The sequence below is a fragment of the Brienomyrus brachyistius genome, chromosome 23 (genome assembly GCF_023856365.1).
Source record: "Brienomyrus brachyistius isolate T26 chromosome 23, BBRACH_0.4, whole genome shotgun sequence".
NCBI classification, from domain to species: Eukaryota; Metazoa; Chordata; class Actinopteri; order Osteoglossiformes; family Mormyridae; genus Brienomyrus; species Brienomyrus brachyistius.
Window position 1 is genome coordinate 8270949 of NC_064555.1, and position 121896 is coordinate 8392844.

At 50.3% G+C, this 121896-nt stretch overlaps 4 protein-coding genes and 1 pseudogene across 7 annotated transcripts in view; 3 read left to right on the top strand and 2 right to left on the bottom strand.

Moving 5' to 3' along the window:
• LOC125719013 (protein Jumonji-like) overlaps positions 1-6291 on the top strand; it is a 28450-nt gene extending 22159 nt beyond the window's left edge. Inside the window, 14 exon segments of the mRNA XM_048993416.1 lie at positions 331-423; positions 580-698; positions 805-875; positions 1290-1404; positions 3169-3196; positions 3198-3275; positions 3741-3828; positions 3831-3848; positions 3851-3921; positions 4487-4617; positions 4730-4814; positions 4816-4914; positions 5705-5812; positions 5909-6291. Of these exon segments, the coding sequence (XP_048849373.1) occupies positions 331-423; positions 580-698; positions 805-875; positions 1290-1404; positions 3169-3196; positions 3198-3275; positions 3741-3828; positions 3831-3848; positions 3851-3921; positions 4487-4617; positions 4730-4814; positions 4816-4914; positions 5705-5812; positions 5909-6091 (1287 nt within the window). The 3' untranslated portion in view covers positions 6092-6291.
• Positions 6292-8004: 1713 nt separating this feature from the next.
• LOC125719318 (dysbindin-like) lies at positions 8005-13042 on the bottom strand (annotated as a pseudogene).
• Positions 13043-46193: 33151 nt separating this feature from the next.
• On the top strand, positions 46194-56421 carry mylipa (myosin regulatory light chain interacting protein a). The gene is made up of 7 exons (XM_048993987.1): positions 46194-46447; positions 47481-47671; positions 52424-52609; positions 53245-53442; positions 53548-53712; positions 54306-54720; positions 55170-56421. The coding sequence occupies exons 1-7, from the start codon at positions 46361-46363 to the stop codon at positions 55338-55340; spliced, it is 1413 nt and encodes a 470-aa protein (XP_048849944.1). The 5' UTR covers positions 46194-46360; the 3' UTR covers positions 55341-56421.
• A 4019-nt stretch (positions 56422-60440) lies between these two features.
• On the top strand, positions 60441-68016 carry LOC125718770 (GMP reductase 1-like). 2 transcript variants are annotated; one of them, XM_048992831.1, is made up of 9 exons: positions 60441-60628; positions 61250-61369; positions 62448-62531; positions 63216-63389; positions 63611-63692; positions 63803-63909; positions 64590-64632; positions 67030-67189; positions 67568-68016. In XM_048992831.1, the coding sequence occupies exons 1-9, from the start codon at positions 60542-60544 to the stop codon at positions 67746-67748; spliced, it is 1038 nt and encodes a 345-aa protein (XP_048848788.1). In that variant the 5' UTR covers positions 60441-60541; the 3' UTR covers positions 67749-68016. The 2 variants fall into 2 exon arrangements, with proteins under 2 accessions (XP_048848788.1, XP_048848786.1); XM_048992829.1 differs by lacking the exons at positions 60441-60628; positions 61250-61369 and adding an exon at positions 61376-62131 and having other exon boundaries at positions 62391-62531.
• Positions 68017-69684: 1668 nt separating this feature from the next.
• Positions 69685-121625, bottom strand: LOC125718769 (ataxin-1-like). Of its 3 annotated transcripts, XM_048992827.1 has the most exons (6): positions 121412-121625; positions 109160-109331; positions 93440-93525; positions 93238-93307; positions 80332-82319; positions 69685-78022 (listed from the first exon to the last, which is right to left on the bottom strand). In XM_048992827.1, exons 5-6 carry the CDS (start codon positions 82027-82029, stop codon positions 77465-77467), a joined length of 2256 nt encoding a protein of 751 aa, XP_048848784.1. In that variant the 5' UTR covers positions 82030-82319; positions 93238-93307; positions 93440-93525; positions 109160-109331; positions 121412-121625; the 3' UTR covers positions 69685-77464. The 3 variants fall into 3 exon arrangements, with proteins under 3 accessions (XP_048848784.1, XP_048848783.1, XP_048848785.1); XM_048992826.1 differs by lacking the exon at positions 93440-93525; XM_048992828.1 differs by lacking the exons at positions 93238-93307; positions 93440-93525; positions 109160-109331; positions 121412-121625 and adding an exon at positions 84851-85004.
• Positions 121626-121896: the final 271 nt, after the last annotated feature.

Below are 121896 nucleotides of genomic sequence, written 5' to 3' on the forward strand. Positions count from 1 at the left end.
TGCAATCTTGAACCGTGGTGCTTTGAGGAGCAGTGTGCAGTGGGGTTCCCCCTAGGCCCCCCACCATGTGTGTGTTTGCTCTGGTGTCTGTCAGAGAAACAGGGATGTAATGTAGGTCAGCGAAAAGATCTCCTAGTCATCTTTCCAGGCTTTGTGGTCGGCAGACTGTCCTCATATCAGCAGCAGACAGGATCCACATTCGTTTACAGTGTTACTCCGAAACGTAGCATTTGGCTGCGGCTCACTGCGCCAGTGCTGCCATAGCCTGCCGACGGCGTTCCCCGGACCACGCCCACGGCCCCCCTGACTCGTTTGTCTGCCCCCCCCCAGGGCCGTTCTGTTTCCTTGACCACCTTCTACCGGACAGCCAGGAACACTATGAACATGTGCTTCAGCAAGGAGCCCACGGCCGCCGAAGTGGAGGTACGGCTGCATGTGCCGCCAGGCTTTCTGCCCTGCGCCTGCTAATAAGCCATTAAAGCCTCCAGTGTGACTGGAGAGAGCACGGCGTCCCGGTCTCTGTACGGTTCTAAATGGATGCCTTTCCTTTTGGCGTTCCTGTCTCTAACCCCCCAACAGCAAGAGTACTGGCGCATCGTGGAGCAGAAGGACTGCCATGTGGCCGTCCACAGCGGGAAGGTGGACACCAGCACGCATGGGAGTGGCTTCCCCGTGGGCAAGTCGGAGCCCTTCTCCAAGTGAGGAGCGCCGCTCGCCTCCTCGCCCGCTCTCCCGGGCCGCTCCTGCCTCGCCGTTCGTGCCGCTTGACCGTGGAGCTCACTAACCTGGCCTCTGTCCCCACAGACATGGATGGAACCTCACAATCCTGCCCCACAACTCTGGGTCCATCCTGCGTTACCTTGGTGCTGTGCCTGGTAAGGGTCGCCGTGCACAGCTGGCTCTTAGCCGTTCACCCCCACCCCCCATTCTGAAGCCTTGCTCTGCATAATGTGCCGGGGGGGGGGGGCTTTCCCAGCATAATTACTGACCCTTTGTGCATAGGGACTGCATGAGGATCCAGCCACTAGTGGGGGTGACTGAGTGTGAAAGTATGGTGTAGATGGTGCGGAACCAGTGCTGCTCTGCCATAGGGCCGTGGGGGGGGGTGTGCTGGACTGCAGAGCTTATCCTCTGGGACCCCCGGCCGGGGACAGCTTGTCACTCTGGGACTGCAGCACCGAAATTAGCCTCCATCTCCACCCTCCATCTGGCTCTGTTTGCTCTGCTCCTAAACCTACTCCTGCTGGAACCCCACTCAGCTGCCCCCCCCCTCCCCCCTCTGTCCGCAGGGGTGACCGTCCCCTGGCTGAACATCGGCATGATGTTTTCTACCTCATGTTGGTCTCGCGACCAGAACCGCCTTCCGTTCATCGATTACTTACACACAGGTGCAGACTGCATTTGGTAAGTGTTACCCGCCCGGGGGTGGTCGCCTCTCCTCCGCGCAAAGTAAAGGTCACCACCACGTTTCAGCTTTAGATCAATAAATGCTCATTTCTAACACACAGCCAAAATGCTACACGTCTGCCGGAGCGCATATGAAATGACGTTGGCCGCCCTGGAAGGTCGGAGGCTGGGTAGCAGGGAGCCGCTCGGGTTGGATACTGGCTGATAATGTGGACCAGTCACTGGTTATGCTGGGAGGTTTAGGGCAGTTTTTAATGTAATCCTATGTCACACCCACTTGGCTCTGAGTGGAAAGGAGACCACACCAAATAGCTTTTTAGCTAAAATAAGCGGTTTGGAAAATGAATGAATGGATGGATGGATGGATGTATTGATCAAATAGGCCAATTTACAAAGAGGTCAGTAGTAAGAGACAAACAAAAGTATGATGGAAAATCAGTAGGTGGCATAAGGAAGTCAACCCATGAATAACACAAGACCAAAGCAACCCCCCCCCCCTTTTTTATCTGGCTCTCCCAAGGCTGTTTTGTCTTCCATCTCAGCAGCCTTAACCCACTGGGGTCTGGGGGTAGGGAACACACTTTCACTGCCTGGGGCATGGTCACACACATCATTCAAATATCATAAACTTAATTCATGACAAATTATTTCTTATATATTTGTTTTGGCATTACACTCATCTTAATTTTATCTTAATTGATATATTGTAAATATGTCAGATTTATGTGACGTTTTTAATTTGACATTGTAATATGCAGTTTTGAGCACTTGCAGAAACATTCTAAAAGTACATAGTAAGCGATGGTGGCAGTTTGTTTTGATCCCAGATATATGATCACCAAAGTGGCTACATGAAGATGACTAAATGGTGTGGTTGCAACATTCAGTTGGATAAATAAATAAGAACTCATGTCACCATTTCTGGGCTCCTTTCATTGAATATGTAGTAACTTTCATGTGTCTGCATGAGCCATTCACACCTGGCCACACCCCCCCCTTAATGGTGCTGATAGGGATGTATCTAGATCGTGTTTCACTGTTGTGTTGTTCATCAGATTACCATGCAAATGCGATTTGAATACGAGGTAATGCGGCTATTTAGAATGCAAATAGAAATCTTCAAGGTGAGGGCTGTACTACATGCCCTGATGCAGGTAAGACAAAGTAAGGTGACATGGTTTACTTTTTTGCCTGATTGAACCTAATTTTACTAACTTTAATACTTCCGACAATGGACGTTTGAAAAGAATTATGGATTTAGTCTGCGTTTTTTTTTCATGATTCTACATGAAGACGTAAGCGAGATTATAAACTGAGATAGACGAGAAAAATACGCTGCGTCGCCGACGATACACGTGTCCCCAGAGGGTTAATCAGTCACCGGGCCACACCAGTGAGTGAAACCTCCACTCTACCTGCAAGCAATTACAGGGAAAGCAAGGGAGTAGCAACAAACAAACAGGAGAGGGTGGAGAGGCTGGTAGAGGCTGACATCCTACCTGCCCAAAATGAACGTCTCGTTTGTTAGCCCTCGAATAAGGAAGCCAGTAAGTGTGTTGTGACGGCATCCCAGAAAGTCACGGGTTTGTGGGAATCAAGGAGGTTTCCATCTGTGGGTTTTCACTTCAGTCTGTCCGTTTAAGCCAATTTCTGTTGAGAGGCTCATTGTCAGAAGGGGGTATTTTTGTGTCTCCCACATGTTTTTTTCTTATCTCTAGTGGGTAGAGGGTTGGTATTAAGAGAGGCTCCCCCCCCCCACAGGTATTGTATTCCTGCTGAAGAAAAGGCCAAAGCTGGACAAAGTGGTGCACACCTTGCTGCAGGCCAATGGTACCCCTGGGCTGGAGATGCTGGAGAAGAACATCATGGTGAGGAGATGTGCAGCAGCTTCTGGGGCATTAATGGGGGGGTGGATCAGTCTAACGACCCTAACCCCCCCCCCCCCCCCCCCCCCCCACACACACACACACAGTGTTTCCAACAGCTTTTTCTAGCTGCAGCTGCTCGGCTGTCAGGACGAGGAGGTGTAGGTCCTTCTCGAGCTGCCAGCAAGACCTGGCATTGCCTCAGAAACCAGACAGATGCTAACAGGAATGTTTATTAATACCAATTATGCCTCCACAGCCCGTCTGTTCAACGTCAGGCTCTCTGTGAAGGAAAAGCCAGGCAACCTAAAGCAGACGCACCTCCTGGATGCTTGTTCATTCTGTTCTTGTTTTGTTTAATGTCCATGGTTTTCCGTGTATATTCAGTATGGATCAGGCTTTGTGAACCAGGGCCAACGCTGCACCGGAGGTTGATCTCGGTCTGTTTCCCCCCTCACCCCCCTCCAGATCTCTCCGGAGGTTCTCTCCCGCGAGGGCATCAAGGTGCACCGCACGGTCCAGCAGAGCGGCCAGTTCGTTGTCTCTTTCCCGGGAACCTTGTGTCCAGGGTCTGCTGCGGTACAGCGTCTCCGAAACCGTGCACTTTGCCACCCCCCAGTGGATGAACCTGGGATACGAGGCTGCTAAGGTGAGTCTAGCCTGCCGGTGAGTCTAGCCTGCTTCTCTGCTCAGTCATGGCTGCCTTTCATTTTTCCAGATGCCTGCAAATAGGTTATTTCAGTTTGATTTCATTGCATGGCACTTCTTATAGTAGGAATTGTTACAAGGCAGTTTTTATAGAATACTGTAGCTTATACCCACCCCCCCCCCAGAATAAAATTGCCCTGCAGCCAGGACAGGAGGCAGGAGTCCTCAGGCTATCAAGGTGCACTCCCCCATTTACCAATTGTAATTGTAATTTTAACTATTGCAAATTGGGCATTGTATTTTAAATTTAAAGCCCTTAATTATCTGGTTCAGACATACAGATGCTGGACTGAGGTAAAAAACTGGGGCAGGCTGGGAGCCCCGAGGACTAGATTGGGGGCTGTTAATTAGCATAATAATTAGAGGAAACCGGATGGCCGAACAGGAGCCAGGAAAGCTGGGAACATGACAGCCCAACTGCTGGGTTTGGGGGCTGCCGCGTGGACATGGCCACCCCTCTGCTGCCAGAACATTCCTGATACATGCCTCCACGATGCCCCCTTCAGGATCTGAAATGCCGACGCATCGCGAAACCCTTTTCCATGGAGAAGCTGCTCTACCAAATCGCCATGTTCGAGTCCAAGCGTGAGAACGGCCACGTTCTGGGCACAATCGCCACTCTTCTCAAAGATCTCAGGTAGGCGGAGCCGACGACTCAAAGCTGCCCGCTCCTGTTGTGGTCGGGCCGGAACAGAGCACTCGGCCGGTATTCCCCAAGGTGACCCCCCCCTGTGTTCTGCCCACCCCAGGGACATAGAGATGCGGCAGCGGCAGAAGCTGTACGAGGCCGGACTGCTTTCCTCTGCCCGCTACGGCTCGCACGATGGCACTCAGAGCACCCGGCGAGGCCAGGAAGAAGCAGCGCAAGTGGCTGGCACTGGAGTCATCGGAACGCCGATGCCAGACATGCCAGCACCTCTGCTACCTATCCATGGTGAGCCCCCCCCCCCGCCATGAGATGGACAGACCCATCCCACTGTGCTCTTTATGAAATGGGCATAGAGCCTTGGAGGGGGGGTGCGTGAGATCAGGACACACATACTCACCCGTCATTAATTGGACGATTCACTTAGTCTGTGAGGGAGAGACCAGGTGTTTCTGAGCTTGGTTAGTGAGCGAAGCTGTTTTGGTGTTTGTATCTTCACCTCTCCCATCTGTTATATGCTGAGGATGCTGCTAAACTCCTGCCTGATCCCCCCCCCCCCCCCCCAAAATCCCAGCCGTCCTCTTCAGATGGAGCACCACCAAGCCCATCACATTCCAACTCCTATACTGCCATAACATGGCACTATTATTATTTTTTTTTAATTTTCATCTTTTTACCAGTCTATACACCTCAACGTATTGCTTAGGCTGATGGGCCAAACCAAGATCCCCTCCTGGGTCTTCTGGGTGAAACACTGTTTTCTTAACTGCCAATTGCAAAATTGAAGAGCAGCTTGTTGGGGGAGTGGCTGAGCCTGAAGGGGCAGTTTCTGCTGATCTTGGCACCCTCTAAACGGGATGGCTGGCCTCCCCCCCGGCGGGGTAGGGTGTCGCGACACTTAACTGGGATAGAAGGCTCCTCACAGGCGGGCTTATCACCGCACCACAGCCGCCGCCGATCTCAGCGACTCGCATCCGGTTGCTTAGTGACCACAATGAGCTGATTATGTAGCAAAGGCACCGCAAATCCCCCCCCCCCGTCGATTTTCGCCCTGTTGATAATTCGCATGTGTTGGCAGGTCGTCCAGGAAAACGAGAATGTGGTCTTCTGCTTGGAGTGCGCGTCACACTATGTGGAGAAACACAAGTCCTGCCGGGGCCTGAAGATGATGTATCGCTACGACAAGGTACGGCATCGCGACGCCGCCGCGGTCTAGGTGCCGGCAGCGTTACGGTCTCCGAGTCTCTCTCATGTCCACTTTCTCTCCTCCCGGTTGGGACAGGAGCAGATTGACAGCCTGGTGGACCTCGTGTGCGGTAAGGCGATGAAGGGCCGTCAGAACTGTAACGGGGTCGTGCCGGTCAAGACGGCTGCCAAGCGCGGCCCGCGGAAGCGAGCGACGGTGGAGGTTTCCCGCTCCCGCCTCCCGTCCTCCCACCTGGCCAAAAGTGCTACGGGTTCCTAGTGAAGATGCCAAGAAGTCCCAGGGTGCTTTTTTTATTTGCTGTAACCCCCCCCCCCCCCCCCACTTGTCACCACTTTCTTCCTGCCAAGAGGAAGTTTTTGCACTAGAGTTTGATGTCATCCTTGTTTTTATGAGGTCTTCTTATGAGGGCCTAGCATTACATTGACATTTATGTGGCTGCACCTGACCCCCCCCCCCCCCCCCCCACCCCCACCCCCCCCCCCGGTCAGCAGACAAAAAGCCGCTCCCTTTAAGTGACACGGTCGGTGACATCACACACCAGCGCAGTCTTGCTCCGGTTCAGTCTTTCCTTGGTGGGGGGTGCCAACGTTATTTTCTGGGTGCTTCTGTCATTTATCCCCCCTCCCTGGGGAGGTGGTCATGGGAGAGGAGCCTTACATGGGGCTCCGCGCTTCAGGAAGGTTCCGGCAAGACTGGAGTGACCAACTGGACACGTGCAAAATGCCGCCCTGCCACAAGCGTGTGGAAACTGTGCCTGATTTTATTAGGACACTTTCTGTTGGTTTTTTTCGGTTTATTTTTTGTGCTGTTGGGTATTACTGTATATCAGACATCAAACAGGAAGTGCTGCGTGCTTAGTCCTGTTCAGCAGGAAGTTGTGGGTCCTTCCTCTTTAGATGTGCAATCTTATTAACATTCCATACATTTAGTCCTACAGTTTCATCCGTTCCGGTAAGCATTAATATTATTATTATCATTTTTAATGTTTGATTTTTATTTTGATCTGATGTGCTTCACAGGTAGAGCCACTAGGTCTGAAATGTGAAATACGAGAATCCCAGTTTTTTTTTTCCGTCTCTCATTTTCGGGTTTTCCAGATTGTATTATAAATGCCGAGAGATGAATGGACAAACAGCAGACCCTCTTTTTTTTGTACATACTCCTGTAAATTTCTTTAAATACTTGAGCCTTCTTGGGGTGTGGGGGGTGTTGATGAAGAAATAGCCTTACATTTCAGATTCTTCATCTAACAGGGTCGCTCTTGTACCATAAATAAGTGCTGCTTACGTCACGAGGAGAAGAAAAGAAAATGACATGAGCAGTGGCGCCCTTTAGTATTTCTAGCTTTACTTTTTTAAAGAAAGGGAAAATATTCACAAAAAAGGTTTTTACATTTTCATTACTGAAAATTACAACGATGTAGTAGCTACTCATGTTGCACTGAGCTTGCCAGTGGTGACTGTGAAGGTCTTACACCCCTGTGGTCGGTCGCTGTCCTTCACGAAGACTGAGCTGTTTTAGGATATTTAATGAAAACAAGAGTTGTGTTTTCAGACAGTGTGGTTGTTCAAGTTTTTAACGGCCTTACGATGTATTTTATTCCGAATTAGTTTTGTTGTCCTTTCTACGGTAAAACTTGCCTACAGTCCGCCGTCGTTAATTTATTAGCCCCGCCTCCTCCTCCTCCCCACAGGGAGACAAATGTTCATGTTGCTTATTGCCAGTTTAAATTTTTTTTTCCTCCCTTCGAGTTTGTACTTTTAAGGTTTAATAAACTAAAGGACGATTCACTGTCAGTTATTCCTAGACTGCTTTTCCTTTTCCTTTGCTCTCCCGCATGCACCTCCTCCTAGCACCGGTCTCCTATCAAAAAAAAAAAGGCACACGTCAGCACCACCATCGGGCCGTCAGCTTGCTTTAGAGACCTCTCCACCGCTTACTCCCATTTTACTGACTCAGGATTAATTTAAAAAGGCATATATCTTGGACACCAAAACAGGGTCCTACTTATCTCTGCCTGTACAGCCATACTATTATAAAGCAATCTTCTGCTTCCCGTTGCTGCCCTATCAGACAAGAGTCTATATTTAAATGGTCTTCAGCAGAACTCGTCTCTTGGCGTGGTTAGCCAAGACTAGATAAGTACATAAGTGGATTACAAACCAAAGGAGGACTTAGAAGAAGGCATTTTATTGTAGTACATGATGTAGAAGCTGGGTGGGGAGTTTTTACTGCACAGGAATGATGAGCGTTGGATACAAGACAGTTCGCTTTATACAAAAGAAAAATTCGAGAAAACAATCGATCTGAAAAGTGATTTCCCGTTGGTGTGGTGAGCGTCACTCTCACGCAGGCTGCAAGAGCAGTCCCGTCTTCCATTGGCCTCTATGTGGCTTGTGTGCCACCCTCGCTCGCGCCCCGCCCTCCTGGCCTGCCGTGCCTGTGCAGGTGGAGGACAGCTTGTTGTCGCAGCTCGTCCTGTGTGGGAACCTGCAGTGTGATCTCCGCCGGGAAGGATTCCAGATCCGGACCTGGGGGGGGGGGGGGGGGGCGGGGCGGTCACTGGCTCAGTTATGGCGGCCAACAGATAAGGGCTAATGAAGCTAATAAAGGCAACGGTGACGCGTTTATGTAGTGTGCGGCCGTGTTGATCTCTGCAGTGCCGCCTAGAGGAACACGGCACTGGTGTGAAATATAGACTCTCCGTATGTTAAATGGCTACTGCCACTAGCCTACGTCTAATCTGGTGAGCAGTGGGTCATTAAATTTCTTATGGTTTGTGTAGCAGGTTTAGCAAGTTTACGTGCATTAAGCCAAATCAGGGTCAGACAAACTTTGGAGTAATTGAGGTTAAGGGCCTGGCTCCAGGGCCCAATGGTGACATCGCCAGTGCTGGGATTAGAACTGGCAACCTGCCGGTCGCAGGCACAGCATCCTAACCCACTAAGCCACATGCTGCTCCCATTTCAATATTTTAAAGGTGTGAGCTGTACATGAGGAGTCTCTCTAGCAGGACTTGACACATCACAGATGGATAGAGTGCCCTGGGGGGGGAGGGGCAGCTGAGCCAAGACCCAGACTTCAGACAATCGACCTTAAGTCCTTGTGGTGGAGTGGATAATTAATGGAGGACAAAGCCAGGACGGAGAGTGAATTCAGCTGGGCTGTTCCTATGTGTGTTTGCAGCCCTTTGAAAAGGACCAAAGTGAAAGGAGACTTGGCTTTAGGTCGACATGTCCATGTGAGTCCATGGGCGTGGTTTGCGGTGATCGCACAGCGATATGGGTTGGTCATGTGACCTGCATTCTGGCCAGTGCAGCTGGAATGATCGTTCTTGCACCTTTATGACTGATCTGAGTCACCCTCCATTACTGCTAAGCTAACCATCTGAACTGTAGGCCCCTTGCTTTCATTGCACCTTACCCAGCATGGGTGAAGCCACGCTGTTGTCCTCTCCTCCAGAGTTCAGGAAGACGTCCAAGGCCTCCTGGTCAGACATATCCATCAGGTCCATCTGCTCCAGCATGTCCACGTTCACCTCCATCGAAGACATGCTCCCTAGAGGTTCTGAACGTCATACAGAAATGGGTCACAGTGAGGGGAAAATCCAGTATTCCAAGGGCTTTGCCATCAGTGAGCCACTGAGTGTGGATGAGAGAGGCATCCTTCAGTCAAGGGTGTGTCGAATGGATCAGCTCACATGCCAGTGGTGGAGTCTAGTGACAAACACTTGCAGGAACCTTTAACCCTGGGCCAAGAGAGGCCTGATCACACAAGCGAAGGCGCCCAGCGCGGCAAGATGCCACAAGCCCAGGGTCAGAGGTTCCACGGACGAAGCGACAAGAACAACACGGGTTACTGGGGAGGCAGAAGCTGTGTGGAATGGCGGGGGGGCTGTCTGTCAAGGAGGGGGGGGTCATGTCCTGTCTGTCGCCACTGGTGCCAAAATGCGACATGTCTTGTATCACATGCCGGAGATGTTCACAAATCTCCTTTGCCATGCAGATGGATGGGCTGGCACACATAGAACTGTGCCCCCCCCCCCCCCCCCGTTGCTATGGCGACCAGTCCCTGGCACACCCCCTCTCGTTTCAGACCGTCAGCCGAGCCTACAGAGTGCACTTCACAGCGATACCCCCAGTCGCATGCTCACTCGCACTGGTGTTAAACCCCCCCCCCCCCCCCCCCCCCCCCCAGCCAGTGCATGCTTCACAGACACTGCATGCACTGTGCAGAAGACAGGCATGTGTGTAATTGCGGCCATGTGTCACTGCTGCTGTGCTGACAGGGCTGCGTACCTCAGGCAGCAGGAGATGGCCACGGGGCGGGCAGGAAGAAGAGAGAGACGGCACTGTTACCACTGTAATGCTTCGGCGTCACTGCAACCTCACACTGCACGTGGCTGTGATCTCCCCAAAATGGCCGCAGAAAAGCTTCCCTATCGGCCAGTTACATATGAGGTGACCTGCTGAGTTGTTCGCCTCCCTGACCTTATGGTGTTGCTCACAGACTTTTCTCTTGTACAGTAACATGGCTGAGAAGGAAACATCTCTGGTGGGGTGGGGTGTGGTGGGGGGGGGCATTGAATTTTTCTGCTGTGAAACTGAAAACGGACCATTTCTCAGCTCCTGCTGGATTCTACACTCAGATTCTCCCTTTAAATGGTGGCAGAAGAAACAAACAGAACTAAGATCTCAAAAAAAAGCCGCTGACATATAGGCGAGGACTCATTCTGTGTCAATATTATTTCACATCTATTTAGCAAATGCTTTTGTCTTAAGTGACATATGACTGAGGATCTAAGGACACGGTTAGCACTTGGGGATAAGGGCCTTCCTCAAGTGCACAATGGTAAAATAACTCTGCCTTCCATGGGACTGGAACCAGTGACCTTTCAACCATGGTCTCAGAGTCCTAACCACCACTCGGGTCCTTTTGGCAGTTCTGAAGATTGATAAATATATTTATCAAGGGAAAGTCTGAAACCACACTCATTCCACAATTAGTCGAGACATGTCATTTCGAAAGCCACATGATACAAGAAAAATGCAACACGACCGCTCACCTCTCCTGTCAGCAATCTGTAGGTATCCCGCAGAGAGGTACTGCTCCATGTCCTGCTGGAAGGCCTCCTCGAAAAATTTCTGCCTCTCCTTCAGCTTGACCTGTGGGGGGGCGCTCTGCTTCCAGCCTCTTCTGTTCCTGCTCGGGGTCAGGCTCCGCTGCGGAGGGTGAATTATATGTCAGCTATTGGGCACACACAACCTCTGGAATCTTCCAGTTCATGTGACCTCGGTTTTACTTTGGACCTGCTGAGTGTCAAAAAGCCGATTTTGCACATATTGCATATTGCATTGCAGGAAGGCTGGTACTATCCTAAATAATGTACGATTGATTCACAGCAGCGGAGAACAATGTCGCAGAGCTCATGTTCAGAATGGCACGCCAACGATGCAGGAAAGAGGGAACTGGAGGCTTCCGGAAGTCAGAGTAATCCCAGACATAATGACCATATGAAAATACACAAAAACCAGCGACCGTACCAGGGCAGATAATGAGTGTTGGAAATGAAGCAACTAGCAACCGCTGCATGTGGAGACTGTGGACATGATCCGAGAGGCTTGCCAAGGTCTGGCAGACCATAGCTACGGGTACCTCTACAGATTTATGGCAGGGGACAACCACGTGGATGGGTCTTAAACCACCATGGAGGCCGAATTCTTTCTTTTAGCGTCTGCTGAGCCCGGCGAGATGTGCTCTTTGGCCCTGAGACGATCACTCGCGTTCGTAATGGCCGCATAATAGGACAGCGATAACGTGATTGCAGGCTTCTCCCTGTTCCTCCATAAACGAACGCCAGCCTAAAGCACCGTGTGCCGGTAAAGCAAAGAGCTCCCCATCAATGGGTGCGTGAGATAGTTGAGCAGGAAAACGCCCCCCGAGACCCTCCTCACTCCCCGCTATTATCCTCCTCCCAAATTAGAGCGCAGGGAAAGCCAGCAGCGGCGGGTACAGGCTGCTGGATTAGGTCTGGGACCTGGGGAGGTGCTTTCAAATTCCCCTTCCTTTTTGTTTGGCATCACTTGAGCATTTGTTACAGGTCTCAGCCTTCCGAAAGGGTACTGTTCATGGTGCCAGATGGCCCCGGATTGATGCTCCTGATCCCCGATTTGATTGGCACCTCTCTCTCCAAGATAACAACAGTCCCCACCTCACCGGAGCAATGCGTGAATGACGTCTGGCTAATGCAGTAAATGGCAAGTGTTTTCACTGCTTACTAGGGATTGGTCCGGAGGGTTACAAGGCACATTGAAGTGAGTTCGAGGCAGCACTGTCTCCAAGAGCCGTGGGAGATTAGCACTCAGATGGATGTTTCTAAAGGAAATTAATTAGCCTGGTTTCATAATTTAAAACCTTTCAGTTCAGCACAGCTCCAAGAATAATTCGAATTTTTCTGTCCATCTTATTCCTCCCTCCATCAAATCCCAGACGCTCCCTGCACAGGCCTTCACAGCCAACCCTCACACCCGTTCGATGGGCGCTAGCTGCCGCTGGCTTTGCTCAGCTGCCAGCAATTAGCGAGCCTCCTAATCAGCGCCTCCCAAAGTGATTGACTGAGCGGCTGTTAGCCTGACAGCAGAAGCCAGCTAATTGCCGGCAGATGCCTTAGCGCGGTGGAGGGTTACGCGCTCGACGAGGTATTATGCTCATTTTGAGTTTGTATAATTGGAGCTGTCATAAAATCTTTTGTTTTATTAAGTTACTTACTGGAGGTTTTAATTATGCTTTTGCTTTCATCCTGCCAAGACGATTGCCCATCTGTCACTTATCAATGTCCCTGTAAAGTGCCTAAGCTGCTCGTTAACTGTACGCCCATCCCGTGGAATTGCCTGCACCTTGGTCGAGACGGTAGCAAAAAAACAGGAACTTGCATGATTGGCCGAAGACCTGATCCCACTGTCCAGGCATCTCAGCTTGCGGCATTGACAAAGGGCCTGCATGACAGCGCTTTCCTCAGCCGGCTCCCGGAGGCACTGCATGCTGTTGGTTTCCAGATGAGCCCCAGGGGGCCCAAGTCACATGACGTACCGAGTCCCTCTTGGGTGGGTGAGCAGGGTGCTTCCTGTCAGTCTTAAGAGACAGTCCAGCTCCATGCTGGGCTGAGCTGGGTACAGCTTCAACCTGATACCACTGCCCGGCAGTGTTCATCCTGCCATTAATAATGTAACAGCAAGGCCATGGCTAGAACCTTCTCAGTTTGCCTAATGACTAGAGACTCCTGCACACCCTTTTACAAAACCAAGTAATTTCCACTTTAATCTGAAGAGACTGGGGTATCGTTACGAAGTAATGGCCTTGCAGGAACCGTAGAAGGCATACACGAAAGAGGCTTTATAAGGAAACTACTTTCTGGCCTCCTACAAATAACACCATGCTCTTCAGCAGCAAAGCAAGACAAGAAAAATGCAAACAATATCTAAAAGTGATTCAGCAGACTTTGACCGGATTCTGTCACACATCAGTAGATCGACGGTGGTGCTATGAGAGAGGGACAGGAAGCGGTGAGGTGATGTCCTAAAGAGGGCTAAGTTGGAGACCAAGAACATCCTGTTCCTTGAGTGGCAGTGTTTATTATTCTCATCTACTAAGGTCTAGGGGACAGCTTCACCCTTCAGAATCCAAGGTTTTCATCAGATGCATCTTCTATAGACAAGATCGATTCCACATTTGCCTCCTACATCATCTCCTCTCTGGGAGTGGTGAAGTGTCTTGTGTAGCACTGTTGTGTCACACCTCCAAATATGGGCGTTTGAATTCCACCTCCACCCTCATTGTGGACTTTGTATGTCCTCGACATATCACACAGGTTTCCACTGCGTACTCCAGGTTCCTCCTGTAGAATCACTGCTCCTGCTCTCCATGATATCCACCCTCAATATTCCTTATCTCGCCTGCCTGCCTCATTATGTGGATAATCCTCATTTCTCTGTGATGCAAATGGACGACAGCCCACTCACATCTGCCTGCCAGTGTCTGCTGGGCGATGACCTGTCTGATGACACCTGGAAAGCACAGTAGCATGTCGCCCACCACATCCATCCATATAAATGGGCTCCGCCCTCACGTTTCACTGCCCTGGGCAGACTACAAGTAAAATGGGCCGGGGGGGAGTGGCCCATCTTGTCACTCAGCTGACGTGTTGGAAGACAGATTGTGAAAAACAGAGGCGAGGTTACGAGCCAGAGCCCGGCATGGTCTGTCAGCTCCTGTCTGTCCATGTGCCAAGAGTATAGTAGACCTGTCAATTGCATCATCTCAGCCTCAACAGAAAGAAGTGGGGCAGGCAGCCCGTGGAATCTACTCCCCCACACACACATTATAGATAAGACTAAGTGTGGCAAGCAAAAAGCACAGGTGACTGTGAGCCCAGCCTACCGTACTTTAGGACCGGAAGGCAAAAGACTAGTAAAGCTGCCTCATGAAGACAAAGACATAGCACTTTTGCTGTAAAACCCACAAGTGACTCGGAGCCCCTGTTCACATTTAACAGCAGCTATTTCACCGTCGAGCTTGCTAAAGGCCTCCCTTCTGGCCTTGAAATCTATACGACAGCAGTTGGACATAGCAGTTAGACGCTATAGTAGTCATTCTTGAGAAACCGATTTCCGAGGTCTTCTAAGGCTGCGTCTCCATGTTTCACAGTCCAGAGATCAAAATGACACAGTCAGTAATCTGCAGTGAAGCATTAAGGGGGAACTTGTGGGGGTCCATAGTGTCGCAGCAGGAATGACGTCACCCGTTAAGGGACACTGATAACTGTATGGGCCCTTACAGCAGCGAGTCAAACCAAATGCACAAAATGTTATGAAGAGGTAGGTCCAATGCTGATGGGCTAAGGGTAAACCTGGGATGCCGAGTCCTCCAAAGGTCATTGCACTGACTAAACCGGAAGTCATTTGGCAGGGATATTTAACAAGGATCGCTTGAGTCGTCACGGAGATGGCCTCGTGATTACAGAATGGATGGGCGGACAGAAGTATGTTTAAATCCAACACTACAGTGTTAGTTAGTAGTGAGGGAAACCATGCTTTACCCTATTGGGTTAATGCCAAAAGCAGGCCCCCCCATTATAATAAGCCGCACAGCGCACACTATAATGAGTCACGATGCACACAGCATGCAACAATCTCTTGAAGACATCAGGAGGCACCCGATTTTCCTCGCCAAAGAAAACTCCGGGTTTCTATTCTCATGCTGATGTCTAATTCCAGGAGATCAGTTTGGGCAGATGTGCTGAGCAGCTTCATCTGTACCGAGCAGAGCGGAGAGGAGGTGGAGGCGGAGGCTGGGCTGTGCAAAACGCGGCTAACTCACCCTCCCATCTCCCACCTGTCATCAGCATGCCAGCTAACATCCAATCAAATCAAAGTCCTCTGAGTAGGCGGTGAGCCTGTACAAGTATGACATCACAGTGCAGCATGGCACCAAACCCCACTGTCCCCAGCAGAGGATGCCATGTCCCGGTGTTGCCTGATGTCGGACAGTGAACCTCACCTTCAACATCACGAAGTACGAGCTTTTCCCCTGCCTCGTTTTATACCGGAGAGTGTGCTGACCTTCCCAGAATCCTTTGTGCACACGCCTGCAAGCAACGTGGGAGTGTGAAACTGCAGGCAGGCTGAATCACAGACCAGTCATGCCCTGATAGGAAAACAGGGTCAGATCACAATCAGATGGGTGAACTATACGGCTGACTGACCATTGATGTCGTTAGAATGAAAACGAGGTCTTAACCCCTCCAGGTGCACCAAAAATGTTTATGCCTCTCTGATGCTGAGCAATGTGCTGCTCTTAAAATGCTAAATCCAAATGCTTCCAGACTGCTTCACAGACCATTGCGGTATCCGTTATTTGTGATATACAGGTATTATTCCGCGGCAGCTCTTCTCACTGACCTCCCTGAAGGTATCACCAGAACAAGACTAGATGCATGAAAGATCCAACAGGCACTCATTGGGTAATGCCTGATGCATTACGCCTTAGATCCAGGAACATGAGGAATATCTGGTCATCTCTTTGGTCTCCCTTTAGCTTCAGAGGCTGTTGCATACGTTGCTCATGATTTCCCAACCTGGACACTTTTTCTATTGCCTATTTAACTATCCATACATCAGCAGACTTATTGAATGCAGAATTTTAAACGAATCCATAATCATGCAGCAACCTTGTAAATCCTTTACAGTGAACCACAAAGGAAGGTACTATTTACAGTGTGCTAAAGCACGGATAAACTATAGTCAGCCTTATAGGATTGAGAGGGAGAGAGACTTCTTATTTATGGTCAAGAAACAAGTTGAGCAACTGAATATTTGCAATTAAGTCACAGGGCAAATAACTGAAGGAACCAAGAGTAATGCAGGAACAGCACTGCTTGTTTTTGACACTTGAGGAGTCCTCACCACCATCGTGTTCTAGTTTCCTTCCCCATTTGAATCTCGTGAAATGTCAGAGTGGAAGAAGTATGCTGGCCACCCTCCACGTGCAACATGACACACTTCACCATTTTTATTTTTAAATCTTCCCTTCTTTGATGACATTTCTACATCAGACAGATTGGCCTTTCTTCCAGAACCCCAGCAGAACCACTTGGCAGGTCACAGCTGGAGGCTCTTCTCTCTGGCAGTTAGCAAATAGCCGGGTAGCCCCAATCAGGTCTCGAGTTGAAGAATGAGCAGCTCAGACTTCAGGACAATGGAGACCCCAAGGACTGAAGCGCAGTACACTGTATCCCCCTCTTCCGGCACGCACAGCCCCCACCATCTCTATCACCTCATCACGGCACATCCTCCTGTGTCTGATTAGTCACTTCAGCAGCATCACTTTCCCTAATTTGGTTGTGATTTTAGCCCAGAGTTTCCTCCGGGGTAGGCCTCATGTGCTCAGATCTGCAGCTTGGTTTAACAAGCATCTTACAATCACAGTAATGGAGAGCTCTGTACTCTAAGGGATCATTCAAAGGCTTCCTCACTCGCATTTGGGTAATTTGCGAGGACATCTTATTAGAGCGATTAGTAGCAGTATATGGGGCGGCACAGTGGTTAGCACTGTTACCTCACGCTTCTGGGACCAGGGTTCAAATCTCCACCATGGCTCTGTGTGTGTGTGTGTGTGTGTGTGTGTGTGTGTGTGTGTGTGTGTGTGTGTGTGTGTGTGTGTGTGTGTGTGTGTGTGTGTGTGTGTGTGTGTGTGTGTGTGTGTGTGTGTGTGGAGTTTGTACGTTCTCTTGCACACTCCAAAAACAAGCTGAGGTTGATTGGCGTTACCAAACTGCCTGTAGGTGTGCGAGTGTGCCCCGTGACAGGAAGGCACCCCATTCTCGGTTGCTTGCACCTGTAGCCTCCGGGATAGGCTCCAGACCCCTGCAAACCTGAATAGGACAAGTGGTTGCAAAAAATGGATGGATAGTAGCAACACACAACCTCATAAGTGTGATCGTTATCTCAGTTCCAAAGAGACTTCACCTGGGAGGAGGAACTGATCAGAGGTGAAAGAAGCCTAAGTTCACTTCCCCTCCATCACATGGGTCCAACTGTATTATTCCTGCTGAACACTGATTATGAATCCATGGCTGAATAGATATCATCTTGTATTCTCTGATGTTTAAAGGTCCATGCTAGTCATTAATCTGGCTTTCTTATTCCCCCAGCCAGCTCCTTCATGCCTAACATCCCTGACAAAGAGATTGTTCCAAGCCATTATAATGAAATGAAAAGCTAGTACTGTACTGAGCTAATTAGCTCAGGCAGTCACACATTTCAGACCGAGGATAATCAAAGTCATCAGACAGTGAATGCATCAGGGTGGACCAACTCGGGGCTGGCATCTCACTCATCTGTGTCTTCAGTAGGGAGATGAGGGTGGGTGAACCAAAGCTGAGGCACACACTCAGTACCAAAGAGCACAGACTGGTGGCTGCAGGATGAACAGTGAATCAGTAGTGATTTTCATGGTTATGGATCTGCTGCAGTTACTGATTATATAGAGAAAAATCTAGGTAGTCTTTCAAACAAGCTACCTACAAAAAAAAAAAAGTACCTTCCCTTTATTTGGAATTTCATTGTAAAGCTGTTTGCTATGATCACTTTACCCCAGTAAGCACTGAGCCTTGAGCTAACTACGATCACAGATACTCTCAAGCAAACTTCCAGTCCCAACCGGGGAAAAAACACTCTCATATCTTTTATTTCTCAGCTAAATTATTCATTTAGAACCAAGGCGCTGGCCAGGATAAGCAGTTCAAAGGTGGATGAATGGATGGATTATTCATTGGCGCACCCTGATCTATTAGGAAATGCAATAATGCTGATGTGGATCATTCCACTGCAGTTATAAGGCCAGACTCCACATCAACATCAAAAGGTACAAAGGTACAACACTACTGTCTACCCTATAAATTATATGGGGTACTATTAGTTTTTAGCAACAAAATATTAAGATATCAAAAACATGTTGCATTTTAGAGCTGAACATTCCAAATTTTGTGGGGGTTTTTTTGTTCATTATGGCGATATGGGTTTTTTTCTTCATGAATTCATAACCTCAAACCTCAGAGGTGTTTATAGTCAAGGGCTTCGGCACCAAGGGGGACACGACACACTGACAAAACTTCGCGCTACAGAAATGCAGGGATGAAAAACATGCGGTTTCTTTCATAACTGCATGATGAATGCCAGGTCCACCTTGTACAGAAATGTATATGTGATCTATGTGCCATTTCATGTCCAAGGTAAGTGGGAGGACCTGCAAAGTGCACACCTTTCCCTCGTGTCTATGAGCACGAAGACACACCCCAGGATGCCAATTGCCTTGAAAAAAAAAAAGTAATTCAGAGAAAAGGAAATGCTTGAGGCAGAATGGGTTTTCATAACATCTCTGCATAAATGAACCCCCCCCCCCCCACCACCAACACCACTGCTGCTGGTGTTTAGGGGGCCTGTTACTGAAGCATAATGCTCCCTCCATCCCATCAGAAGGGGTGCGAAACTCAGAGGGCCATTAGGGTGCAGAGAGGCTCGCGGTGAATGCATCCACATTCTCTACCAGAATCCCAAGTAGCTGAATCAGTAACTGCTCTCCAGCATCAACAAAATATCAGCAGGGAGGTGCTGTGGTTACCATGGAGGCCCAACCTTGAACTCACCAGTGCCCTCTACTGTTGCACATAACATGGCGCATGGCACATGTCCATCACACAAACTCTGAGAATGAAACCAGAATGGAACCTAGTATCCAGCCTGAAGGATGTTCCACCCACACCTCAATTAAGAAGGATTTACATCTTCATCGTAAGGAAATCACTGGGTCACGAAACAGATACAAGTTACAAAACGGCCCAATAACATCGTCACGCTTTCCCTTTTGTCACACGGGGTGGCCATGTCTGCAAATGGGGGCGGCCGCTGCCATTTGTGCTGTGAAATTTCTGAGAATAAATTCACACCCCCCTCCCTTGCTTCATGACCGGAGCCGCTTGGTGCTGGCAGCCACACAAAAAAAAAAAAAAAAAAAGAGAGACAAGAGTGAGTCAGCAGGTGCGGAGCACTGGGAGGCCGCGTTCGCCTGTGATGCAGGATGCGGCTTTTAGCCGGATTTGTCTTTTATCCCCCACAGCAGACACCCCATCTGAGAGTGTAGGGGCGCAAGGGGGGGGGGGGGGGGTCTGCAAAAGCTATCCCAAGCCCAATTAGCCAACATGGCCATGTCACGCTAATAAAAGAAACCGGCTTAAAACCATAGCTTTGGTAATAACTGAACTGAATCAACAAAAGTCAGTATCTGGGAGTGTTGGTATAAAAGTGCCGAATACATTGAATATACTTCAATGTCCGTTTTCTTGTTTATCGTTCAAGTCGGGCGAGGGATGAGTCACCGTTTCAAGCAGGATGCCAGCACATGCTGACTGTGATCTATGTGTGACATCTCGATACACGCTGGCCTGACTACTACCCCAAGCAGCCAATCCTGCCCGTTGCAGAGTAAGCACACATCGAAATTTAATAGGCAGACTATGTCCAGGTGCCTCTGCTACAAAGCCTGATGCAATTCAATTAATGCTGTTCAAGAGTCAGGGCACATTTCTGCACGTCGGATTAAGCTGGAGCAGACAAAGCCACTCCACACCCAGACGGCTGTCCGAACCACATGTCTCCATTGTGCCCCCAGGCACTCCTTGTTCCTGCCTCAGATGTAACTAACCTTTAACTACCCTGCAGGTGTTTGTACGACAGGGAGCTCTGCTGGAGCTCCTAATTTAACTTCAAGAATAAAGAAACCCAGTGGCGAGCAAAGCGTGCCCCCAGACGGAGCGCTGAGCTTGCCGGAAACAGTGGCAAGGGGCGCCCTTTATGGCCAGGCACTCTGGCAACCCAACGCTGCTAATGGAGGGATAAAAGGAAAGGAGATAGAGGGTGACCCCCCACAGAAATCCCACTACGCCGACCAGGGACCACAGCTGTGAACGGCCGTCTCAGAAGGACAGTAATGGGCACCGTTTTCACTCCTCAGCACTGAAGGCTGACAAACTGCAGGACGATAATGTGAGACCAGGGTGAGCAAATTAAGCTCTCAATCAAGTCAAGGGAGGCCCGAACTCCAACCCAACAAACCCGGGGGATGCATAAGGAACGCAGCTACTAATCGGTAGTTTATGGCTTTGTTGTTTTTTAGAGCCTACCACTGAACAGTAGACAGTCCAGACCCTGCTGTTTCAGATACCTCAGGACCCAAATGTGGCTTTAAGGCAGTGGAGGTTAAAGCCCACTTGGAGCCATGAGCAGGCATCTCATTGCCAAGTTGGCACCCCCTCAGAAGATGGCACTCTAGGCAGGTGCCTGGCACCGAATAGGTTGACATGCACTGCTTTAAGGACAAAAACACGCAGTACTGACACTACAGTACACAGGTCTCAGTTCATGACTCTGAGCAGTCATCAGCGCACTAGCCCCTCCCTTATTCCTCATTGAACACATGTAGGATTTCAAACATTGCTATGGAAACTACTTTAACAAAATACCCTAATAACAATCACACATAAGCCAAGGTCAGTGAGCCTCAGCAGTCGATGTCTATGGCCTTGTGATGTGCAGTACAGACATATGAGATGTAGGTAGCCAAACATGTCACCGGATGCATGGGAATCAGGTAAACAACTGTTAAATCCACCTTTGAGTGGGAGGAGGGGGGCGGGCTGGGGGCACTTTGCCAGTAGGCTGCCTCGGCAGGCAGCGAATCCCCAGTAGGATTTGTGAAGTGCATGCAGTGAGATTAGCGTGCAGTGAACGCAAGAGGCACACAAGCACTTTGGTTATGAGGGTTTTGATTAAGGAATAAAGAAATCCTGGGCCTTCCCAGGAGAACCGGCTAATTTCCTGGAGGGGAGTTTGGTAACATGCACAGAAAACCACACCATTTATCTCGAGAACTGGCGGCAGGAAGGTGACAAAATCAGCAAGGAGAATCCATTAGTATGGCACAGGTGCAAAGGTCTGCCCGCAGGGTTTGTTTGGCATCCTCTTTCCCGCCAATGGGGCGCTAAATAAGGAAAGGAACGCTGCCCTCTGCTGATAGCAGTGGTTTTAACGCATATGCCTGTCCCTAGGTGCTCGCTTTTGGTACATCACATAGCATTTTTTAAATTTACCTACCATTTTTAAAGTGGTTTAATAAATCCACCCCCTGGAGACCACATGAGGAATAGGGTTTAATATATAAACTATATTTTAATGCTGCAGCATATGAAACAAGCTGTCAAGAAACTTTTTAATTTTTTTTTTACTTTTTTGTTTTAACACATAGAATAAAATTCCAACTACCACATGTCATGTGTCAAACCTGTGGCGTGACACCCGGGAGACCTAATTAAACTTGACTAGCAAAAACATTTAAAAATAAGATATTCTGCTTAAGGGTTTGAGCCGATCTTGAGGGGGCTGAATCGCCCGAAATGCTTACACACTAATCTCTGCAGCCGAATCTCGAGTGGTTCCTTGGTCACAGAGGCTATCCACTTACAGAAACGGTGAACTGAGGATCTATCCGAACCAGAACTACAGACAGAACCGCCAGTTAACAACCGAATGCACAGCAGACTCCATCACACCACCTTTGGTCAGATCTGCAGCATTAACATTTTATAGTAACCCGTAAGCATACATTACACAATTCCACTGGAGACGTCAGCGATCAAGCAGCTCATTAAATTAAAACCTCCCATTTCCCCCCTTCTCCTCTGAGTTCCTCTTTCACAACCGATTAGGTACTTGATCTCCCTCTGTCCCTTCTCAGGTGTCCCTAGTAGGGGTCATTGCAGGCAAATTGTTCATATGAATAAATAAATCTGACCCCAGAAACCCAGACGTAATGGTCCTTCCATCAGCCATGGGCCGAGTGTAGACGACAACTGACCGCAAGCAGCATGCCTAACTTCATCGTTACTTTTGTGTGGGGTGTCAAACTGGTCTTGACTCAGGATGACGTCATCTGCAGCACGCCTCTATGAACCCGGGACCATGGTGATCATGGCGACAGGCCATGGTATTTTGGACGGAGGATTTTTCTAGATGTGGCTTTGCAGGCCGATGACACCTTCATCCTGTGGCTACTTCAATTTCAGCACCGTGAGGAACTCTCCGTTCCTAGCGCTGTATGGGATGCGTGGGCTGTCACCCAGACCCCCCCGCTGAATGTAATGAAGCCCCAAACCTGCTGCAGGCATGCCAGGCCCAGCCTGTTGCTAGGACGCCACCCCCCCCCCCCAGCAGCCAGGTTGAGCCTGATTCGCTTCAATAAACAGTACATAATGATGGATCAGAACTTTGGTTTGCTTTCATGGAAACACCAGAGCACCCTGTTTGTCATCATAAGAGCCTGCAGAACAATGGTTTGAATCCCCACCCCCCACTCCAACCCAGCATGCCCTGTAGCTGTAGGACAATCACCCTCCCCCCCAAACTGGAATGCTTGTGCCCACTGTTGCCATGCCAGCATCCTAACCCCCTCCCCCTGCAAAGGACAGCGGCCTCCTTGAAGGGTGGGGAAGCTTTGGCCAACAAGATCCTCCTCACCTTGTTTCCCTCATAGCTCCTCCACCGTGTGGAAACCCCCCCCCCCCCAAGGTGAGCAGTTCCCAACACAATCAGACTATTCGGGTACAAAGTAACAGTTCAGCCTCCTTGCACCAGTGACAGCTGCACTGGGAGTTTGCAGAAGGAGGGAGGGGGGGGGTGACTGTCGGGGGGGTGTAAACATGGGAGGAAGGATAGACACTCAAATAGCTTTTTTTCTTAAACAGAATTTCACCAGAAGGACATCAGCTGAAATGTAGAGGAGGGGCTCCCAATCCTCATAGCCCCTCCCCCCACCAATTAGCATGCACCGAGAACAAGTCTCTCACTGCCCCCCCCCCCCCCCCCACAGGCCCGCACAGCACACGATGGAGACGGTGCACCTGGGCCCATCCTGTGCGCAGGCAAGGAGGTGCGGACAGCACTGCGGTACAGAAATAGCAGTAATTAACATGAAGACCTTGCTTCAGGCACCAGCAGTAAAGTGGGTTACAAACAGATGAGAAAAGGCAGCTTGAATTAATACACCCCCCCCCCTAAGCACCCCCCACACCCTTTTGCCGCCTGTTAATGAAGACCCAGCAGGGCAGCCAGCTGACAACAATAAAAATGCCGCGGCCAGTTCAGTACTGGAGGAATATTACAGCTAATGTTTCCTTAATGCCAGGAGTCCATCACTCTGTTGGCAGAGGTGCACATGGAGAAGGCCCACGACTAGTCCCAGAAGGAGGCAGCATCACTCCAGGGGAAACACCACAGGTGATACACCATGCACCCCCTGCGATGGGAAATCAGAGCTGGAGCACCAGAGGTTACCCTCATTTTCAGTACAGACATTGGAATGCAATCCTAAGTGTCTGATATTCATATTAAAGACGCCAGACAAAAATTACCACATGAAGTCAAAGCCATTTATTGGGCTCAGGATGGACATCTCCAGCACAGTCTAATGCAGTGCATGGCTACTTCTGCTCTACAGAATTCTAATGCAATTAAAGCTTTATTCTAGATCTCTGAGGCAAAGCATCTCCACAAGGGAAGCGTAGGAACAGCCATGAAGGGAAGGGCCAGGTGTGTGCTTCAAAGCTCACTATGACAGCATCCACCTGAACCGTAATACACCCATGTTGCAATCACACCCATCTCCTCTGCTCTCAAAGCCTCACCCTGACAAGCAGGGTGACATGACCGTACTGCGCCCATGCGGAGAGGCTAATTTCAAGGAACGCCCCGGGGGATCATGGGAAAAAAAAATAGTCCTTCACACAAGATCCAATCACAGACCTCAGACAAACTTAACATCCCTATCTGGATATTAAAGACCAGGGGTCGGTATCACAAAGCCAGATTTCTTGCTTAGCTGGATAATTTTTTTGATCTAAGGTAGTCTTGGCTAAATATAAGTGAATGAAGATAAAGTCCATTTAAACTGGAGTACCTTAAATCTACAAAGTTATCCGGCTAAGCAAGAAATCCAGCTTCATGATACACGTTCCTGGTCAGCAGGTTAGACAAATTCGGTAGGATTCAAGGATCAGACAGTTGCCCAAAAATTATCTATTAAATAAGTTTAAAAGCCTGGAGTTGGTCAAGGGAACTTGCAGTTAACACTACAGATGGGAGTCTTCCAAGTGTGAGCTACAGAACCCAGATGGTGAAATCAAGTCAAGAGCCAAGCAGACCACTGACAGAAAAAGGAGAGCAATGATACAGGCACCACTCTGACAGAGGCAATCGATCCCAGCCCCCATACCACCCCACCCCACCATAACAGAAGCCATACCATGAAATTCTGTTCACCTACAGTTACTCTGTTAATCATTATCAATAATAAGACACTGAAAAGAGCATAAGTGAAACAGTAAATATTTTTTTAAAATCATCTACTAAGTAAGCCAGGCACACGGCACTCCTGAAATGTAACTGCGTGTTATTCTTTTTCATCACGGCAGGACTAAACTAATTAACAATCCAAACAGTGGCAGGTTGCTCCGTCGATTTAAACGAACAAAAATGACAGATGATTTATGCAGGAACGCCACGGCTTCGGGTTTTCATATACATTTGCTGTCGCGCAAAGACCCCAAATCATCATAAGTCGCTAAAATACATCTGCGCCCATTAGGCGGAACCTGCACCGAAACGCCGGCGCGCACCCCTTAAAAGAGCATGAAAAGGAGCCCTCGTCCCCGCTCACTGCTTCCCTGACGGCTGCTGAAAGTTGCAGAGCCCCGCAATCTTGTACTCCGTCCCCGACTTTGAGCAGATCGCGAACGCAAAGCACCCGGCTGCCGTAACGTGCCGACACCGAAAGCGTGAAGGGAAACGCACGGAGCGGCGCGCGCCACAGGTCTCAAGGAGCGACCGTATCCGATGAGGCGAGGTGATGGAGAGCAGCGGAGAACCTACAGGAGTCCCTCTTGCCGCTGTCGGTGGAGCCTGGGGAAGACATCCCAGAGCGGTGTTTGCCGGTGGTACAACTCCGGGTCACAGCGCGGACGGGCCGCCGCACATCCTGCACGGCCGACCGGTAAGAGCGCAGACGAAGCAGGAGCTGAAACCGGTGCTGTAGACTTACATACACAGGCGCGCGCGACCGCTCACGCGCACAACCAAACGCGGGAAGTGGTAACGCGCACTGTATCCCCCGCGCAGCCTCGCGCTCTCCGCAGAGTCTCCCGTGGACAGACTGCGATATGGAGACGTTACTACTGTAGGAGTGCTTGTAGTAGTTCGGGAACGTACCACTCAGCAGCTTCAGATTAGGGGGTCGCAGAGAGAGAAACCAGCGCAAATTGTAGCCTGTCACATTACAACAGGACTATTTCCGTGGCGAGGTCATATTACCCCAACGATATCAAATAATACTGTCCTCTCCAAAATAAAAATAAAAAACGTGGCCGCTAGGACTATAGACAGTAGTCTATCCGCGTACTACTGATTCATGCCTCCCCCCCCGCAGAACTTCTCTGATCTGTGATCCCAGAAACATGTGTTCCCGTTTCTCTGGAAAAGAATTGCAGGTCAGAGTTATGATGATGGGTTTCAGACAATAACTTCGGACAATAACTTCTGGACAGAGCCTCCAGAAGATAGAGGGAGACACTAACCCAGTCGTTGTTGCAGCACTGGGACTTAAGCATGTGACTTTTGTGTCAATCTGTGGCATGACCCTCACCAGAAGAAGCAATCTGAGGATAATTGGAAATTTGATGAGCATTCTACCACCGTCACAAATTACTCTGTCAGAATAAATAATAATAATTCCTGTTAGCTTAATTTAGCACAGCGTGGTGGTTCTGTAGGTGGCATTGTTACCTCTCAGGGGACTGTATGGAGTTTACATGTCCTCCCTGCAGGGGCAATACCTACACAGAGAATTTCATAAACGCAAGACCTTCATTTTCATTTTTGTGAAAAAAAAACAATACACAAATAAAGCAGTTTTTTGCTGCAATGTACTATGTAATGGGTCACCTGCCCGCAGGGGCCCCCCCTCCCAGCTCTGGGCTCCAGGCCCTTGCCTGTCCTGCCCATACTGTTGCTTCGCCTCTGTCTCCCTGTACTGTGTAGGTTTCTTCCACGAACTGTGCATTTCTTTCCTCAGTTCGGAGACATGCAGCTGGTTATAATTAGTGTCCTAAATTTCCAATAGTCCGTAATTGGGTGTCATATACTCTGTCATGGACTGGCATCTCACGCCTGCTTTGTACTCTGCTTTACATTGGGATCTTCCGAGTTAATTCAATTTCCTTAAATCATCCCTGAAAGCATAGACTTAGATACTGCGCTCTAGTTATGCTTTCCTTTTAGAGTGTAATATTTTCCGAAAAACAGTCTGAACTTTAGTTGGCGAAGCCCACAACTCCTCCACTGCCGAAAACGCCTACGGCAATTCAGCTGAGAAACACAGCGTGTGAATCGGAACACTGGAGGATGGCTTTCATGTGCACGTCAATTAATACTCGTTCAGTCCTTATTAATTCTAGCTCTCCCTATAGCTTCAGTGTGGCGAGCAAGTACAGACTGGGATGATCCAGTCAAGTTTGTTTTGTTCGGACCCACTTAACCAAGATGGATATGGCGAATTAGTATAATATGCACATTATAATATGACAGGGTCCTGTCTATATTACAGGCAGTGTCTCTGGGTCTGTGTAAAAGGCCACATAAAGTCACACATAAAAATCACTGGATGTGAAAATGTGAGATTGCACCCAGTTGGTAATAAACTTAGCAATCACAAACAGAACGCAGGGCCAATGTCACGCTGAGTATACACAGCCTGACAAAATCCACTGGCTTTTTATCATTGTCTTTCATTATTTTTATTTCTTAATCTACCCTAACACATAGACCTTGGGTTTCTAATGCTCCCAAAACGGGACTTATCTCACCAGCTGTGAGGCTACACACATACTGCAAAGATACATACTTCCTACGTGGAAGCTTTAATTATATACTGTGTACGGAGAAAAATTCTATCCTTTCATCCTTCAAACACCTTTAGGACTGGGTGGCAAAGACCCGTCCCAAGCAACGTAAGACACATAGCAGGGAAACGCCCTGGGCACAGGGCACACGCACAAAAATAACACAGTGCACAGTCATCGATTCACCTAGTCACATATTTTTGGACTGCAGCAGGAAGCTAACAGGAATGAAGGGTGGAATGTGCAAACTGTACATACACAGAGTGTTGGGGGAGGGCAGCACTCGAACACCCAAATCTGCATGGGAAAAAAATAGCCTTTTCGCTATCCATTGTGTTGCAAATTTGTGCTTTTGTTATAATTTATCGCTGAATAAGGCATCAGTTGCTGTACTTGCTTTACATAACAGCTGGAAGAGTGCAAGCGATGCGTCGAATTGCCGCTGACGCACGAACACGTCGCAGCGCACGGGAGTGCTGCGCGCAGTGAGATCACAGGCTATCGTGAGTGATAAGTGAACGTTCTGCTGGATCCCTGCCTAATTGTACATGCAGCGTTGCTCCTGCCAGCCCCAAACGCGGTCACTGCACCTAAACAGCAGCAACTTACGGCCTGCTGAAGGGGAAACTTTAACAAGCAGCCGAGTAACTGCCTTCAAGGCCCTATAGACTTTCTTCAGTCTGACGTTGTTCTGGATACTTATCCATAACGTACTCAGTGCTGATATTTAGAAACAGACACTGGAAATTAGACTTTAATTGACATTTTCCTTTGCCATGGGAAACCATGAACTATAGCTGGTGTTATACTTTTGACAAAACTGACTTTGTTTTGCAAGTATGTCGTCATCTGACACGTAATCACTGAAGTGATCACCGTTTCGGTACCCCTGTGCAGTGATCTGACCCCATTCACTGTCCACAATTGGTTGACATAAATGTGACACTGCGGGGTTGGTCAAAGGGAGTAATTTTGCAGTTACCAGCAGGCTTTGCACTGCACAGCACTTTAAATAGTGTAGCTACATATGTTTATTTGTATATTTCTGTGAATAGTTGCATTGCATGCATGAAAAGATCTATCTAAATAAAGATTATTATTATTATTATTATTATTATAGTAAGGGTCGTAACTGTATGTTTACAGTAAAATGTGTTTTGCTAGCATGTTGCCCCAAGTGTCGAGTAAATTGTTGGCTTCCCTGTTTGAGTCTCTGCTGGTGTCAAACCAATAGTTGCTACTTATAAAGACAGGAGCTTCCATTTTTAAAAGAGCTGTCGTCTCCTTTATAAAAATGACTCATGCTCTGCCCACAATACTGTACGTTTATTTATGCTCTGACTGTGGGTCTGCTGCATCGAATATATCCTGTGCCCTCTAGGGATGGGGCATAACATAAATCAGATGTCATTTTAATTATGTTATGGATTGTTCTCGCTGACATGCTCAGTTTTGTTTTGTCCAGACGTCACCTGAAGTATACAGCCAGACTAACCTTCTATACTGTAAATTCAATGCACTACGGTAGCAGGGACACCTGACTTATACATGTTGTGTTCCACATACTTCCTCTCACCTCTAGCGGTTATAGTGAAATACTTTTTCCTTAAAATAATCTAAACGACATTCCTTTTGACTTTTACAAGTTGTTGAACTTCGTCGTTTGGGGGCGGGGCTTTTCTCCTTCGGGTTGTCGGCGTCTCCCTTCGCTGTAAGCTGAGAGAGGAGACAACGCAAGGCGACGCGTTTGATTTCGGCCGATGTGAAAATCCTCCGCGGAAGGTGACTGGAAGGTAGAAAGTGCATGATGAGCAGAACCAGGAACAGACTGCTTTGTTTTGCTCCCAGGTGGCACTGTGGGGGGGGGGGGGGGGGGGGGATTTGTGGGAGTTGTTCAGGGGGATTAATGCCTGGGATATATATTCACAGGCCACCGTGCCCCAGCCTCTCAGGATGGTTCATGCCGCTGATGCTTTGTCACGCCGCAGCACATCTTACAGACTGAAACTCTCGCTCTGCAGATACCGCGGCACCTGAAGCACCGTACGCAGTTACTGTCTGCTGGCTCACAGGTTGCCAGATCATTCCACTGAGTCTCCCTCAGTCGCTAATTCTTTTTATGTTGATCCAATCCATCTTCCGTGTTGCATAAGAACGGTGTAAGACTTCGTTGACACTCCATGACACGTGAGGGTTTGATTACTGACCGCATTCTTGCACCTTATCTTAAAACTCTCTGGAAGGTTCCGGGTCGTGCTGCGGGGATCCATCATGGATGAGTTCACAGCATTGTCGCTTCAGGGCAGGACGCCTCAGAACACAGACTGCATGTCTGAACCCCGAGAACATTCATTTACACAACACAGAGCGTCCGGCGTGACCATTTAAGACCAAAGCAAAATGCCGGGTCAGTCTGATTGGCGGAACCCTTAGTGAACAGCAACCTTTCATCAGGCCGGGAACTTTAATGCACAAAGTGCTGAGATTTCCCTGGACAAGCCTTAATATTCATGAGCTGGGAGAATACCCCCCCCTGCAGGTAACTGCTTGTCGCCGGTGGGGTGTGGGACATGTGATTTATTATTTAGTACAGCTGGACTGTTACCTTTTCTTTTCACATGCTGGTTTTGTAGCAGCTGGGTTGACCTGTCGCCAGTGAGAGCTGGGCTCAGACAGACTTCAGGGCTCGACTGTAAACACGCCTCACTGTTTGTGCCGGGGGGGGGCATTGAAAGATTTGTTTATATCTGTCACTGTCACCGTGATGTCACCGCATGTATATCTGTCACTGTCATCATGATGTCACTGCACTTCCTTGGCGCCTTGTGATCCACCAGAGTCGATGCAGTGCCGTAAATCACATGATTCGGTTTATTATTTTTTTTATAAGACATTGCATGGCTCACAGTAGCCAAGAAAGAAGATGAAATAATGTTCTGCCCACAGTGTCATGCCTGAATGCACTTGCCAGTCATGAAATGTTCTGGAGGTTCACTAACCTGGGGGAACCACTGTCGCCTGCTGTCACCCTACAAGGCCACACTGCAGACATCCTGCATTATGTGACCTGGCTTTGGTGGGGGGGGGGGGATGCTCACAGCCGGTGCGATTCAGTGCCTTTGAGAAGATGCAGTGCGTAGCACCACCCGCTGCCGGGTAAAGCCAGCCTGGTGTCAGGGTGTCAGAGCAAGAGTGCCGGACCCGGGTCGATCGCTTGGGCTCGTACCTGTTTGCTTCAAGTAACATCCAGCGAAGCCCTTCAGCAGGGAGGACTGGTACAGGCTTCTATAACAAAACGAGACACCGCAGTCCCCAACCCCACCCTCTGCATCACTATCTCCTCCCCGTCTCATGGAGATGGAGGTAGGAGACGTCCCAATTCATCCCTCATACCCAGGCATGTCTGAGGGGGGGACTGCTTAGTTTAATTACAGATTAGAGCCACTTCATAGGCAGGCAGCCTCTACTGTGATCCAGGGCCATGACTTCCTGTTTGGACCACACTGATAGGCTGAAGATTACAGGAGGGCTGCTTACTGAGGATGGATACGCACACACTGTGGCGTTTGGGCATTTTATGACGGTTATCGTTATCTTACCGTTAAATGCTTTATATCTGCCCAGATGTTGCGTCTGTTTCCTGTCGAGTTTGTGTGACAGTAAACCATCACTGCCAGTTAAGTTAATATGTGCTGCACGACGATCAAGCATGAGCCAAGGACAGAGCTGACAGCCAGGCCAGAAGGAAATCGCAGTCCCTGGCTGCTAAATATGCCTCTGAAAATGCCTCTGCCTCTGAGTACTAAAGTTTAAGAGCACAGTTGCTCAAGTACCTTTTGGTCCCCTTACAGCTGAAAGTCAACGTTTGATGACAAGGATAAAGGAGAGAAGGTTCCCATCACAGCAAGAGCCGCAAAACAAAACCTACACCTTATCAACCCCGCAGAATGAATGCTCAGTCCTGGCCTCTCACCTCTGAAGGGTCTTGGATCCTTCCAGCTCCAGGAGACAAGAAAGCATGTCAGAATTAGCATTTCAGAGAGAAATTATTCATCGCGCTCCAAGAGGATTTTGTACAAATCACACCCCCGCAGAAGAGGAGAAGATGGACCGGCCTTGATCTTGAAATATGGGCTGACATAAAATGACATATTTAGTCAATTCAGTGACAACATGGCCATTATGGGAGAATGAATTATTCAAGCTGATGACTTAAATTGAATGACTGTTGACGAGCGCCTTAAATCAGCAGCTTCTGGCCCAGGGCTGCTTGAGGTGGATTTTCATAGGACTGGCTCCCCCATGCGTGTGGCCACAGGTGGCCTGAGGCCACCCCTCTCTCCCGCTGCCTCGTCCTTGTACCGTTCATCAGCATTCAGAGGTTCAGGTACCAGCCGATGCATAAATGTCAGGGCCCCTGAGTCCGGTTATGACACTCACTGTGTGCAGCACGCCCTGGTGAAGACCCGAAATCAGTAGCAGTCACACTCGGGTGTGTGGTGAATATTTAGAAGTGACAGATAATAAGGATCACTGAGTAGAAGTGAGACTGGACAGGACACTGAGATGCGGGAGTTTTCACTTCATCAAGACTTACGTGCTACAGCACTGCCAGGAATTGGTGGCGGGTACAATTCAGGTCCTCCACCATGATGAGCATCGTCGACACCAGGAGAAGCACATTATGAATCAGGAAGAGCTTTCTGTGGTACCCAACAACCAAAGAGTTAACAGGCAATGCCGGCACCCATGTGAAGACTCACTCACGGGATAGTGGGAGGCAGTTGCCAGGCAACCGTATGCCATGGCTCAGACACTACCATTCTGTCTATATGATGCTCCAGCATCCCATAATGGAGATCCAGCACCGAATGGCTGCCTGCCACTGAGAGGATGAGAGGAGTCCGAGTGGGTGGAGACAGGGTGTGGGGTACTGAGCGAGTACAGAGTAGGGGGGGACAGGGTGTAGGGTGCAAAGCGAGTACAGAGTGGGGGGAGACAAGGTGTGGGGTACTGAGCGAGTACAGAGTAGGGGGGGACAGGGTGTAGGGTGCAAAGCAAGTACAGAGTGGGGGGAGACAAGGTGTAGGGTACTGAGTGAGTACAGAGTAGGGGGAGACAGGTTGTAGAGTACAGAGTGAGTACAGAGTGGGGAGAGATAGGGTATAGGGTACAGAGCGAGTACAGAGTGGGGGGAGACAAGGTGTAGGGTACTGAGTGAGTACAGGGTGGTGGGAGACAGGTTGTAGAGTACAGAGCGAGTACAGAGTAGGGGGAGACAGGTTGTAGGGTACTGAGCGAGTACAGAGTGAGGGGAGACAGGGTGCAGGACACGCTCAAACACCTCCTCCGTGTGGCGTGGGTGGGTGTAGTGGGGGCGGAAGAGTGGTGAGGTGTCAGAGTGTGTACACAGCATGTACACAGCGTGTACACAGCATGTACAGAGCGTGTGCAGAGCGAATGTGTGCAACAGCATCTGCTGATTTTTAGTCAGACACTAACATACGTGGTTGTTTGTGATGTGGCAGAGCTGACATTCATCGCATCAGATAGAGGGTTGAAATTGCAAATTTATATGCTTGCAAAAAAGCCAATAAAACATATTGGTTTCATAAATAATGGGTGAACAGCACTAAGCTTTTATTTAAAACACTGAAACTTGAAGTGGTTGTTATGAGCTCAGTCCTAATTCCGCTGTCTGCATTACGCACAGTCACTACAATCCTGCTGAGTTTGTGCGCTGGAGTCACAGGGAGTGTCACCCACAGAGTGTTAAATTCCCAGTGCAAACAGACCACATGGTAACCCCCCACCCCCCGTGTCGGAAAAGGTTGCCGGGGGTGCCCACCCTGTGTAAGTAATGCCCCTGCTGGAAAGGGGGCTGTTTCTCGCAGCATGACGGGCTGCTGCAGCGAGGCCGTGATGCTTCATATCCGAATGAGCGATCTGTTAAATGTGAATGATGAAGACGCATGCGAGATGCCATTTACCAGAATATAACCCGAGCAGCTGTAATTAACGTGACGGGGCGGGAATGTAATGACACAATGATGATCATTATGCTGCGTAATGGTGGATTCGCATGCAGATAATGAACTTCTTTCATACAATGTAAATGGTGATGTTAATCCCTCTGGCTGGCAAGGGTGACATCATTGCTGGGGCCTTAACCCCAATCGCTCCAAGGACACTGGCTGACTTAGCTCTCTGATCCTCACTCATGCATCACTTTGGACAAAACTGTCTGATGTATAAATAAATTTAAAAGTGATAAATATAATCGGATAGCAGGGTCACCCGGAGCTGTCCCAGTGCAGGAACATGTGTCCATCTCAGATTTCTGCTAAAAATAATTGGGGGAATTGGGTCCATCGTGGCCGGTAGGGCGGCTCGTCACCCCGATAAACATCTGACAGTAAATGCCACATGGGGCCCGGTTGGAGTCCTTTCTGCCCCGACGCCCCAGCGATGAACCCCCAGCGATGAACAACAACCCTTCCTCCCCGTCTGTGCTCGTCAAATAAAATTAGCAGTGCATCACTCACCACGACACTGCGCTCATGATCACAAGTTCGAATCCCATGGTCGGCAGACTGAACTCGCCATTCGGCCTTTGAGCAGCGCCTTTAGCCCCCAATTGTTCCTGGATCTGTCTGACTCTGGAGAAAAGTGAGTGTTCGACAATTAATGTAATATGATCTGATGGAACGGGACCCAGAAATGTAACTTTAAAGGCCTCTGATATCATGAAATCATTAACCATACGCAGCACCTTGGGTCAAACCCCAATAACAAAGGTCCCCATAATTATAAAAGGTATTATTTTGGTTCCCCATATATGTGCACTGTATATCCACATACTGTATATGTATACTCTCTGCAGGCAGGCAATAGGCCAATTGGAGACAGCCTACTTGTGATTGGCTGGTCCCCAGTGACAGCATGAAAATACGGCCAATCCCAGTCCACAACAAACTCAGACTTGAATTTTACGATGGCTGTAGGATGCCAGTAAGGAGATTATCCGGATTAACTAGTGGTCCTGTGGTGTCGTTTCCTCAGCACTGTGGCACGCTGGCGAGCTGCGGTCACAGCCACGCTCCTCCGGAAGCTGCGGGACCCAGCACCCTCCCGTTGCACGTCTTCGCCGTGTGAACCGGCTCTCAGACACCGCTGCTCTGTGTGTGATCAGCTGCCGCCTGACACCAACTACGTCATGTTTATACGGGGTAAACCCAGGAGACGGCAAACCGCTGTCACGACTGCCCTCCCACACGGCCTTACGAGGGAGGACCAGGGTTTCAGAAGTGCGAAGAAAGATGTTGGCGTTCTCCTCTCTCCATGGCAACGTGGAGCAGTCCGAGGAGTATGACAGAGCTGCGTGGAGTGCTGAGAAAAACTACGTGCGGATGTGTGTGTGTGTGTGTGTGTGAGAGAGAGAGTGAGAGTGTGAGCATGTGTGTCAGAAAAAGCACCCTGTATTGTCTTAATCACTGCAGCAATTTCTGGATAAGAAAACATTGAAGGTGAATGGATGGACTGATGGATGGATGGATGGATGGATGGATGGATGGATGGATGGATGGATGGATGGACTGATGGATGGACGGATCGATGGATGGATGGATGGATGGATGGATGGATGAAAAATATTTACTTGGTTTTGCTTATTTATATATAAAATTCTCTGCAGTGGTCCATGTCCAGGGCTGTTGACTTTTCCCAGCATATAACCCTATGCCTGAGCTCCCATAAGAATGTCATCATAACAATGAATGGAATGATACTGTACTGAAGTACTTACATTTAATATGAAATCATATTGCATCTCGATAGCTGCCCACGCGAATTCCTGAGGGCGCCAGGCGGGTCCCCCTGTAGCTGAGCCGTGGGAACGGGTGAGGTCAGCAGGCAGCCAATCAGCATGAGTGTGGTGCTGTGTGATCCAGCCTGAGTAACGTGTTTCCATGACACTGCCCTCACACTTAAAGGGGAGGTTATTTCAAAGCTCTCTGGGAAACCACGTTCAGTCCCAAAATCTATTGACCTCAGTATTAGTCTTTGTTGTTGTGGAAACCAGCATCCAATGAAATTTTCTGGTTAACATGCCCTCCTACAACAAACTAGTTTAGAAAGCATACTTCTCCTTATACTGGTACATACTGGCCAAAAATGCACAGGCCGAATTCGGCCAAACAGGGGTTGATAGCAGTGAATTTACATGAACATTAATGGCCCTATGTGCTGAACAGCAAATCAGCTTGGCCAGCCAGAAAATCCAAGTCTTCTGTCGCCATGAACCCTTCCTAGCCTCACCTTCAGTCCTCATTTTTTGTGACAGGAGTGGTAATGAGATACAACAGCGAACGAATGAGAGAGGGAGGGCGCCCTCTGCTGGAGCCAACTGGCAGCATTTCCCATTGCCTGACCCAGTGAAGAAGCGTCATTCAGAAAATGGTTCATGCCACCAGGGACAGGCTGACCCCAGTACCGCCAGACCTGGGTGGCCCTGCGTGCCTGGACCGTGAAGGCGAGTCATTGACTGGTGCCACAATCGGGTCTCTGATGCCAGGCAGTCTGAATGTGTTCTGATCAGGGAGCAGCGAGGGTCTCCTCAGCCACCTCGCGCAGCCAGCCTTCTGTTCCTATAAGCTGTCAGTGTGGCTTCTGTGCCCCGTTCACGCGGACTGTGACTCAGTGACCATTCTGTATTGATCTGAGCTCGCTCCTCATTTTATGTCCTTCATCAACGAATTTTGATTTATAAAGTAGAATTTAATAAAGCGCATGATTACGGCGTTTTTTTTGTTTTGTTTTATACTTTAAGTGTCTTTTGAGGAAAATACAGACATTGTGCCATTTCGTGTGTTAGAAGACGAAAGCACTGTGTAATAAGAGACACGATCCTTCAGAGCGGAAGCGTTTTAGAATGGCTGTAGTGAAAAGACCAGTGCTGCCATCTAGTGTTGAATCTATAGGGTTATACCAAACTTTTCTATGACAAAAATGGTTCAAATAGCGGGCTTGTGGTACAGTACTTGGGTCACCGTTCTGTTGATATATAACCATACTGCGTTAGAGAAAAGTGAGCGCATAACCAAGTACAGTGCTGTGGGAACGGAATGCGTGAGAAACGCGACAAAAATAGCCTGGAGTGTAAAGTCCCACGAAACAAACCGAAAAGGTCCACCACGTTCCCGGAGCTGCATTGAACTGTAGCGACCGCAAGCAGCCAGAGGGAGGCAGTACAGACAAGTGCGTTTACTGTAAAGCAGCGCTCACCGACTGAACAAAACGCACGGTTCCTCCCAACCCCCCGCGGTCGGTGCATATTATCGAAGGGTCGCCATTTTTCGGAGGCCATTGGAGTTTGTGTCCTGAATGGAATTTTGCCCTCGGAAAATAATTCAGGTTGTAAAGCGTTGGCGAGCTCTGAACCTAGAGACACAGTATGTAGCGTATAGGTATAATAACAAGCATCCTGCAGCAGATGGCGCAGTGGTGAAAGAATTGAATTTACCACAGATTTGCAGGAAATATCTGTGAAGGGAGAAGGGATTTTTTCTAAAGCTGTTCCTGGAAAAATCTAACTATACAATCGTGCAATCGTGAACGGTAATTTTCATACTTCTCAAAAAAATTGTTTAAATGAACAAATATAAAGTCCCTAAAGTACATTTTTTTTACTACAGTCACACTGGGACAAGAAAACTAAGAGAGCTATTCTGCTCGGACTACAGGGAGGAACGCACTCCCTTTGAAAGTCTTAGTTTGTAGAATATTAACGTGGAAAACCCTGTTTTTAAATGGGCGGTTATAAATAAAACATGCCGGTACGTGACCCACGGCCATAGCGTGCACACGGGCCTTTTGCTGTTAAATAAAGTGCGAGTCGCCACCGCACCCCCTCCGGCGCAGAGGAGCAGAGCTCCACGGTTCGGATGATGAAATGTACGGGCACTGACCTGGAAGAGGGCGCCGCTCTCCGCAAATGCGAAACGCATTATGTCTAAAAACCTCTTACACTTGCTCAGTTCTTATTTAAACGCGGTCAGTCGCCAAATACAATTGTATGGCGTGTTCTTCATTTAAAGGTGTCAGTATATAATTTTATAAATTTTCCCATATTTTTGTGTGTTCTTCAATGAGCTGTGTGCATATTACGTTCTTCGTTTAAAATGGCAGTGCTCCAAACTAAAGCGTATCCTACATTTATAGTACAGGGTATGATTATGAAGATAACAGGGATCCTGGGGCTCACTTTATGAGGGTAAGTGGTCCAGTGAGAAGGTGCAATCCCGCAGTCACCGCGGGGCAGTCACAGAGCACTGGCTTAACTGGAAGCTAAACTGCATGTGTTGTGCCGAGTGGGTGAAAAAAATGAAATAAACACTGCATCCCGTTCCGGCAGTGCTGAAGAATACACGCATTCATAATGGTAAAAGAGCTTGATTGGCAGGTCCGCGGACGACATTATTATGGGTTCACAGCTTCAGAAACGGGACTTCGTGCGTATGATGAGTTCTCCACGTCCTTGTGTTTTTCAGTTTCAGTGCTCACACTGGGAGATAGTTAGGTACTGTCAAGTCCATGTCGACTCCTGGCAACCATCTAGGCGGCATTCATCCGGAACCTTCTGTGCGGGACTTTGGACTTCCCGGTGGCATGTTCATTGTGGTGCCAATTGGTTCCATTCATCTTGTTACTGTGCGTCCTCCAAGCAGTGCAGTCCTCCGCAGTGCTCCTATGGTGTGTGCCCTTCAATGCACTGGCATCTCCACCCTATCTTGTGCCCCATTCTCCCTGTCAGGCTCCAGACCAACACTGAAACACTATCTCGTATAATTGGCTATGGGAAATGCATGGATCCACTACGAATAACCTGCGGCCAGTGTATTAAAATAATCATGTCATTAACGCATTAACAGATAGAATGAAAATATTTTGGAGTTGCGTTTGTATAGATTAACTGGGACCACACGTCAATAAGAACGATTAAGGCATGTGGCAAGTTTGAAAGGGCGATGGCAGCCACAGAAAACAGCCTAACGACATACTAGGGAAACTAAAGCGCATCCAGAACGTGAGAATTAAGCTTGGGGCTCCGGATTACGTGTGACTGACTTGGTTTGGCTTTTCTCCACCATCCCTCAGGAGTTGAGGGAAATATCGTGTAACATGATCCCATAATTAGTTCAAACTTTTCTTTTGTTGAAATGTCTGCATCCGGAGCGCCTTCGGATCCTCCTTTTGTGTCTTAGTTGATTCGCAATAATGGTGTATTAGCGTAAAGTCAACAGCACTGCAATTCTCATTCTAAGGACTTTAAACGGTACCAGCCCTTGCAAATGGCAAGGGGATGAGATTAACAATGCGTTAAAGCAGCTGGACGCGAAATCTGCTCTTTATTTGCAAAGTCAAACGGTGATGAAAAGCCGAAGGAATCCAGTGATCAAGCTCCCCGGGGATTTAATTAGCAGGTAAACAACACCTTGAATCACTCCTCCTTTTAATAAATCATTTGCTAACGCTTATATAATTACAAATGTTGCTTCTCTGATGCATCTTCATTATTTCTAAAATTACTGGGATGACGGTGCCTCGCGAGACTCGTTTCCATAACGTCGTCATCCCCTTAAATGTGGTAAATAAAAAGGGGGACATCTGTTATTACCCGAGGTGTAAGATTCTCTCCCAAAGTCCATTTAAAATGCGTCACATACAACTCAGCAACTGAAGAATATACAGGCAGATGCTATGAACACGTGGACTGTACACTGAATTCCCTTCGACCTTTTTTTACTTGACTCAGATTTTATTAAAACACTGGCACCAATGGGTATTTATTGACATGTTGGCTCGGATCCAAGATATTAATCTGCAACAGAGGCAGATAAACCATTTATACATAGATCTCAGCACAACTTCTTTTCCCAGTCTTTGAAAGGGAGAATTCAGTTGTTTGTCCCAGTCCTTCTGGGAACAGAAGTCGACCTGCCTCTCGGATAATGCACCGGAGAGGCTTTTCAGTGATTGGCCAGCAGAGGATGACTTGTTTCGGTTTGGAGACCTACTGGCTGTAAGTCCAGCGCGACCCATTTGGCACATAATGGCCAGATCTCCATAAAAGGGGACTTACTGAGATATGGGTTACGCTAAATGCCAGGTAGGAGGCATGAATTATATGCTAACCACCTGCCGAGATCCTTTTCTGAGCCAGACTCTCCGCTGACAGAGATAAATCCCAGATGGAAAACAAAAACAGCGGTCTTGTGAATAAACATGCATGTTTAAGTCACAGTCATTTCCATTACAGTCCAGCTGAAAGTCCGCTAATAATAATAAACTGAAATTGTCTATATTTGCTCTCCATTTACCTCCTTTTTAACATTCTGACCATGCATAGAATTAGGTCTGTACCAATAATGCGGACTCTGGGTTTGAAGCGTGTGTGTTATGTTTAAATTACGTTGTGGGGACTAAATGTCTGCGATGGGCTGGCCCCCCATCCTGGGTTGTTCCCCACCTCGTGCCCATTGCTTCCGGGATAGGCTCCGGACCCCCCGCGACCCAGTAGGATAAGCGGTTTGGAAAATGGATGGATGGGTGGACTAAATGTTTCCCACAATGTAATAAGAACCTGTTACTTTGACGTTGTGGGGACCATTTTTCAGGTCCCTGCAAAGATCTGTGAATGCAATCAAAAAACTGAAAAAAAACAAAAGTCTTTCAGTATTTTGTTTGGTTACTTATGGTTATGGGTTGGGTAGGGGTTAAGTCATGTTGGGATTAGAGTTTTCCCCATAGAAATGAATGGAGAGTCCCCACAAAGATATAATTACAAACCTGTATGTGTGTGCGTGTGTGTGCGTGTGTGTGCGCGTGTGTGTGTAACTTGCAGCTTCTCTTTCTCTCCATGGGTTTGCCCCTATTGTCCAGTAAAATGTAGACTGGTGTCTATAAAGTGCCCAGTGTATGTAAACTTTGCATTCCAGAGTTAGAGCAGAGAGCCCTAAGTGCATGTATTAGCTGGAAATCAATGCAGGGAGGCTAAAGAGGGGGGCATACTGTATGTCCTTTATGAGTGTTCAGATAAGCCTTCACAGCGGGCCATTTCTGATACTGAAGGGAACTTTTTTTGTTTGGTTGAAGCACATCACAGTTCGTGACATTTATATCTCTGCAAAGACAAAACACCGCCAGTCCGGCGTGGGTCTGTGATCACTGTGCATTTCCTGCACGTGTCGTGCGTGACAGGAAGTTCCCCGACATGATTCACCAGCAACTGAAACCTGTATCGGCCTGAAAGGCATCCATTGACTGGATAGGGGACGTGGCTGCTGCCTCATTCACTCATGGTTCCTTTATTTTAGCAGATAATTCTGTAAGGCTGCTGGGTCCGACAAGAACCTGTGACCCTGGAGCCCTTTGGGCCCGACTCCCACAAATCCGGACTCATGAGTTCACTGAGATCAGTGATCGGGCTGGATTTGTATCATGTCCATGGATATCACTCAATAAAGCAAAACAAATCCTCTGTCAATGTCCTGAATAAATTTTAGTTTAGTAAAACCAAGACATAATCAAAATAACCCGAAATTACATAGCAGTTATATGAAAGTACCATAAGAACAATAACCTAAATTAACATAATTTGGAGCTTGAATTAATTCAGTCTATGCTGTAATATTTTTCAGAAGCACAAAGAGAGACCTGCATGCATCATTACTACCTCTCCCGCAACATGGGTATAACAGGATGTCACACTGAATGCAGTAACTGGGTTAAGGTGTCCTACCCATGATCGTAAAGTTACTGGTCCAAATCCTGTGGCCAGCAGAGTGATTTCGCTGTGGGGCCCTTGAGTTGCCCCAAGGCCAGGATGCAACCTTCCCATGATACCCAGGGTCCGTCCCACCCTGCTGTCTCAATTGCACATCACTTTGGATAAAAGCATCTGCTAAATAAATAAATGTAAACCTCTGTGAAAGGCAGCGATTCCCTCGTCTCGGCTGCAGTATCAGCGGCGTGTGCAGAAAGGCGAGCCGAACTCGGTGAGTTCAGGAGCAAAGGTCAGGAGGAGCTGGATGTCAGGCACGAAATAGATACCGAATGTCGGCGAAGGTTTGTACGCTGGAACACGTTGAGTGTCTGTGACATCATCGCTTCTCTAACACATCGACTATGGATTTTTTTTCATGACATCACACAAGCTCAAAGCTCTACTACATACATTCCTTATATAAGATTTGGAGAACTGAATGGGACATAACATACCGTGACTTCTGGAAAAACACACCATGTTAAATTGTACAGAAGCTTACCCAAACAAAGAGGAGAATTCCATAGGATTAAAAGACTATAATGCAGGGCTTAAGCACAGACTCTGCACCAATGAGGTGAAAAGAGGTGAAAAGCAGCGGGAAAAACACGCAAGACCAGTGTCTCTAAAATCCCAGGTGTCGTCTGCTTGCTTGGCGGAGAGTTCGTACACTTAGCCTGAATTTCCCCAAACTCTTGTCTGGGGAAAAAAAGATAATTTGTAGCTATTCAAAGTCATGAATCCTAAATGTTACAGTGGCCCACAAAAGAGCTACAATATATCAGGAATAAATCATCCTTCAGCTAGAATGCCAGCACCTTCTAGGGTGTTTTCACATTTTTGAAACGTTAATACAGTTAGTACTGGTTTTAAAACAAGCTTAAATAATACATCTATTATGAATATTGCATTAATCTTTGGATATTCACATCATACATGATATGATAAATGTTTTATAATACTCTAGAATACTGTACTGATGCGCTGAATAATTAAAACATCGATGTGCAATGGGAGTGCACTTATGTTGGTGAAATGCAGATGTGTTACACTGGACCCCTACTGTCCCCCTGAGTTCTATACTGTCCGGTCATTTAGTAAATGTTAAAAAAAGCCCAGAGAATGTTTTCATAATACAGACAGGTAATGTTTCAAATCACCCACTACGTATTTTTTAAGGAAAGAAATATATATATATATATTTCCGTCCAGAAAACAATGTGTGCAGCTGTTCGTTAAATTACAAAATAGGAACGTCGTCACTTTGCAGATGAGTTTGCGAAGACATTCATGCACAAAGCTGAAGAGCTCGTGTGCGATGCAGCTGCACGCAGGAATTCGAGTTTTATTTTCATGCGAATTATTTAATCTTCACTACCTTTTAAATAATCGCATGATGATAAGTTGCACCGAATGACAGCTAAAGACCTACCTTTCCCGTAGCTGAGATCCACTGAAGTACTGAAGTCCATGGACTGGGTAATGTATTAGGAACGAAAGGATGCCACATCATTTGATGGAAGTGAAAATTACAGACGGCTGAATTCAAAGACACCCCAAAAATCAAAGTGAAAAAATGATACGACAGGCTAGTCCATTTTGCTGAAATTTTATTGCAGCAACTGAAAATCATTCTCAGTAGTTTTTTATGCCCCCCACACACTTGTATGCATGCCTGACATCGTTGGGGCATGGTCCTAATGAGACCACGGATGGTGTCCTGGGGGATCTCCTCCCAGATCTGGACTAGAGCATCACTGAGCCAGTTTGAGGTGTAACCTGGTGGTGTCAGATAGACCAAAACATAATGTCCCGGAGATGTTTTATTGGATTTAGATCAGGCAAGTGTGGATTTAGATCATCCTCCAGGAACTACCTGCATACTCTCGCCGCATGATGCCAGGGATTGTTGTGCACCAAGAGGAACCCAGGACCCACTGCACCAGCATAGGGTCTGACAATGGGTCCAAGGATTTCATCCTGATACCTAATGGCAGTCAAGGTGCCGTTGTCTAACCTGTAGAGGTCTGTGCGTCCCTCCATGGATATGCCTCCCCAGACCATCACTGATCCACCACCAAACCGGTCATGCTCCACAGCCTCTCCAGATCCTTTCACGTCTGTCACATGTGCTCAGGGTGAACCTGCTCTCATCTGTGAAAACCACAGGGTGCCAGTGGTGGACCTACCAATTCTGGTATTCTATGGCAAATGCCAATCGAGTTCAACAGTACCGGGCAGTGAGCACAGGGCCCACTAGAGGACGTCGGGCCCTCAGGCCACCCTCATAAAGTCTGTTTCTGATTGTTTGGTTAGAGACATTCACACCAGTGGCCTGCTGGAGGTCATTTTGTAGGGATCCAGCAGTGCTCATCCTGTTCCTCCTTGCACAAAGGAGCAAATACCAGTCCTGCTGATGGGTTAAGGACCTTCTACGGCCCTGTCCAGCTCTCCTAGAGTAACTGCCTGTCTCCTGGAATCTCCTCCATGCCCTTGAGACTGTGCTGGGAGACACAGCAAACCTTCTGGCAATGGCATGTATTGATGCGCCATCCTGGAGGAGTTGGACTACCTGTGCAACCTCTGTAGGGTCCAGGTATCGCCTCTTGCTACAGGTAGCGACACTAACCATAGCTAAATGCAAAACTAGTGAAAAAACAGTCATAAATTATGAGGAGGGAAAAATGCCAGTGGCCTCCACCTGTTAAACCATTCCTGATTTGAGGGTCGTTTCATTGTTGGCCCACTAGTGCACCTATTGTTAATTTCATTAACAGCAAAGCAGCTGAAACTAATTAACAACCCCCTCTGATACTTCACTGACCAGATCAATATCCCAGAAGTTTAATTGACTTGATGCTATACTTTGATTAAAAGTGTTCCTTTATTTTTTTTTGAGCAGTGTATAAGATTTCGATAAATACAATTAATGGTCAGTGGACGGGTTTAAAATATAGACGAGACCAGCCCCTCCTTCGTATGTCCAAATCGCACCTTGCCTGACAACAACTCAGTAAAATATCCAAAGTGATCTGTTTAATAAATAGTCGGTTTTGCGCTAACAATCAATTTTTTCATCAGCTTTAACGTCGATTTTCATTAGTTGCTCTGATGTCCAAAGTGGATAAGGTATTCGCTACGTGCGATTCGATTTCTGTTAGGTATTTCAGTATTTTGACTGATTTCGTTTACTGCCAAATCGTCTATTACTAGCTAAACTGTCAGAGGTAAGGCAAGTGTAAAAAGCAATGATGCATAACTTGGATATGTTAATATAATAATATTCATCGGGTCATTACGAATGAATAAGCAAGAATATTACTTGTACTGATAAGTCGTTTGTATGCATTTTTAAATTTAATTTAGGCTTGCATGTTCTGTTTTAAATCAAGTAGCCTATTAGACCTGTTTTACGACGTGATTTTTACAATAATCATATCAAATAAAGATAATTTTTTGATAATATTTTCTTGTTTATTTTGTATTGCTATAAAGTAGCAACAGGACATGTTGACAAAGGAACGTGCTGCACCTTAACGACTGTGATCAGGAATGTGATAAACTAAAATCAAAGTACAGGGGATCATTCGGGAGCCCCCCTCTCTGATTCTATTTTAACTGCTGTCTGTAGGCTAATATTTTGTAATGCAATATGGGAAAACCGTTTGGAAAATCTTTGTGTGCCTATAATTTGTAGGTGATTTATGACTAACCTGCTTGTTCATTTAGGATGTACCTTTTTAATCATGATTCTTGGATAAATGAGGAAATTAAATGTTTTATGAGTTATTAGCCGACTACACTGATTTTCCTGGTTCGGCCGATTTGAGGTTGGATTGTGCCAAACCTGGCCTATCAACTGAAATGAGTTTGCCACCCTTGATTAACAGTGCAAAGGCCTGTAAAAACATGCAGCATTTGTGTCGTCACTGCACTGGAAGCTGCACCGCTTCAGGGAACCGGTCATGCCTTTAATAATTTCATAGCGGCTTTGCCATTGGGAACATGACAATTTTGAATTGCGGATTTTTTTCTCTCCTTGTCATTGTCTGTGTGTTAATGAGTACCAGGTACCCGAAATAATCTCTCAGGTTTCAGGCCGCTTTTCCGGAATATTGTGTTGGAATATAATATTTACAGCAGCACCCCAGCTAAGCCGAACGAGGAAAGTAAAATATGACTGCCCCTCCAGTGATGTGGAAAATATCCAGCTGTATGAACAGGACAGGAAATCTAAAATAATACCACGTACGTAGGGCGTCCTGTATACAGTCATTAGTTAAATCACTCCTTAACAACCCATTGGTGTTAGTGACAGCTAGTCCTTTTTGGTTTGTCTGCAGGCTGAAAATTGTACCTTATTTAACTCCTCTCTTAAGTACTAAGGATAGAACACCCACAATTACCGTGCTCTAATGACAGTTTTTAAGTCTTTTAACAGATGCATAATTTGCTTCGATGTCTGCGAGCAAATTTAGACCATTTGGATTCAGCAGAGTTGGGGGGGGGGGCACATAGAAACCAAAACTGGGCTTGGGAAAAATGGCTAGTAAACGGAAATGTAAAGGTGGAGAATGCGGGATGAACCGTACAGATATGTACACAGCATGTCCTCTGGAATTCAGATTAACTGTTCGAGACAGGAATAGACTGGACAAGCTGTGCCGTGACCTCACGCAGAAGACGCCGACTCCCCCTCTTACAACTGATAATAGTATAATAAAAATTATTCTATGGAAGTAAATATTTTGGCACGTGGACAGTGGGGAGGGGAAACGTGTTGTGCTTAGCATGGATTAAAGATCCAAAGCTCCACTTGTCGGAACGGAAGAACCACCGCCTGCCCGGGCGGCTTGGTTAAACATCAAGGGGGACTCGCTCGGAATGAGTAGTTTCGAAGTCGCCCGGAAGGGGGCGCCACAGACCCGGTGGCCGGCGCGTCGTCATTGGCTGCCGGGTGACGTTATCGGGGGAGGCAGTGAGCTGAAATACAGCTGAGAGCGCAGAGAGGACGGGGCTCTGCGAGTGACTGAAAGCTTCATGTAGGGCGGCGGGAAAAGCGGCCCTGCTGGTTTTATTTTATGTTTGTTGTTTTTTTCTTTGAAGAAAGACGAGACCAAAGATTTTGCGGCGTCACCGAAACGGGAAAATGATCTGCCACATTACCCGTCCCGATTCGGTGGTGATGGAGGTGGAGGTCGATACCAAAGCAAACGGCGAAGACTGTCTGAATAAGGTACAAGGATCCGCCGCTGTGTTTTTTCCCATCCTCTTCCGTGTCCGATTGATGTCATTTGTTGTGCATTCGTTTACAAACATGTTGCGATTTGCTTAAGTTATATTGTACATCTGTAGTAAAGGCTGCTGCGAAGGCTTGTTCATAAGAGGAAGAAAACAGAAAATACGGCTTTGTTTATTTGTGTATAATCATGTTACTCAGTGGGAGTGGGATAGCATCGTTCTCGGTTGTATTAAAACAGTGCGCTCATGTGTTTGCTTACTTCACACGCGGAGCCAGAAAGTAAAGTATAGGGAAAACTCGAGTCTTACATGGGGAGCATCAGTTTGAAGTTTGTTCCTTATTCTCAGTTTACTACACTAAAGATAATGCGAAGTTACATATATTTGTGTGATGCGTTAATGATCGCGGACGAAGCGTAGACATTAGTTCTCTGTTTACTTGCGCTTCGTGAAACTTACTTGAAGAGGTTACTATAGGTCAAACGCTCCCTCGTTTGCCTTCCTTCCCCTTTGTAAGGCGGCCAGCTCCTCTTTATGCAGATCTTATACTCATTGCGGCGTTAATGTGCTATTTTAACCTACTGAAACGAAATATGTTCAAAAATATCTCACTGGCGCGGTGTTGCGCGGTCTAAATTTTATAAATTTAACACTTCTATTTCTTAGCTGAAAGGTAAGTCATTCAGGGATTGGACTATTTCGTCGTCTTGTATTGCCTTTTAGACCGGCGCATGGCTGTGATATTTCCAGTATAATGAGCGTTTTATGCACTTCCTTAGGGGCAGCTATTCGTTAAGGGGGGGAATAAAACCTCTAACTGCATAACCGCCATTATAAAAGTTAAATGCACTTTTCCCCCTCGTCGTGTAACTTGCTTCACGGTGTTGACTCCCTGTATCAGATTTCATTGACTGTCTTATTAAAACCTTCCTGTGTTTAAAAAAAAAAAACAAAACACAGGACTCCTGTACCAGAAAAGTGTCAAACATGCAGCAATAAGCACTGTGCTTTGTGCCACCCTCCTCCAGGTATGTAGGAAGCTGGGAATAATAGAAGTGGATTACTTTGGACTGCAGTATTCCGGCTGTAAAGGAGAGAGCCTGTGGCTGAATCTCAGAAACAGGATCTCGCAGCAGGTGGACAGTGTCTCTCCATGCCGACTCAAGCTGCGCGTCAAGTACTTTGTGGAACCTCATCTCATCCTGCAGGAGCAGACCAGGTAAAGTGGTCTTATCTTCCAAGCACACACGCTTTATTGGCTGACTGTAGATACCCAGTGGGAGGTTACTTAAACTTCATGGTCTAAAAGAGATATTCGCATACAGCAGGGCGGACATGAGACGCTCGTACACTTAAATGCAGACGTCGTCGTTGCAGTGCTGTCTCATGAGCAGTAACGAGGCGGCTGAATCTGCGCTGTTATCAGAGCCTCCCACCGCTGGGTGTAATTGAATAACAAACTGCTTCCTTGTGAAGCTGAAAGTCTCCTTCACAGCACGGCGCCCTATAGTAACCCCGGTCCCTCGGTGTTACTTTAGGTCATTACTGAGCATAAAGGCGTCAGGGCCCCTCCCCCCTCCCCCCCCCCCTCCCCGTGCTCAGGTTTCTTTGCTCTCTGCCGCACGCTTGCTTCATGTTTCCTCCTTTTTGTTTTGTTTTTCCTTTCTTGCCTGAGGACATCTTGTTTTGTTTTCACTTTGTTTCGGGGGAGGAGGTTATTCCACAAAACAGGATTTTTATCATTAACCTAATAACTTGCGCCAAATGTAAGGGTTGTCCAATAGGAATGTCACTTATCTCTCCTCCTATTGGACAGTTTTTTTTTTTTTCCCTTCCATTTAGCTTGCGTTGTGCAGCTGACAGGGAAATTCTGCTTTGTGGAAAACCCCCTTATAAAACATTCAGGTCGGACTTGGTGTGGCTCACAGTCTCACAGGGCTATTTTGTGTCTGACATTTTTGGGGTGGGGTCTCATTTTGGGTGTTTTTCCTTCTCTCATGCACTTGTTATGCGTCCTGCATGGGTGCAGTGCTCCGTGTCTCGGCACGTCTCGGTGTGACGGGTCACTGATGTCAGTGAGCCCGGGGCGGCTTCGTGTTGAACCTGTCTCCCCCCTCCCTCCACATGCCTTTTGTTCAGTCGGAGTTGAGGGGGGGGGTTAGGGTTTGTTGCTGAGTAATTCGTTTGGCTGCCCAGCCGTTGGCTGACCCCTGGCAGAACTGAGCTTTCTTAAACAGATGGCAGGGCTGGCAGGGGGGGTAGCGTCCGGTTACTAATTTAGTATGCGTGTGTTACATGGAGCAGGGGGCCGTCCAGCATAAGGAACTCGCGCCGCCACTATTAAGACCTTACAGCGACATGCGCATTTAATATGCGTGTTGCAGAGCCAGTGTAGGACATGCATTTATTGCGATATACGCATTGTGGCAGTGTCTGACTCGCAAGCGCTTTCTTTAATGTGACTCCCTGCGGCATGCGCTGTTGCTCTTTTGGGTGATCGTGGTCTTCATAGTGTCTTCTGTCCTCGGTTTTTTTCACATGAACCGGACCTTTTTGTGCCCGTCCAAGTTCTCATAGCAAGCTGTTGGTGGCTTCGCAGGAAGTGATGCGTCTGGTGTTCTGAGGGGACGCGGCAGCTCGAGGTTAGGTTAGGCCCCTGTGATTCGCCGCCAACCCTTGGCTTCCGCACTGCTCTGAGATGCTCCTCTTACTCTTCTCTGTGTGCCTGCCATGTTTCCTCAGTGCCCTTCCGCCGTCAGTCACTACTTCTGTGCTTCCTGTACTTTGTGTGTGTCGGTTTCGTGCGTCGTGCATGGACGGCGTGGAGTGAGCGGCCGTGTGCTGGCAACTGCTGCAGCTGCGTCTCCTCGGACATCCCAGATATCCGGGGCAGGAATGTCTAGCTGGAACCCTGGGGTGCCTGTTAATCTTTTTGGGGAAATTTATAATTTTTTCAGCCTGCTTAGCATTTAATGGACTTGTATACTGTAAGTGGTGCCGCTGATCAGTTCTGGCTTGGGGTAGGCATGCCCACTTAAATACCGCAGGCATGAGCGAAACCACCGTCCCCTCCGTCATCTCTGTGGTTCAGGCTGCATTGGACCCTTCAGTCCTGTGTGTTCGTGGGGTACTGGATCCACCGGATCAAAACCCACGCTGTTGGTCCGCACGCCGTCCTTATGGCGCTTCTGACTAACAGCGCGCCTCTTGTCTGCCCGGCAGCGATCGTTAACAGTAACTAGGTGCGTGAAATCATCCAGTGTTACTCGAGTTCACTGACTCTGACTAACCTCTGCCAGAGAGCCTGGGGCCATGCCGCCCATCGCCTCTGAAGCGTCGTTGTTAGCACGCCACCCACTCATCGCAGAACTCGCCTTCTGATTGGCCAGCCCGGTCCAGTCATTAGGCATGTGGCTTGGCGACGAGGGGGGATTCTTTGTAGTTGAAGAGTGAGGCTTTTGCAGTTCCTGCTTGGGTGCCAACTGAGGGTGGTATACGCGCTCGGGGTGTTATGTGGAGATCTACGTCTTCCTGTTGGAAACTACACACTCGCACACCCCCCCTCTCTCATAGCCGCTGTTGAAGCTGGCCCTGATAAATAGGCCCCCTCGAGAATGGCTCCCCTGTGGTGCTGAGATTCTGTCCCTTCAGCGGAGCCCTTTGTTCCAAACCACCATATTGCGCCCACCTTCTGGTGTGAGTGGTGCCCTCCGAGGGTTTAACCACGTGGCGCTAAGACAGATGTTCACTGGGAATCAGGTGGGACTCAGGACACCACCGTGTGTGATTTGAATAATGGAACCATAGTCCAGAGGACATCACATGGTATCGGTCATGTATGGACACATCCGGACCACATCCTGCCTTTGCGGGGGTGCCTCAGCCTCCTGTCACATCCCCTTGACTTTGCGGAACGGCTCTCTCGCTCCCTCTCTCTTGAACAGTGACCCTGTTTTCCACCCATGAAGCAGTTTGAGCTCGATAATCGAATTATTCTGGGTCTGTGCGTATGGTTGCTGCATTGCCGTTTATGTATTATGACATGCCGGCCTGGAGCCTCTGCTTCGTGCAGACGCCTGCCTGCGTGCCTTTTATTTATCAGTCCCTTTTGTCCAAAGGGACATGCTATTAAGGCAAATGGTGCATTAGACACGCATGCTGTCAAGGAGTTGACTGGGCATAAGTGCAGATTTGCACCCTGTACCCAAGCCGGCCTGCAGCAGGATTAAGTGGTATTAGTGCACCCTGAGGAACACGGACTTGTTAACGCGCCGGTGCTCGCCCCAGTCTGCCACGCTCTATTGTGTCCCCTTCTCATCTGCTTTGAACTTTGTGGAAAGCGATAAGACTGGCATACTCCCTCAGCGCATGGGGTAGGCATCTCTGCTCAGTCCTGACTTCGGTGCGGTTTACTGTTCCGTGCAGGTTTTCTGGCAATGAAGTGTGCGTGTGTGTGTGTGTGTGTGTGTGTGTGCGTGTGTGCGTGCGTGCGTGCGCGCGTAAGGAGTCTTGAATCTTGAGACAAAGTACCCGTACCGTGTGTGAGTGCTGTCTCTGACAGAAAGCAGGTATCCAGCCTGAGGAATCAGTTTAGGCAAATCTACACGTGCTTCATTTTTTATTTAAGAGCGTGGCTGTGTTTGGTCAGCCTGTCTGTCTCTGTGATCCTAGAGGCATGAAGGTATCGCTGATCTTTCATCATATCCATAAAAGCATCTGTTCAAAGGTGAGCGTCATGTGGCTGTAAACAGGAAGTGCGTGACTGAGAATCTCCATGGTGCAGGTCCTGCGAACCCAAAAATGCAGAGTGCCCGGTGTGGAGCCAGGGGGAACACCGAGGTAACAGATTAGCCAGCCAATGGCGTTTCTCTGTGGCCAGGCGTCCTGCTCGCCTGCTGCCCCCGCCTGCCTAGATCCTGCCACCACTGGCACCACTGTTTGCCACTTGTGTCATGACTTGGCCGTCAAAGTCATACGTAAACATTCTCTGGCAAGGGGGGGCTGGTTAGGCACGGTGGCAGGCGGCATGTCCGGCAGTAACCCCTGGGTGCGTCCTTTTGTTTACCAGCCGGGTTCGTGTTTCCCTCTAGACAGCTCCTTGTACAGCAGGGTACTGTTACGCTTAATCTGATTGGCGGAAGTGTGCAGGGACGGGGGGTGGGGGTGTCTGACCTTATTTGCTGCCTAAAACGGGACGATATCTGGTTTAATTTGCAGCCCCTGCAGCTGTGGTCAGCAAGGTCACTGCAGGTCGGTTGGCATGCCTGGGAGGGGGCCCGGTGGGGGCGGAACCTGAGGTTTCCCTGTTCGTCTGTTTTGGGGCAGCTGTACACCCCCCCCCCCCCCCCCCCCAAATGGCTGGGATTGCTCAGGCAGTCCAAATGAAACTGGGTCGAAAGCCTGTTTGTGCAGCAAAGCTGAATAATTGATGATCTGTAGGAGGTGCTGCAGCTCATCTCGTTTCGGGAGGGGGGGTGTAAGATCCTCGTGCCAGCTTTGCGTGACCGGGCAGTGATGGGGGCGTCGGTATCGAGTGTGACGCTCTCTCACAGGGGCTGTGTCGTCTCCTTGCTGGGTCACTTTTGCAGTGAGCTATTTGCCGACGTCCAGGGGTTCCAGCTCCCCCCTTTCCACGTGATGCGGTCAAACCCGGGACTCCCGGTCTCCGACTTCTCAGTGATATGGCCGGGCACACGTCCCCCCGCCCACCCTTTAGCTCCGCCTGGGTGCTGATGGCACTAGATTCCTCGAGTCGTGACTGTTTATTACTGTCTGCAGTCACACTGTCCCCCTGTGTTCAGTCCAGCTGTTGGCAGAAACCCTCCATGTATCAGCTGCCAAAAGGCTGCCCCCCACCCCCACCCCAGGATGGGCAGCTTGACTGGCACAGACGCATACATATGCTGCAGCAGCCCTCCTACCCCTGATTACCCTGTTTACTGACCGTCCCTGTCTCCCCCTACCACTCCAGGCACCTGTTCTTCATGCACATCAAGGAGGACCTTCAGAACGGACATCTGCGGATGAGCCCGGAGCAGGCGGAGATGCTGAGCGCACTGCTGGCCCAGGCCGAGTTCGGGGACTACAACCAGAACACTGCCAAGTACTGGTACTGCGAGCTCTGCGGGCCGGAGCCTGGCGCTGCAGCCATCGAGAGGTGAGTCCGCCCCCGCGGGTCACTGCTGGGAGAGCCAGAATGCCGCATTCACTCAACTGCTTGTTTCCTATTCGTGCTGGACTTCAGGAATCTGTCGGCGAACTATCAGTTTCCTTTTCGGGGATGTAAATGTGTCCGGGGGGGTGTTCAGTCAGCCAGTGTCCTCAACGCGTCGACGGTTTGGCCCTGGGCGTAGGCCGCCGGGGGTGGGGCCGTGTCAGAACACGGGGGTGGGGCTCCGGGGGTCCACGAGGTGTTCTATACCCACACGAATGCAGGATGAGTGGGGTGTGTCGGTGTCTACTCTTTTTGTAGAGGGTTTTTGTGTCTTGGGGTTAGAATGATCGCGTGTTAAACCGCACACTGACAGCCTGGTTAGTCAGTAAGATTATAACTATGTGCTTTCTCATTCCATCCCTGTGGTGGTACTTCTGGCTCATACATTATATTGCCAAAAGTATTGGGACACCCCTGCAAATTAATTGAATTCAGGCGTTCCAATCGCTTCCATAGCTGCAGGTGTATAAAATCAATCACCTAAGCATGCAGACTGCTTCTACAAACACTTGGGTCACTCTCAGTAGCTCAGTGAGTCCAAGCATGATGCTGACCATCTCTGTCCTGTTTCCGTGCAGCATCATTTCCAAGCACAAGGCCCTGGCGGGGCTGAGTCCGCAGGTGGTGCAGTACCAGGCCCTGCAGCTAGTCTCCGCTCTGGAGCACTATGGGGTGGAGTGGCACTGGACACGGGATGCCACGGGCCAGAAGCTGGCTGTCGGCATCGGACCAGAGGGCATCTCCGTCTGCAGGGAGGACCTGACTCTCATCAACAGGTAGCATGGCCGCCGGCTTTGTGCATTCTGGGTAATTACTGCAGTCGGCTTTTCTTTTTTTTTTTCCCGCGCTTACCAAACACGCACCTGTCTCTCTCGTCAAAGGATCGCGTACCCGGTCATCCAGATAGCGACCCAGTCAGGGAAGAGCGTCTACCTGACGGTGACCAAGGAGGATGGCGACAGTGTGGTGCTGCTCTTCAAGCTGATCAGCAACCGAGCAGCCAGCGGGCTCTACCGGGCCATCACTGAGACGCACGCGTTCTACCGGTCAGTCCCCGTGCGTGTTCATCTCGGCGGGGCTCTCACATCCGAGGCCTTGGCCTGCACCCGCTTAAACTCCACTTTCGATAACGACACGCTCTCTCGTTTTCCTTGTTTCACTTTGGTTTGGGGTTTCCCCTCCGTTTTGTGTTGGCCGCCATGGTTTCATCAAATATGGGTGTGGGCTACGGTCTTGTTTAACAGCCTTTCAGGAGCCGCTTTGCCATTGGAAGCTAACGTGGAGTAACAATGATCCACAATGATCCATTCATATAGGTCTCAGTTGTGCATGTTTGTATTTAAAAGCTTACATTGGTTTGTTTGAACTGACTTCGGATGGTCGTTGCAATGTAAACCAGCGCGTCAGCTGTTTGTATAGTGCGGCTTGGGAGCCCCCCCCCCCCCCCCCCCACAGGCCACTTACTGCCTGTTTGGAAAACTCAGCCATTTGAGACACATAACCACATACTCCATCTTTCGTATCGCCGATGCCCTCGATTATAGAATTTACAGCTTTGCAGTGCCTGCAGTTACTACAGGGAAATCTGAATAGACCAGTTCATTTAATCTGTTTCTGGCGGGGGTTTGTGTGTCTTCAGGTGCGACACGGTGACCAACGCTGTCATGATGCAGTACAGCCGCGACTTCAAGGGCCATCTGGCCTCCCTGTTCCTCAACGAGAACGTCAACCTGGGCAAGAAATATGTCTTCGATATCCGGCGCACCTCCAAGGAGGTGTACGACCACGCGCGCCGCGTGCTCTACAATGCCGGCCTGGTGGACCTGGTGGCGCGTGCCGGACAGTATGCGCCCCTCCACTTGCCACTCGGGGCCCCCGCCACTCAGGGCGAACCCGACTGCGGCAGCTGCCCGCAGAGCCGCGCCCTGCTGGAGAAACTGGAGAGGCTGCGGGAGGCGCTGTTGTGCACGCTCTGCTGTGAAGGGGAAACTGACACTGCCTTCTGCCCCTGTGGTCACATGGTCTGCTGCCAGGGATGTGCAATTCAGCTGCAGGTAAGGGGGAGTGGTTCTGACTGGTTCTAGCTAGTTCTAACTGGTTTTGTGCAGTTCTGATTGGTTCCCAGAAGCCTCTGGGAATGTCATGGGTCCTTTCAGAAAGAGACTCTTAGACCCGTGAGCAAATGTCCAGTGCACACTTCCTATAAAACTGTTTTAACTGCACATTAAACATTTCGTGCAAACTGGGAAGAAGTATTTTTAGTTGCTAGTATGTGTATCTGCTACTTCTGTTTTTTTTTTTTTTTTTTTTTTTCTTTTTCTTACAAGTCTCCTTCCTGTGTGAGTTGCATAGTTTGCTGTTGCTGCAGAGGCAGATGTGAAGGTTAGGGTAGCGGGTAGCAAGTCGTGACATTGTGCGAACATGACGGTTGGCGTCTTCATGGATGCTGTGCGCCTGAACGCGGCGACGTTGCGCTCACCCATCTGTGCCGCTGTCTTTGCAGTCATGCCCAGTATGCCGGGCGAGGGTGGAGCGCGTGCAACATGTCTACCTGCCTACCTGCGCCAATCTGTTTAGCCTGGCGGGGACGGATGTCACTCCTCCTCCCATCCACCAGGGGGCGCCCTCTCTCGGCTGCTCCAGTGAAATCGACCCCGAGATGTGCCGCACGTGAAGGTCGGCCCTTCCTGGCCAAACACCACAGATTTCAACCAGCCGTCACTGAGATGTGTTTTAAGATCCTCTGACAATTTGTGTATTTTAAATATTTGCTTAATAGATATATATATATTATTATTATTATTATTATTATTATTATTATTATTATTATTATTTTTTTTTTTTTTTAACCGAAGTGAATCAGTTGACCTGAGGAGCGTCTACAACATGTCTCTGCTGTTTTTCTTTCTCCTAATCCAGAGAAATGTAAATTCTATGTATTTGCCAGTTTTACTATATTTTAATGCTTTATTTAAATTTAAAGTTTTAAATCTTTTTCCAATTTATTAGAGTGAACATGCAATAAGTTCTGGGGTTCTGCTCCCATGCACTTACACCGACGAACAATGAGCATCCAGTACCTGCGCTGCCCCCGAATCATGTGACCCGTCTGTGTTCGGGCGGTGCCTGATAGGCTGCTCCTATCTCAGTTAGACTGGCCTAGCAGGCTGCCGGCAGTATCTCGGTGAAAGGAGGACGCCTTATCACACTCGTGATACGGCGAAAGTGAAACCAGGAGATGCCCCTAGTCCGTCACCGAGCCTCGGCCGGTTACTGTCTTACTTGAAAGTATAACTAAGCTGAATATTAACCACGGTGTGAGTTTGCCACTCAGTCCTGCCGGCAAGTCTGTCCCACCTCTGGTTTGATCAACTAGTTAAATCTTCACGAATCATAGAGCTAGTAGATCTGTGTGCAATACTAGAAATTTCTGAAAGCTGAGCTTTGTTTTTTGGGGGGGGGTTATTTAAAGACACTGTCACTTTAGCCGGGACGCCCCTCCACTACGTGTTCCTGAGGGTCTGCCTTATCTACACTTTTGTCTTCTATATGCATCCTGTTCCTTTGCACGTTGAAACAGCGGCACCGTTGTCTCCGCTGGGACAGGGCCTCTGTTGGGGGGGGGGGGGGCTGCTTTACACCTCTGCAGTTTGTTTCTGTTTGTTTGAAGCAAAAAACTGTGCTATGTCCTTAACTGATTCTTTTTATATTTTCTTGAAGATAAAGTATTAATAAAGTTGCCTTTTTTAATAAAACTCTCCAGTCTCCCTCCATCTTTTTTTTTTTTTTTTTTTTTTTTTTTTTTCTTATCAGACAACCAGACAAACGCCCCCCCCCCCCCCCCCGTACCGTTTATAGCTGTGAAGTTGGGTCACAGGTTAAGGGCTCAGTGTGAATCCAGGCTGAAGATTAACTGGAGCAGCCTGCCCTCGCTGTCTCTTACGTGAACAGCTTCGCTTTATCTGTGCCTGGTGGCCTACTGGGACTGTGTGTGGAAAATGCCCTGGTGTATGGCCTGCAGGGGGCGTTAGTGGGGGGGCCGGGGTACTCCGTATGCCTTGTAGGCTGCCAGTAGCACGATTCAGTGTGGTTCGATGATAGTTATTAAGACTTGTCCTATGAACAGCCTGTTTATTCGCACCCTGTATCGCACAGACACTGGTTACCTTCTTGTTTTGATTTCACCGCCTGTCTCCGCAAGTGGAGGCTGACCCAGATGTAGAAGCTGGAATTTAGGGCTTGGAGTCTGGCTCCTGTAACTTTCACAGGAGTGAAAAGCTACGGCAGCAGACGGCTCCTATACGTTCGTGGAGGTTTTCTCTAAGAAAAGAAACGTCCTCCGCCGAGCATGAACTAGATCCGATCCCGGTCAGTGTGTCTGTGTGCCTTTATCTGCGCTCATGGTATGTGACGCGCTTTCTGTGAAGTACGTACTGAGGTGCCTCATTAAGAGAGAGCGTACTGAGGTACAGTACAGAATATGCTGCACTGACACAGAGTTCACCTCCAGGTTCTCAGCAATCTGCTGACTGGTGATCAGGGAGAAACTTATATTGTCCTTGGTGTCTTTGTCACTTAGAATGACCTCTAGTGCCCCCTGGTGGCATCAGCCCTGTACTTACGTTTGCTGGATGGGCAGCGAGTAACATACTGAAATGAAACTATGACAAAGGGATTATCTCTTTTAAACAAGACATGGAGGCCAGTTCTACTTACAGTGGTGGGTGTTTTAAATTGACCTGGTTTGGAAACACTTCTCATTTATGGTTCAACTAGCCTTTGTGTGCTGCGCCCTCATCGTCTTTTAGGATTTATACGACATCTGATGAGTTTATTAACATTCCGTGAGCTGTACTGGGTGCTTGGTCTTCGCATTTGACGGATTTACTGCAGGTATTTCATGAACGCGCGACGCCTGTGCTTTGTGTCTGTAGAAGAAGCCATGGAATTTCGCCAGTTCTGAAGACAGATAAACACAGTTCTGCTTGACTGAGCATTGCACTGGCCCTGGTCTCCCAAGTCAACAACGTTGTGTTTTTCTTTGCTTCTTCCATCACAGGCACACTGGGGAGGGGACTCGACGCTCCTCTTATTAATGCCTGTGAAGGTTTTACGATGACTGGATGTTTGACGCTCTTTGACAAGCAGCGCATGCCGCGTGTGCATGATGGGACAGGACGCTCCTGTACAGCCAGTTCTGTTCCCACAGACCAGAGCGGCCGACGGCGCGGGCGGGACGTTCCCACTGGGATCACGTGCCCTGCCTTTTTACTTTTCCTTCATCGCGTGTAGCTGCGGTTCTGGCATATGGATGCGAGTCGCAGGTCTCCTTTCTGCATGATGCGTCACACATTGTCCAAAGGGTCTCTGCACACGTATCTTTTTTTTTCAGCTGACTTTCTTTCCATAAGTCGCGAGTCCCTGTAACTCAGTTACCAGCCAGCATCTATCTATATGCCAGAGGGAATTGTGTCACCAGGTTTTCCCACATTTCGGTCCTGATCTAGAAGGTCTTCACCCAACCCCACATGAAGGATGGACACAGGGACGGATTACGGGTTGTGTGGGCCCCCCCCCCCCCCACCACCCACCACCACCACCAGCACCACAACCACCACAATTCAAGGGCCCTTGGCAGCCAAACGCCCTCCCTATAGGGTCAGGGGCCCTTGTAGGCAGAGGATCAAAGAATGTAGGCCCTCTAAAATAGACAAACAAAAATACATTGTTGATAAGCGTTGCAAATTGTTTTGGGCTAGGGGCCCCATGGGCCCCCTGCACCCCAAGGGCCCCTGGGCAGCGGCCCCGCTGGCCCGGTCCGTAATCCGTCCCTGGATGGACATACAGCAGTCATATTCACACTGCGAATGCCTCGGGGTCTGATGGCTTTTGTCGAAGCTATTTAGAATAATGAACTGGATGATACTTCACCTCACCTCAGGATCATTGTGGCAGCGATGTGCTAATTATCGTGCCATAAAACGAGAAGCGGCTGAAACGCCAGGGATGCTCCCTTGAAACAAAGCAGCGAACACTGTGTGGGCCTGAAGTTCGTTGTGTGTTTAAGGTTCTTCATGATACAATGTTCGCCATCTGCCCAGCAGTTGAATTCTCAGGAAAAGGCAAAGTATGAGAAACAATCGCTTTTGTGAAGCAGCATACGTATGTAGATAGATAGATACACGCACGCACACACATATACACCACCTGAGGACATAGTACTTTATATAAAGTAATTAACATTACAATAATAAGTAGGACATCTTTGTGCGCAAACTACTAATTAAGGACTAATTAATCAAATCAATCATTAAATCAATTATAAATAAAGTCTTTTCAATGGAAATGATTAACAACAGCTGAATAAAGTACAAGTATGCATGTTTATTTTCTAATTTATAGCCTTTACTCCTGTAACAAGCTTTTCACCAATTGCCAGGACGATTCGTAGATCTGAAAATTGGAAGTGCAGTTATGTTTCATATGATTAAATACAGACTATCAGCAAGAGGGTAATGAAATACAAGATAATTAATCATGTCTTCGTTTAATTTAATTATGACCTTTAACGATCTGTAGTTGCGTGATATATTTTTAAAATCCTGGCTCTCTGTCTCCATGCAGCCTGTCTAGTTGCGCCCAGCACAAGGCAGCGCAGTTGGGGTCTCTACAGGACACACTGAAAAAAGGTTTGGCAGTAATCGTCTGCGCTGGTTCCTCAAGCCCCATCGCCATAGCGATGCAGGGGAAGTACAGGCAGAATGCCAGAGATACAAGGGTTATTCCGTAAAATAAAGACTCTGCGTTATCTTGAACTTGCTTGCAGTATAAATGTAGTGGCTAACTGGTCAAAGGGCTAATTTTAAGCCAACAAGTCAGTTTAGGCTAAAGTACACCATAATTAAAGGCTTGTGCTAAATGCTGACTGTCTTATCACCACTGGTATAAAGTCACGAGTAGTTTTAATAAACACTGATCACAATCTCCCCCATTTGTCTGTGTTTTGTTCACTTTTCATTTATTTAACAAAAGCCCAGATGGGTACTAGGGGAATGTACTGTTGTTTTGTACTGAAATTATAATTGCCTGTTGTACTGTATATTTAATGATATGCCTTTACTACATCTAGTAGCCCACAGCGGTATTGCATTTGCTTTTAAGAAGAAGTCGAACTATTTTATTCATTCTAAAAACGTTTTGAAGTACAGGACAGAACTAAATTCAAATTACACTTAAACCACACATTTCGTCAAAATGTAAGCTTGCATACTATGGCTTAAACGTTTCCTTTGACTTTACTACACCGTGTGGCCAAGTATTGTATTGCACCAGCTGTTAAATATTAGAAATTAACTTTTCAGCAGGGCGAGTCAATCCTGTAAATGTTAAAAGCCGGCCACCTAGGGCACTAACTTCTGATATCAACTTACCAGCTGATTTCACTTTGTCTCAGACGGGGTATCATGATGCGGGTGGAGGGTGATGCTGACAAGGACAAAATGATAAAAACCAGTCATTTTCACCTTGTGGGGGGATTGAGGGGAAACTCAATTAAAAAAAAAATTCTGCGACTACAATTAAAAAAGTAAACTCTTGTCATGTCTTGTACATGTTTGGTTACATTGGGGTGCCATATGTGTAGAGTAGTTTGAAAGCCAGCTGGTCACATGGGGCTGAGAGGCCCGTCTGTCCCTGCAGCTCAACACTCCAAATAAAGACAGGGGGCTGCGGCTGCCATGCCCCCCCCCCCCCACACACCCAGCCTCTGGCTATAAATACACTCGGCGCCTGGAGGTTCGGGTTTGGTGGCCGCGGCTCAGCTTTGGTGCTGGTTGTGGTTCTGTGGAAACTCGTGCCTCCTTGTGGGTCTTCACCATGCCAAGGGTGGACGCTGACCTCAAGCTGGACTTCAAGGACGTCCTCTTCAGACCCAAGAGGAGCAGCCTGAAGAGCCGCTCTGAGGTATGCCACCTCCCCCCCCCATCCTATTGGTGCTGTTAATGTGACAGGGACCCGGGGGCCAAAAACAGGCCTCTAGTGAGAAGGGAGTCATGGGCCTGTGGATGTAATGCGGCTACTGGCATCAGGAGCCCGCTAGAACAGGGCAGCCGGGCGACCTGCGCCGGTGTTTTGGCCAACTGTCCCCTCAGGGCCCAGGGCTTCTGCCCTCTGCTGAGCCCTATTGGGGTCAGCGACGGGCTCTGGGAGTCAGGCAGAGTCGAGAATAACGTGACACCAGCTCCGGGAAGGTGTGTCCAAAAATAGCTCGCCTTCCGGGATGTGTATGTTTGCACATACTGTCCTCCTGCTCTCTCTCTCTCTCTCGCTCTCTCAATCGCTCTGTTTTGCCCCGCCCCCTCCCCCCACTCTATTCCCCCCCCCCCCCGGACTCCTCCTCCACTGCCCGCCCTTCCCCTTTCAGCCCTAAAGCAATGGTGTACATATTCAGTAAGGCACCTGCGGTGCAGGGCGGTGTGATAATGGTACCGTGTTCGGGAGACTGGATGGTGGGTTACTCTGTAATTCAAGGTGACGCCACTGCTGCTCTATGGTTGCCCTCATGATGCATACCGCCCCCTGCAGGTGGACCTGCAGCGCAGCTTCACCTTCAGGAACTCCAAGAATGCCTACCAGGGTATCCCCATCATTGCGGCCAACATGGACACCACGGGCACCTTTGAGATGGCCCGGGTGTTGAGCAGAGTAAGTCCAGCACGGCTAGGGTGTAAGGGCGCCCCCGCATGGTGGGGGATGGGAGTACCTCTACTGGTGCAAGACCATGTAATATTCATGGGAAATTGAAACCCACACTGTACATTTTAATTAATGCGTTTCGTAGAATTAAACCATTAGAACCATGTAGAACATGATCCCATATTCTATAAATAGAAAACTACCTCTGAGCACCTTCAGCAATATTACCAGCTACTAATCTTACAACACCTATAGAGGGCTAATGCTGGGTAACTTATTAACAATGTAATTACTTATGTCAGTGTTACGTCTGAGTTGTCAGAATTCATTAATAAGGGTACCCTTCACATAGCAAATGATTAAATAAATATCAGTTAATGTACAAATCTGCACCACAGGGTTGGCAGACGTTAGGGTTGATCCACACTGCTGACAGCGTCCTTGTCCTCAAAGAGATCACCTGTGTATTTGATGTGACAGCGGTTTTTCCAGCTCCAGATACAGATGCAGTCTTGCATCACCCACGGTTATTGTATCTTGCACACTAGTCACAGCGGTGGCCTGATTCAGGAGCAGATGCCTCTCGGCTGGAGTAGGATTGACTGTGATTCAGGCCTTTTGAAGGTGTCTGTGCCTCAGCGAAGGCAATGCTGTGACTCTCCGTCTCCCTGTGCTCCTCTCCGTCTCCCTCCGCTCATCTCTGTCTCCCTGCGCTCCTCTCCGTCTCCCTGTGCTCCTCTCCGTCTCCCTCCGCTCTTCTCTGTCTCCCTGCGCTCCTCTCGTCTCCCTGTGCTCCTCTACGTCTCCCTCCGCTCATCTCTGTCTCCCTGCGCTCCTCTCCGTCTCCCTGTGCTCCTCTCCGTCTCCCTCCGCTCATCTCTGTCTCCCTGCGCTCCTCTCCATCTCCCTGTGCTCCTCTCCATCTCCCTGCGCTCCTCTCCGTCTCCCTGCGCTCCTCTCCGTCTCCCTCCGCTCTTCTCCGTCTCCCTGCGCTCCTCTCCGTCTCCCTGTGCTCCTCTCCATCTCCCTCCGCTCCTCTCCGTCTCCCTGCGCTCCTCTCCGTTTCCCTGTGCTCCTCTCCTGCCAGCACACCCTCTTCACTGCCATCCACAAGCACTACAGCCTGGAGGAGTGGAAGACGTTTGCAGCGGAATCTCCAGAATGTTTAGAGGTGTGTGTGTGTGTGGGGGGGGGGGGCTTTCCTGAAAACTGAGATTCCAAAATAAGTGCCCAAGAAAGTGCAATGCAATTTTATTTATATAGCAATGCAATTTTATTTATATAGCGCATTATCACAACATTACATTGTCTCAATGCGCTTTACATTTCTGCCACGTAAAGACCCCCCAGTGAGTAAGACAAAGGCAACGGTGGCAAGGAAAAACTCCCTAAGAGGAAGAAACCTTGGGAGGAACCAGACCCAAAGGGGGGGCCCATCCTCCAGGGGCCAGCAGAAAAAATCAAACAAAACAAGAATTATATAGTTTAAGCTAATATGCAGGGGAGGAAGGAGAGGCATCCGTGAGCCGTGTGTCTTTGTACCAAATGATTAAAAAGGATAGTGAAATGAAAACAGCATTACAGGCTGTGTTACATGCAATGTTACAGCCTGCATTACAGACAGTGTTACAGGCTGCATTACAGACAGCGTTACAGGTCGCATTACAGACAGCATTACAGGCCGCATTACAGACAGCGTTACGGGCCGCATTACAGACAGCGTTACGGGCCGCATTACAGACAGCGTTACAGGCTGCATTACAGACAGCGTTACAGGCTGCATTACAGACAGTGTTATGGGCCACATTACAAACTGGGTGTTTTGACTGCAGGCTTCACTCTGTGTGTCTCCCAGCACGTGGCTGCCAGCTCAGGCAGCAGTCAGGCAGATCTGGAGAAACTGTACAAAATCCTGGAAGAGATCCCCCTCGTCAAGTACATCTGCCTGGACGTGGCCAACGGCTACTCAGAGTACTTTGTAGAGTGTGTCAGGGGTGTCCGAGCTAAGTTCCCCAACCACACCATCATGGTGAGTGTCCTGCAGCGTGGCATGTTGTCATAATGATTGACATAAGGTAGTAATTCTCAGACTGCGGTACATCCCCGGACTGCTCTAATTTGTACTGTGATTCAGGTTACTGTGATGGTTTTAATCCATGTGATACCTGCATTTGAACACGTGGAATTACCTTTCAGAGTTTTTCCTGACTCCCTCCCCATCCTTGATTCTTTCTCCCTGGGATTGGGCAGGCTGGGAACGTGGTGACCGGGGAGATGGTGGAGGAGCTCATTTTAACCGGAGCTGACATCATCAAAGTGGGCATCGGGCCGGGTGGGTGGAGTCACAGAGTCACAGAGCAGAGCTCCGTCATTCTCTTTAACATGCACTCAACTCGCTTTGCTGGCCTCCATTGTGGCTTCTCCTGCTTTTGGCCGCTGTAGGTTCCGTGTGCACGACGCGCATGAAGACAGGCGTGGGGTACCCCCAGCTCAGTGCTGTCATCGAGTGTGCAGACTCCGCCCATGGGCTCAAGGGACACATCATATCGGTGAGGTCACCATTTAATCTTCCATAACCCCACAGGATACACAGTTCATAAGGAAGTGGAGACCTTAGAGTGGATTCAAAGACATTCACCGACCTCAGAGGGCATTCACAGACATTCACAGGCCTCAGAGGGCATTCACAGACATTCACAGGCCTCAGAGGGCATTCACAGACATTCACAGGCCTCAGAGGGCATTCACAGACATTCACAGGCCTTAGGGGAAATTCACAGACATTCACAGACCTCAGAGGGCATTCACAGACATTCACAGGCCTCAGAGGGCATTCACAGACATTCACAGACCTCAGAGGGCATTCACAGACATTCACAGACCTCAGAGGGCATTCACAGACATTCACAGGCCTTAGAGGGCATTCACAGACATTCACAGACCTCAGAGGGCATTCATAGACTTTCACAGGCTTCAGGGGGCATTCACAGACATTCACAGGCCTCAGGGGGCATTCACAGACATTCACAGACCTCAGAGGGCATTCACAGACAACATTTTATTTATTAATACTACTGTTCTCTGCATGACCTGCATCCTGCAAAACACAATGTTCCTTCTTGCAGTGATGAATGGTTTCATACATGAACCAGGCATCTAATCTCACTTAAGTTTCCCCAAGAGCAAAGGGGGATTGGCGGTGCTTCATGAGGACCTCTCTGCTTTTCAGGATGGGGGCTGCAGCTGTCCGGGCGACATAGCCAAAGCATTCGGTGAGTCAGTCACTGCGAGATTAAAACGGGCTCTGTTGTCACGTCAGACACTTGAAACAGTTCGGCGCAGGAATGGAGATCCAGTTATCAATGAGAAGAGGACATGCCGGCCCTGTCGCTCAAGAGGAATAGAGACACGATGTGCTGGAGCTGGTAGTGGGATGCAGACAGTGTGACACGAGACCTCAAAGGCTGCGATCACAGCCCAGCTTTTGTGGAACCTTCTTCATGCATCGCAGTCTGAGCGCGGAATAGATCCATCAAGTGCATCAACGTGACAGTAATTTGAATGGGGGTAGCTGGGGCAGATCAGTGTCTAATTGCCATCTGTTCACAAAGAGCACAGTGACAGGTCCCTGCCAGGGGCACACTGGCACTGTCAGCAGTGCGAGTGGGGGTACAGTCCCAGCTACCACTTTCATTCATTTCAGAGCAAGAGTTATTGCTTACCTTAAGACCTTAAATAGTGAATTAGGACTAGGTTAATCTCTAACTAAATGACACGGAAATTTAAATCACTTAGTGTACTGGAACTAAGGTGTTTTTGGACTCTTTCCCATGTTTCCCTTGATCTGGAAATGGCCGATTAATCCCATCATATGTCTCCCAATCACCAAGCGGTACTCATGCCAGCCGGCGAGGGGTGATGACTGGCGCATGCCCCCCGTCCGACGTGTCCCGTCAGAGACCCGCTTCTCCTCACCCCACCAGCTGCGAACCTCATCCGACAGGCTAACATGCCAGGAGAAGAGTGCTGTCCGCTTGACTCCGCCCCCAGCTGATCACGAGACGTCGCCGCAGGGCGTTGAGAGCCAACTAAACCACCGGGGGGCAGATCTGAGCTGGTCTGAGGTCTCCATAAGACTTGCAGGGACAGCGGCTGTAGGATACCCTTTGGACTGAATGGTGCTCCACAGGGGAGATGCTGAAAGCTGCAGGGTGAAACACTGTTAAAGACCCTCTGAGTGTCTTTTGTAGGCTGTCTGGAGTCACGGTTCTGTTCAGAAATTTAAATGAACTTGCATAATTACTATTAATTTTATTTAGTGAAAAGATGCACATGAAGATATACTGAACAAAAATATAAACGCAACACTCTTGTTTCTGCTCCCATTTTTCATGAGATGGACTTAAAGACCTACAATTCATTCCAGATACACAATATTACCATTTCTCTCAAACATTTCTCACAAATCAGTCTAAATGTGTGATAGTGAGCACTTCTGCTTTGCTGAGATAATCCATCCCACCTCACAGGTGTGCCACATCAAGATGCTGATCTGACATCATGGGTAGTGCACAGGTGTACCTTATACTGCCCACAATAAAAGGCCACCCTGGAATGTGCAGTTTTTTGCTTTATTGGGGGTCTGGGGACTCAGAACCGGTCAGTATCTGGTGTGACCACCATTTGCCTCATGCAATGCAACACATCTTCTTCGCATAGAGTTTATCAGATTGTCAATTGTGGCCTGTGGAATGTTGGTCCACTCCTCTTCAATGGCTGTGCGAAGTTGTTGGATATTAGTGGGAACTGGTACACGCTGTCGTATACGCCGGTCAAGCACATCCCAAACATGCTCAACGGGTGACATGTCCGGTGAGTATGCTGGCCATGCAAGAACTGGGACATTTTCAGCTTCCAAGAACTGTGTACAGATCCTTGCAACATGGGGCCGTGCATTATCTGTCTGAGTGGCTGGTCTCAGACGATCTTGGAGGTGAACCTGCTGGATGTGGAGGTCCTGGGCTGGTGTGGTTACACGTGGTCTGCGGTTGTGAGGCCGGTTGGATGTACTGCCATATTCTCTGAAACGCCTTTGGAGACGGCTTATGGTTGAGAAATGAACATTCAATGCACGAGCAACAGATCTGGTTGACATTCCTGCTGTCAGCATGCCAATTGCACGCTCCCTCAATGCTTGTGGCATCTGTGGCATTTTGCTGTGAGACAAAACTGCACATTCCAGGGTGGCCTTTTATTGTGGGCAGTATAAGGTACACCTGTGCACTACCCATGATGTCAGATCAGCATCTTGATGTGGCACACCTGTGAGGTGGGATGGATTATCTCAGCAAAGCAGAAGTGCTCACTATCACACATTTAGACTGATTTGTGAGAAATGTTTGAGAGAAATGGTAATATTGTGTATCTGGAATGAATTGTAGATCTTTAAGTCCATCTCATGAAAAATGGGAGCAAAAACAAAAGTGTTGCGTTTATATTTTTGTTCAGTGTACATTTCACTGCTCACCAACACATCAGCTGGAGTGACTGTTAGGACTGAGGCTGCTCTTAAAGGACGAGCTGGATCTGGTCTTGGTTCAAACCGGTTCTGAGATGGGGCCTTGAAGTTATCACACGGTCACAGGTATTTCTTCATGTATCTGCTGCAGGCGCCGGGGCAGATTTCGTGATGCTGGGGGGGATGCTGGCCGGTCACGACCAGTGTGCGGGCGACATCGCCGAGAAGAATGGCAAGAAGGTGAAGCTGTTCTACGGCATGAGCTCGGACACGGCCATGAAAAAATACGTGGGGGCAGTGGCGGAGTACAGGTGAGTGAGCCCGGCGCTCCCTCGGGTGCGGTCGGGTTCAGGCAGGCTAGCACCGGCTCGCGCAGCTCCCAGAAAGCCCGGCTACTCATCGCCTCCTGGTTCCTGTGTCGATCTTGTGCCACACGCTCCCCTCGGAGACGGGTCAGTGGTTCTGGCCATCTGCTCCGGCAGCTGCTCTCCCGAGCCGCTCCCCGCCTCCTTGGGTAGGTCGCTGAAGCGGGTTCGCGTGCCCGAGTGTCCCGGTCTCCTGCGGTGAGCCGATGGGTTCGCGTCGGGCGGGCAGGGCTCAGAGGGTCATGGCCTCAGCCTACGTACGCAGACGGGCAGCAGAGCTCTGGCGTGGCTGAGACTGTCCTTGTGTTCGCATTCTTGTCCCAGGGCCTCGGAGGGAAAAACGGTGGAGGTGCCCTACAGAGGGGATGTGGAGAACACTATCCGGGACGTCCTAGGGGGGCTGCGCTCCACCTGCACCTATGTGGGGGCCATCAAGCTGAAAGAGCTAAGCCGCAGGACAACCTTCATTAGGGTCACCCAGCAGTCCAGCACCATGTTCTCCTAGCGCCCCCCCCTAACAGACTGGCCCGGCAGACCTTCTGGGTCGGTGCTGCCTCCACCCTGGGGTATTCTGGGCCGGCTCCTGGTAACAGTGGCACGGAAAGGACTCAACACATGAACCTTCCAGGGCCATGCATATTTCTATGAGTATTATTAGATGTTCTTATCGTTTATTAATGTTTAAAGCTGCTAGAGGCATTCTGAACGTCCTCATTTATGTGATATAAGAAGCTCTGTCAGAACGGGAGTAAATAAACAGGTCTTCTGCCCTCCCTGTGGTCACTGATTGGCGTGACGTCATGCCAAAGACGCTGCAGGATGTCGTGCAAAAGTGATACCGAGTCTCCTTAGCGGCAGAGGGCGCTGTTCCTCACCAAAACGTAAGAGAGCTGTAAGCCGGGTGCCATCCTGATGGGGGCGCTCTGCAGTCTCTGCACTGCAAAAGGTCATTTTCATTTCCCTACAACAGAAGATGATGTGAAAACACTGTCTAAGGCTGTTCCTTCTTTTAAAGCCTGGAGGCTTGGCATGGGGATGGGGCTGTATATCCGAACTGAGCTGCAGAGAAAGCAGCCGTTTGTTCGCTTAAATCCTGGACACGTGTGGGTTTTAGCGCAGCTAAAATGAAAGACGGGGGAAGGGGTGGAGCCACATGGGTCGATGAGGCATTGGGAAGGTGTTAATTAGCTTTTATTTATTGTGCACAGGGCAGCTTCCTGAGCGCTGTCTAGCAGCGCCGCTGCTGTTCTTCATAGCTTCTGCACAGAAATCCCATCCTCGCCATTCACACCAGAGATGCTATTTTTAAACAGCGCCAGCTGCAGGATGTAGCCAGGGAGTTCATGGTGAGCTGTACCCCTCGTTGGGGGGGGCGGGGGTTGGTGTTCAGGGACATGCAGCGTAGGTACGCTGTGACCATTAGATATGGTACCTATGTTCAAACACTTATTTAATATACATGGTCAATATAAATGGTGTGTGAGTGCGCCCTGCGATGGGCTGGCCCCCCATCCTGGGTTGTTCCCTGCCTCGTGCCCATGGCTTCCGGGATAGGCTCCGGACCCCCCGCAACCCAGTAGGATAAGCGGTTTGGAAAATGGATGGATGGATGGATGGATGGATGGAGGGATGGATGGATGGATGGATGGTCAACACACACACACACACACACACACACACTGGGACTCTTATATACTGCCAGTTTGCTTCATTGATTATATATTAAAACAATGACATGTATAATATATAAGGGTGGCAGTGACCCTGAAGCAGCATCAGGCCGGGGGGGGGGACCCTGGATCGGATGCCAATAAATCACAGGACACCACAGTCACAATCGGTCACATGCTTCGTTAACAGAACCTTAATGAGAACAAGCAAAGAGCCGGAGGGGGGAATCATGGCTGCAAGTGCAAGTCCGTGTATCATCATGAAATGGGGGCGCCGCGTGGCCCAGTGGGTCGGGCCTTTGTGTCAGTGATCAGAAGGCTGTTGGCTCAAATCCCCTGGTCGACAGAGTAATGTCACCAACGAGGTCCTTCATCCCTGTTCATGCAGTTACCGGCTGAATAAGCTTCAGCTGTACGTCGCCTTGGTCCTCAAAATAATAAGCAATTATCATAATAAATAAATGCCAACGGAGAAGCACCACTTTGTAACTGCAGCACGTCAGTCATCCATAAATCTCTCAAGACCCAACAGAAGCCAAATTCATCTGGATGGGACAAACTGTGATGGTTTATTGAAAGACAAACTTTATACTAAAGCGTTCCTTGGCTGAAACTGTTGGCTGTACCTCAATGCAGACGGACTGACTGCCGAACAGAGAAACGCAAAAACAAATAGTGCAGAGAAGACATCGCTCATCCTGTGTTTGTCACCCGGCAGGCTTAGGGTGGGCGGGGCCAGGTGACACAATGACTGAGGCAAACACGTCATACTCAGTTGGCACTGTTAATTTATTAGTACGAGTACACTGAGACATAAACCTGTACTGGTATACAGACGATTCTTTTTTAAACAAATTTGTTCACAACCTGAATCAAATATTGTTTTATTATTCATAATAATGTAATAATTTCTAACTAGAAAACCTGCAAGCACCATCAAAGGAAAGGACCATAAAATCCAATATACAGACTTCAGTGTATCCTACAAACAGACACACCACGATTAGAAAATAGAATTTCAATTCTTCCATTTTTTATATCTGTTCTTAAAAAAGCTAGTGCAAGTACAATATTTTACACAAATTACAGAGTTTGCACGCATTTGGAAACAAAACAAAGTTCTCTTTTCACAATAAACGCTATGTCTTTATGCACTTTAAATGGTTTCTTCTTTATCTAGTAAGGTGCAAAAACGTTTTTCCCTCTTCCATGACCAATTGCTACTGGCCACATTTGCTTTTGTCATTCTGTCTAATGGCAAACTAAGAGACTAGAATTTGTCCTCATTTCTGTCCAATGGAAAGCAGAGAGACTAGAATCAGTTCCCATTTCTGTTCAATGGCAAGCAAGGAGATTAGAGCCAGTCTCCATTTCCATCCAATGGCAAGCAAAGAGACTAGAACCAGTCACAATGCACCCATTGGAAGACAGTAACAATGCATATGTGTGCAATAGCATTGGACTACAGTATCTTCTTCACATTAAACCTTTACTTTCTGTGAAATGATCATGGCTTCCTGTATCAAAAATTACAATCTCTCTTTCACTAACTTAATTACACAAAAGGAAAAATGAATCATTGCAAAGGGACAGGAAACGCGTGCACATTAGTTATAACTTAAACCCCCCCACAACACCAGGTGAGACGGTAAAACAAATCAGATTAAGATATAAATGTGTGATTGTGGTTCACTAATCTGCCACAAGGGGGCAATCCGACGGTACTATGTAGCATTCCAATAAAAATAGAAACGAGGGCCATTTTGTGTTGATAAAAGCACTTGTCTGTAAAGTGGCAATAATTTTGTGTATTTTGCATTCAGGTTTTCATTGACTGAGTCAACAGAAGCGACTAATTTCTTCTCCTGGGCAGTGGGAGTGAAGGGTTTTAACATCTAAAAACTGTATTGAACCAAACAAACCCCAATTGGATTTAATTCATTATTTTATATGTGCATGGAACTAAAGAATATTCACCCACTTGTATTATGTCGAGATCTTACTCTGTAAAGAAATGCGTTTAGAAAAATGTGAAATATAATTAAATATTAAAGTGATTGACTCCTAGATTAGCTGTGGGCTGGCATTCGGGGGGGGGGGGGGGGGGGATTCATAATTGGTCTCGAGTCTTTGAGTTTGCAGTTTCAATGTGGAAAAAAAAAAGGTGGGGAGTTTATCGCAAATATATCCCAAGTAGACAGGGAATACAAACACACATTGCTTCAAATGTTTGAACTGCTCTGTCATTTCAGATAAGAGTGCTTCAGTGAAGGTTAGGGGCCACATACAAAGGGATCAGCATTGCAGGATTCTCAGTTTAGGACACTATTGGATGATATATATTTAAGTAACATTGGGTGTTTTGCAGCTGTTAATCTTGGATATTGTCTATAAGTTTGGCTTTGGTCAGCACCAACAAACGGTCTAATATTCTACTGTATATATGTCTGATTGACTGAGACGATGGACAGACCATTAGCTATCCCACTAGCTACAAGCTAAACGTCACTGTAAAGGGGCGTCACCAAAAACCTAGAGGGAAGGGGAGAAAAATAATGGTCCCTGTCCCTAAGGGAGAAAGTGCCTCGATAACAGTCTGTTAAGTAACTCCCCCCCCCTCAAAAAAGGGGAGAGGGTGCTGATGCAGGAACAGAGACAAACTAAGGAAAACAGCATGGGGGGGACGTCATCCACAGCCTCAAAAGTGATTGGCTATTCAAAGATCACATGATCGACGGGGTTTAATTTAACAGGGTTGCGTTACGTCTTTATTCTGTAAGGATGCATCATATCCTGTTTCCAGCATCAGTAAAACCTATTCATACTAAGAGTAATAATAGTAGTACTAGTAGGAGCAGTAATAATAATAATAATTCATACATAAATTAAAGAGGCCACCAACCATAATCATGGAAAGAAAACCACACAAGTGGGCCTATCAAAGGAACTCAGCCTGAGAGCAGATTGCGGCAGTGTGCCAAGACGTCAACAACAGTCATGTAGAACAGAGAAGTCCTGATTGATTAATATTCGCTTTAAATTGGCCGCCAAATTCGTTTCCAGACACCAGACTAGTTCAACAAAACATGCCTCTTCCCCTCCAAATACTGAAGCTCGCGTCGACATTCAACATTTTGTCTGTGCAATTGAAAAAAGAAAACCACAAATGATCTCGTTACCTGTATTGCTCAAACAGCAGTGCTCTGAAAAAGCCCTCGGGGCCACACATGTGAGACAGGTATGAGACAGAAGACAATGTGTGTGTGAGAGAGAGAGAGAGAGAGAGAGAGAGAGAGACAAAGTGGGAAATGAAGGATCCTGGCAGAAAGGTAGTATGTTTGATGTGAGGTCTATTAAAAGAAAACACATCAAAACACAAAAAGAGAGAGGGCTCTACCCGGCTTTAAGCTGGGGCACTAGATTGGTTGAACAGCAGGATGACGGGTCAAGAGGAGAGAAGCACCACCCTATCACAGTGGGCAGGCCACGCCCCTTCAGACCACGCCCCTCAGACTGGCCACACCCCTCCATCTCTCTTTCACTCACTGTTAGACCCGGGAAAGACTTCACCCTACAAAAAGCAGACAAGGTTTTTCTCAAGTTCCAAAGTGCAGAAACAGTATTATTAAACTTACACTATAAACTATTAAATGTGCATTTTGTTTATTTCTTTTTATCCAAGTGGTCCCCACTGTACAAGGTCATGGCCATTATCACTTTAATCAGTGTCTTGGCTGTAAAGGTGGCCTCCGTATAAACAGACAGGTGGCAGGGGAGCCAGTCAGGTTTGGCTTCTGCCCTCTGCCCCACTGATGTGTGTGTGTGTGTGTGTGTGGGGGTGGGGGGGGCGTTTCCGGGTTTTCTCTCAAGTTCAGAGGGACGTGAGTGTGGCCTCTTCTCAGGGCATTGAAAGTGCTGCTTCTGGTAACATCAGTGTACCTCACACACACACACACACACACACACACAAGCCCTATCCCTGAGTAAGAGCTATGAAAAGCCTGCAATAAGGAGGGCAAATGATGTCACTTGCAATAAATAATTAGGAAAAGAGTAACATTCACCACTTTGGAATTGCCAAAGGGTTATTCGCAGTAACGGGAAAATTGGAAACGTTTCCTAGGTTTGAATTTCTACAGCAAAGGCTTACGGATGCATATGGGCGTGGTAAGGGAATGCTGTCTCTCAGGAGGGACAGGAGGGCTGCGTCCAGGGGGACCCGCCCGTGACATCATCCGCCAGCTCCTTATAAGACGGTATCACCAGGGCCAACAGGGACACCCCCCCACCCCACCAAAACTATGTCACCTCAAGAAACGGCCGATTGGACATGAGACATTATCAGTGCACTGAGGACAGTGGGCATGTGGAGAGAGTTCGAGGTTCGAGGGCAGGCTGGGTCATTTGGATGTGGTGTAGAGACATACGTCTCCTCAACTGGGTTCAGTGGTCCATGTTGGACCCTGTCCAGTCTGAGGTGTGATGGGAGGGGTCGGACCGACGGGAGAAGCAGATACGGATGACATTGCTACACTGCAGTCTGTGTTGGCACGACAAGAGGAAGACAGAAATAACAGGAATTGCACATACATCAGCTACGGCACACGGGGCTAACCCTAACCCTAATCCTAACCCGAACCCTAATCCTAACCCTAATCCTAACCCTAATCCTAACCCTAACCCATGCCTAGAGCTAGAGGCTTGAAAAACTCTGCGTTTTCAGGGATTGAAAACAAAAATATCACTCTACGATCCCCCAATATGGTCACATTCCAGCCATTTACTAATCCCAACATTCACCTTTACATGTTTATTGCCGTTTTCCATCATCCCTCTGTGACCTACGCTATAGCGGGGGGGAGGGCCTAAGATGGCTCAGAAGCCAGCCGGAGGTGTGCCACAGATTAGCTCTGTACCTGACTAAGACCAGGGCGTTTCCTAGTGGAAGGCTGTGGGGGGGAGGGGGGTTTCCACGGTGATCTCTCAACAACAGTCAATGGCAACTGAGAAAACACAAGTGGCCAACCACAAGCCGTCTAGCACAAAGGGCTGACTGGAGTGGGTGGGGCTTATGAGGTCAGCTACAATCCCATAATTTACATAAGACTGTCACTGCATATATGTTTTTATCAAAGTTCCCTGAAGTTGCTAACAGAAGGCCATATTGCTGCGAATATAAGCGAAAGTGTGACAAAGAATGCTGTAACAGTGGGTTAGGGATATGGGGCTTTCTGGGTGTGGAGGGAGGGGGGCAGGCCAGACCGCTTGAAGCAGAATACAGGTGTCTGTGTCCGACAGCTTCGAAAAGCATCTAGCGTGTTCCGGCACGGACTTCCTGAAAGACTAACAAGGCATTAACAAAAAAAAAACAGGCCGACGTTTGGGCCCCAGACATGCCACGGGTCCCCAAACAAAAACCTGACTTTCTAACTTTGTGCATAACATCCCCGTCTAGCCCACAAGGCTGTCCTGTGTCTCTCCTCAACACGGAGGAAACAAAAGATAAAAATATAATACAAAAAACAAAAGTTATTCCCGCGAAGAACATTGCCCCAGTTGTCCATGTCTACAGAAGACAGGAACAATAAACAATCCACCGCGAGTCATGCAACCCTGTTTTATTACACGTATTTAAAAAGAATTATTATAATTTTAATTCAAAGCATTATACATGGCTGTGGATACCAGCTACCCTCGCCCCCACATGCAACCAATCAGAAGGCTGATGGGTGTGGCCAGAGCGTCAAATGGGAGAGATAAGCGTGCCTGGGGGCGGGGCTGCCAGCTGAGGGCGGTGCTACATTGCGCTAATTGGAGCGTCAGCTGGTGGGAGGCATCCAGACTGAACTACAGGTATATTACTAACCCTCTGCATGTGCAAACTGCAAGTTACAATTTCTTTTCTTATGAAAGATGAACATTAAATAAAAGGAAAACACTGGACAAAATGGGTACACACAGACACACAAATGTACTGTTACATATACAGTTTCGTATGCAAACAGAAAAATATTCTTCCGTTACTGGGTATCTAACCACCTGTAAATGTGTGTATTTAACAAATATGTATACATACATGAACGAGCATCAGCACGTTCCTGTGTGTCTGTGTGCTTCTCACACACACACACACACACAAACACAAACACACACACACACACAGCCACACTGTGGTCAGTACTCATAGAGGACCTCTCTTTACATCGACACAGGCTTATATTGCTATTCTCTGGCCTTCCATTCGCTCAAGCCACTTTAAGCTCCGCCCAGTTCTCTGCCTCTCACTGAGACTGGCTCCACCTCCCTTCCCCAGCACTGACCCCTCAAGTGAGCAAGTGGGCCCATGACCACATACATTACTGCTTGGAGGTGGAGGATCGCTACAGACTGACATCATCAGGTAGCGCTAAGCGCTACAGTGGGGGAAACTCATCTCCCTGAGGCTGGATCAGACACTCAGCCATGACACCTCCTCCCTGCTGTCATGCTGGGCACGCTGCGGGGGTGCGTGTTTTCATGTTTATCGACACGTCGCCGCGAATATATCGCCACCCGCCCTCATCATGAGCCAGACACTGCGAGAGTCTACAGGCTTCGCGCCACGGTGTGGTGTCGAGGTTTATCCACTCATCATGACACAAATCTGACTGGGGGGGGGGACACGTGGGATAACCGGAGCGAGGGGGTGCGGTATACAAAGGGAAAAAAAACAACTAAAGTACATTCTGCTTAAAAATATATAACACAGTCCATCTCAGCCAAAGATGTCAGCGGTTAACTGCCGATCTTTAATGACATTACCTAACTTGATCTTCTAATGCAAGGATAAAGCATGCACCTACCCTGTCTGACCAACAGGGGGCAGCAACGGGACAGAGCAGCGGTTTCTGACCAGCTTGTCGTACAAGATCCCAAAAACAAAATAAGCCAATGTCCAGTCCTTAAACATATATATAAAATTATTCTATATAATTTAATATATAAAATTATTGCCACTGGCATGTATGCAATTTTCTGCATATATTGTATAAGGCGTTTTAACAATATATGTAATTTTACACTACAATATATGCACACAAATATAAATATTTTGCCATCATATCTTACAGTCTCTGTCAGGCATTTGTGTTACAACAACACGCTACTGTATCACAGAGTGGGGGACTCAGGTCATGTGTCTAAGTGCTCTGAGGGAAGAGGCCCTGTGGCCTAGTGGGGGGACATGAGGGGGATCCCTGCCGGCATTCATCCCGGCCCTCCAGCAAGGGCCTTCACAACCAGAACAAAAAAGCAGTGTTTCCCGGTCCGGTCCTCAAGGGAGCCGGGAGGGAGCAAAATCGTGGACTGTCTGAGGCTCCCCGAGGACCGGGCTTGGAAAACACTGCAATTAAGGATTCAATAGGCAGAACTGCATGTGTCTGGGCCCCCCCCCCGTGCCTTCAGGGCAGTAGCATGGAAGGAGTCAGCCTCCAGCTCTGGTTGCATCTATCTTAAGGGGTGCCCTAATCACCTCCCACCCCACCCCAGCCCTCCCCAGGGTATGATGTCAGCCGAAAAACGTGCAAACTCAAAGTTCTTGTCCTCAGTGTGCTTCTGGCGTTTCCGAGACGCCATGTATCAATCCAAGGTCCATTTCAAAGTCAAACGCAAAGCTACTGTAAACATATTGCACACGAACGTCACTAACACCCCCAGGCCTACGTCCCTTTGAAGTGACCTTCTAATGCCGGTGTCAGGCTGTCACCGTGCATCGAAGCCCACTGGGATTAGCTGCGCTTCCACCCCAGTCTATCCGCAGTGGCTTCCAAAGGCAGGACCATGGTAAGAAGAGGGTCACTCTGGGCTCCTCTCCCCAGCGTGCCTCGCGTCCTGACAGCTCCAGCACCGTGTAAAGCTGACCCTACACTTCCTTTCTACAAGGCCCCTTACTGCCTCTGTATGAGCTCGACAAACCGGTACGAAAACCTATAAGACTTTAAAAACAAAAGGAACAGCCAACCAATCAGAAACTCCGAATGCCACGTGCTGGATGATGGTTCTCACGGCAACCCACACCCCGCTTTGAGGGCGGCACCCGCCCCTGTCATCCCTTGTGTTCACGCGGCCTTCCGTCTCGACTTGGGTTGCAGAGACGCTACTCGTGGGCTGAACCAACATCGCAACTGCCCCGTTTCCTGAATTGCTGGGCGGCATGGCGTCCTTGCCCCTACATTCAGATGGGTCGACCCACCAAAGGGTTTTAAGGGAGGCAAAGTGCCCGCACGCCGAGCCCCTCGGGTCAGCACGCCACACTCACTCATGCCCTCCATGCCTGCTCGACACATCGGGGCCCATTAACACATCATTGCACAATTTTTGCTTGTATATTACCCAGAATGCCTATTACAATTATAACTACATCCACCATTAACAAGATGATGAAGTGAATTCTGGGTAATTTCAGCCCAAGGTAAAGAAACCTGGATAGATAACAAAAAAGAAAAAAAGAAACTTAAAAAAAAATATATCATGGTAAATTTCAATAAGATCGACCCTTGTGTCCTACGAACCCTCACTTGCCTATATTTGACCTGCCTTCAATGCTAATTTTAACCTCCTGAGGAATGAAAGAGGGTCTGGGCAGAGTCGAGGGCAATTCGTCGTCAGTTTTCTCCACCTTGCGGCTTTCTGGGGCAGACCACCTCCGCTTGCGGCCAGCCGGTCTGCCGGCGCTGCTGGCCTCCAGTTTAGGGTGCGAGGGGCCATCCACAGTTTTCCCTTCGAAGTTCACGTCCCCATTGGTGGGTGTGGGCTGCCGGCTGGAGGGGCCACCGGTGCCACCCGCCCGCTGGCCCAGTCCATTCTTCTGCTCGCCGTGACGCCCTCCCCGGCCCCCGTTGGGCCCCGCCTCCTTGGGGGGTCTCAGCAGGAGACCGATGCAGCCGGTGCCATCCGGCTCCTGTCCTTCCCTCAGGGAGCCGTTCTTCAGGGTCAGCGAAACACAAACGTCACCCACGGACAGCTTCGCACACGGCAGCTCCAGTAGCTGGGTGGTCCGCTCCGGGCAGCAGGACGACCAGCCTTGCCCGAAAACGAAGAAAGGGTACTCCAGGAGGACCTCCACACTCACCTGCCAGAAAGATGGAAAGAGGGGGGGGGATCACTCGCCAGAACCAGCACAACACTGCCTTGGGGAGCGGTGGGCAGCAAGAAGCCCTCCCCAAGCTAGCTCACATTCTGGGTCACCTCTGATTACAGTCCTACCATGTGAATGGTACTTGTCCATAATTAAGGCTGATCAAGCCTCTGACTGTATTCAGACACACATATGAATACTGCTCTGCGCTATCAAAATCTAAAGATCCACTAATCCACCCATCTATGATTTATAACTTTTAGTTTTTTAATCACGTAACACATCATCAGACTTTATTACGGTTTGGTAATTGGTGATTTGATTAATTACTAATTACGTAATAATTTTTATAAGCTAAACAACAGGGGTGTTTCCTTCTACTCTGATTGGTGATTCGGGAAAGTCGAGTGAGCCTATGGCCCGTCCTGTTAGTCAGGGTGTCCATGCAGCCAGTTACCATGTGGCCAGAGGGATGGGTGGTTTGTCAGAGTGACTGCTGCTTTAAGGGATACCGATTCATCTGCGTCACCTTAAAGCTGTTACTGGGCAGTTTGGTGACCATTCGGTGTTTAGTAGGTGTTCCCTCTGGCTCCTTCCTGGGTCCAATCATGCTAGTTACAGGAAACCCAAAAAGCAAGACCACTGAAGGACCAGGAGCATTCCTCAATGTTCTCAATGTCCTCCACAGTCTGAGTTCATACAAGAAATAACAGCTGACTGTGAACTAAGACGACAAAGGCGGCAGATGGGGAAACCTTTCATCCTGACAACAGGCGTGCATCTGGGGGTGTGTTTCAGAGCCACTGGGCAGAGCCATCCTTTCCCCCATCCTAAATGAGTCTTTGTTACTGCACATACTTGAGGTTTCCAGACTATATGAATACTAGCAGTATGTTAATGTCAAAATTTTAGCCGATTTCAATATTACCAATACCGATAACCAATACTGAAAAGCAGCTGACCTCTGAGTGAAATCTGTAGTGAAACTGATGGCGGTGATCTTACTTTTTAAGATCCCATGAATGTGTGTAGTAAAGACGTGATATAATGCCGGCAGTGAGACATCAGTGAAATAGTACAAACTTGGGAGACTGTGGTGAGGTTCTCCGCGGCGAACGAACCAACAAAATCCCCCAACTTGTCGCTGAAAACTTATGAATGAATATTGCCGAAAGTCTAAATATCAGCCAGTAAGACTGACACTTCAGACTGATGCCAATGTCTTGATTTTTATGGAACATGGGCTGACGCGAATATGTTAACCGGTATATCATGCATCTCTACTCAGTACTTTCTCGAATGAAAAGGCCCTAAATGTGAAACAGCCCAATGCCGCTCTACACACTAAAACAATTAAACAAGGATTAAAACAGAATATGCCACCTCAGGGGAAATGGCATGAAGGTTCTGGGTGAGGGATGCCACGGCAGCTGGGACCAGGCCAACCAACTCGCTGATGCCACAGTATGTTACAAGGCGAGTTCTCGAGTCACGCACCAACTGCAAAAAGGCTAGCATGAGCCTCAGAACTGGCCTTCAGGTCAATATTTGTTGGATTATTGCATCTGTTTTCTAAGAAACGACTGAAACACAAATAACAGAGAACTGTGACTGTAACAATTGGACAGTAATTGAAATAAGCTTTCGGTACATTCTGTACATCAACAAAAAGCTGCAGGGATTCATCTCAATGGCCACAAACACCTCCGCTAATTTCCCATACAATCTGCTTGCAATTTTAATCAATTTAAGTGGCGTCTTGCTATGGCCCGATACAATTTCACCGGAGCTGCTCAGGAGCCATAACTAAGCTGGTTATTAATGAGCTGTGGTTGTACGGAGACCGCAAGGATAGAGAACAAGATGCAGGCGAAATGCGATGGTGCACGGGGGCCCTGCAAGCTCGCGCCTCTGTTTTTCTGGAGTAGAGCAGTTGGACTTAATCCCGTTTTCTGAGAGGATGATTTCGGGAGGCGAGTGGCTTCACAAATCTGGGCGACTGCCCGCTGGGACAGCTACAGTAAGTGAACTACACTAAAGCGAAACAGAAAGACACCGCACTTTGCAAAGAGAAGGAAGCATGCAGAGTAACGTGTAAATGAACCAGCATTCCCCTGAACATCTGGATAATTAATGAATTAACTAACCTTAACGTTCCACATTAAGCACCCAGCTAATTAAACCCAGGTTCCACAGTTGAAACAGCGATCTCGCCAATGCTAAATCCTATGCTAAAATAACAGCTACTTCAACATTTAGCATGCTAACGCAGATACACGTGTGTACAGGCACACGGATCCCACCTGTGTGCGCTGCTCCCCCACAGCAAACTGTATGATGGCGAAGTTGGGCGCTTGGCTGCCATCGATGCGCTCCACGGTGCTCGAGTCGATCTTCAGTTCGCTGCTGATTTCAGCGCTCTGGATGAAGTCCTCCGTCTTCAGGTCCTCCACCCGCTTCAGCGCACCGTCCGCCAACTGGATGATGGAGCCCTTCACGAAGTAGGGGGGCAGCGAGGGCAAGGACGGGACAGGCGGCGAGGCCGGGACCAGGGGCAGGTGCAGCTGGGCCTGTACAGCGGCAGTGGCGGCCGCAGCAGTAGCGTGATACGCTGCTTCCAGGCGCTCGCATTTGGGAGGCGCAGCAGCCACAAGGGTGTGGGGGGTGTGCGTGAACTGCTGGGAGGCCGTGACCGAGACCTGCCCCATCTCCGATCCCACCCCCCGGCCACCGCTGACGGGGATGATGATAGGCTGGCCTCCAGGGATAAGCAGGTGCTGAGGCAGGTTGGCGTGGTAACTGGTGGCTTGCTGCTGCTGGCCGCCGCCGGCGGTGATGTACCCGATGATGGGGGGCTGTACGGGGGCTGGGTAGAAACCGGAAGAGGGGAGGCCCAGCGAGAGCTGATCGGCGGCGCCGTGACTTGTCTGGATGACTGTGTGGGGCGTTTTTGGCCCCGGGGATGGGAAGTTGAGGCTGGTTGATGTTGTTCGGGAGACAGGCCGGCTAAGGCAGAGTCCACCTTTGTCAACCGGCTTCTCCTGGCCCCTTCCTGGGTCGGCGCCGGCATGGCTGTTGGGCAAAAGCATGAGCGAGGTCCGGAGACTTGAGGTGTCCTGCGTGTAGTCAGTCGGGAGCACAATGTGCCGGGCCTCATAGTGCTGCTGCTGGCTGAGGGAGCCCTTGGCCCCGGACCCCTGCTTGGCCAGGATGGAGCCAGGCGACAGGCCATAGCACCGACCCTTCTCTAGCTCCCCATTAAGCACCTCTCTAGGCCGGCTGTCCTCCTTCTTGATGGTGGGCCCATCAGGATACTGGACCATGACTTGTGAAGGGGCGCCAAGGGTCAGGGCTTGAGGGACCACAGGGTGGGAGTGGAGGTGTAGCGGGAAGGTAGCCTGTGGAGACGAAACTGCACGCGGCGAGCCAGTCAGCTGCACGTACTGGGACGAGTGAGAAGGCAGGGGGGAACTATCTCGGCCGGGGGAAGGATGGTGTCCCTGTGCCTCGACCTTGCTGGCCTGTGTGACACAATAAGCATCCAGCAGAGGTCGCTGCTGAGTCGAGGCTGTTGCTGGGGAGACAAGTTGGGAGGGGACGTAGCCCGCATAGGGGGTACCATAGGGAGGTCCGATGAGGTGCAGGCCAGGCTGCAGCTGGGCGTACTGGATGGTCCCGCCAGGCTGCGACACGGTGGGTGGGTAGGCTGCCGCGAGAGGCGTCGCCGCTGGCCCCGGAGTGGGAGCCCTGGACTGGCGGGAGGACGACATGCAGGGGGGTTTGCTCTGGGGCCCGTCAGCCTCGGCGGGGGTACCGGAGCGCTGCCTGCCCCCTTCTTGGCCACTGGCCACGCTGGCGAGCCAGGCCAGGTTTTCTGCTCGCTGGAGCTCGCTGGCCGGGGTCACCAGCACCGGCTTCTCCTGCGTGGGCAGGTTGCTGCTTGGGATCTCCCGCTTCTTTGGGGGTAGGCACTCATTGCTCCGTTCCTGGTTCGACTTCATGCTGGTCTCCTGCCCTCCTTCCTCAATGAAGAATCCAAGCTGCTGTTCTTCTTGCTGTCTTTCTGTCTGTGTGTTTTTTTTCCAAGGTGGGGTTTACCCACCCACAGGCTGGGGTGGGGGTGGGGGTGGGGTGGCGTAGGGGGGGCTCCTGTGCCACTCTCTCAGCGACAGATGGGCACGGTCCTCAGTGGAAAGCGCAGGAGATCATGCCTGCTGTCAGAAAGTGATCCGCCGACTTCGCAAGGGATCATTTCCCTGGGAACGCAAACCTCCAGGGCAGCCACACAGATCTGCAACGAGGAAATATAAGATGAGGATGAAACAGGTGCAACTCACTGACACCAGTAGGGGGCGCGGCGATTAATGGGCATTACCAAACTGTAGAATCTAATCCGAGGGAAGATGTTAATGTACCATATAGGAATGCAAAGAAAGCACAGTGTCGTTACAGCAGGCAGGCGAGGGGGAGGTAGTATTGTCCCCGGGGGGGGGGCGTGTCTGTCTCCCGTGCAGCGACACGCAGCCTTCCCTCACGCCATCTGCACACGCTCCGTGTTCACAGCGTGAGAACCAACCCCCTGCTGAGGGAATGAGAGCAGAGCCAGCTTCAGCGAGACTAGATGCGTCATTGGGCCTACAGCCGCCATGTGACACACGTCGTGCACACGGGGGGCGACGATCCAGCACGCAGCGGGACACGGCAGAAGCAGAACCAACACCGGGCCACCTGGCGGGGGAGAGCCGGCTCCTAAGGGGGGCACCGTCAGCCTTGGCGACAGGGAACAGGAACAGGCACTGTACATGCAGGAGACTCTGACGGGGAGGCCAGCAGGAGGCAGGTGGCAGAGATGCACCGTACAAACAGGACACCGCGACTGTGCCCCCCCCTCGCCAGATACCTGCTCAGATTTAAACTCTCAACAATTAGATAAACGGGCCTTTTCTTTGCCCATAATTACTATTCCGAAATACAACCCTGAACAGTCCTGCTAACCCAGCCGAAAACCCCAACGCACCCTAAAATAAAATCAGCATTCATCATTCATGAGCCGTCGCAGTAATCTCAGTGCCGTCCTCGGCTGCATCTCTCAGGATTAAGGGGGTGCAGCATCTACACACAGCCAGAGCATGCAGCCAGGGACACACCAGACAGTCACCCAAAGCCCCCCACCTCCCGGGGAGAGTGTGGGGAGGAGGACCATGTAATGCTTCACAGCTGGGGTACTCCTGGCCAATGAGAAATGAGGCAGTCAGTCAACAGAGCTGTTGATTGGACAGGAGGATAAAGGCAGCCCCCCCTCCCTCCCTCTCTCTCTCTCTCTCTCTCACTCTCTCACACACACATACACACATACACACACACACACACGCCAGGAGCTCCTTCCTCTCAGAGATCCCTGAGCCACTCCAGCCCTGCCCCACTTTCCACACTCTCATAAACAACACTCTCTATGACACACACACACACACACACACACACACCCACAGCATCATGGGAAACTAGCCTTTCACGCTCGGGGGGGAGGGAGCAGGACACACACACAGCAGGAACAGACACATTGAGGCTGTGTTGATGGGAGGGGGGGGGGCACAGACCACTTGCCACTCCCAGCTCACAAAGGAACACATGCTCTGTGTCTGGCTGCTGGGGGTGTCAGTCATACAGTGTCTCCCGGACTGGGAGACATTCTCACCCGGACGACGTGGCTCACTGGGGACCTTCCGTCACCTTCCTGTGTCCGTGACAGCCCAGGCGGGGGTTGTACTTGTGTGTGTTGCCAGTCGTCAGGGTTATTCACACCGAAGGTGCAAACTGATCTCCCCTGCCCCCCCCACCATTCCCAGGCTGGGAGTGCACATCACTGACACCCCTCTCCACATCACTAACAGCAAATGACCACCCATGGGGCCTCATCTCCAGGTCCTGGCGTACGGTAAAGCCTCACAAGAGAATAGCACTGTGGAGCAGGTTTAACCCCAGATGCAAGTGAACAACATTGCAGCAGAATCGCAGCACAGATCCACGATGCTCACCTACGACAATCGGCACCTGTCCTGCATTTCCACGCCTCACAATTCCTGCATCGTCCTGTCTGCCCCAGCTCACAGTACCATCAGATGCAAGAATGCTCCGGAACACGTGTCGGTCTGAGACCAAGCTGCGCGTTGTCAAAAATCACATACCGCTCCACGTGTGTCCATGTAGCACCTGCGGCTCCCTCATTACCCTCGTCAGTCTGCAAAGATGCATTCTGTCTCCAGTTTTTACCAGGCCTACAGGGGCTCCCCTACTGCTCTCAGTTCCCAGCCCCCCCACAACCCCGAATCAGATCTCTGTGCCTTTAAGAGGCGGGGCCAGTGACCGAAACAGTCGGCTGGGGAACACTGAGCTACCAGTGCCTGCACAATAAGCCTGGGTCCCCATTGGCGCTGCCAGCTGAAAGCGGACACAATACAGGGCCATGGGGACACACACGCGAACACACACACACGCACACACGCGCTCGCACGGGCACACACGCAGACGTAGCAGCCATAAGGAGGGAGCCCCTCGGAAAGGGCTGAATGACTTGCGTTTTTCCACCCCTGGGACATAATCCAGGCTGGGGGAGGCAGCGCTGGAAAGGGGCAGGAATCACCCCGGCGGCAGATAAGAGGCGGTTTAGTGAGCAGCCTGGCTAACAGTCACTGCTGGATGCCCCCCTCCCCCCCTTCCCTGGCACTACACTTCACGAAAGTCTTCGGTTCCCCATGCAGTCTTGGTCTTGGCTCAGATGGCAACCCCCCCCCCCACCACTCCGAGCCCCCGGCTTGTACGCACCGCATGCAGGACGCTCCCAAAAAGCAGCCGATATCCGGGCCGTCCTGCGGGCTCCGCCGCCCCTGCCCTAGGTGGTGGCCAGGGGGCGCCAGCGAGGCGAAGGAAGCTCCCCCCCGATGGGCCCTCCTCTCACAAGGAGCTCCGGAGCGCGTTATGCAAGGGCCCGTGTGGTTGCCAGCACTCTCAGCGCAGCGAGGCCGCCGTCACGGCTCCGCCCACTAACCCCCCCCCACCCCGCCGCGCCCCGCCCGCCGGCTTCATCAGGTATTCATTCAAAAAACACACGCGCCAACTGGCAGGGCGCCCGGGCTACGCTGACAGAGAGAGGGAGGGAAGGAGAGAGAGAGGGAGGGAGAGAGAGAGGGAGGGAGAGAGCAAGAGAGTGAGAGAGAGCAGGCGGGCGGAAAGGGGGCCGGAGAACACACACGGGATCAAATCCCCTGGGATCCCGCTACACCAAATTTTTTTTTCTTTCTCCGAAACCAACCAATAAACATGCAGCCCTGCAGAGATCCTCCGGTTACTGACACACACGGTCTCCCCCACGCTCTGATGCGTACGGGGCACCCCGCAGCACACAGCGGCCCTCTCACAGACAGACGAGCTGTCACAGACCCTGGGCAGCGTGATCCTCCCCGGCCGGCAGCGGGCAGCGCCCTCGGCCCGCCTCTCAGCGGTTCCCAGCCTTGAGTGGAGCTCTCTGCACTTCCTGACTGAGCACCCAGCTGTACAAATACGATAAACATCAGCTATGTAGGTCAGCCCAAATACAAAAAACCAAATTCTGATTAGCATCAGCGGCAGCAATGGCAGGAGCTCTACGCCGCCCACATGACACTGGATACGGAGCCCCTGTGCAAACGTGAAGGCTCCCACGTAAGTGGAGGACACATATCAGCCACCAGAGGGCAGCAGGCAGGCAATGCCAGCATACTGTAACAGTGAAAAGTGCTCGATTTAGCTGGCCTAGTTCAGTCACCAGGATTATGTGTAAACACAGAGGAGACACACACACACCCTATGCATGGGACTTTCCCACAGCCTGGCTTTCCGAACCTGGTCCATTCCAGCAAAATTAACACAATGTATGTAAACTAGTTGTATAGTTTATAACTAAGGTGTATAAAATGAAACACCTCATGTGGGTATGTCAGGTTTTTCCATGTTTATTTTCAGAGATCAACCCTGTGGATTTCACTGTGCTGTAAATGGGGTCCTATTACTCTGTGGTGAAACAGCCCCATTAGTGCCCCCCCCCCCCCCCATCAGTAATCCAACGGTGTCTGAGGTGATGCCATCACCCTGCCAGCAAAAAGCATGTGGGCGAAAAAGTCTTACCATAACACACGCTTACACTCTAAGGGGAGGGCAGAGAGAGAGAGAGAGAGAGAGAGAGAGAGAGAGAGAGACAGAGAGTGTCTAGGGGGATGAAGAGAGAGAAAGAATGACAGAAGGAGAGAATGAAAGAGTGAGGTTGCCGAGAGTCACATGCAGAAAAGGAGAGAGAGAGTAACTGAAAGAATGAGTGACAGAGACAGATATGGAGAGAAGGAGAAATATGACAGGAGAGCCACATACAGAGAGGGAGAGACAGAAGGAGAGACGACAGGAGAGGCATATGAGACAGAAAGAGAGTGAGAGAGAGAGAGAGAGAGAGAGACAGCTAACAGGAGAGGAACATGAGACAGAAAGAGAGTGAGAGAGAGAGAGAGAGAGAGAGAGACAGCTAACAGGAGAGTCACATACAGAGAGGGAGAGACAGCTAACAGGAGAGTCACATACGGAGAGGGAGAGACAGAAGGAGAGACGACAGGAGAGGCATATGAGACAGAAAGAGAGCGAGAGAGAGAGAGAGAGAGAGAGAGAGAGAGGGAGAGACAGCTAACAGGAGAGTCACATACAGAGAGGGAGAGACAGCTAACAGGAGAGTCACATACAGAGAGGGAGAGACAGCTAACAGGAGAGTCACATACATAGAGGGAGAGACAGATAACAGGAGAGTCACATACAGAGAGGGAGAGACAGATAACAGGAGAGTCACATACAGAGAGGGAGAGACAGCTAACAGGAGAGTCGCATACAGAGAGGGAGAGACAGCTAACAGGAGAGTCACATACTGAGAGGGAGAGACAGATAACAGGAGAGTCACATACAGAGAGGGAGAGAGATGACAGGAGAGGCACGAGACAGAGAGAGGGAGAGAGAGAAGGAGACACACACACACACACACACACACACACACACACAACAGGAGAGGCGCATGAGACAGAAAGAGAGACAGAGACACTAAAGGAGAGAGAGAGGAAGGAAGAGAGAGAGTACAAAAGAGAGAGGGGGAGGAGCGGGGTAGGGGGAGTGCACAGAGGTCTGCTTAGGTGGGATGACAGGCTGTCTGCTTTCTGTGAGTGTGTGAAAAGCCTGTACTACCCCAGGCAGATCCGAGGAGATGGTGGGGGGGTCTTAAAGTGACCCCCCTGTGCACAAGCCCTAATGTGTGCCAAACTGCCCTACTTTACTCCATACACGCGTACACACACACACACACACACACACACACACACACACACACAGAACAGGAAATGCAGCCCCCTGGGGAATCAGCATAAACACAGATCTACAGCACTGGACCATTTAACAGCCAGGAAGCTCCTTCTGTACAGGGCCGCCGAGTGAGACGTCAACACCTCACCCCACCGAGGGAGCTCGAAAGGAGCCAGTACACTGCTAAAACGCCCTTTTCTAATGCATATGAAAACTAATCCACCTTCCCAACTGCTCTTGTCGTCGAGGGCTGTGATGAACCTGGAGCTCATGCCAGGAATCGCCCGGGACAGGATGCCAGCCCGTCAAAGGCCACACGCACACAGAAGCTATGAGCGACTTCCAATAGCCAGCAGTAGATTATGCATTTGATTTAAAAACAAAAAACAAAAAAAACACATGAATTCTGCAAAGTGTGGCGTTTCACTAAAACAAACTGATAATGACACAATTATTAAAGCAATGGATGCCTGATCGTGGGCGACATGATTCATTCCACTCTAAAGCCGCTTTTACCTCTGCTGACGCATCACGGGTTCGAAGGTGGGGTCACAGGTGAGACCCACAGACCCGCACGGTAAACAGATTAGTCAAACAGATTTTGCGACCCCCAGTGACCCCATGCAGGATATGGGCTATCAGAAGTGGATGGATGGATGGTTTTTACACTGTTCTGTTTACGCAGCATTTGTGCACAGGGTCACACCTGCATTCACTCACTGATACTGGTGTGACTGGGAAACCCCAAGCTGCAGCCCAGCACAGCGAGAGCGAAGCAGGATTAAAGGCGAGGTGAACAGAAAAGCGACACTAAGCCCCTGTGTCGGCGTGTAATCCGAGAGAGACACACGCACGGCCACAGCTCGTATTTTCTTATCTTTGTGGGGACTCTCCATTCATTCCTATGTGCATAACTCTAATCCCAACATGACGACCTTAACCCCCACCCAGCCCCAAATGATAAGTAACCAAACAAAATACGAGACTTCTTCATTTTTTGATTGCATACATATTTTCATAAAATTGCGGTTTATATTTTGGGGACCTGAAATACATCTCCAAATGCTAAAAGCCCCACTTGGTCCCCACAATGTTTTTAATACAATCCCCCCCCCCCCCCCCCCCCCCCACACACACACACCCGGCAGAGAGTGACAGGAACAGCAGGCAGGCAAAAGGGAATCAGGCCAGCTCAGCGCCGGGACACCGGACCATGAACTCTGACACCCCCGCCCCTGGTCCAGTGGCCATCCATATACACTTCACTGATAAACCTCCTTTCCAGCACTGTCGAAATACCCCATCACATCCAGCCCATCGTGGCCACAGTGGTCACTGGTCAGACCCCCCCCCCACCCCTAGCATGGTGACAGCTAATCCAGAAACACAGTGACGTCCCGATAGTGTGACATGACAACAATCTGTGAATGCTTCTCTAAAACCCCATGGCTTAGTGCAGTGCTTCTCAAACTCGGTCCTCAGGGGTAGCAGGAAAACAAGCAGGGCAGTGGGGCCCGAGGACCGACTTTGAGAACCACTGGCTTACTGAGTGTTCATGTTACTATTAATACTAACGGGGATACAAGCAGAAATCTGAGGTGGCGAATGAGAATGCAGCTCCATGCAGATGAGCCTGTCCCGGGTGACAGCCATCTGTAGGGCATGTGTATGCTGGGTACTTAGGGTGCCCCCTACAGGTCATCCACCCACTCGCACTTAGCTCTGGGCAGCACAGTAAAAAGACGGGCCCTTGTTGTAGGAAAGTATGTGAAGAATGAGAACTGGCCAGAAACGAGGTATTGAATGCGAAGGGGAGGGGCACTGGAACCTGTTGCCAGCTCTGCGGAGGACAGCCTCACCCAAAGTGGTGAGGGTTCGAGGGACCAGCAGTGCGGGAGCCGTCATTGGGGGCGGCAGGAACAGCACCAGCCCCTTTCCCGCCCACCTGGGTCACATAACCTGATCTTCATCGCGCACCAGATGAGCGAGACGACTCTGTAAACACATTCGGAGGAACCCCAGTGCAGTCTGGGGGCTTTGGCCGTCTGCTCCCAGGCATTTCAGTCCGGGTCAGAGCCGTAATCTCACAGTGCCACTTGTCAGCGGGTATCTGCCACGAACAAGGGGGTCTCTGGTGGCTCTGGAGTGCGTGATTCTCAAGCTAGTCCACGGTCCTGTGGACTGGGAGGGCTGACTGATCTGTTTCCTAAAGGGTGTCAGTTCCATGTGTCACAGTATGGACTCGCTGAACTCAGGGAAGGAAACCAGTGGGGTGGGGGCATGCCTGCTGCCATGGTAACAAGCACGGCTGCTCCCCAGTATAGATCACCCCTTAGAGCACATCGCCCGGTATCACCACACACAGGGGGCGTGCTGCTCTGCGACCAAACAGCGTCTGCTAGTCAAATGGCAGAGTGCACTCTATCGCCCTCTGCTGGGGCTTCTCTATACACCTCACTGACAGAGAAACAAATACACACACACAGTATACAGCTACAGATACAAATGTATAGCTATATATATCCTGCATAGATGTAGACCAAACAAACAGTGTTATGCAACGTAGCTGCAGCCGCTGCAGGAAACGAAAGACGCCCTGAAGATTTTCACACGTTAAAAGAATGTTTTTGAAGAAAAGCCACAAAAATCCTGTATTTAAAACTGGCGGCATGAAAAGCCCAGAACTGTCAAGGAAAACAGGATTCCTGGGGTGTGTCAGAAAACAGCTGACAAATACGCGATATCTGCCACTGCAACTGCGAAATGCTCAGCGCTGCTAATGTCAGGAGATGCTGGAAGCCTTTTTCGACACTGCAAAACTTCTTGTTTGAGCTAAAGAATCACTCTTAAAAATCACTCTTATCTGCGCATAAGACTGTTCAGATTTTCAAAGATTTGAGCGAATCACTCCTGCATTACGAAACAAAAAGTCGTCGAAACCCTTTTAAAGACCGAGGTTTAAGGCTTGATCCATCCCTGCATCACCTGTCATCTTTTCTGAGCAAGTGAGGGGTTCTGCCACCCCCAATCTGAGGGCGGGTGTTACGGAGATGCCACAAACCAGCGCAGAGCCTCCATGCTGAGGGCCCACTGGGCTCAGTCCCATTCCTCAGGTCTAATGTGATCGTAGCCACGTACAAAGAGCCGGCTTCAAAACAGCATGGCCCGTAACACTATAAATACTCATGGTAAGAACACAGTCTACCTGCTGCTAGAGCTGTAGGAGGAGGTGTGGAGAGAACAAAGAACATCTCAGCACCAGAGCCCTGGAAATACTGAGTCTGTTTATACAATTTACATACATGCATGAACACTTACTGCTCAATTTTGGAAACATGTTTGACGCTCTTGACTGTACCCTTTGCCCGATTAAGGGCACGTCCTCGCAGCGCTGAGCGTGAGCTCAGAACGGCCAGCCCAGCAGTACGGCGTGGGCCCGCAGACAGGGCTTCGTATCGGGGACAGACATCGGGCCCTGACACCCACCTCTGTCACCCGCAAAGGAGCTCCCCCTCCGTGACATCATCCTGGGTCCCCTCAAAGACTGGTGGCCCCCCGCAGCTTTAAGGAGGCCAGGAGCCGCGGCACAGGAAGCAGCCGGTCAGCGGCCAGCCAGAGCAACAGAAAACAGATTGTCAAGAAGTCCACCTTAAGGGGAGCAGGGCGGAGCCTCTGTGTGGCCCTAGGGACGACACACTGGGACACCTGCAGTTTCTACTGAGGGCTGGAGAGTGCCAGTGAGACCTGCCACACCTCCACCGAAACCTGCAGGGCACCACAGAAGAGATGGAGGAGGCAGTGCGGGAAGGCGGAGGGTGACAGGTTCGCGCTTCACTTCCGTTTAGCTCCACAGACATTTCATCTTGACGTTTTACCCAGAATGACTCGCGAACTTGACACATGGATACAGCTGGAGGTTTCACATCCAGAACATCCTGTTTAGCAGCTCCCCTGTGGTACGACAGCAGTGCCCTCCACTGAGGACCTCAGAGTTAAAGCCTCAACTAGGACACCGCCGGCTGCCCGTCCCTGATCACAGCAGAGAGGCATTGTGGGTAGACACTGAATGTCACTCCATCTTAAATGACTCGGTCACCAAAGTCAATCGGATTCAGACCCAAAGGCTTCTTTCCTGAGCATGAGCAGCCACCCCCCCCCATATTGTGAACGAACAGGACCAGCAGCAACCCAATGTACCCAATGTAAATAAAGGCCAGTCCCCAACACGCCACAAAGAAAAAAACATGTAAATAAGGAGGTGTGGAAAGCTGAAAAAGGAAACAGTGAAACCGAAACACTTCTCACACTTAAGTATGTGGAAACTCGCACTATATAGGTCACGTTCACCAGGGACACAGGGGCCTCCCACACAGTTTAACCTGAACACGACACCGAGAGTGCTCCATTCAGTTCCGGACAAAATTCCAGGATCCATGGCGGATTCACTCAGGGCTGTCAAGATGACTGAAGCTCGATCCCTCAGCTGGGTGGGGGCGGGGGTTGCATGCCCTAGGAGGTCCCCCAGGATGCCGACACACCGGTGTGCAAACCGAGAGACGTAGCTCACACAGGAGAGTCTCGATCTCCAGCCCGGGACTCTGAGCTCAGTGTGTTGCCATGGTAGCCTCATGAGACCCCAATCCCTACAAACCCACCTAAAGTTGCCCTTGGCCCTGCTGTGCATTGCGGTGTCGTATTCATGTGGAACCCCACCCTGCTACAGAAATACAAGAATGTCCGCCACCTTGACGCAGCCGCCGGTCTGTGCAGCTGCAGTACCACATAAGACCAGCGGATGGCACTGCAGCAGGGCACAGGCTGAGGTTGTGTGAAACGTGAATGAGTGTGTGAATAGAATGTCCCCATTGTAACGCGGCAGTTATTTCAACGGCACAATGGTCTCCAGATGGACCTCATATGGTCCGATTTACAGTCAGTAAACAGGGGGACAGAGAGACTGACCCAGACTTAAAAGCTGTGAGAACCTGCCAATCAAAGTAAAGGTCCCCGACCAGCTCCAGTCCCTAGTGGTCCTTTTCATAAATCCTGCGCTCTAATTGGCTGGAGAAGTTACACACCGGATTCCCAGGGGAAGCAGGGCAGCAGCCACTGGGTTTATCAGCCATGCAGGGAGGACAGCGTTCTGCGTAGAACCGTCAGGGCCGGGGGGGGGGCGGGGGGCCGCCCTTGAAAGGCAGATATTGATGTTTCTCTCAATAATGTGAGAAAGGCCCCTTGTACTCACACATAATCACCATGAACACGTATCCTTAAAGCATCATAAATCACCATGTGAAACCTCGGGTGAAGTTAGTGACCGCAAAGGAGTTTCACACCAGCGTTTCTTGGCAGGTCCCCAGGACGATCGTGGAGGGAGTGTCTGTTGTCTGGTAAACAGCTGGTCACTTTCCTGGCAGATCATTTACTGGAGTCAAAGTCAGACCCCATATCCGGACTCCGCTGATTCCAATCAGCTCACACCATGGGAGTTGGTCTACAGGACAACGAGAAACTCCGAGAGCCTCACAGCTGTGCAGATTTAAACACAAAAGCCTGACCAACAGCTGGACGAATGGACGGAAAATATGCCTGTTCTCATTCAGCCGGTGCGTTGATTTTTCGCCGACATGCTCAGACCGAACCAATTAGCAGCATGAAGCGTTACTCATGTTTTCAGGCCCCCCCCCCCCCTTCCCCACGGTAGAGGGAGCGAGTGCCCCGTCGTCGAGCCCAGACGCTGATTCACAAAGCAGCTCCACTGCCCTGGACAACAGCAGCCCCCGTCTGGAAGAACCAGCAGCTTAGAGGCCTTTATGAGAAAGGGGGGGGGGGGGGGGGGAGGCTACCTCATGATTCGTCCCTCCAGAGAGATCCGGCACGTAGAATGGGGCACTTCTCCTCGGGAACAGCCTCAACCTGGGGACCAGAGAGAGGCAGAGAGTAAAAGGGAGGAAAGCCAGCAGTGCAGGCCTGACAATAACACCCGCGTGACCCCGCCTGAGACTAATTGGGGGCGGCGGTACTGATGAGGAATTGGGCTAATCTCACCCCCAAAGTGTCCCACTGGCTCCTGTGTGACCCCGGGAAGCTGTGGGCAGGAGTGGGGTGACGTGCCAGGCCGCTGACAAGCAGAACTGCGGACACCGGTGTTAGATTTTTGTCATTGAGCGCAGACCGGACCCCCAGAGATAAACGAGTGAAAGGGCCAGAAATGAAACAGATGAAGAATAAAACCACCCCGGGTTTATCCTCTGTGAACATTACGGATTAACTTAACTAATGGCACTGCTTAGCACATCACCACGAGTCGGCATGCTTTCTGACACACATACCCGATTACAGCCCTTAAAAACCTACGAATGGGATGACGCAAAATCAGTACCTTGCATGATCCTATCACCCACGAGCGACACCCACGGGGAGGTGAGGAGATGTGGGGACAACCAGCCGCAGGCCCCCCGGGGCTGCAGACCCGCAAGCCAGGCTCAGCAAGGATCAGCCTTTCAAGTGCCATAAGTTTGGCTCAAGAGAGACCAAGATGCAAATGGCTGCACAGCCAGCTTCCCCCACACACTCTCACGCATCACCGAGAGCTCCGCCTCTTTACCCCTGTTACGTACACATCTGTTTTGATTTGAAACTGACCAGAACAAGAAATAAACACAGCATAGAAGATCGCTTCCTTTCCCATGACCATAACCAAAGAAAACAGCAGACAGCGTCCTCCTCTTCTGCTCCGTGTCTCTCCAGCCTGCGGAGCCCCCCGTCAAAGGAAAATCCCAGCTGCGCTTCGGACCGTCACGCCGAGGGTGGGTCTTTCTCGGCAGGTTTACCACGTTATCACAAGGCAAACATCCTCATGTTCACCAGTTAGGCGAGGGGTCCATGACATGCATTTTAGGAAACAAGAGTTTGTTTGTGAGGAACTAGATGCATTACAGAGTAGCCTGAAACAAAAGGGACAACCGGCAGAAAAAAAGGTCAGCCTCCCAGACAAGCCCGTGAGAACTCGCATACTGGCATTTCGAGCCGATGCCAAGGATGGCAGAGAAAATGGATCCACGGAAGAGAGGCCACAGCCAAGATAGCGATAGCAACTCCAAGCCCGAGGAAAGTTAACCCTGGCAGGGAGACCATTATCCACGTAGCCTGTGAGCTACACTTCCCACCAGGGAAAGGAGCATGAAACGGCCGAGCAGCTCTTACAGAAACACACAGGTTTACCTATCACAATACTTATGCCACCTCTTGGAGAACCCAAATGCATAACAGACCCTTGGCCAGCAAATCTACAGGCAGAATGATGTAGGTGGTTCCCACTGTCATCCTTCAGGACAGCCATCCTAATCAAACACGCCATTCAGTCCCACAGGCAAGGTGACTTAAAAACAAGCTCCCTCGATAACCGCAGCTGCTTCCAAACAGAGTGAAGTCAGACATACCTGACAGATACACCGAATAAGGCAGCTCAGGGCAGGAGGACCGAGCATCCGGATCACCTGAGAGGAAAACCATCAGCCTGGGGAGATCGGGGAGGTGGAGACGAGACGAGGGGGGGGGCCCTCTCTAATGACGAGGGGGCAGCTCCTCCGCGCCACTGCCACAGATGTCCACAATGCGCCACAATGTAAAACCTTCTGGAGTGGGAATGACTCTTACTCATACCTTTCATTTTTAAAAACCCACACGGACACACAGCGAACTCCCTCCTTGGGAGAACAGCAGTCATTCCTCCAGAGCCGTTGTAAGATAAAAACAAAATGAAGAAGTACAGCAGACCGGACCATTAGTTCTCGGGCCACGGGACTCTCAACATTCTCGGCTAGTTTCTGGAAGCTTCTCGCCTTTTCCTGTAGTGAGCACTGGACATAGGACTGGACCAGGCACCTAACACTAACTTTAAAGACTTAAGCCATTTGGAATCAGTTACCCTGACCAAGTTCACAGTATCGCTGATGGATGAAGGACTTGATTCCGGTTGACTAGCGTTAGCTTGCTGTTTCACGCTGAAATACAAGAGCATGTATTTTCAGAAAATCCCATGACTCTGGTCGACCCACATTAACTCACTGCTAAAAGCATGAAAACTGACGGAACAGCACCTGTGATGTACAGGACTCTTTCATCTGTTTATGCATTTTATCTAAATTACCGAGAAGAATACATTCTGTTGCATTCACCTGTCCCTCAGGTACCAAACCGAACAACTCTGTGACTAATGCAACTGTATTTGCCTGACTCATTGTTGCCCTCTACAGGGGAGGATCTATTGTAACAAAATCTCACAGAGCTGCCTGGGTCTTCCTGCCACAGACACCATACCCCGATCCTTGGGGCTCCCAAACACTCACTGTAAGCTTCAAGTCCCTTTCAAAGCTGTTAGAAGAGGAAGGAGGACACAGAGCGAGAAGACAGACAAAGCCATGGAGCTGTGTCTCCCCGGGTGCCTTCAGAATCTTTGTCTGTAGGCGTTTCCTTCCCTCACAAGCCCAAAATCATGGCCAAGTTTCCACCCTCCGATAATCGGCGTTTTTGTTCCCAAACAAGCTCTGTGCCCTCATTCCTGTCCTCCCCCGATGTGGCTCCCCCTGTGGGAGACCCCCACGCACACATTAGGCATGCTTTCATGATTAACGTGAAGTCCCACAATGCACCAGGGGGCCTTGGGCTAGTCAGACAGCTGGCTTTTCATCAGCCCCGAAACGGAGTGGACATTAAGGAAATGCACTTTGCGGGCCATGTCTGACGTTTGACGTCAGAGTGCTTCTCACAACGGGGGGGGGGGGGGGGGGTCTTTGTAACAGCCAGCAGTGACCCCCATCCTATGTTCACCGCCCCAGACAACTCTCCCAGAGAAGGCTGCCATCCACAGCCAGCTCTGTAGATAAGTAATTCAGTACCAGACGGCTGAGGAACACAGCTACAACAACAAGGTTAACCAAAGGTAATCAGAAGAGCAGAGTAGATCTACATCCTTGTTAAAGGTACGGTGCTGGGTATGAAGGACACGGATCCTAACCCGCCCCCCCCCCCCCCCCCCCCCCGATAAAGATGGGCAGACCAAAACACCCCACCTGCCCCTCCGGAGAATCCTGAGGCCCTTCACTGCAGGGCTGCCAGATGCAGTGAAAAAACAGACCATAATCGGCACATCTCAGTCCATTCGAACTCCTGAGCCGCCAGGGGCGCCGAGCAGAAGCTGAGACGCTGTGCAGTGAGTGCAGGCCTTCAGGGTCAGACGCCGCCTCCAACCACATGCTTGTGCTTATCTCACCCTGGACCCTGACTTCATCGCTGGGTCTGTCACCTTGCGAACGGACATTAGAACATAAGAAACTGCCGAATGAGAGGAGGCCATTCGGCCCATCAAGCTCGTTTGGGGAGAACTCAATTAATAGCTCAGGGCTGTTAAAATCCTATGTAGCTCTGACTTAAAGGAACCCAGGGTTTTAGCTTGCATGACACTACAGGGAGTCTATTCCATACTCTAACTACACGCTGTGTAAAGAAGTACTTTCGCAAATGTTCTCCCACTAATTTCCACGAGTTCTTGTATTTGAGCCAATATTGAAGTAACTATTTGGTTGAACAGCTGAAGCAGCCAAAGCAGCCACAGCAGCCGAGGCAGCCGAAGCAGCCGACACAGACGACACAGCTGACGCAGCCGAAGCAGCCACAGCTGAAGCAGCCGACGCAGCCGCAGCCAAAGCAGCCGCAGCTGACGCAGCTGCAGCCAAAGCAGCTGACGCAGCCGAAGCAGTCGCAGCCGCAGCCAAAGCAGCCGACGCAGCCGAAGCAGTCGCAGCTGCAGCCGACGCAGCCGAAGCAGTCGCAGCCGCAGCCAACGCAGCCGAAGCAGTCGCAGCTGCAGCCAAAGCAGCTGACGCTGCGTCGGCTGCGTAAGCTGCTTTGGCTGCCTCAGCTGTGGCTGCTTCAGCTGGAGTGGTGGCTCAGGAGTCTGGAATAGACTGTGCTGATTATGGTCTGTTTTTGTACTGCATCTGGCAGCTCTGCGGTGTAGGGCCTCGTCAGTGGGCCAGGCAATATACCTTATATACCTGGATCATGATCCATCTCAGATTCAGCTCAGATAACCTCTCCTCCGCATCCGGGATTATGGGGGGATTACAAGGCGGGTCTGCGTGGCCCAGTTTCGTTTCAAAGTAGCTCATTCAGACATCAACACATACAATTTAGAGCAGTGGCCTGTACTACAAAGTGGGGTTACTGACTTATCGGGGTAACTTGTCGGATTTAAGGTAGTCTGGACAAAATGTAAGTGAACGAATATGAAGTTCGTTTAAACTGTGGTACCTCAAATCTGACAAGTTACCCCGATAAGCCAGTAACCCCGCTTTGTAGTACAGGCCACAGGAGCCACTCATCTGAACCTCAGTTACACAGATACAAGTTTGTCTAACCCAGTGCTGGGGGGGGCATTCCTGGGTGTGGTCTGTGCCCCCTCCATCCCGCCCATCTTGGCAGCTCCAGAGGCCATCTAGTTGTTCCAACCATGATACGAGTTGGCAGAGTCGCATATGTGCCTCCTTCAGAGGAGCTTCAAACAATGTGTAGAACGAAGAGCGAACCATCTGTGTTAGAGCCACTGTGGTAAATCTGTTCTGGCGGCTGGGTGAGGCCGGTCTCAACAGCACTGACCGGCAGGATCCAGTGCTCAATAGGCTGACCATATCTCATACCCAGCCAGCACCTCCACTTCCTCCTTCAGTGGGATCACACCCTGGTCCCTGCCTGGTGGTCCGGAGAATTGTAAAATGTGCACTGTAGAGACTTAGGACCACAACTGCATGCTGAGGCAGCCTGTGGTTAATTAAGCAGAGATACTGCCGACAATTAAGAACAGAGGCAGCTAGTAATTACGAGCAGAGGTGGAAGGTAATTAAGAGAGGAGGCGGCCGGTAATTAAAAAAACGAGGCAGCTGGTAATTAAGAGAAGAGGTAGCCAGTGGCTATGAACCGGGGCAGGAACACAGGTCAGGCTGGGGGTGGAGGCGGGGCAGAGACAGGAGTAGAGGCAGGGGTAAGGGCAAGGGCAACGTCAGTTGCGTGGGCAGGGGTGAGGGCAGGGGCAGAGGCAGAGATAACGGTGGGGGCAGAGGCAGGAGCAGGGGCAGGGATAACGGTGGGGGCAGGGGTGAGGGCAGGGGCAGAGGCAGGGGCACAGGCAGAGGCAGGGGCAGAGGCAGGGGCAGGGATAATGGTGGGGGCACAGGCAGAGGCAGAGGCAAGGGCAGGGGCAGAGGCAAGGGCAGGGGCAGAGGCAGGGGCGGGCTGCTGTAGAGCCAAAGAGTCCCAGGCGGCGTATTCACCTCACTATTTAGTTTCCTGACAGATAAATATCAGGGTAAATATCCCCTCTGGCACAGCAGTACCGTGACCCTTGCAGCCCCACAGGCAGCCTTGTCTTTCCAGGAATTCCCGGTTCAGGCTGGAAATCGATCGTGCAATAAAAACGTGCGGCTTCATGAGTTAGCAATGCCCCCGCTGACAAAGCCCCCTCCTACATTTGCACAGGGCCTGTGCAAACATGGCATGGGGGGGGGGGATAATCCACCCCACTGACCCATGTGACTGCGATGACCCAGTTCAGAGCCTGGGACAGTGCACCAGGAGCAACACTGGGCTGGACTTGATGGACCGGGCTGTGGGGGGGGGGGGGGCATTGATTGCACCCATCAACCTCAGGGTGGTCTGCAGCCATAAGTGATTTAGCTGACAGAATAAGCACTTAGCAGCCAGGCCGCCTACACCGGGCAGCCCCGGCTAATCAATCAGCACATCCAGCGGCTGCCTGCCAAGCCGAAACAGGGTCGCCATGGAGACCGAGCGGCTCGCGATGACATCACCGCTACTACAGAGCGGTTATATCACAGACTGATATAGGGCTGTGGCACTCTGAGCCAAAGAGCCTATAACTGGCATCTCGCACACAGAGACATGCACAGACAGACACAGACAGACACAGACAGACACAGACACACACAGACATAGAAACACATAGATACACACAGCCACAGAGACAGATAGACACTGACACAGAGAGACACACGAACACGGAAACAGACATAGACATAGACATAGAGACATAGACAGACACACACGCACAGTCCACGTTGTTATCTTTGTGGAGACCTTCCATTCAATTCTATGGACAAAATCCTAATGCCATCAACGACACCCTTAAGCCATACCCAGCGTTAACCTTAACCGTAAGTCACCAAGTCAAATGCAAGACCTTTTGGCATTTTTAGCTTCTTGATTGCATTCCTGCATTTTCATAAAATCCCAGAAGCAGGTCTCACCACATTGTGGGTACAAAGCAACAGGTTTTATCACATTGTGGGGACATCTGGTCCCCAAAGTGTAGTAAATACAAACCTGGACACACACACACACACACACACACACACACAGACACACACATACACACACACAGACACACACACACACACACATACGGAGGCTCGTGATTAAAGCTCTAATTACTTAGAACTTAAAGGGCGAGTGCATATTCCTGTAGAAAATCTGCAAAAAAAGCCTGTAAACTTCCTGTAAAAAGCCTTGAAAAAACATCTTATTTAATAATTACTTCATTTCCTTAACTTTATACAATTGTGTACTCCAGTCATATCGAATGTTCATTTCAGACCCTCTAATTTCACGGTAACAATGGCTAAATGATATCCACGGGGTTTCCTCCATACCTTCCTTTCAAGAAGGGCTGTTAAAATCTTATGTGGCTACAGTGGGGGGGGGGGCAGTCTCACGCTATTATGTCAGCCATAATTCGCATCTGTGGTCAGGGCGACCCCGTGACAAATGACCCAGCCAGCAGCTCTAAATGTTTCCATAAATGTCGCCCTCTCATCAGTGCTGCTTGCATCAGAACCTTCCGGCAACTTGGGTTCCTGGGCCGGGGGCTTGGTCCTGGTGGTTCAAGTAACTTTTTGCTCAGTTTAGTCAGGATGGTGCAGACGGATGATCTCTAATCGCTTATTGGCCTCTGAAGTGCTGGTCTGCCCCTCCCAGCAGAAGCCCCAGTATCTGCCTTACTGAAACCCCCTCCCACGGGGACCTTGGGTTACCCCACAGTAGATAAACGAATGAGAGCAGACATACGTGGGCCTATAACCCTATAAATTACATAAGCTGCCGAAGGGTTGCTCGCCGGCTGCTATACGGACATGACCCACCCCCGCTCCGTCACATGACTCAACACGCGTTATGCAACACTGCCCTGCTGGCCTACTCGCTCAGCGTCACTTCTCTACGCCACGTGATGGAGCTCTGGAGGTCACGTGACCCGCCGGCTGTGAGTGTAATAGGGTGCGGCACAGCGGCGTTCTCAAGGTCACGTGACCCGGCATGCGCTCTGCTTCGGAGTGATCGCTCTTGTTTTTTTTAGCCCCGCCCATCTCTGCGTCTAGCCGTGCTCTGCAGGCCTCGTCGCTTTTCCGTCCGAGCGCCGAAGCTGGCTCCTCTCTTTTCATAAACGCCACGACAGGAATCGACCGACAGACAGTATGATAAAATGAAAAGCCTGAGACCTTTTGAACGGTGCGTCTGTCCCTTTAAGAGCGTTCTGAGTCCATTCAGGCCGCCGTGGCGCGTGGCTATTTATAACCTCTGTAGTCGAGGTCTCCAACAGGCGCGAGGAGCACCACGCTCACTCTGCCCACACCTCATTTGCATACCCAGCGAGGCAGGGGGGTGCTGGGGGGGGCGTGTCATTACTGTCACTACGCTGTGTGTCGCCGGGCGGCTCCGGGATGCTCGCTGCTACTCCAGCAAGGCGTGTTTGTACAGCGATGACTCAGAGCCTGACACAGCAGGTACTGCGGCTACAGTGTCGGGGTGGCGTCTGCTGTGTGTGTGTGTGTGTGTGTGTGCGTGTGTGTAGATTAGGTTTATATTACATTGTGGGGACCAAATGGCCCCTACAATGTAATAAAAACCTGTTATGTTGACGTCGTGGGGACCATTTTTTACATCCCCACAAAGATCTGTGACTGCAATCAAAAAAGCAAAAATGGTTAGGGTTAGGGCTGGATATGGGTTAAGGTGTTCATAGTTGTCATTATGGTTCTTCCCAAAAAGACGCGAATATAAACGTGTGTGTGTGTGTGTGTTTCTGTGTACAGGCTTAGCCTATCATTTTCGGGACAACTGTTTCCCAACCAACAATTCCTTCTTCCTTATTTTTCCTGGGTAAAAAATAATAACAAACATGCCAAACACTTTGTGAATCTTCCCCCATTGTTGCTCTGGGTGGCGCGGGATCGCGACCGTGGACACACGCGTGTTGCTCCGTCGTTGGTCAGATGGTGCACCTGATGTTCAGCCTGGAGATTCACCGTGCCCTTTGAGTGGACGTCCCACATGCCAGGTCATACTCGCTGCGGTCACATGGGGCTGCGCCGGTGGACCGGCTGATGTAAAGGAGCAGCTCCTTGCATTTTTCTGAGCAGCTCGGATGACAGCATTGGTTTATTTTTGGATGCATTTACATGGCCGGCACCAAAAGGAGCGTCACGCCAAGGGCCCCACTGTCCATGCAGAATATCGAACTGATGCTGACCCACGGTCGGTGCTGTTCGCCCGCAGGTCCACAACACAGGATTTCAGTGATCCGGGATCTTTTTAATCCGCAGGCGCCTGATTCTGTGCCCCCCAGTTGGCAGATGACCCGACTGGGCCAAGATCTGAAGAGCTTCTGGGACAGGAAGCAACTGCGGGAAGGTTCTGGCGTCCCATCAAGAAGGCACGTTCACTTTGGGTCAACAAAATGGGAGGTTCTACCAAGGTGATCTGAAGCAGACGGGGGCGGGACCATAGAGGGATTGGCCCAAGCTGAAACCCAGAGGCTCCTGCAGCTCCCCTTCCCCTGTCACTCAGCAATCCAAAACATATGATTGGCTAATGACAGCTTGGTCTCTCTGTATGTACTATGATCCCTCATATGCCGTACTGGCATAAAAAATAGAAGTGCATTTGTGCAGACCACCGGAAAGCCCACGAGACCCATCTGGACGCGTCACTTCTCAGTGGAAACTCGTCTTTGCTACTTCCTCGATTTCACAGGTTTCAGCTGTGCGGCAGTCGACAGGCGACGACTTTGGGGAAAGACCGTTTGGGGAAGTTCAGCTTCTCCGCACGTCACCCCTGGCACAACGTCCTGTTTTCTCCGGAATGCAAGCAGTAAGCCGCGCGACGGCAGCACGGACTGCCACAGCCCCCGGCACGGGCGGGATTTCCGAGGGATGCCACGTTGGAGCGTGAAGAGCTCGCTCTAAGAGGTGAACGGATCCATGACTCGTGACCGGCAGTGCGCTGGTTCCCAGCCCCCCTGCCTGTCCAGGGCGACATGCACAGGTGGTGCTTACTGAGCTCTCCACACGTGCTGTCTGGTCTGCTCATGGGGGCCCACGGGGGGGCTGAGCGACAGAGCAGGTACACGCTCCACTGGTGCCAGGATTAATGGCAACAATCCGGTCCGGCCGTGCACGTTCTGTCACTGTGAGAAAGTCCGAGACATACACCACTCTACAACCTCGCTATGGTTACAGGCAGAAAGGAGACCCCCGGTGTGGGGGGGCTGGGGGGGGTTATGGGTTGTAGGGCACCAACAGCCTTACTTACCATGTCAGAGGGACTGACGGAAAGCTGGGATCCTTGCAGCGTTCCCCTCACAATTGCTACGTGAGTACATACACACACACACACACACACACACACACAAACACACATAGACATAGACAGATACAGACACACACACACACACACAAACATAGACACAGACAGATACAGACACACAGACACAGACACACAGACATAGACACAGACAGATACAGACACACACACACAGACACACAGACATAGACTGGGTTTCTCTCTCTCCTCTCGCTGTGAGCAGGAGCCAAAAACCAGCAGAGACCCAGACTCACATGTCCACTGACTCTGACTGCTCACTGGAAGATGGAGCCATCAGATACATGTGGCTGGGGATTTAACTCCCCCCCCCCCTCCAACCTGCTATACACACGCTATATAGGAGGGTCACAGGGACCAGGAAGACAGGAAGCACAACTGCACCCTCACTCCCACACCGAGCCACTGTCTGACCACTGCCTGACACACTGACCAGCCACAGCGACCCCGTCGCCTACAGAAGGGCGTGAGAAAGCCACACCTGGAAAGGCTGCACTGTGGGTGATACTGCATGCGGCACTCGACCACCAAGCCCCTGATACTTTGACAAGGGCGCCATCCCCAGTCTGCGTATGAAGGTCCTGGAGCGTGCCAAGCTGGGTATGTTATCTTAATACAAAGGAGCCAATCAGGCGGGAGCGGCGAGAGCCCAGAGAGTGCCCCTCACGTGTACCAGCGGCCCGTAAATCCAGAGGCACTACCAGGCCTGAGGGAAGCAAACATTTACACTGTTTATTACCGCCTCATTACGGCAAGCATAATGAGACATCTAGAGCGAGACCAAAGCCCACAAACAGGCACTGATGTCATCGCTCACATTTGGACCCTATCTGTCCTACTCAAGGCTTTATGGAGGAAGCCCAGCCCTCCTCAGCTCTATGGGCTCTTGGGCCAAAGAACTGTCTGATCTTATTGTTATCTGAAGCGAGGTCTTTGTGATGCCGCACCACATGGCTTTCTGGGTGCTTCCCTCCCATCCGATTACCAGGGATTACAGCCAGACCCCGCCCCCTCTCAGCTAGACCCCGCCCTCTCATAAACAGACCCCGCCCCCTCACCGCCTGACCCCGCCCCCTTACAACCAGACTCGGCCCCCTCACAGCCTGACCCAGCCTCTCTCCCCCCAAAAGCTCTTCGCCCTGAAGCTGCTAGGGAGCTGGTTAGCGTGCAGCCGGGAAATCTCAGCAACGTGTCAGTGCTGACATCACAAGGCGCCACGCGGTGCCACCTCTGAGGCTCCTCTCCACTATTGTTCTGCAAGTCGTCATGGATACGAGATCAGCTAAACAAACACTCAGGCCCGGCTTTGATAATGAAGCCACAATAGAAAGAACGCAGCGCTGATGGTAACATGCTGCTTTCCAGCGCGGCTCTGCGCCCAGCTCTCTAGGGACCTCCACTGGCCTCCTACCATGTCTATGCTTTTTTTTCGGACACCAGGCTTCTCCACAGGGCCCTCAGCATTCGGCATCCTGAAGCGAGAAGACTTCCAGGAGACACAGGTATCTCAGAGCCGACAGACTGCCGTCAGAAGTGTTACAGCGGAAGGATTTTTGCCTCCTCAAGGCATCAAACACCGCAGGGGGTTGGGCTGCACTGTGAAACTGTCACAAGTTATCTTCCATCCTTTGTAAATAGACAGTCCTACCTAAGGGCGGGGCCACAGGGGCACTGACCCCTGTCACTCACTGATTCAAAACATATCATTGGCTAATAACGAAGGCGGCCTTTCTGCATGGATTATGGTCCCTGTAATGCTCACCACCTTAAAATGAAACATCACAGAATTACTCCAGTCATACAGTCTAATTGGCTGTCTGTGTCTTTGTGTCAGGAAGGGGGTATAACACTCGGCAAGACCATTCTTTTTCACCAGCAGTCCACCTGTATGAGGCCTTTATACTCAGCCAGTGAACCGCAAGAGAAGGGGAAAAAAAGACCAGCCCCCCCCATAAATAACATTGCATCCGGAGACTGTGATGATATAAGAAGCAGCAGCTGGCTGAGACTCATTTAAAGGCAGACGATCACTGACGACGCTGTCAGGTATCCTGAGCCGCCAGTGGGGCACCCTTCCCAGACTCTGACACGCTCCATTTAGTCGCAAACTCCACCGTAAGCCGCAAGCTGCTGTCAACTGAACGTAAACCCGCTCTCAGGTGCGACTCGCGATGTGCTCATGGGCTCTGTAGTCCGTCCGCCATGTTAGTTGTAGTTCTTCATCAACAATCCAGGCCAACATACACATACAGAAGAACAGAATGCTTGCTGATCTATATTCAAAATCTGCTTGGCTAGTGAACTGTCTGCCCCTCTCGCAGCAATGGCGGACCCCAAGGAATCCTGAAAACGAAGGCCGATCTGTTCTCACGATTGCCACTTCCTGGCCAGACTGCCAGCTGGGGGGGGCTGGCGATCACTGGTCGACGTCAAGTCCGAAACGTATCGCTTGCATTCTGAGCCTTTTCACGAGAAGACTAAAAGCTCCCGTGAGCTTCGAACAGCCACAGAAATGATTGAGTATGGCACCCCAGTGCCCGGGAGCACTACCTGCAGCCGGGAGGCCCACAGTAGGATAGGGGAGAGCCAGAATGGCGGGCATCCAGCTTTGAGGAGGACGCACTCCGGCATGCCGCCGTCTCGGGTCTCTCTGGCTGGCTTATCCAGGCTCTCAGCCTGCTCCCTTAATCCTTTCGCCGTCAGGGTACGGCTCAGCGAGGTAACCGCTTTGCAAATGGCTTTTCCCGGCAATATAATCCCCCGGTCTGATTTTCACAGCCAGCGTGCTATTTTTCACAGTATATACAAACTCAGCACAAGCATACGAGCAAACTGTAATCCTTCTCAGACTGGGAGCACAAACCAGCCTCCACACGCCTGCGCACGCCCCACCCGTCAAAAAACATGCACCTTGCTGAGGGATTTCCCCGATTCAACACGTGTCAAAACCGTCTGCTCCAAAATGCCCTCGTTTAACGACCCACCCCCTGCCATCCAAAACTCCGTTCAGAGTCGGGACACTTGTCTTTACAAAGTCTCACACCCTCACTGGCCACTTAGAAGTCAGCCTGCGGGACTCGGAACCAGAAAGTCCAGCGGTGAGCCTGGACCTCTGAGAAGAAGTGACCTCGCCCTCCATCCTCAACAGCCGCAGTTGCTGTTCTTAGAAAACCCATTAGATAACCGATATTTTTTCATTCTTTCACGCTAAGCTTTCGATCAAAAAGCCCAAGATCGTACGAGCCACATTTCGGCATTGAGGCGAGCAGAACCCAGAACCCAGAGGAGCGCAGGGTCAGGCTGAGCTGGTTCCGCACCGCCAGCCATTCTGGATCTCTGGCACACGCCCGCTGGATTCCCAAGCCCACGCCTGCTAAAAATACCCAGGCTCCCACGCTGCAGAGCAACGCAGGCGGCGTGATTCACGCGGATATGGGAGGGCAGTCATGGTGCAGGCGGCAGCAGACGGCCGGAGGGGGGGGAGGACTCTCCAGTGCGTGTGGGTCACGTGTGCCGTGTGCATGTGTCATGTGGTGGGTTTGCCATACATGCAGAGATACCCTGTGCGTCTGAGGGTTAGCGTCACGCTTGGGCTAGCTGCAGGTACCAGGATCGTGCTGCTGTCAATCAACAATGGGAGTTCTTCTCTGATGGTGGGTTTCTTCATAGGTGGGGGGGGGCTGCATTGCTACTTACACACCCACGCTGTAATTTAACCTGCTTAAAAGGAAACCCACAATTCACTGCAGGAATCACTGCCAGGGACCAGACAATGAGCCCAGAGCGAGCGTCACCGCATGCAACCCCAAAGCGGGACATGAAGTGGGGGGGGGGGGTGCAGGGGGATGGCCACAGCACATGGGCCTGGGGGGGAACATGGTTAAGCTGTGCCCTCAAATCAGGGCAACAAAACCAGGAGCACCCAAAGCCGGATGGAGCGGCAACAGGACCTGCTCCATAACCGCAGCACGCCTCAGGGCAGCGTGTACATCAGTTGAGAGATGTGGCCTTTCAGAGGACCCGTGCGGTAAATCCGGGAAAACCCACAGCTCGGGCATTTCCATAAAAGGAAGTTCGAAAGAAACCGTTCAAAAGAAAATCACATTTAAACCAGGAAACGGTGTGTTGACGTACTGCACAGAAAGCCGTACCTGCCCGCTTGCCGAGCAGCTGCTATTTTTACTTGGTTGGCATGGCAATGCAGCACGTATGGGGCCCCCCGCGCGTGGCTGGAGAGGGCCGGGGCATGGCTGCAGGAATGTGGTCACGTTCGCGGCATCCCTCAGGCACACACCGGAGCAGGGGGCGTCCGCAGAGGGTGGGCCTGACAGAGACGTGCTTACAGAGCGTATGGGATTTACACACCGGAGAACACAGCAAGGACACCTGGCCAGGCACCACACTCGAGAGGCCAGGGGCATTGTGGGACACGGAAAACCGGCTGCACTCCCCTGCCAACCCAGGCCGGGCCTGATCTTTGCTTAGAGAATTAATATATAAAGTAGAGTAAACCGGCGTCCTGTGTCTGGCATTTATTCAAAGGAAGCAGCGCCGGATCAGGGGTCAGTCCGATGGGAGGCCAGCGAGCTCCTTTGGTCCCTACAACTTCAGTATAACAGAGTTTAATCACATTGTGGGGTCCCTACAATGTAATACACACACACACACACACACACATATACACAAGTGCCCCCACAACCCACCCCGTGTGGCAGGTTTAGGCAGGAACTGTGAGGCAATCGAGAATGAGGGAGGGAGGGGGACAGGGAGTGGGAGGGGGGGCATCGTCTCCCTTCAGGGTCAGAGATAAAGGGCTTCTTTTCAAAGGATTTCTACTCAATTACAGACAAGTGCTCTAAGTGGTCTGAAGGGCTCTCTGTAGCGGGTTTGGTGCGTCGCCAGGATGCCAGTACCCAGCCAGCTGTGGCTTCTGAGGGTACCAGACACACGAAATCCACCCCCCCACAGCTCGGCCACACCGGAGACGTTCCAGATACCTGGGGGGCCTTGGCGACCATCTGTCTGTTTGGTGGGAGAATTATTTTACAGTTAGAAGCAGGAAAACTTCTTTGATGTGGGCCGAGGGCTCCGGCGCTGTCACAGAGCTCAGCTCCAGCGCTACCAGGAGACACGAATAGACCCACGTCACATAGCAGGGGTTAAGTGAGGGGGGCGGGGCTGAGTGCGTCTTGCACCCCAACTAGTCCCTGAGCCTCTACACACAGGGAGATACAGACGAGTATGTCACAGTGATATTTATCTCAAAGCGACACCACACCAAAGGTAGGAGGTCTGCACGCCTAAGCCCTCGTTAGGCTCATTAAGCTCGTTAGGCTTGAAGGTCTTCCCCCTACACCACATCCCCACACCCAAGGGACCCTGTCAGCATTAGCACTTATAAGGATTTTTGCAAGCATATATAGTGAGTCAGCAAGGTGGGGTGGGGGGGGGCAGACTAGGAGTTCATTTTCACAGGGGAAAGGGCTCCTAAGTGCGTGGGGATCCTGTCAACCTCATGGGAGACTAGCGGGAGGTGCACCCGGGTCACATGTGACATTTAGGGGGGACACTGTGACGACCATAAAACAGAGGGCTCCCGGGCCTTCCCTATCACGCCTTGATCACTCACCCGATTTATTTACTCACTGACATCGTGACCCTGAACGTCTCTGTCACCGAGCGGCTGATTCATGAGATGCCATGAAGCGGTCAGCGCCTGCTAAAGACTTGGAGAAGCTCTATATTTACTCTGAAGACCATCCCAGCGAATTATTCCTCGTATCGAAACCCTCGATTTCTCATGAATCTTGCACATGTCGCCCAAAGGTGCCCAAAAAGATGCATCTGTTGTGATAGGGAGTGGATGGCACATCTGAGAGGTCTGCTCAGTCCAGCCTTACCTGTGTCTGTGTCGGTGCGTCTGTGCATCCCCCAATCAATGACGTTGTAGGAGAAAGACTTTTGGTTGGAAGCAGAGAATGCTGGGTAATCGCTTTCCAGGTCAGGGGGAATCCCCGCACGCTTCGGGGGTGCACTCACCTGTGTGGGGGTGCAGAGAGGCCAGCTGGGCGTGGGGGCTGGAGCGAGCTCAGGGGTAGGTGGGGGTCCAGCCAGCCTTCCTGGAGATGTCCGCCAGCGGGGTAGGGGGGTAGCGCGAGGCTCCCACTCCGTCTGTCCACGTCCGTGTGTCTCTGGGCACTTTCACCATTCCCTGGTGGGGGGGGGACACACAGACAGGAAGGCTCTCAAAATGATATTAAACCCAGAGCAAACCCCCTTGCCCCCGCCTGCAGAGAGCACACATTCAAAAAACCAGTACTGACCCCGCTATTTATAAATGGGTGCTGCCATAGCAACTGCTCTGTTTGTTTGCCTCACTAACCATTTCCTGATGCTCTGTGATGCGGCATGCCCCCCCCCGCCCCCCCACCCGAGAATCGAGCCTGGCAGCAGGCAGACGGAGTAGTATGAGGTAAGGGGTCGAGGGGGACAGCGGGGATGCCAGCAGCCCTCTCTCTATGTAGCAGGGAATTCTGGGTATGCACCTCGGCCCGGCTTTCAGGAACCAGAGATAGATTTGTGGGGACATTAGCGCTCCCCCCCCCCACCGGCTGTGAGGACGGACGAACAGCTTTCTGGGTAGGCGAACCAGCAGAAGTCACTCAGATATTTTACAGAGGAGGTGATAAAACTTACTCTGGGTGTACAAGCACGCGGGGGGAGGGACACCCATACCCACAGGGGTTTCAGTTTGACTAACACATTATAACACATGCGGCAGCGCGGTCTGTCACCAGCACACTGCAGCACATCGCAGCCCGACAGCGAGCCACTGCGGGCGACCCGGCGGCCAAGAGCGACTTTTCACAAAACAACTTCAGTGTCTGTGAATGTTTGCTGTCCCTCTTCCCAGCACTGACACACACAGAAACACATACGCACAGTCGCCCAGACACACATGTATACATTTCTTTGTGGGGACTGTCCATTCATTTCTGTGGGCATAACCCAAATCCCAGCTATGACGACTTTAACCCCTACCCAGCCCTGACCTTAATCACAAGTAACCAACCAAAATACGAGACCTTTTGCAGTTTTACTTTTTTGATTACGTTCAAATTGGGGTTGAAAAATATCCCCAAAATTAAAGAAGTTTCAGGTTTTACCGCACTTTGAGGACATTTTGGTCCCGATGTGATCTATGCAATCTCACACTCACACACGCATATGTACACACACGCACGCACACACACACACACACACACACACGTACACACACACACAGGCTGTTCCCTGACTCAGCAAGGCCTCAGTTTCACTTCTCCATCAGACAGGAAGCTGGGTACTACTGCAGAGTTACAGCCCCTGCCCCGTGTGTGAAGTATGTTTCGGCATGACGCTCTCACAAGGGGGGTGTGATCAGGAGGGACAAGGTACGCAGGTAGAAGAAAGAGCCGCTCCAACCTGCCACTGTCCCCCTTTTCAGGGCCGGGGGGCACAGTGAGTGGTCCCCGTTCACCTCAAACAAGCATGTGACAGTCACAGCCACAATCAGTGGACAAACAGGCCCCCAGTTCTTCTAGGAACAATGCGGGAGCCAATTCAGATCAGTCAACTTCATGAATCAACAAGCTAGGCATCCTTCCAAAAGGAGCGGGGCTTCACAATCCCCCCCCCACAAGCCTACACCCCCGCCCTTCAACCCACACATTCCTCAGGGAAGCCCCGGGTTCCAGGTCATGCAAAGCTCAACCCCCCAACGGTGCACAAGATGAATAAATGAATGGATGAGGACACCTCAGGCCCCAGAGCAGATGGTTTGTTCGGCTACAGGCATACAGGACGAACCAAGACCCTTTTCCCAGATTCCCCAGTTTCAGGGACGCCGCTCGCCACTATCATCCCCCCACCCCTAAATAGGACCTGGAGGGAGGGCGGGTCCCCTTCTGATGGCCGGGGATCAAACGTCAGGGAACTGAGGAATGTGCGTCTGTCGGTAGGGAAACCGAACGTCTTCCGCAGGGCAGGGGAGGACTCTTTACTGACTGGCATTTCCCCTGTTTTCCCATAAGGCCTCAGGCTCGTCAGGCACCCAGGCTCGGGCCAGGCGGACGAGAGAGGGGTCGGCCCCCGCTGATGCCGGCAGCTGTGTTTATGTCGGCGTGGGAAACCCAGAACTGTTTGTGTCTGCACTCCCCACCAAACTGCAACTTAGCGTTTGGCGGGATCTGGCAAACCATGGCCAGGCTTGCCTCTGCACAGACCTCAAACACACCATCTCAAGGTCCAACTCCAGGTCCTCGCTACGGGGGCACCTGCAGGCAGCGGTACCAGCTGTGTCACTGTGGGAACTAGTGCACCACAGGTGGCAGCTCTAAAACCAAGGTCAGGCACGTGATTCACCGCAGTGTGAGAGGGGAATAACCCAGCCAGCAAGCGTCTGCTCCCACAGCCGCCCACACCTGACTGCTGTGGGGTCCAGATGCATTCTGGGAATCTGACATGGACATCCACCTACGCATGGATAGACACTCCATTTTTTAATAATAGGGTCATATGGATCATGAACCTTAAGGCCTAAGATCATCAATCTCACCATGTGAACGGTCACGTACACCCCCCCCCCCAGATAACAATTATTAAAAACCACATTCTAAAAGTCAGCTGTACTGTGCAGTATGTGGAACTGTCCAGAAGCTTTAACTTGTGCTTTAACAGACCAGAACCAGTGGCATCGAAAGCAAATTAAAATCATAATCTGTACTCCTTCTGATTACATTTTTCAAATGAAGCCACCGGAAATGGCCAATGCCTCGGTCCATGTGATCAAGGCCTCGAGAAACAACCAGTGGCACGTTGAACAGGGCCAACAAAAATTATCAGAAGTGTCTGGCCCTTTAACTAATGTCACGAAAATGGCCAATGGCACATGGGCCTTCACACAGGACCACGAAGAGCGACCAATGGCACGTCGACCTTCACACAGGGCCAAGAAAAATGACCAATGGCACGTGAGCCTTCACACAGGTCCACAAGAAACAGCCAATGGCACTTTAAATGGAATCACGTGCTACTCACACGTGACAAGGCTGACACTGTCCGGTATTTTCCATCTTTAAATGAAAGATTAAAGGTTTTCTACTTCCCGTTCAGCACAAGGTGGAAAGATGAAGAGCGTCGATGTTGTCGTGGCCCTGAAAGGGACCGGCAGTGCAGCTTGGTCCTCAGGTTACTTCCGGTGCCTTACGGCTTGAGCTGATCACAGGCAGCCTTTGACCGAACCCAGAGTCCCTGTTAATGGGCATCAGAGCGCAGGGTGTGGTTTGAGAGCAGCCCATGTGTGTGGGGGCTGCCATGCCGGCCCGGGTCAGAACATATGCTCCCTTTGAGCAGAACCCCCACACAGACACGGCAAACGGTGCAGCCAACCCAGCATCTCGGCTTCATCTGTTTGCCACGGCAACGGCATATGCGAGGGGGGGGGCTTATTACCGAATGATCAGTCCTGTGGAAGTAGTAGTTCTTAAATGGGGCATTTGTGGGGGGGGGGGGAGCTACTGACCTGCCTGTTCAATTGGGATAATCTCACATACACACACACATCTCTGTGATGGAAATGGGCACGTATTTACATATTTTCACTCTGCAGGACAGCTTATTAAAAACACCTTCTGGATACATGCTCCTATACACCAGGAAAAGGAAGTCAGAGGTACCTGCCCCAATGCATCCATCTTATTAGACTTTAGAAAGACACTAGTTATGTCCCGCCTGTCACATCTGCAACTAAGCAAGAGAAAAATAAGAAAGCGCTACTGATAAGCATTAGGCATGAGCTTGGAGTGGTAAGACCCCCAAAAGCATGGGGCCAGCCATGCTGTTACAAAGCACGCTGTCACCACAGAGAAAACCCCAGGGGAGCACAGGCCGTGCTCAGCACAGAGCCAGAGCCGATCTGGCCCAGGATGGCACAGGCCGTGCTCAGCACAGAGCCAGAGCCGATCAGGTCCAGGATGGCACAGGCCGTGCTCAGCACAGAGCCAGAGCCCATCACGCCCAGGATGGCACAGGCCGTGCTCAACATAGAGCCAGACCCAATCAGGCCCAGGATGGCACAGGCTGTGCTCAGCACAGAGAAAGTCCCAATCAGGCCCAGGATGACACAGGCCGTGCTCAGCACAGAGTCAGTCCTGATCAGGCCCAGGATGGCACAGGCCGTGCTCAGCACAGAGCCAGAGCCCAGCAGGCCCAGGATGGCACAGGCCGTGCTCAGCACAGAGAAAGTCCCGATCAGGCCCAGGATGGCACAGGCCGTGCTCAGCACAGAGCCAGAGCCGATCAGGCCCAGGATGGCACAGGCCGTGCTCAGCACAGAGAAAGTCCCGATCAGGCCCAGGATGGCACAGGCCGTGCTCAGCACAGAGCCAGTCCCGATCAGGCCCAGGATGGCACAGGCCGTGCTCAGCACAGAGTCAGTCCCGATCAGGCCCAGGATGGCACAGGCCGTGCTCAACACAGAGTCAGTCCCGATCAGGCCCAGGATGGCACAGGCCGTGCTCAACATAGAGCCAGACCCGATCAGGCCCAGGATGGCACAGGCTGTGCTCAGCACAGAGAAAGTCCCAATCAGGCCCAGGATGACACAGGCCGTGCTCAGCACAGAGAAAGTCCCGATCAGGCCCAGGATGGCACAGGCCGTGCTCAGCACAGAGCCAGAGCCCAGCAGGCCCAGGATGGCACAGGCCGTGCTCAGCACAGAGAAAGTCCCGATCAGGCCCAGGATGGCACAGGCCGTGCTCAGCACAGAGCCAGAGCCGATCAGGCCCAGGATGGCACAGGCCGTGCTCAGCACAGAGAAAGTCCCGATCAGGCCCAGGATGGCACAGGCCGTGCTCAGCACAGAGCCAGTCCCGATCAGGCCCAGGATGGCACAGGCCGTGCTCAGCACAGAGTCAGTCCCGATCAGGCCCAGGATGGCACAGGCCGTGCTCAACACAGAGTCAGTCCCGATCAGGCCCAGGATGGCACAGGCCGTGCTCAACATAGAGCCAGACCCGATCAGGCCCAGGATGGCACAGGCTGTGCTCAGCACAGAGAAAGTCCCAATCAGGCCCAGGATGACACAGGCCGTGCTCAGCACAGAGAAAGTCCCGATCAGGCCCAGGATGGCACAGGCCGTGCTCAGCACAGAGCCAGAGCCCATCAGGCCCAGGATGGCACAGGCCGTGCTCAGCACAGAGAAAGTCCCGATCAGGCCCAGGATGGCACAGGCCGTGCTCAGCACAGAGCCAGAGCCGATCAGGCCCAGGACGGCACAGGCCGTGCTCAGCACAGAGAAAGTCCCGATCAGGCCCAGGATGGCACAGGCCGTGCTCAGCACAGAGCCAGAGCCCATCATGCCCAGGATGGCACAGGCCGTGCTCAGCACAGAGAAAGTCCCAATCAGGCCCAGGATGACACAGGCCGTGCTCAGCACAGAGCCAGAGCCGATCAGGCCCAGGACGGCACAGGCCGTGCTCAACACAGAGAAAGTCCCGATCAGGCCCAGGATGGCACAGGCCGTGCTCAGCACAGAGCCAGAGCCGATCAAGCCCAGGACGGCACAGGCCGTGCTCAGCACAGAGAAAGTCCCGATCAGGCCCAGGATGGCACTGGCCGTGCTCAGCACAGAGCCAGAGCCGATCAGGCCCAGGATGGCACAGGTTGTGCTCACCACGCTCAGTACAGAGCCAGACCCAGTCAGGCCCAGGATGACACAGGCCGTGCTCAACACAGAGCCAGAGCCGATCAGGCCCAGGATGGCACAGGTTGTGCTCACCACGCTCAGTACAGAGCCAGACCAGGTCAGGTCCGATCCAGAATGGGGCATATGCAGTACTGGGAAAAACACGGAACCAATTAAGCCATGCAGGCAGCTCATTAACCTGGTTCATAACTTCATAAGTTCTTGAAAGTTCAGAATTAGCCAGTTATGGTCTCAATGACCAGGACATGTATGAGCAGCGTTCAATCCACTGATCCATCCATCCATCCATCCATCCATCCATCCATCCAAATCAGGCACTCGGTATTCCCCACACACCATGACCCCGATAGACTGAGGGCTGCATTGACCCACAGGGGCCCACCAAGCCTAGGATCCTGGGTAGGCAGGCGCAGCTGCATGTGTGCTGGGGCCATTGGGGCGTATCAGGGTCTTCATGTATCTTCATGGTCAAAGCCTAAATACCGCCCACCAGCTCTGCTTTCATCAGTGTCCTTCTGAACAGCAAACTCTAGCTGAAAGATGCACGGGCACAGAGTGTGGAGATCTATGACTAAACACGAACACTGTCCCACGAGCCACCACACACGGCGCCAACCAACCCAAAGCTCAACCTCAGCAGTCGGTCCGGGCATCTCCACAGTCACTCAGCCACAAAACGCACACACCTTCCCCCAAGGTGGAAGGAAGTGGCGTCAGATGAGGCTGGAGGTCCCAGAAGTGAGAGACGTCAGACTCACCACCTGGGGGCGCTGAACGAACCACAACACGTGTGGGTGCAGACACACCACAACTCTGCTTCAAGGTGATAAAACCACACAACCACAACTATCACCAGACCTCACAAATAAAATGGGACGAGTGAAGCCCTCGGCCTGATAGGGGGAAAAGCGGCTGTCAGTCCTGGGGGCATCAGTAAGATCAGCAAAGTAAGAGCAGGGAGCTGCCCTGCATAACTTCCTACAGCATTAGGGCCTCGGGCCAGAACCTGCTCATTTGCTTTGACGATGACGTCGACAGGGACTTTTCCTATAGCAGACATCCAGTTCCTTCTACATATGAAAGAAATTTCCACCAGGAAGCTTTATTTTTTCTTAGATCTCAGATCAAGAGGAAGGGAGTGTGTGACGCGGAGGGTGGGCTGAAAAGAGACATGGCCCAGAGAGAGCACTGGCCCCTGGGTCAGGCCTCAGGAGGGTCCGAAATCATCTAAACTTTTACGTTTACATTTTATTTAGCAGATGCTTTTATGCAACATGGCATACATTTTGTTAATGTATGGTCAGCCAGTGTCTGCAGCAATCGAGGTTACGGGCCTTGCTCAAGGACCCGGACCATAAAATCACTCTGTCAACTCTGGGATTTGAACCCATGACATTTTCACCACTTGCTCAAGGACCCTGACCATAAAATCACTCTGTCGACTCTGGGATATGAACCCATGACCTTTTCACCACAGGCAAAACCTAAAATTCAAAAAATAAAACTTTTCACATTCCTGGTTTGTACCCACGTCGAACATGCCCCCCACTCGAGAAACACAGCCGCCTTACATAAAGTACACACCAAATGGGTCGCCTGGCACGTGTGAATGGACCCGAGTGGCACTCGGCTTCTGGGGCGCCTGCAATGGCGGGCTGGAAGCGCAGTGCCGCGCCCAATAACACCGCCCATACGTCGGCATAATGAGGGCACTCGTGGTCCAGGTGGCCCCTCGCCGACGCCCACCAATCCCATCTGCGTGCAGCTCACGGAACGGCCAGGGATGAATAATGGAGGCCGTTTAATGCGCCAAGAATAACACGGACTGGGTGGGTTTTTCTTTGCCATTTTGGGACTGTTTGTGTCCGTGCTTTTTCCTGTTATTGAATTCCTCTCCCTGCACGCGCCTGTCCTCCCGGAGCACGCAGGTGGATACCCGTGTCGGGCTCCACCAAAGGCAGGACGTGCACGTCTGCTGATGTCATTTCCCCCCCTCCCCAGCTAGTCCAGTCGCAGCCCTGCCCCCCCCCCCCGCCCCCACCTTTTCCCAGGCATGAACCTGTCACCCCCAGCATGTGTCACGGGTTAACCTCAGCGCGTATGCAGGCCCTGAATCACAGGAATGTTGCCCAAGGCAACTTAAGGTGACGGGAAAGGGAGTGGAATACGAGGGAGGGGGTGGCAAGGTCACGTGCCAAGGCCGCACCCCTAGGGCATTTTTTTAAGGCGCAGACCCTGTTGTGTAACCTTGGCAGTGACCCTTTTCCATGCCTGGGTGCCCACTTTGTCTTTCTGTGTCTGTGTGTTTGGGGTAAATCTCATCTAACCCCCCCTCCCCCAGTCTGAACCCTTACAGGATCTGGAAATGGGCTGCGATACACCCTCCACCTCCGAACTCACTGACACCGGCCAAAAGGTCCGACTATAAATGAGCCAGGGACCCACCACGGGCCGGTAAGGCCCCCCGCGCTGTGCCTACGGAGTGTCGATCCCCAGGCATTGTGTGTACTAAGTAAACACGGCTTGTGTTTTCATACCCAATTCAGGCATTGCCTGGAAGGCCACCTAACATGAAACCAGACCCCCCTCGGGGCTGGCGGGAGGGGGTGAGAGCACATGTCTTACGATTTGGACGCTGCCGGCACGATTAGATTACAAAAAAAGCCCTGGTGTTTCAAAGGGTGACATGCCTCGTGGCGGTTTTAATAATTCACTCACGCGGAGCACCGCCTGATGGGAATCGCAGGGTTTCCATTCCAATCAGCGGCAGGTCACAGTCTACTAACACCGTAGTGCTTTTTTTTTCTGAATGGAAAAACACTGAGCCGACACAGTCACTAAAAATCAGGCTGAAAATCAATCCAATCACAGCGTCAGGGGCTTCGGGGCAGGGTCACCTGGGTCCGCGACGCAGCCGAAACGTGGCGCATGCACCTTCACATGTAAATGCAGCCCTGAGTCTGATGCAGAGATGCAGGCCTTCCGATTGGCCCGTCCCACCACTGCCAGAGTAAAGCCCTGCCTTTGTTGCCGTCTAACTGGTTTCGATCACATTTGTGAGCCACTCACGAAGTTCAGTGTGGAGCTTGTGTGGTTTGGGACAACAGTGCTCCAGTCACCCAGCCGGACAACGTGGCCTGATCCGCTCTCGGTACCTAATTAAGGAGCCAGCTCAGCTGGTCCCAGGGCAGTGACACTGAGCCAAAGCTGAGCTGGTCGAGGCCTCTGATGGACCTGAAACACAACTCTGCTGGCCCGGTTATGTGCAAAACCGCAGGACGGAGCTAGCGTGATGCCCTTCAGCTTGTTTCATGAGAAATATGCCCTGCCGTCGAGGAACAGCTTAACAGGGCGCCGCATTGTCCCTCCCGACCTGCACGCAAACTGGCAGAGCCCAGAGGGCCCGGGCCAGCGCCCCTGGGTCACCTTTCATTGTACTGGTTCTGATCTGTCTCAGAGACATTAATAATGGGCAGAATATCAGACAGGTAGGACATAAGTAAAATGCCATAAAGCCCAAAAGTAAAGCCATTCTGTAATAATATATTCTGTAATAATATAACGATCAAAGGCAGCGGAACAAAACGACCAGCCCTGCTGATCAGGCTGTGTATCCGATGCACCGGGGTAAATTTCCTGGGCCACAGGGAACTTGCTTTGAGAAAAGAAAATTAAAAACATAAGAACAATCTTCATTGAGTTCAGTCACTCTCTCTCTCTCTCTCTCTCTCTCTCTCACACACACACACACACACACACACACACACACACACACACATACACTGTATAATGTGTATATAGCTGAAATGACAACTAAACCTACTTGACTTGACTTGATACACACACACACACAGCTCTGCACGAGACGAACCCCCCCAGTGGGCGGGGCAGGGGAATGTCTCCTGTGACGGAGCTGGAATGCACGCGCTCCATCCTCCAGGTGAGGGTGCGCCGCTGCGCTCTCAGCCAAGCGAGAAAGGACGAGCCGCCTACCTGGCAAGCTGACACCATACGCTTTTGCTGTTTTTGAAAGTCAGACATAGGAAACAACGGCAAGAACGCCAGCTGACTCCACTGCTTATGAAAATGTTCCACTTTGCACCAATGTGCTGGTAGTTTAGCGCGATAGCACTAAACAATAATTAATAAATTAATAGGTCACCCTATGTCTGACAGCGCAAATGCTGATCAGCCTATATCAACACAAGTTAATCAAGTTTTGCGGTGTGAGGAGTAACGGCTCAAATCTGGTCAATCACAAATAAATGCAGCATGAGGATTAAAAAAAACACATACACACAATTTAAAATAGAATCTCGATGACGTTGTCAGGCATTCCAAACCAGCAGTCTATACACAGAAGCGCTCCGAAGCTGGAGAAGATTTGTGCACTACGGCGTCAGACTGCGCAGCTCCGAATATGATTAAAGCATGACTAACTTTCCATGCGCCCCCACCCGTTATTAAGCAATCAAAAGACGCAGAGGATCTTGGAAGTTTATTCCATTCATAGTTGATAAAGGACCGAGGACGTGTTTAGATGTGACAGGCCGGCAAAGGAGGCCCCCGCCGAGGTGCATGCAGACAATCGGACGCAGGCTGACCCGGCAATACGGCTGATATACCAAGGCAATGCACGAGCTACTTATATATTACACTGATAACGTAAAAATGTCATTAACGTACTGGAAATGGGCCAGTTGTTTTTGCTTTCATTCGTTGTTTTCAAGAACAGCAGCTCGTTATATAACGAATCATTTATTTAACATGGGCGATAAACATTTATCAACGGCTTAACCGAACAGCTAAAGCAACGTTTTTTTTTTTATCATTTTTAGAGGTAAATCACAAAAAAATGTTGTGAAACAATTAAATCTTAAGACTGATAATGGCAATGTGAGAATATAGTAATTTATTAATTTATTCAATTCAATGATCACTTAATCACTCAATACCATTTTTAAAGATCTATAATACTCACTGTTGCAGTATTACAAATTCACTCAACTCAAACAACAGAAATCATTGTTACAGTGATATCATGATAATGATAGAGAGTCATTTCTTGTTTCATCCAAGGGCCGGTCAAATTAATCCGTTAATCAATGTGACAACTCTGTCAGCGTCTCCCAACAAATTATCAAGCCTAATAAATAACAATCATTAATTGTAATGACAGGCTATAAATAGCCATTAGCGCAAACACCTGACGTTAGTCCGGTTTTGTGCTTAAATCTTTTTCTACCTAACCCAACAGCTTGAGTTTGTAATGAAACCGTTACCACCACAAAACACGGCGTTTGTACCACTCAATCTACACTATGTATTAATTATGTTATTATAATCTGCTATAATCAAATTCCGCAGTTGAAAACCCAAAATCTTATGGCACCTAAAACTTGCCTAACAGGATGACAACTCGTAAAAGAACATTCAAGACTGTAGCCAATAGTTACTTATAACATTGTGCTGTGAGTGGGTCCATTTTTTAATCAATAATTCAATCCAGAAACAAATTCGACTACATGCGAGTACAACGCCTGAGTATTGAGCGTCTTTAACAACTTTTTATGTAATCATCTTTGTTCAACAGATCGACCGTACTTTGGAAGACCTTTCAACGTGCATCGCATCTCTCGAATGTAAACAAAGTTAAAAAAAACTGTAATCACCGGGATCCCCAGTAGCCCATTATATAACCGGAGCTGGGCTGTGCGACACCTTGGAGTCCAACCGCCAGCTGTACAGAGGAGCTGTCATCGGATACTTCAGCTTCAATGTAATAGTGCAACTCATTTGCAAACGTAAAACTATCCACCTTTTACGCTGGGTATAAAGATCCGGGAATCAGATATGTTTTACATGGTTTCAAATGCAATCTCCATATTTTATGCATTCATCGCGCAATAAAAGAAACTGTTGGTAATACGTGTGCTCGGATATTTGCGGAACGTAGTAAGTTAAATGTCTTCTAGCGAACTGTCAGGCATTCCTCCATGGCGTGAAATATTACTCAAACTGCGACAGTGCGGACGCGTCCAGCCCCGAGCACAAGGTGAGCCATTTTATAGTAACGATAGTAGCCATAGTAGAGCGCAGCCCCGTACTACGGAATCGGGCTTGCGAGAAAGTGCTGTCAGTAGTGCAATGTGAAACCGGGGGAAGCTAAAGTGGCGCAGTTTTACTGCGAGATCGCCGTACGCCACGACTGGCCGTGTGCGCTCCTCGGCCGGCTCTAATTCCCCGAAACGCCAGCTCGCTACTTTGGCACCACGGTTCATAGTACAACCTTACGACCGCGAAGCGACGCAGCCTTACTACGGTGCTTGACAGTCCGGCGACGAGATCTGTGCTCCGATCGCCGTGCGATCCTTCTTGTTTTCTAAAAACTACTACTAATAACAATAATATGAAAAACAGCTGCAATAAACAGTTACGGTGATCCCTGCACACTTACAGCCATCATCCTTACTTATGCTGGGTGAGAAAAGTGGCCGCGCTTCAGAAAGGACAGAGTAAATAATACTGGGTATAACACGACTTACTGTACGGTGCAATGCTCTGGGAAGGCAGTCCTTTTCCTCGTTGCCAGCACTCTTTCCTGTACTGATCGTCTCCCCGTACTATCAGAATGATGTCTGCAGCAGTTAAGCTAATAGCTCTCTTGCACTCTGCCCCCTCCTTTCTGTGTATGCGTGCGTGCGTGAGTGCGTGTGTGAATGTGTAAGCCAAATATGGAACAGTTATCCACCTCTGCAATAGCCCGAGGTTGCTGCTCTGTGCAAGCAAAAAAAAGGAGGGGGGGGGGGGGTGGAGAGAGACAGCGACAATCCACTGGCAGGCGTCCAGCACCATTATCTTCTACGAGATACTGAGCATTCCAGCTCTTAACCCGGAGAAACTCCGGATTGTTTCATTATTATTATTATTATTTATAACTCCCTCATCTTTTTTTTCAAGCATACGCGGATGGGGCTGGAACTGAAACTTTAATTCCCCTGGAACAACAAAAGACCAGGAAAGCACATAC

Excerpts from the sequence above, each read along its gene's own strand:
- mylipa (XM_048993987.1), top strand. The coding sequence starts at position 46,361 with ATGATCTGCCACATTACCCGTCCCGATTCGGTGGTGATGGAGGTGGAG. Across the intron at positions 53,443-53,547 it reads GACCTGACTCTCATCAACAG|GATCGCGTACCCGGTCATCC; the intron begins GTAGCATGGCCG and ends CTCTCGTCAAAG. Across the intron at positions 54,721-55,169 it reads GATGTGCAATTCAGCTGCAG|TCATGCCCAGTATGCCGGGC; the intron begins GTAAGGGGGAGT and ends CTGTCTTTGCAG.
- LOC125718770 (XM_048992829.1), top strand. The coding sequence starts at position 61,865 with ATGCAGTCTTGCATCACCCACGGTTATTGTATCTTGCACACTAGTCAC. Across the intron at positions 62,532-63,215 it reads AATCTCCAGAATGTTTAGAG|CACGTGGCTGCCAGCTCAGG; the intron begins GTGTGTGTGTGT and ends TGTGTCTCCCAG. Across the intron at positions 63,390-63,610 it reads TCCCCAACCACACCATCATG|GCTGGGAACGTGGTGACCGG; the intron begins GTGAGTGTCCTG and ends GGGATTGGGCAG.
- LOC125718769 (XM_048992826.1), bottom strand. The coding sequence starts at position 82,029 with ATGAAGTCGAACCAGGAACGGAGCAATGAGTGCCTACCCCCAAAGAAG. Across the intron at positions 78,023-80,331 it reads TGGGGGAGCAGCGCACACAG|GTGAGTGTGGAGGTCCTCCT; the intron begins GTGGGATCCGTG and ends TCTTTCTGGCAG.